Source organism: Oreochromis aureus, linkage group 17 (genome assembly GCF_013358895.1).
Source record: "Oreochromis aureus strain Israel breed Guangdong linkage group 17, ZZ_aureus, whole genome shotgun sequence".
Classification (NCBI taxonomy): domain Eukaryota; kingdom Metazoa; phylum Chordata; class Actinopteri; order Cichliformes; family Cichlidae; genus Oreochromis; species Oreochromis aureus.
Window position 1 is genome coordinate 13255949 of NC_052958.1, and position 136692 is coordinate 13392640.

Here is a 136692-nt window from a genome sequence, read left to right on the forward strand (position 1 = left end):
TGACAAATCTGCACCAACTGTGTGATAGTATCATGTCAACATGGACCAAAATCGTTAAGGAATGTTTCTGGCAACTTGTTGAATCTATGCCACAAAAATTAAGACAGGTCTGATAGCAAAAGGGGGCGCAACATGGTTCTAGCAAGGTGTGCCTAATATTGATTTCGGGGAGTATAGATGCTGTGAAACCATGGCCAAAATATTGTTCCTGTATTGATCTTGCATGTCAGTGTTCATCAAGATGCACAGTCTCTTGCCTGGCAGCTCCATCTTCAACATATTTTGTCCAACTTATCCTCTGTCCTTATTCTAATGTTAAAACATAAGTAATTTTGAGATGATCGTGTTCTGTAAAATACATAGAACCTCACACTCCGAGACCACATTTTTATCTGCCCCTTTGTCTTGTAATTTTCATTATTCATCTTCCTCCAGTATGATCTCTTTAATGGCACACCTGATAAGTCTGATGTCAGATTTAGTTTTGCAGCCAGCAGACAAAGAGCTGAAACGTAAAAATTAATAAGATTAATCAAATTAATTAAACTGTGCTTCTGCTAAATGTGGAAATTCAACTCAGCCAGGTTTAAAGCAGTCTACCTTGCTCTATTTTTCCAGTGAAATCTTTTTATGGTTATGCTCGACATTTTATGTCGAAGAAGCAGTAATCCTAAAATCATGTCTTGTTTAATTGGCCACCGTCACTTTTTATCTATGACCCAGAAAGAGATGCTTATATGCATTTTACTTGCTCATCTAATTATGGAGAAAAGGATAAAAGAGATGGTTTGCCTAAAAATAAGCCAGTCACTGCCAGCCAGGATGTAAATTATATGATTATGTAAACTGGATTGTGAAATCGTGTATATATATTCTGGTTAAATGTGAATAGACTGTCCTGCCAAAGAAGAAACTCACCTTTAACATTCAGATTTAGTGTTTAGTGTTTTTTTGACGGTTTAAAAAACAGGCCTCTTTCTAGGCTTATTATCATAATTAGGTATAAACAAGCTCCGATTTTAAAACTACATATTCTGTCAATGTCATATTTTTCAAAGGATTACATTGTCTTTTGCATGTTGAACAGGTGAGTCCATCATACCTATTATACAATGACTTATCCTGTTCCCTGATCTCTTATCCTCCTTTGCTTTTCCCATATTCTGTGATAAGGACACCAAGCAAGAATGTTTTGAAAGAGCTTCTAAAAAGTTTCACTATCAAACAGGAACCATCTGCATAAATTCTCTTTTTCACAGCAGTATACAAAATTAGTCTCTCATAATGAGGAAGAAATATAAGAAAGTAGGTACAAAAGCTTGTTATAGTTGACTTGTCTAGGTATAGAGATCTTTGCTTTTTCTCTTGTTTGCTACTTTTGCTCAGTGGGGTTCTCACTAATCATCAACAAAAAACCTCTCAGATTCATTAGATTAATTACCTTCATTGCATTCATATAACAAGTCCTTTCTTGAAATAATAAGTTAGCTGAGGAGTGCAGATTTGGTCTAAAAAGAGGTAATTTAGAACTCACTGCCTAAAATCATACTGTGAGTCACTGACAACTAAGGCAAATCAAAAACAGCAATCTGAAAACAGTAGTCTGCCACTTAAGCGACAGAGCAACTAAAGGACCAGTTTAATGGGAACAATGGTCACCTCTAAGGAAAAAAATATTAATCATTGCCACAGAAATTACATAGCAGGATAGGAGTAAAAATAAACAAATGTGGGAGACGATTCAAATGAGCAATAGGTAATGCTTAAGAGGATTTATTCAGAACTTGTAAAAAGTGACGAATCTTAAGATGCGATGAGCTAAACTCATTTCATGGCCAAGGACACATCTCATACGTACATTAAATGAACATTACACAAAGGCTTTCTAATGTTTCTTCCATTATGGCAATAATGCTAAATGGTATTCACTATGCTACATGTCTAAGGTTAATATAAAGCTTTCCCCATTATACAGTAATTCATGAGCCTTTAACACCTTTTAACAGACAATAACTGATGGGCAACATATCCGGTGAACAAGAATACTCACACCAGACTAAAATACATAGCTTCTTAGGGAAAAGTTGGCAAGATAAAGAAATTTGTTTGGGTATTGTAAAACTGACAATTTCAAAGTCAGTTGAAGTAGTGGAGTTCATTCCTGAACTTGATGTGAACAATAAATAAAACTGAAACCAGCAAAACTTCGCATTGGCTGACGATAAAATATATTTGTATATATGACAAATTTTAATGGATGAGTACAGTTGGTGGTCTCAATGGAAAAAGAGAAAATATCCAGTGAGCAGCAGTTCTCTGGGTGAAAATGCCTTTTTGATCCCTGAGGTTGAAAGAGAATGGCCAGACTGCTTCAAGCTCATAGAATGGTAACAGAAACTCAAATATCCACTTGCTATAGCCAATAGAGTGCAATTGTATGCTCAGGACATCAGATGACGTACAGCAGAGGTGTCCAACCCCAGTCCTCGAGAGCTACTGTCCTGCAGCTTTTAGATGCATCCCCACTCCTACACAGCTGAATCAAATGGTTGGATTACCTCTTCAGCATGCCATCAAGTTTGGCAAATGCCTGGTAACAAGCCATTCATTCGATTCAGGTGTGTCAGAACAAGGATGCGTTTAAGACCTGCATCTGCATGACAGTAGCTGTCGAGGACTCGAGTTAGACACCCCTGACCTACAGTATAGCAGCAGAAGACCATACCAGCTAAGAACAGGAAAGTGAATCCTTAATGTGCACAGACTCACTAAAATCTGACAACAGAAGATTGGAAAAATCTTGCCTGGTCTCAAGCTCTGCTGTGACATTCAAATGGTAGGATCAGAATAAACAGCATGAAAGCATAGATCCGTCCTGTCTTGTATCAATGATTCAGGCTGCTGGTGGCGTAATAGTGTGGGGAATATTTTCGTGACAAACTGGTCCCCTTATTATTGATTAAGCATCATTTAATTGCCACAATATACCTGAGTACTGTTGCTGACCCTGTCCATCCTATCATAATGACAGTGTATTCATCCTCTGATGGCTCTTTCCAGCAGGAAAATGTGTTCTCGAACATGACAGTGAGTTCAGCATACCCATATGGCCTCCACAGTCTGCAGAGCTTACCCAATAGAGGAGATTTACAGTCATGCACAGTAACTCCCGTAATCCAAAAGTCCAAAAAAGTCCAAAAATAAAAAGCTAAAACTTTTAACCTTCAGGGGCTATACATAATTTGATTTAAAGTAAGACTTGAGAACAACAGACAAAATGTGGTCTCATTATGTCTCCACAGTGTCTGGACAGAAACTGCCACTTTATATTCGACTAATGCAGCTGCATCATTTTCAAACCTAATGACACACAATGGCTACACTCATACAAGACTGCAGCTTGAAATAGCATAACCCCATCCATGTGAATGGGGCCTCATTTACAAAAGATCTAAAATAATACTGTCAAAAAAACAGAAAAAGAAAAAAAGAAAAAGGATTTGACTCTACTTCCTTGATCATGTTTGATGCACAATAGATTCACAATAACAAGACCATGCGTTGCATTTTTAATGCAGAGCTGTTTAATACTCAATGCTGACTAAGACATAAAGAGCTACATACAAATGAAATGAAATTAAATAAAAAAATAAAAAAATAAAATTCTCTTTCATAAAGTAGAGCGAGGTAGTACACACCATCAGAAGCAATAAGAAGAAGGTATCAAGGAAACCATCAGTGTCAAAATGGAAGGAACCATTCCTGAACAGAGATGGGAGACTTCATAACCACTTAACAACTTAGATTGATATCCTCTCATTAGGGCTGCCACAAACAATTATTTTGAGTTGACTAGTCACCGATTATTTTTGCAATTAGTCAACTAATCAGGTCATTCATCCACTGGACGTAAAATGTGCAGCTTATTGCACCAGCATGCATCTGCTCTTATTTAACTATCATTAGCTTACAACTTGAAGTGTTTAAGGTATGTGCTAACTGAAAATAAAGACAAGATGATAGTTTATTAAACTTTAAATGAAGTTTGCAGATTGCCTTTGTGGAGTTTATTAAACTCAGCCGTCTGCTCCTTGCTATCTAAAATATGGTAAATGGACTGATTCTTATATAGCGCTTTTCTACTCTCCCGGAGTACTCAAAGCGCTGTATACAACATGCCTCATTCACACCCACTCATACAAGCACTTCTAAACTCAAGTGCAAAGTAAACTACATTCACACTCCGATGGATGCATCGGAGGGCAACTTGGGGTTAGTATCTTGCCCAAGGATATTTGGCATGCAGACTGGGGAAGCCAAGGATCGAACCACCAACCTTCCGATCAGTAGCTGATCTGCTCTACCACCTGAGCCACAGCCACCCGAGCCACAGCCACCCCAATATAACAGGACACTGGTGTAAATTCTCTACCATCTCACACACATCAGTTGTCTGTTTGACATTTATTCAGCTGTGTAAAAAACTATAACTTTAATCTCAGCCAAACCGATTTACTCAGGAACAAATAAAACACTGAAAAAAGCCAAACAATAACATTTTTAAGTTATCTAAGTGACTTATATATCATGTTTAACCTGAGTACCGAAAGACCGCGGGGGTCTAAAAATGATGTGCCGGGAGTTTGGTGTTCTTGTCGGCTCTAGTGAGACTTGACTTGATAAATCAAGCAGATATTTGAAGTTTACATAACTACATTCTCACCTGAAAATATGTTAAAAGTTTATTTTCTGACCCAGAAAGAGTAATATTAAAACTAAGTAGCTGCCGCCATTGTTGGAAACTGGAAATGGCTGAGCCGCGCTATGAATTCTCAGATATGCTGGGCCACGAGGCATACACCCGACCCATCGTTCAAATCTGGGGAAAAGGAAGACGCATTTGTTGGCTGCATTTGGAAGAGTCTTTGAATTTGGACAGCTTTCGTCGTGTCGCTGTAACGTAATCGGCCTACAAATGCGGAGGATGCGGCCCCTGAATTTGGACACAGCTACGATACTGGAGACTGCTTCTTCTTCTTCTTTGGCGTTTAACAGCAGCTGGCATCCTTGTAGATGCATTGCTGCCATCTTCTGTTTCAGTCCGCTATTACACTCTTAAATCCTACTACTCATTCCTGAGTCTTTCAGGATATTACAAAGCTTCAAACGATGCATCGACTATTAAATTAGTCGTCGACGATTTTGATCGTCAACTAATTGTGGCAGCCCTACCTCTCATCCCCTTACACCTAAATCCCAGTAACTGATGACTGAATTCGTGACGTCACCAACAGATTATGTCTGACTTTCCCTACCAGGTAAATTATTTTCAAATTAGTACTCTGGATATAATATGACCAGGGGTGCCTCCAGAATGTTTTTCATAGGGGTGGCCATATGGGAGCCACTAAAAATGTTGGGGTGGAACAGCAAATTTTGGGGGGTGGCCAGTGCCCTCCCTGGTCCCCCCCTGGTGGCACCCCTGAGTATGGCCTAAATGTCTAAAATGGTAGATAACTCTGATTGAAAGTTTAGATTTTTCAAAACAGGATTGAGAAAAAAAAAATCTGTAAATATGACACTTCAGGTGCTCATGACTTTATACCCGGGATTTAAAACTGTCAGCATCAAAACAACAGATTGACAAAACACTTCAGCTCCCATTCCAAGCACTGTGCATACAGTGTGATGCCTCACACTCATTCTACTCTTTCTCACTCTGAAGTAATTGACTTAATGAACAATGCTTTAGGTGCTTTGGTGCTATGGGTTTTGTCATTCTGCAACAGTTTAGGGCTAAGGAAAGCAGATACTCTAATGGTTAAATCCATAAACAAATTTAGAGTCAATATTATGTCTGAACAAAATAAACTGCAGGCATTTATTCTTTCTCTACATGTCCTTCGCCTGATTTCTAAGAGCATGTCCACTGGTTTTGTGCTGACCACCATGATGGTGAATCAACCGATTCCATCTGTAAATACTGAGAGCATGCAGTGGCTCGGCAAGGAGAAAAATACAGACCAGAAGACACCTAATTGTCATATCCACAAATGCCAAACTTCAAATAAGTCACCAGCAATAACTGAAAAAATCGTTAATTAAAAAAAATTAACAAGCTCAAAAAAATAGAAAACAAGCAGAACGGAGCTGTATAAAACATTGCTGCTCCAAAATAATTTATGCTTAAATGACAAAGCACACTAGTATTCATTAAGAGTGGAAGAAAGAAGGAAGTGAGTTAATATTGTTATGGAGTGCAAGTCAGTGGGGGCTGAGGAGGCTGGGGTCAGTGAATGGGTCAACAAAGTGTTAGACTTTAACACAGCGGACAACTTGTTGTCCAAAATGTTAAATACTAACTAATAAGTGTAAACATGTCATGACAAGGAGGAGTTTATCAAAGCAATGCCAATATTGGAATATTTCAGCTGTTGCATTATTACACCTTAATTTTTTAACAACTGAGGGATCCTTGATTTGGTCCCGAGAGAAGAGTCAAATCCCTCTGGGGTTGTGAGGTTGTGTGTCAGGAAGGACACCTGGTGTAAAAATCTGCCATTTCAAATATGTGGAGTGACCCCCTGTGGCGACTTCTTGTGAATAAGGGAACAGCTGAAAATAGCTTGAAGACCATAATGCATGCGGGATGGCTTAAGAACACTGTGTTGAACTAAAATAGTGTGACATAGCTTTAACCTATTTCTAGGTTCAACCCTTCATTACATTTTTTAAATCTGCCTTGGCTTTCATCGCTGTTTCTGTCTCTATCTCTCCCAGAAACCTATTAAACTCATTCTAGCAAGCCAAATCCATGTGAAGATGGTGAAGTTGGGTGTAGTGCACTGACTGGAAAATCAGAAGGCACTTGGTGCAGCACTGAGGCCCTGCAAAGGACCTCAAAATGTTCACAGTAACCATAGGGTGCATAGGAGAAAATGTCTTTCCCATATGAGGCGAGATGTTACTTCATTTTATTTATTTATTTATTGCCCATTTATTTCACTGCCTCATCTTGTTTTTTCCACTACAACAGTTGACAGATCAAGCTTAAGAAATACAACAGGGAGGGTTTTATTGACAAATTTAACTGTAACTCAGTTGTCTGAGCTCTGTTACAATCGCGATAAAAGTTGGGGTGCCTTTCTGTATTCTCATTGGTGTTTGAGTTCATTTTTAGGTCAAGAGTGTAATACAGTCATGTTGTACAAATTGGTATGCAAGATACATCCATAACCCCAACTTTAACCTTTTTAAAACAAATTCCTAATTGCTTCCTTGATATTACTTAAAGACAGAGCTTTATAAGTGGACCCTAAGGGATAATAGTCAATGAGATGTGCTCTTAATAATGCATGACACAGAGGCAGGAAGCCCTTCAAAATTCTGCCAGGTTTTTGGCAACAGAGACAATGAAAATCTTTTCACATCCTTATGATGTTCAACACAGAGAGAGTCATGCAGACTATCTGAGTAAGATGTTTCTTTCTTTTGAGGAATAATAAATTATGTTTTTATCATTTGGATTTGCTCCAGCACAGATTACATTATTATGAAATATTATTATAGTGTTCACCATCATTCACCAAAATTCGAAGAATACATTTGGATTAAATGAAGTATAAACTCGATCTTTTACCGAAAGCACACTTAGGTTGCAAGGCAATTTACCAGATATAAACAAAACAGAATTATGTCTCAAACTCCGAAACATGACTCCGAGCATGCTTTATCAAAAGTGTAAATCAAAGTTTCTAAAATATTAATCTCACATGCACACACACACACACACACACACACACACACACACACACACACACACACACACACACACACACACACACACACACACACACACACATTTTGAGATGATTAAGACAAACAATGTGACTTATAGCCCAATGATTTTATGTGACTACACAGCCTTAGTCTGTAAGTGTAATCACTAACTATGTTAACTTGCAATTAAAAAGACAAAGGAAACACAAATTTAATGTTAGCGCCATTGTTATGAAACGACTTATTATTCACTTGAGAATCTATACAATGAGTACTCCTGTGCCATAAATAATAATTAGACAGTGGTATTGTTCTGGCCTTCTGAAATCAAAGTAATCGAAATACCAGACTGCAAGTCTTAATGTCTCCCGGAGCCTGTTCAAAACAAAGAATTGCTGGGTGTGTAGGAATATCAACATAATGAATTGTTTTGAGGAACGTTTTTGTCATTACAGGCACCAAAAAGATGGGTAGTGTACTGTGTTGTATGCAGTCTATACACATATATAGCATGTGTGTTTGCATTCAGAAAAAAAACGTGTGTGGCTGATCTCAGTAGCTGTGTTTGGACAAGGTAACAACCTAAATGGCAGACTTTCTCAGAAGTGGATCGATGCAAATGGCTCGCTGTTGCAATCACAGATGCCACAAGCAAGGACAGACAGGCAGCCAACATCTCTCTCTCCCTCTCTTTCTGTCTTTCTCTCTCTGTGTGGCACAAAATGATCTGCCACTCTGAGCAAGACTCTGCGCTGCAGGGCAGCTGCTGGCATCCATTTATCAGTGCTGGGCTTATCCAGAATATTGTCTCTCCTTCTGGCAGGAAGCAAATCAAACAAAAAAAGAGGACAAATGAGAGCAAGGAAGGAAAAAGGAAACAAAAGGGAACAAAGTGGAAAAACAGTGGAACTTCTCCTGCCAGCCTCTTCAGTCAGGTGAACAGACACATATTAAATGAATGCAAAAGAAGTCTGGAATGAAAAATTTAGAAAGTCATTACTTATGAGATCTCAGCTGCAGTGACATCCTTTCAACACTCTGCATGCAATCCTCACCCCCCCAAAACACGCACGCACACGCACTGAATTCATCTACACTTAACCCCCCTCCCTCCCGCCACACGAGTCCTCCAGCTCTGATTATCTGCTTGCCTTCAATTTTGCCACCACTTCTGACAACCCTCTTATTCTGCCATCTAAACGCCCCTTTCTTCAAATTGGTTCTCTCTCTGCAGAGCCATTCTCCTTGATCACCTCTATGGTCTCCTTTCCAGCTGTTACTGTTCTAATGCACAAAGCACATTTTACATGGCGCATACTTATCTGAATACCTTTACTGGCCGGTATCAGAAGATGTAATGCCACAATTTGTCCACTATAGACTTTGAAAAAATGTTTTATAAAATATTTGACTGCGATTGCAAATGTGATTTATTTTTTTCAGATTTGTCACATGTCTTCCCCCTTTCCCTTGTTATGCCGTAGTCTTGCCAAGCTTAGTTGATGCTGATGGCTTTGAAGACAGCAAGCTGTGCCCATTACCTTAAGCATGTCTGGCTGGGGTATGAGCTAGATTAGGGGAGGAATGAATAAAGCTTTCTCACTGTGAGCACTGGGCCACCTACCTATAAATCACCTGTTCACTCCCCATAGCCACCACAGCACCTACTGTGTTAAATGCCTCTGACCCAGCCAGAATTCCACTGTTCTTCCCTCTCTCCCATACCTTTCCATGAACGCATTTCCTCATTTTTTTCCCCTTCTGTCCCCAGTACATACCAACACTCCTCCACCCTCCTCGCTGCCCGTTTCTTTCCTTATCTTTATGCCACTCTGCTAGCTATATACTTTTCCATGACGTTCTCTTTTTGTCTCTCACAAGCAGCCTTTTCAGCTGTCTTTATCTCACAGTTATCTTTCTCTTGCGCTCTCCTGCAGCCGTGCACTTTAACTTGCTGTCTTCAGTGTTATTCCTTGTCTTTTTCCCCACTCCATCTCCTGCATTGTAGTCCTGATGCTTCCAGTGGAGCGTGTAAAGGAACAAAGAATGCAGTCTGGGTGGTAAAATCAGTATTTGTGAGCAAGAGCATATGAGATGGAAAAGGGAAAGTCTCAAGGTTAAGGGAAAAAAACTAAACTGTTTGCACCCCATGTTTATTTAGCACATCGTAAAATGGCAGAGCTTTTTCTTTCCTTCTTTAGCTTGCAATTCATTCACTGTTTATTCCACAAGACCTATTACAATTGAACAACATGTGATGAGCCCAAAATGCTTTAGTACTAAATACCTTGGTTCTAAATCGCTGTATTTGATGAGATTAGATTAAACTCTAATGATGCCTGTAGGGAAAATGGGGTCTTTACCACAGAAAAGAATAGATACAGTTTGGAAATAAATACACACTGAGCTAATAGAGTGCATTAAACACGTAGCTTACAACTGCAACCAGTTAAACCTGCTGTACTGACAACTATGCCGCCCCCTACCCTAATAAATCATTAAGCATATTAATGCTATGACTGAGTGATTTATTGAGTGAGTGAATGACTGAATGAGAGCAGCTTTTTTTAATGGCGAGATTTAAAATGCAAACATGCACAAAAAGGGAAAAATGCAGTTGTACACAGATGTACCCTAACAGCACTTGCACACTATTTTTCCCCCCTGCAAATGTCAAAACATCTCAAATTGAGACTGGAATGTGAACTAGTCCAACAGGCCAGAGTTCACTGATTCAAAACTCACAGGCAGCAGTGATGAGAATCTGCAGAGTAATTTGTAGTCTGAGTGAGAGCATTAGTCCCATTTTCAAATGGAATACTCACTGCAGTTCATTCGTGCGCTCAGAGAGAACCCAAGAGTTTTGTAATGAGGCAATAATGGAAAGGGAACCGGGTGGATCTTCTGCTCTTTTAACCTCCAGTGGCCCAACTTTCATTTGCCCACACAACCACACAGACAAAAATTTCACCAACACTAGGGTGCTGAACTTACTGTCTGTCGGAGAAAAGAAAGTGATAGAATGGAAGACGTAGAGGATAGAGCAAGAAGGTCCGAGATGGATAGATAGGGAGGTCTTGAGGGGATATAAATGGAATAGCAGATGGTGGGAGAAATAAAGACTCATCATCCTGCAAAGTTACAGCCCACAGAATGACAGGAGTGTATCTTGATGCTTGTATGCCCATGTACAATTTATTTATGTGTGCAAGTAGATGAAAAAGCACTGCCTTTCCTATCTGTGTGTCATCAATATCATGGTGGTGGACCCAGCTAATTGCAATATGTCAGAGATAACAAATACTTAGTTAATGCCACACATAAAGAGGTCTGACAACAGCATAACTAGAGTGAATGGACGGAGCTATCGCCCTGGGAGCTATACAGTTGTGTTATAATTATGTCACTGGTTAAGTGATGAAATGTTTTGTCATTCGTCCCCTTCTCTCCCCTCGCTGAATTAAGCACATTGTTCCCTCTTGGCTTTACCTGAGTTCTCCAGCTGCTGCAGATGAAGGTCACTGCCACTTGAGGTCAAGAAGTTCGTGGTTTGTATAAAACATCTATTTTTTCATCCCACAACAAGAAAATAGCATTTTATTGTGACATGAATAAAGTACCTAAATGTACTTTTAGTGGTACATTAGGTTGTTTTTTGAGAGACTATTCATTCATACAATTGGAAATGAAATGTGGGAGGCGATGCAAGCAAATGCAGATAACCCGCCAGACCCAAGAAGAAGAAAGGCCCCAGCAGGATTGAACGCAGAACCATCTTACTGTGAGATGACAGTGCTAATCTGCACCGTAACTCCACCAACACATACAAGACAGATTCAGAATCAAAACTGACAGAATGTAACTATGCTGCAATGTGTATTTACATTTTTTTTTTTTTTTACCTTTGAACACATGGACATAAATACCTTGAGGTCTAAAAATTGGGCTTGCTGGATACATTTTTGTAGATGGTTTCTGACTACATCCTAGTTTAAAGAAATCCAAATATATCTAGTATTTTGTAAGATTTGTTTTGGTAATGTCTACATGAGCTAACTCAAACTCAAAACTCATGAAACTCATGAAACTGAAACTCATAAAAGAACTGCATCAGACATTTATTGTTCCTTTAAAGTAAACAGAGTAAACAAAAATTCTTCTTACAGATAACAGTAAAGTAAGGTAGAAGTAAAGCATTTTTCCAATATCACAACAGGAGCAGCTTCTTTTCAGTATTTTCTGTGATGACCAGACAAAGTCAGAGATATAAAGCAGCATGACAAAATTTCTACTAGCTGACAAATTCTTATGATATAGAGATGTAGCTGGCAATGTCTAATTTGATTAATTGATCCAATGTATTGTCATGAAGTGAAAGGAAAACCCAAGGCCATGACTTCAAGTTGCTCTTGAAGTCGACTTGTTGCAGTGATGGCATTGTATCACAGTAGCACACTCAAACTCGGTGAGCTGTTCCAACAGGCCTATTCTTTCACAAAGGTTCTGAAAGGCAGACAGCATATCTAGGTGCTTGATTTTATACTCTGGCAATGTGACCGAAGACACTTGAATTCAAAGATTAAGAGGCGAGGCTCGATACCTTTGTCCATATATTGTAAATTGTGGAGTTATATGTACAGTTGTTACTGTCTGCATAATGTGCAATGAAAAAATATCAAAAAGTATCAAATATCAAATTGCAAATTTTGCAAATTGCCTGATAAATGACTGAAATGATTAGCCATTTAATAACATTGGTCCCAATTATTTTCTGCGAGAGACTGAATCAATAAGTTATTTCAGCTCCCGGCACATGATGTACAGCATACAGTGCAATGTAACACATGTGCTATTATGCCAGTTGTCTGTGACTGGAACACAAATGAAAGAGACAGGTGTTCTCAATACCTACAATACAAAATCTCTAATGACACAATCCAGACAATTCAATCAGACAGAGAAAGTTCATGATAAATGGGTTTAGTCACCAATCACAAATTCTTTCCACGTAGGTCTCCTGAATCCAGCAGAATGGGGCGAAGCTAAACTGTCCCCATCGCGTTGATGTGGACTTAACGAGCGGCTTTAAATTCGTCTGCCAATCATGCCGCCTTAAGACTCGGAATCCTAAGCCTGAAAGACTCTACCTGTGCATATCTGAGGGTAACTACATCAAAAGTTGATGGCGGATGGGCCTGCAGTGGCTCATTGGTATGAGCATAGGGGTCTGTTCAGCTGCATTAAGCCCCAGCGAGTTCATTAAGCAGCATGAGAAGGGAAGGACGAACACTGGGGCAGATAGCCTGCCTTGATCAATGTAGATGAATGTTCTGCACTGCTGCATGAGAGGCCACAGGGATAAAGTCTGAAGTGAATTAATGTATGTGCATTAAGGACGCGCATGTAAGTGTATGTGTGGATGAGAAGAGTCAAGAGTCTACGAGCGTGTATGCAATGAGAAGCAGTTGATAGAAAATATGAATCTCAAAAAGGTATCAGTGAGAAGCTTCATGAATAAAAAGAAAAAGCAAAGTATGAAATTTCAATCAGTAAAAATAACAGGCAAGAAGAGATGATATAAAAAGCCCATGCCTTCTTAAAATGAGTGGACCATTTTTCCACAGTTCGAGGCTCCGGTTCCTGTTTCTGTAAGATGGCTATCAATTTTCGTTTTCCACTGCTGCTGAGATGTCGGCCAGATACTTCTCTCAAATCTGATAAGCAGTTACACAAACAGCCAGAAAACATGATACAGTGAGCAAACTCTAGACACGACCTGATGCCTCTTCATCATCGAGATGACAATGACAGGCGCAGAGATGATATGTGGTGAAGAACTTTGCTCATTTTAGTCAAAAAAGAGAGATGCAGAGATGAGGGAAGACAGCCTGCCTGATGCATCCCAAAACACTATCGTCTCCCTAAATAAGAATGCCTTAGGAAATGAAGACGAGTGCTGGGAAAGAAAAATATCTAAAGGGGGTCAACTTTTTCACTGAGGAAGGTGAGATGCTTTCATACAACATAAAAGAGGGAGCATGCATTGTGCAAGTCAGTAAAAACTCACATAACATGGGAAGAACGTAAGTAGGTCTACCAGTCTTTAATAGACTTGATTTGCACTGGCAAATCTCCAAGACAGATGCTAGACTATAATCTGAATGCAGACAAGCTGGCTGGCACTTGTTGTTGTCCAAGCACAGAGTCCCCATCCTGATTGTTGCGTTGTTTCATTTCATTCTGTCAGCCTGCTCTATTGTCAGTCTGCTGTTATTTTTGTTTTATTTTAGGTTCCCTTTTTTCCTTACTTTGTTATTGTTTGCCTGTTAGCTTGTCTCCCCCTGAGGTAAAATGTGCTTAGGAGGAAGCGGCAGAGATTAATTTGAGTACCTGAGTTTATCAGTTGCCTGTTCAAGAGTAATACAACAGTTCCACAAGGACAAAGAAAATGTGACAGCATGTGAAAGAGAAAACATCTTCAGAGACAGTGATGGATCACAAGTGTGAATCATGACACACAAAGAATCAGCCCCACAATTTTTATTAAGTCAAAAGTATTCTTTCTCCAAAGACGAAGCTCAACGGGCCAAACTGATTTAAAAAATAAAAAACAGTGAGGCCTGAGAGTCGCTTATAAAACACACGGCAATGAACAAAAGGCAGTCATTGTCTGCAGAATACCATTTTAATGTTCTGACATGAGCCACAGCAAATATCGAGTGTTTCCCTCAAGCCTTCAGTGCCATATTAGATGCCTACCAATGAAATTCATTGAGCAGAGAATTAATCATCGCACGCAGTATTGTAACATCAATAAACAACAGGAGGTTAAAAGGGCAGAGCCGGGGTGAAGTCGCGGCTACAAGTCTTCTGGTCCACGGACAGCAGAACGAACGTTTGACAGCAGGGAGGATACCGTAAACAAAAACATCTGCTATTATTCAATTCCCAGTTGTGGCATATCTTGACCTGATGAAAGAGAAATGAATAAATCATGCTCCATTAAATGTCATTACGCCTGTTAGCAAAATCTAATTCTACTAAAGTTCAGCGCCGGTTTACAAATTGAATGTAATTGCCCAGAATGCAAATGGCCTGGGCCGCTGTTTGTGTGAATGTGAGAACAAGAAAGAAAGAAGTGTGAGAGACAACGAGACAGAAAAACAAAATGTGCTCGCTGAGGAAAATCACGAAGCGACAGAATAATGGGCAACGCTTACTCTTCAGAGTTTTCATTCAGAAGCCTGAACGGCTACAACACCAGGGAATTGTCGATTGTCAAGGTTTTAAAAACTGATGGTTTCATTTGAAGGAAAAAAAAAAGAGGAGAGATGGGGGAAATGTAATTACCCAGCAAGATCTGTGTGGGAGTTTTACTGTTTGATAATTATCCCTCAAAGGCACGTTAAACTTTTCCTTAGCTATCTGTTTAAAACTCCACAGAGACACAGAAGTGGGGAAGAGGTCACCCGGCTTCAGCAGGGAACAAGAAGAGAGAAAGATGTGAGATAAATGTGCAGGAGAGTAGAGATCAGATAAGTGCAGGGTTGTTGGGCAGCCGAGAAGCACAATAGGAAATAAAACAATATATCACAAAGCAGCACAGCTTTGAAGGCAAGTTATTGTCTTGCTAAGTCACACAAATGCATCTTCTTGTAATGGTTTCCATAAAAGTAAATGTTGGATTTTTGTGGAAACTACCTGTCTTTTTTCGGATGAAGCATCAAAGCATGGAGCATTGGAAATGGATGACTGGAACATTTGATAGACCACTTTTCATTCCCTCAACTCACTTTACCCTGCCATCTGTCTCTTTTATGGATGTAAAAGCACACGCTCGCTGTACACAGACACTGTATTCACTGCAGCTCGGGTTTTGCTTCAAACATGGATGTGCACGAGCATCCACTCGCATAAATTGCAAGCATAATCTATTTACCACATAACCGCACTGCCCATAAAATTCTCGAGTATGAGCAAAAAATATGAGAACCCGACAATGCTTAGAATAAAAATGAACAAAATGAAAACAAAAAAGTGGAAGGCAAATTGAGAGAGTCAGGCATGTTTACTCGCCTAACTTTTCATGAAAATGCCCTGCTCTGCAACTCAAACTGGAAACACCATTTGAAAATATTTTAGCAAAAAAAAAGTCTCAAATAGGTTTTATTTTTTTAAATCAGCCGACTATATGACAGAGAATTAAGTTCAAACATCCACAGTATCTTCATGGACTTAAAGGAATGTCATATTAACCTGAGGCAGCTGGTTTCATGTCACACCAAAGCTTTTCATCACAGTTGAAGCCGTTTCTGCTTTTCCCCCGATTCAGTAAGCTCCCAAAATAAGCTAAATAAGAATTGCCTTGATTTGTTACTGCAGGCATCTTAAGATCTTAGTCCTGGTAATACCCATTTATCTCATGGGTGTAGTTCAAGTCATGTGTAAACCCACGTTGCTTTACTTGCACGCACACCCATCAGCTTAAGTTCTTTATCTGTAGTATTAATACACTCTAATTATTGAAAGGTTGCCTGATGCCATACAAATGAGTGAACTCAGATGAAGGAGTCTCCCTAAATTGTTGCATATGAATGTATAAACACTAAAACAAGCAGTGTTTATACCCCCCAAAATAAATCAGCTGGGGTATAGATAAAACTGCATACAGTACACACATACAGTGTAACTATGAGCATTCATCTATAACTCTCCAGCACAAACTGAAACACAGTTTCAGTTCTAGGGGGGGTCACCCATAGGCTTGCAAATGTGCATTATTGTTAGTGACACTCGGTGTGTTTCTCCATTTGCTTGCAGGATGCTTTTCTATTACGCCAGAGAGCCAATTAGCGTCTCTCAGTTTGACACCCATCACATCCAGCACTCGCATGCTCATACATGTTAATTATAGTCTGGAATGGCAGCAGAGGTTTTTGCTGCCTTATTACAGTGGGAACATGGAAATAACAACCAGTGGAATGATGTGGCAAAAATCTCAAAGCACAACCCCCTGTCACTACTGCTCGGTTACTTCTTTCCTGTCCTCCTTCGATCCCTCCCTAGAAGCAGAGCTAGTGAATAATGCTCCCAAGGAGTTACCTTTAAATCAAAGCTGGTCTTTCTACAAAAGTGAGGGAGCCACGTTAGAGCAGCTAATACTGTGTCATTTAGAAACAGCTGCATATGAGATTTGGCAATTCAAAGCAACAGCAAGGACACATTTACCCAAAACTGCACTGGATTTACTCTCACTTTGCAACATTGTGGACATTTCAGTCGGAAATCAATATATATTTATAAATGAACGAATAAATAAATATGGAAATCGATGTATAAAAACAATCTGAAGAAACAAAGTCAAAGAAAAGAATTAGCAATTCCACAGACTGACAAAATTCAACTTAAACCTAAAATTCAGAAAATGAGGACAAAATTCAACAGACTGTATCTTGTAAAAAAATATATGCATTCTTACACATTTTCTTCTCCCACTCAACTCTTTCAAGTTACTGTCATGGAAACATGGTGGAACATTAGTTGTTCAAAAACTTGTTTTCTGGCCATTGTGTGAAAATGAACGCATTCTGGTTGTTACAATTCTTCTAATAGAGAGACAAAATACCTTTTGATTCACAGTGTTAAACATACATCTCTGTGCAAACTCGAATCATCTCCTGCCCAACACGAGTAATAATCCCCAAGGACTTCAGTAGAAACAGTGGACAGTTTGATTGAACAGAAGAACCAAGGAACACGTCCCAGATAGCAATACCCTACAACTAGATAATTCAGAAGAGATGATACTCTCTCTCTCTGGGGAAGATTCTTCCCTCTGAGAGTCTTCCACCTTTTTGAATAAAGAAACCATGATCTTGTAAACCACCCGTGGGCAAAATGGAGGTAATGATCTAACAAAGCCAGGACAACATCATCAGCAAGTAACATGGAAATGGCACCTTTTGTGTCATCCAACTGGACACTACCCAGGCCTTGGCTTGATTTATATTTTTTTGTCCATAAATATTACCAACACAGACGTGACCGGGGTAGAACCTTATTAGAGCCTGATGATACTGCACATGACTTGACTTAATGCCAGATGTGTCTGTTTCTTAGTGCATATAAACTATGCATGGCTCATAACAGTGATCAATTTTTTGGAAAAAAGTTTTGGAAGAGATGCTGAAGACCAAAAAAACCCCAATAGAATAAAAAAAAATCTCAAGCTCAAATGATGCTTCATGCAGAAATGAGAGAATAAAAGCTTTCTGACTACATTTCGATGTTTCTTCTTGTTTGACAAAACAAATGATCTCAGAGTTAAACTGGATGGAAAATATAGATAAATTGGATGGAAAATGAATTTTTTAAAATAATTAACTGATGGAACAACATTGTATCCATTATAGGAGAAAAAATGGAGTGAAAGAGAGACAGAGGAAGAGAGAAAGTCAGAAAGTCCTAGAGCACTGAAGGGAAGGTCGGGGAAATACAGGCAGATGTTAGAAGATGTCCCAGAAGTATTCTCTTTGCTACAATTCTCTCACAGCAAGCAGAGAAAGACAGCAAGCGTAACAATGACACACACAAGCACAAAATACTCCAACGAAGCCAGTGCCACAGCTATCAATGAAGTTCAGACATTTATGCTAATTTAGCTTGCAGATGTAAACACATTTATATGTATGGGAGCAAACATGGGCCGCACATATAAACACAGATGGAGAAAGCAACCTCATTTGCATTACTTTATCATCCTCTTGTCATTGCTCAACTTGCTGTATTTCTGTCTCAGTCAAGAAACTTGGTGAAGATTGCATAAATGTGTTTCTGTATCCCATCACCATGCTGCTTATAATACACAACGCGTCACCCACTGCCTCCAGACTGCCACAACAAGAAGACACACACACCTGCAATAGCTACGTCAGCCCACCCAAGGACATTCAGCATGTCAGCTCTGATTAAGCCTGCACTCAGCCTGTAGAATAGAGTTCTTGGTCGGGGGAGGAGGTGTGGAGGGAAAGAAACGACTTGTGGCCAGTAATAAATCGCTGCAGGCAGCCAGGCTCTTCAGAGCCATGGCCCAGCTGACCCCCAACAGATGCCGGCTGGTTTGGACTGCCAGTTGCGTCCCGGCCTGTGGGCCAGCACCATCATGAGCGATGGACGCCATCCAAAGTGGGGGTCTGCCGCCACAGGCGCAGGTGTCGACATCGTTAACATCCAATAAGAAAAGAGCCGAGCCCTGCGGGTGGGGCAAAGTGATATTGATGGAAGCTCGTCTGCAGTTCCCTGGTTCAGTGAGCAAATATGAGAATAAATATGGCCTTTTTATATAGCATGTGCTTTTCATTAATATTAACCAACAGCCTCAATGGTGCACAAGAGTGTCCATTAACAGTGGCCACTATGGGTTGACAACTACCGTCTGTTTATAGTTTTATTTGTGGTTGTCGTTGACCGCTTTCCTTTCTCTCCCTGTCCTCTTTCAAACGTAGCCAGTAAATGCAAAGCATGATCCAATATGTTCTTTTGGTGCCAAGACAGCAAAGTCAATTTTGTTTGTTGTTTATTAGAAACTCAGAGGATTATGTGACCATTTGCCAAGCTAGAGACATGGTTTGCTGAAAATTAATCCTATGAGGATTCAGATTGTTTTGGCCCAAACTTTTCTTCCTCGTTGTGTTGGCATTGTCAGGAAATTGAGTAGTTGTGTAAAAAAAAAAAAAAAAAAAAAGAGCTCTGAGGTATAAAACAGTAAAGGACAAACAAGGCTGGATATGAGCGAAATAATCTGGCCATATCAGTTATATTTTTATAATTAGCTCTTCTAGGCAAACCTGTTTAATATCAACCCAATTCTGATGATGAAATTTGTCTTTAAATAATTATCACAGCCTGTGTCCCAGGCTGATACCTATACTCCTGTTTCTTCATCAAGGCCTAAATTAGGATGTTAGTTGACAGCAGGCCAGTGATATTCAATTCAATTCAAATCAAAGTTATGTTTTTTATAGTACCATATCACAACAACAGTCACCTCAAGGCAGCATTTTGTCAAACAAGCAGAATTTTTCATAGGCTAAACTTACAAAAACCATTTGAATACTAGTCAAACAACAAAGATTTATCTTAGAAGGTTTGGCTCTTAGCTTGGAAATGGCAGCCTATCAGCAGGCAGAACACCACCTAGACCAACAGTCTGTCTTTGCTTCTATAAAAACCACAACTGTCTCTCAGGACTTTCACCCATGAGCTATTTAAGGCCATTGAGGGGATTCCCCGTGTTCTATGATATTTGAAGATATCATTGTTTCCGCCACAGGCTTCAGTTTGATGAGTCTTTGATTTAAAGTACAACATTTTAATCCCACACTGGCTCTTTGTCAGGTGCAGGGGTACAAAGATGCATTTAGCTCTTCCTCTATCACAGAGCTCCTGAGAATGAACGCAGCATTTTTAAATCCAATGTTTTTCATGTTAGAGTCAAGTCAGCAAGGAAAGCAAGTGTAAGCATTGACCTAGAAAGCCTATAAACCCCATAAGTGGGTGAATCGTATGTGGGTAAAACTGAGGTTGCATGTTGTACCCTTTCTTTAGTTGAGCAAAGAACCATATAAACTGACGCACATCATGCTTGAATAACTGCTAGGTTCAGGTACATAATACAGAATATATTTGGGATATGATTTCTTTTGCGGTATGTTTTTCCACTATGTTGCGACATATTCAAATGATGAGTAAAGCCACTAAAATGCCCTTACACTCAAATGTATGGCCCTCTCCTTTTTTTTTTTTTTTCCAACTGATGAATCATGGTTGCATGCTCTCACCCACATAAGGGCACTTGGAGATATAAGCAACTGTGTATAATGTCAGAATACTTGTTTTGTTTGGTTTTCTATGAAACAGCACTACCTGAGAACATCAGTTGCTAGACCTCATTCATTGAAACTCTGGCTCTCTACATCCTCTAGCAGATCGTTACATGGGGAAACCTTTTGAATACAAGCGCGCTGATCCACACAGGTGTGCACACGGGTGTTCACTGTTCATAGACATAAACTACACCTTTATTGGCTGCTATTTCCAAGCACAATGTGCGCTGTTGGCCCTGCTTGCTACACAACAACATTCAATATTTAGTATTTACTGCTGTTTACACTTAGCTAGATTAACGTGATGGTGTTGTGTTTAGTATGTTGCTCTGTTTTTTTTGCTTGTTTTCTCTTCTTTTTCTCTCAACAGGTGATCCAGGAGATTTTTTTTCTCTTTTTAAGTGCCCTTTCTCACTGTCCCTCGTCCCTTCTGTTTTTCTTTTCCTTCATCCTTCTTTCTCCCTTTCCTATCCCCTCAGTCATGTCTGTCCCATCTGTAACAACTGAAAATAAAATAAAATAAATAATAACAACAAAGGTTGATCAAATGGACCAATACGGCAAGGCCGTGATGATCCATTTGGCAAAGTAAATCCATTGGGTATCCTTGTTGGTCTTCAGACAACAATTCTGATGCTAAAGAACCAAGTGGGACAGGCAAAAAAAAAGAAAATGAGTATCAAACACGCATCTTCAGGAGCTTCACTACATTAGCTGAGCAAGAACGTTAACTAAATGTCTCTGGCTGCAACAGCAGCCAAGGCTCTACCAAGGACCACGCCCAGCGTGACTACAATAATGTCAACACACTCCAAATTTAACTTGAACAAGAACATTAACAGTTAGAAGAGTTTTTGCTTTTTCTGATGCAAAACTATGCTTAGTCCAAGAGAGACAGTCTCCCTCAAAAAGCTACATTATATTAAATGAATCTTTTCCTTTCCTCACCATCAACTTTCTGAGAGAAGACATCTGATATATGAGGCTGCAGTTTTAGAACTGTTAATTGTCTCTATTCTAATCCATTAAACTTCAAAAATAAATAATATCATTAGCCATTTCCACACTGAGTATTGTTGCTCTGTGGATGGATTCCAACTCCAAGGTCTTGAAGCGCAGCTGCCAATAATACTCTTGGTTCTGCTCTTGGTGCAGTGAACATGAACCCGCTCTCAACCTGCTTACAATAACCTCAATCTCCAGAGCAGGACTACTGTTAACAGCTACAGTCCAGGGATAATGTCATCTGAGCTTTAGAGGCAGCTAAATTATACTGAAAACTGTAAAAGCTGTGACCTGGCCCTCTCTGCAGGAGAGAAACACAAGACTAGCTAGTAGGTGGCTGTTAAATATATCAAAAATAAATTCAATATGTGGGAAAAATTAAGGCTGTGTGGAAAAATAAAAGAGCAAGACACTGACCAAACATTTGCTAACCTGTGCTGATGATAATGTTGCTTTTTATTAACGATTTTAATCAAAGTGCCAAAAATTACCAGCACAGGTAACAGGAAGTCTTGACCCACATTTTCGCTTATCAGTTATCCATTATTCTGCTTTCCACTTGCTACATCAGAAACCCATAAGCCCTGGCCATTCCCCTCAGAGCCTGTCATCAGCCAATAGCCAATGGGTTCCCACATGCATATGATAAATGTGGAAAGACAGGGAAATGAGTGATGGTTAATATGCACACACACGCATTAATTATTTTTGAGAAGCTAATCTATGCTGAGGCTTTAATAAAATGGATTATTAAAAAGCACTTGGCAAGCAAGTTGTCACTGACTTGATTTATTTGTCATTAATCAATACCAGGTGAAAGGTTCTGGCATGCAGCCACAGTGTATATTTCTGCATATTGAAACCTGTAGTACACTGTTGGCTTTTCCTTTGATATTCACAGTCCGTGCTGTGAATATGTTTGCATCTACCATATCTGCAGTAACATATGACCGTACCCTTCAAACGTCCTAATCAATTCAAGTTAAATAACAGCTGCAGCGTATAGAGATGTTTCTGGTGGGCCAGATAAATTACTGTTTGAAATTTCTAGAGCATCTGCATTTTTTTGTGCAAGTTTGGAGGTGGTGAGGCTGGCAGGCACATGCTGTGAAGGATGAGTAATGACGCCAAATTGAGAGGTGGAGGAAGTAAACACACTGGGCTGTTGTTTCTATTGGACTTTTCACCCTGGGGCTGTCATCATAGCAACCCCCTTCTACCAAAATATATTATGTTCTGCTGGCACCTCCTACAGCAAGCGCTAAGAAATTTCAACCCATAGGGGGGACAGAATCTGCTCTTTGCATTCCTTGAATCCTTCTTTCCTTTCTTTTTGCTCTTTGGCTCTCATTTGTTTCCTCCACCTGCATGACCAGATGTAGACTAAGTGGTTGCTGTCAACTGAAACAGATTCTTATGAACTGGATAGTGAACTACAGGGGGCCCTACCCCAGACAAAGTCCAGAAGAAATTCACACACTGCCCTGTCTTCAAAATGCAACCTTAATATGTTAACTGAGGTTCTCTGAAACTGCACTCTAAAAACCACCACTATATTTTCTGCCCCTCCTTAAACTGGTAGGTCAAGCTACAGCGCTGGCCCATGGCCCAGGTTTCAGGGATGAAGCTAAGCCTGACCATATCCTCTGCCTAGCTTCTTGTCAGCAGGACCCACAATCTCTGGCAGAGGGTGGAGAGCTTTCTACCTCCTCCTCTGTCCCAACCATCCTTTTTTCTTGGATTTAAAGGTTATCTGCAACCATCCTGTCTGGTGCCTCTGGCAAGAGTTGGAGAGAGTGGCTAGCCATCCACAGGTGTGAGGGCAGCAGATAAGAAAAAGCAGGCTAGGAGAGGACGCACCGGGTGAGAGGCGGGGCAGAGCATGGCAAAGAGATATAGAGGTCCGTTGTGGCCTGAGCCTGACCTTCCCTCATAATACTGTACGCAGATGAAGTGCTCCCGGGGTGAGGAAACAAAAAGGACTGTTCCGCATAGCTACACCACATAGCTGTAATCTTTTCTACTCAGCAAGGCCAATTTTTAAAGCGAGAGATGGTGTACAGAATAAAGTATGCATCGTGTGCTATGTCAAAGAAAGACAGATGCAAACCTAGTACCAACAGTGTCTTTTAAAGTTAGGAAGCCAGGATTGGGGATAATATCTACTGTTCCTACTTTACAAAAGTGAAAACATGGCAGGCACAGCAGCAAGTCCCAAGGTTCACTAGGTCACTTTCAGTGTCTGTAGCTACTCCATTAATAACTAATAGGTGGAACATTAGGGGGAAATGGTGAGTATGTCTTGAGGGCTTACATTAGCCTGGCATACAGCATCTCCTTATCTTGTGTGTGGGACACGAGAGGGGTGGGGGGGAGACGGGATGCGTTGTCCTCTTTTTGACATTCTTCCTCCATTAACCGCCCTGGGAGGATAATTCGAGTGTTACTAAAAGTGCACAGAAACAGCACAGACGTATGCAGACTGCTGGGCATGAATACATGTGGAGCCATTTGCAATGAAGGAGTGTAACTGAGTACTCGTTGATGTTCCTGCTATAAATGCTTGACTTGCTTAAAGTATGAAACCTTATAATTCATTATCCAAAAAATGATTATTGCTCAGTATTCAATCTATACATGAATTACTGAAATAAAAATATCTGTGTGTTGCATTTAAAGGCAGATGAGTAATAAAGTGAATAGATTTTGGCTTGCATACGTATCTAGACATTTCCTAAAACATTAATGTTCCAAGACTGCAGTAGTATCAGAGGTGAGACTGCTACGTGAGAGCAAATTAAAAAGGATTAAATCAACACTGCTGCTGTGCTCAGTGAGGAATTTATGCAACAACAACAAAAAAAAAATTGGAAAGCTACAAATGTTTTTTGGTAGAGAATGCACATAATTATAATAACTAATGATGATTCATGAGTTGTTTTTCAGAGATCAGTGATGCACACAAATTGTATAGTGACTGGGGAGGGAACCTGCCCTTATACTCAACCAGAGGGCACAGATTTTTGAAACGCACTCCTCGTAGTAAACCAGACACGTATGTACGCACACATGCACAGAGAAGGAGAGAGAACCACTCTTCTATATCTCTGGCTAATTTGAGAGTCTTGCTACACAAACATCATTAATCAAGCTGACTAAGATTTGTCACTGGCAAGCTACCCTACCTGTTTATTATAATTAAATCAATGTACGAGTCATTGCAGGCGTGGACCTGGACCATGGCAGAGGTGGCTATGCTCAACAGAAAAGATGGGCTAAAAAACAAAGAAAGGCAAAAGCTTGGAAATACAGAGAAATATTATACGGGAATAAAATTAAAGCCAGGTGCTGGATGTTCTTTGGTAGAAATTAACAGCCATGCAAGTTAAATATTGCAGATTAGAAACAAGAGGTGAGAGGTGTTTGCACTGTACTTTAATAATAACTTCTGCTACATCTCCACACAGAAAGGTTCTATTTAGTGCCGTTAAGCCGTTAAGATTATATAATAATGCCCCCCCCAACACCACCACCACAGTCGCACTGTGCAGCAAAAAAACATTTCTTAAAAACCTCACACAAAAGAAAGGAGACATGATTGAAAGGCAATGCCCAAAAGAAAGAAAGAAAAAAAAAAACTCTTCAGTACGTAAGCCAAAAAAAGCAGACCACACATATTGAGGCAAACACACCCCTGTGTGACTTCTTCATGCCAAGTGAAATTTATATTTGAGACTTTCTTTTTCTTACATTGTATCTTGGGGCCTCTTTGTGACTGTCATGCAATAAAATTGTACAGTACATTTGCTTTCCTTAAGAAATCACTGTGTATTCCGTAAAATATGAGTGCACGGAAGCTTCCCTTCATACATCGAAGAAAGGGGTAGAATGAGGAGATCGGAGGCTGCGTTAGTGGGCAGGCATGCAGAAAGGCAGATATTTGATTTGTGCCGGATACTCGGGGAGCACACAAGAAATAAAACAACTGAAGCCACTAAAACTTTTTCTTTACTGATATGGTGACATGGTAATGGTTCATAAAGGGAAAGTAAATTGGGAGGCTGCGGTTTATGACTGTATTGGTTTGGCTGGTGGAAAGCCAGGGGGACAAGAAGGAGAATCATTGTGCACTAGGACTCATATCTGGGCAGCACATATAGATACCAGAGCTGCCATAAAATCTTTCTGTCAGGATGCAAACTCCATCCGGTCATAAAAAACCTATTCTGTCAGGGATTTTGACGACTGGTCTGAAATTTTATTGCAAAAGACAAGGCTATAAGCACAGTCAACATTAGGGAGGACCAAATCTACATTTGAGTGTCATGGGTCTTGGCCCTTGAGGCACTGTTCCCCTGAATCTGTTCATGGTTTTGACATACAGTCGTGGAAAAGAAGGTTTTCACAGGAGTCTTTGCAGTCCTGTAAAATATGAAGCATATTTTCCAACATTCTACTTCTATAAGAATGAACACTTTCCCCACCAGAGCATTGTGTTAAAGAACTACATTTCAGACTCTACAGGTCTTATTTAGCATGCTAACATGTTAAAGTTTGTAAATACAATTAGAAAAACCTTGATCAAGTATGCCGTGTTTGGAAGAGTTGCCAGAAAAAAAGCCTCTTCTTTCTAAAGCAGCACGGCTTATGTTTGCAAAGCTGTATCTGAACAAACACAGGAATTCTAGAACGATGAACTTTGGACAGATGAGACCAGTGTGGAAGTCAAGAGTGAAAACTTTATTTTTCATGGGGCCACATTTAGAACGCTCTGCAGAAGGATCAGCTTACAATATGTCTGCATACCACCTTAATGGACTTGCACCTCACCCACCGCCTGGCATTCTTCTCCTAGCTTAGCATACCTTGCTTTCTTCCCCTTGGAGAGAATTCAGTGAACCCTAAGAGAATATTCTACTGAGTTTAGCAGATATTGGAGACAATATCTATAGAATCCAATATGATGGCTGCATTAATGTACATTTTAACCACCTTTAGCAAATCATCCTTCAGACACTTTGCCATTTTAACTGTGCAAATTTTAAGTATTCTTCTCTGACAAGAATAGATTACATGTGTTGAAACCAGGCATACAGCTATATTGGACTGCAGATAACGTGGCCGGGATGATTGCAATTTGAATAGAAGAAAGTAAGAGGTGAAGCACCGGCACGGTGAATAAAACATGAGGAGACGGATCGGGCCACGCAGTCCAAAACGAGACAGCTATGTCTTTGTACCAGCATCAACCTCTGATTCTGCGGTCAAAATGGCTGACACATACTCACAAAACATCTGACAGCAGCAGCAAGAAAGTATAAAGAAACTTGTGATGAGACGGGCACCCGTTTACTTTGCTGTCTAAAGGTCGCAAATGTGCTGCAAAGGTGATGTAGCTTCTGGTATACTTATTGTGTGTGTACAGTTGTTTGGAAGGTAGAAGCTAAGAAGTGCTCTTACAAGCAGACTGCAATTCCACTGTTGTCTTGTCAGGTTGTAAGTACAGTGCACTGCAAAGTTTACCAGTTTTTTTACTGATATTTCTACTGATATATGTTCACAGTGACGGCAGCAATTTCTCCTAATTAATGTGGTATTGATTTATTGACGTTAAACTGATAGACACAATACCTCTTAAGGGACTGATTAAACTGGCACTACCAAATTGATATGCAGGTGAAAGATTAACCAAATACTTGCCGAACACTGCAGAGATACAAGCATCCTACTCAAAACATGTTACGATTTCAGTTTGCAAGTTTACAATCTGTCCTGAAGTACTGGATCTCCTTCAGATAGTTAAAGGGGACTAGCAGGAGAAAATGTTTACTTCTTTCAATTGAATATTGCCAAGTGATGCTCCATGTGTAGATTGCAAGCTCCGGGCGTTGTACGTGGGCCTTTGGCAGGCTGCTCAGCTGCACCCAGTCCATGATTATAGGGCCAAACTGCCATTAAATACCACAGAACCTGACTTGGCGAGCGCTTATAAATCTAACTCTAGAAAGTAGAAAGCATGCCCAGGGCAATGAGAGTTACGGGCTTTACTCATTGCCAGTATTCACACACGTCACAGGTGCTGTATTGGTGTTAATCAGATGCTGCTCCGCAGGGCAGAATGAGTCATGTGCTTTGCGGGTGTTTGAAGAGTTGTTCTTAGGTCAAACTAGGTCACAGGGTAAATGGCTGTGTATTTTATCTTATGGGTATTAGGACCGAATCCCTTATGTGGCTATATGCTGATAGATTGCTGATGTCAGCTCATTAGTGGTGCTACCTTTGCAAAGTCATCAGTCCATGTAGGTATAGCAGTGCTCAGTGATTTAACAGGGAGCAGAACAGAAGACAATGATGTGAGAAAATAGGGATGAAGTGCTAAAATGTGCCCACAACTGTAGCGCACTATCTGCATTGTATTCTTCCGGTAGCAGGAAATTAAATCATAACTACAGTTTTTTCCCTCTAAATGGGATTGCCCTGTTGTTGGGTTTATTGAAGAGAAAATTATATTTAAAAAGTTAACTTAATAAGTGGAAGAAAACAAGATGACAATTGGAATGCTTCTGCTCTAAGGCTTCCATAAATGGTCTGATGAGAATAAAAATAACATATGTTCTTGCATTTTCTATCGCCAGATCTCAATCCAGTTTAACACCTTTAGAAGATTTTGGACTAAGATGTTAGACAACATTATAAATTACCACCATCAAATCACCAGGTTTCTTTGGGGAAAAACTTGTTAGACTTGCAGAATCTAAGAGACCTGAAGCTATTCTGGCAGCTTACTGGGGCTCTGTTCTTAAACCTTTAAATAAAAAAAACGAAGCTTGGGGCTAATTTCACTACTGTAGTAAAAAAGTGCAAAACCACAAAACCAAATAGCTTCAAATAAGCACGAGCTGACCTGGATCAATGTATGTCAATAAAAGGTAACGTGATTTTCTGAGCACAGAGAGAATTCACTCTCCTGTTGACCGGCATTAAATATTGGTTTAAAAAAAGAATGAAAAAAATCACACAGACCATATAATTTTTAAACTTAGGTAGATTTAATGGTGATTAATGTTGACATGCTCTTAATACATAAACGCTTTACTCTCTTAAAGTTACTCTTTTACTCTTATAAATCCATTTACTCTTATACTCTTTTCCGTGAGGAAATGTTTTAATGAGGTGGAACTGCAACCACTTTGAAGCTGTCGTCTGGATGATGTATCACATATGAGTGATAAAATGGCATATACTTCTCAGATATAATGTGTCTGGGGTTAGTTGAGCAGTTCATGAATAATGATACAATAATGTTAATAAACCTAAAAAAAAGCCAGTTCCTTTGCAAGCCAAATGATCTTTAGTATGGAAAGCAACCTGAGAAATGTCACCAATGCCACACAGCTGCAGTAGTTAGACTACTGTGTCACATAAAAGGGAAAATATGCCTCACTTAAATCAAATGCCATCACTTAGAGACACCTGCAGAATGCACTTTGGAAATTTGTGTAGACATAACATTTAGAGACACCTGCAGAATGCAATTTGGAAATGTGTGCAGACATATATCAAAAAATACTCAATTAATACATATAAATCAGAACTAAACTAAACTAAATTAGTTTAGTTCAAATAATTATCTATTTGGAAGCTTTGCTACCTCACAGCTTCCAAATAGATGCACCAATGGAATAAATTTGTAAATCATATGTGAGTTTCAGAAAAGTTGACTTTTGACCTCGAGGTCAAGATCAATGGGGTTTGAACTTGTCCAAGATATTTAGTAGCTGGACTTGTGTTATGAATCCTACATTGCCTCGTTCTCAGGTTATTGTGTTTACAAGATTTTCAGAAAACTTGACCTCTAACCTTAACCTTGAGGTTGAGGTCACTGAGACAAACATTTGTTGTTCTTTACAGACAATCAGCGATATGGTTTTACCCATCAGACTTTACAAACAAAAACTTACTACATGCACATTTTTTATTTAATGACTAAAGATAGCTTTTTTTCTAAATTAATGAATACAAACCCTCTATACAAAATATATGATTAAATCAAAGTAGAGGCAAAAAACTAAATTCTTCACCCACAAAAAGAAAGTTAAGAAGAAGAAATTGTAACTATTTATTCGGTATATAACTGCTGTTCAGTGCTTCTCCTGGATTCTCCTTCCTAAGTAGAGAGAGATGAAGTTCTGCTCTTTTGTTTTCCTTTGAACAAGGACTGCTGCAATATTTATCACTATAGCTGAAAAGTTGTATCAGAATTAAAGAAATCCAATAAAGTAGATAAACTTATCTGGAGCACTGTGAAGATGAAACTAAAAGCCAGACAAGCTCAAAAATGTTATCCGGCCCTAAAAGGTGAGAGTAAAATATCAGAGAAAGAGCCAAAGAGGAGGCTCACTGACCAGAAGCTGGTAATTAAATAAGAATGATTATAAAAAACACAGACATGGCAACCTAAAGAGAACAGAATATGTAGTCACTATTCAACAGGTGAGAATAAGGCAGAGACACATATCTGGCTGCAAAATAAATAAGGTGGTGTGTGGTTATATAGCTTTTTAATATTAACGTAAAAGCCCCATTCAGACTACTTTCACGTACGCATTTGTTATTTCACCCTGAAGAGAGACAGCGAGACAGAAAGAGAGAGAGAGTGTTAACCTTTTAGCCACGATAAGGTTAAGACAATGTTGGTGTTCAGAATGAGGTTTAAATAAGCAACAGTTCTGCTGTCACAGAGGTCAAGGAGGTTGGAGCTACTGAGAGAAAATTACAGCACACTTTTTTAAGACCAGTACAGAGAGGAATGAGAGAGAAAACCGAGGAAGCGCATAAGCAACATCTCTCACTGTGTAATGGAAGCCTTACTGCACGCTGTACTTGCTGCCTGGAGCACCATGGCAACAGGGAGAGCGAAAGATTGAGAGGGGCGGAGGTTCAAGGACTTCTCTTGTTCCAGCAACATTTTAATTACTTTGGGCAACGCTGTTTAAGGAAACAGAGTCATTCTGGACCTTCTGTAACAGCTGAGAGAACCCCCCTGCCCCAGAGGGTTTGGTGCTCGAGCCCCCCCATCTCATATTTGTGAAATTGATGAAACAATTGAAGATGCATAGAGATAAGGAAAGTAGTCAGATAATGAGAGGAGGAGACAGAGACAGCAAGAAGGGAAAGAGGTTGGAAGAAGAAAAAAAAAGCAGAAGCGCAAGAAAGATGAGCATGAGGAGGGAGATGAAGCAAAATGAACACAGATAGAGATCGACAGTCTGGGAGATACAAGCTGTTTGAAGAAGGTTGGTAAGAGATATGAGGAGAAAGGGGAAAAGGGATATGAGGGATTTGTAGGGATATAAAAGCTTCAGTATTCTCCTTTAAGATACACACTCATGAAAAGAGGCTAAAAAAAATCATTATTTTGAGGACACAAGGATGAAGAGTTTTGCTTTACTTTGTAGAGCAGCTACTAGAGCTACATGAGCATGTGCACTGTCAATCTTTGCATACATGCGCAGTGTATCCTGCTTGAATATTTTTGTATCGGTTTGGGTCTGTGTGTGAGAATATAGCAACGGAAGTGTATTTTTCTCCTGATGCCATGCCTAACACGATCAGCACTCATTAAGCGCTCTCCAAAGCCCATGCACCTCACAGACAGAAACCTTCTCCAAAAGACAGCCCCCGAACCCAGTAAACACACACGGCTTCCGGCCTGTAAGCCATTTCTTCAGTGTAAACAAACTGGCATCCACTTAAAGCACTGGCAAGGAATTTATACAAAATGTAATCCAAAAAAAAAAAAAAAATTGTCACACAGTTCTGCCTGCCTACTTAAAAAAGTAATAAAAATTTAATTTGTTGGAAGTTTGATTTTTCTCCTCGTCATATGAGCCTGAGAAAATTCAAGTATTCAGTATTCATGTTATTACTTTCAGTATGCAGAATAACCGCTGCATTTTAGAAGAATCCCACTATTCTATTTGTAGTTTTATAATTATTACTATATAAAACTACAAGATTATATTACCCTACCTTTTTTTATTAATCAAATTCTTCTAATCTTGTTTAATACTGTATTAACCATTGCTACAAAAAACAGTCGACTGATGGAAAATCATACATCCTAATCCTTCAGAAAATACTGGTGTACCTTGAAAACCCTGATTCCCTTCAGGATACTGCATCTGGATGATGCAACAAAAAATATGACACTTACTCATTGTAAACCTAATCTATGATCATAAAAGATTATATGGGAAAATTTAAGGTGCATAGACAAGCCAGATGATCTGTTGCAACAAGCTAATCCTTTACACCTATGGTTGTTAAAACCGATGCAGTCCTGTAATCTGAGTGTGAGAAGAGGCAACGGTTTATAGTTGTTGTATGAAACATATTTCTTACTTACCAAAACGGGGACGCATTTAGATCACCAGGGACACACTCAGGGATGAGAGCGGCCTGTAGCTTTTCTTTTGTTGCCTGTAATGAATTATTTCATACAAACATGTGATTGGGCTGCATTGCTGACGGATAGCAGCCATTGTTATGGTAAAGTCACTCTATGGTCTTCCCTGGCTCCTCTATTAATCTCAGTCAAGTCAATGGTGCCATTGTGCAAAATTCCCCATTAAACCATACCACCTAGACTACAATGGCTGTGACGGTGGTGCACCTTGCAGGCAGTCACGAAGAAGGAAAGATGACAAAATGTCTTTCTAATCTGTGCATTTCACAATGTGTTGCACGTATGAAAAGATGGCTAAAGATGGTAAAAATTCATTTGTAATTGTGGGGTAATAATTGTCTGCAAGTAGGCTGTAAGGTAACTAATGCCATTTCCCCAATGAGAGTCAAGCTGTCTGACCTGCTGTTAGTGCAGCATTTAACTTAAAACTGTAGGGAAATTGTTCACAGGTGAAGTAGCATAACTCATTTATGATTACTTTTTTTAAATTAAGCCCATTAGGCACTTGAAAACTCAAGATGGCTGTTGAAAAGAACAAGACAATATATAGGATTTTCAGATTAAATAACTAGACCTGCCTTTTTGAATGATCTGGCAGTAAAATCATACAAGTTGACCTGACTGTAGAAGTCTGAAATCACTCTGAAATTATTATGGGCTGTAACAGTATAAAAAATAATATTTGTTTCAGTATTATTTTTCAGTCATACCTCCCCATACATGACAGGATGTACAATTTAGAGAGCTTAGCCATTGCTAAAGTGTACATCAAATACATGAAATGCAGAATTTTGGCACTTTTGAAAAGTATCCACTTTTGAAAGATTGTTTCAGTAATCTGCTGAACTATGTGTTAAACAACATCAGCCTGTGACCCTGGATTAAGATATGGAATGGATCCAAAAAAAGGAGATGATGACAGTCTGACAAGGGGGAGAAGCGAGACAAAAGAAGTCTCGTTATCTGCAGTCTAAGGTTGTAGTCCAACGCTGCCTCACTGTGTGACAAAAATTCTTCTCTTAGCTCTCCTGGTTTCATTTTCCTAGACTCGCCTCATCTCCCATTCTTGTCCTCATTCTCTCCTTCCCCGTCTGTCAATTTGTGAAAGCCCCACATCATTACTGTCAAAAATCACACCGCAGTGCCACTAGAACAGCTACATGCACTATATCACATATACAGGAACACAGTCGTACTTACCGCCCACTCACGTGTTGAAAGAGAGTGACTTTTTCCTCTGACACTCAGAAGCAAGCTTCTCCCAAGGGAATCCTGAGTCAGACAGACAAGCAGCATGAACTCAGAAGAGCTGAAGTCTTTGATTTTCCTGTCAGACACTTTTAGCCCCACGGTCCCCATAAAACACTGTTTGTCTCCGTCTTCATCTGATTGTGTCATTGTCTCCACACTGTTTGGTGTGTCTATGTGCTCGTAGCCGTGTCTGTGCTGAATAGTACTGCTGATACAACCACGGTCACAATGTGAACATTATGTGCCATTACTATACCAAACTCCCATACAAACTTGCTGACCTTTGGCTTGCTTCACAGACATTTGTTTTAAAGGCCATAACACAATCAGCTTAAATCGGTAAAGAGGTAAGTGATCGTGAAGGAGGGACAAAAAAGAACAATCTAGATCATTTAACTGCAGGGTTCGATGAGAAGCTAAAAGCCAAAGCCTCTCAGAGCCAGAGAGGCAGGTGATTAAACCCTGTCTTCAAATCTCACACCTCCTTTTCAAGCCACAGGAAACCGCTGGAGAGCTCTGATTACCATCAATGACACTCCACCCCATCCATCTGATCCCCTTAAGAGTCTGTTAAACCCAAATGGGCTCCCTTTTTAAAAAATAGTGTCAAGTAAATAATAGATCTTTTATCTATAGGTTGGGAACTGGATAAACATAAAAGCGAGCTTATCAAATCCTAAAGGTGAACAGTTAAAAGGTGCTCTAATCAGATTTGGCACTGCTTCCTCTCATATACCTCTTGATAAGTGACGACGCCTCAAAGGAGGTCGTAGGTTTCGACTTGAAATGGAAGCACTAACTGCACGACGCCAGTGAGAGCAAAGCAGAATGTCTAGGGAAGCGGAGGTTACTGGCATTTTACATTTCAGCCCGGTCGATGTTGGCGCTTTGCGCTTCATTGGCTGTCAAAAATGAAGCGTGAAAATGAGGTGGAACCCAGTTCGTTGTTACGGCTATGGAAAAATTCAGACATGGCATAATTTATAAGTTCGGTGGGAGTTTTACTGTAACTTAGTGCAGCACATTGTTCAGCGACATCAAAGAATTAATTTAAAATATTGGTGTATTGACATTAATGTTCACTGCTTACTTGCAATATTGCTCCAACTGTAACTCTGAATGAGTACTACTGTACACCACGGTAATACTTTTTGCTAAGCTTTTTTGAGCAGAAAGCCTTTCTGAAGTTCTTTCAAAGTTTTTCTTTGGACACTGGCTGCTTTTTCGTTCATTTTCAGTTCAGTCAGTGTTAAGCCACTTAACACTGACCTACAGTATGAATCATGCAAACATGAAAAAGTGAACCTAACTCCAGGGATGAACAAGTGTTGTGTCTAACCATAACAGAAAACAGAAGAGAACTAACTTTAAAATATATCTTTAGAAACTTTACTATTAGCCTGTTTCAAAACCACATAGTTTCTTTAGTTGAAGAAAATATAAGAAATATAAGAAAAATGGCAAATATAACACAATTTGACAGGCATAAAATAGTATTTTTGCACCAACAGGGTGATTTACAGTGTTGATTTTAAAAAAAGGAGGAAACTGGACAAGTGAAGGACAAAAGACCTGGCAGGCCTAAAAACTACTTATGACAGAAAAGTTGAACAGTATCTGAAAGCCAATATCTGAAATGGGGAAAAAAAACAACAACCAAAGGCCTCTAAGAGAGGCATGTGGCCTTTCAGTTGATCTAGCCCCATCAGAAGTGATGACTGAGCTGGGCAGATTATGTTGTTGATGAATCCACTACACGTTGAACAATAGTTACTTTGACTGAAATTATTGAAATACAAAAAAGAGAGAACACTGGAACTGGATATAAATAAGACTGATACAATAAAACTCTATACTCACCTGTTCCAGCATAAGTAAAGATGTGGAATCCGATAAATGTAGCGCTTTGTACTCAGTGTTGGGGAGTAACGGAATACATGTACCGGCGTTACGTATTTAAAATACAAAATATGAATAACTGTATTCCGTTACGGTTACCGTTTAAAAAGGTGGTATTCAGAATACAGTTACTTTGTTGAAATAAAGGGATTACACGGCGGTCTTAGGCTGTGCCCTTTCTATTTTTGGCAATTCCACGCCGGTGGAAACCCAAACAAAACACGCATTAAGAGGCTCTAATGCACAGGTGTCGAACTCCAGGCCTCGAGGGCCGGTGTCCTGCAGGTTTTAGATGTGTCCTTGATCCAACACAGCTGATTTAAATGGCTAAATTACCTCCTCAACATGTCTTGAAGTTGAACTAATCATTTGATTCAGGTTTGTTGACCCAGGGTGATATCTAAAACCTCCAGGACACCGGCCCTCGAGGCCTGGAGTTCGAAACCCCTGCTCAAATGTGTCTCAATCTCGCGGCCCATGTCACCTCTACTTCCAGCCATATATTAAGTAATCCAAAGTATTCAGAATACGTAACTCTCATTGAGTAACGTAACGAAATACATTATAAAATACATTTTGGGGCATGTATTCTGTAATCTGTAGTGGAATACATTTTAAAAGTAACCTTCCCAACACTGTTTGTACTGATATCACGCTCAAATAAAGGTTTTCCTTTGCCTCTGTACTTTTCAACGATTTTGGTGAAGACAAAACTTCAACGTGTACAATTATGCAGAAATACACATACAAACATAATATTAGTTCTGATAAAGGAAAAATCACTTTTGTCAAGCACACACACACAAAAGCAGAGCCATTTTTGCACCAGTGCGGAGGATGACGACATTCACAAACACCTGCTGCAGTGATGTGTGGCCCCTCGGGCTCTGGCTGTAAGTGTCAGGAGCATCTACACAGGCTATAACTCTGCCTCACTGATAGCAAGCCTGGGATTGTCTCCACTACTGTTGACCTCCCCTCCTTCTGCTTTTTTCCCCACTGGCATCACCTCCCTCGACATCTTTTCCCACTGAAGTCGTAAACTGCTCCAGTAGCATCACCAAGAGCAGCTAGGCTGACACGTGAGGACTTACACACATGATCAAAAGTTCTCCACTTAAAACATCTGAGTGCATGAAGAATACTGCCAAAGAGGAACAAACAAACAGCAGAAAATATTGTTGATGATTTATTTGTATCACCCTAACAGTAAAGGAAGAGCTGAGATTTGTTGGGGCAAGTATTATTGGGGTTGGTTGCTGTACCAGCAAGCCTAGTTATTAGTGCTTTAAAATCAAAGCCTGTAGAGATAGGGTAGAGAGATGGGAATTGAAAGCAGGAAGGAGGGATGCAGACACGCTGACAAATGAAAGTGAGGGAGAAGCTCATTAAGCTACTGCGGTTGAGGGAATAGCCAATAAAAACCAAAAGGATGATCACGAGAGAGTAAAGCGAAAGAAAGGGAAAAATATATGAGAATGGAGGCTGAGAAAGAAAAAAAAGAGATAAGTGAGGGAGGATGAGAATAGGGGAAGAAGGGAATTGGGGGATCGTTTGAAATGTAGAAAGCCAGTTACAGCCCACTTATTGCAATCTTTTTTCCTTCCACATAAACCTGTCTTGATGTCAGAATACTACAGAGTGCAAAATAAGTAATTTCCCCTGCTCATGCTCATTTGAATGAAGCATCTAGATGTTGGCTTTTTTTTATTTTATTTTATCAGGCTTCATTCACAATAGCATCAGCAGTATTTTCCCTCCCATTTTTAAACACACTGTGCCAGTAGGACTCTCAGAGGGCAGCTGACATCTGTCACTTCAGTGTGAGACTAGCAGGTAATGCTTTGGACATTCCTTTTGCCTTGGTGCCAATGAACAATAAGCAAATGAATGCTGAGTTAAACACAACTCAGCATCTGTTCATCAGCAGCCACAGAGTTCAGCCAGAGTGAAGAAAAGAAGGATTCTGGGTTAATTCAACCTGGTATGTTCTCCATAAAAACTGGCTATTGTGGCTCAAAATGATGATTCACACAGTGCTGGGGCAGCCTGCTGGGAAGTCTAATCACCAGAATATACATCCACATACAATGATTTGTTTTTGTGTGGGAGGTTGTTGGTAGCTTGCTCCTTACAAGTCTTCATACTGGAGTGTTTGGTTGGCAACAAAACAGATCAAAGGGTTTGTGTGTGGAAGCATGCAGACTGCAACAAACAAACAAAAATAAACAAACAAACAAACTATAAAAGCCAAGTATTTCCTGTAATTGCTAGCTATCCTAATGAGTAGCGCTAGCTAGCGCTGAGAAATTGATGCAAGGGAGCTCCTAAAGTTTCATTAATACTGCATAGTAGTACATCTTGTAACAGCTTTAGCTTACCATATGGAAAGTGCTGAGCATGATCTACAGGAAGCCAGTGTTTATTTGCAGATTTATTAGCCGTAGTTCCACAGCTGGGTTTGATCTCATCCATGATTAATGAAAAACAGTAATACAGAATTCCATTTTAAGATGAAGATCCATTAAAGTACAGAGAGATTAGATAAATTTGAGAGACAAGCATCAGAATGGATGGATAATGATGTATTAATGCATTAAGTTCGAAGTTTTAGAAAGAAAAAAAGAATCTGAAGGTGAATCTGAGGAACACACTCAGCCTAACTTTGTTAAGGATACCTCTTCTACTACTCATTTATGCAAATATCTAATCAGCCAGTCACATGGCAGCAACTCTGTGCATTTGGGCATGTAGATATGGTCAAAACACAAAAGCATCAAAATAGAGAGGAAAGGGGATTTAAGTGACTTTGAATGTGACATGCTTGTTGGTTTCAGATGAGCTGGTCTGAGTACTTCAGAAACTCCTGATCTACTGTGATTTCCCCACATATCCATCTGTTTAAAATATCTTATAATTGACAGTAATGGTTTATTAATGTCAGAGGTCAGAAGAGAATGGCCAGACTCATTCCAGCCGATAGAACAGCAGCAGTAACTCAAATAACCACTCATTACAACCAAGGCATGCAGAAGAGCATCTCTGAACACCCAGCACATCAAACCTCGAAGCAGACAGGCTAAAGCAGTAGGACACCACACAGGGTCTAATTGCATATTAAGGCTACAATTCACATGGTCTCACTGAAACTGGACATAAGTGTAGTGGTTTACACATTCACTTGTGTAAACCTCAGGGTTTGATTCTAGCCAGAGACACAAAATTCATTCAGGTTTGCATCACCTTCCGCAGACTCACCAGAAGTGGACAATAGGAGATTGGAAAAATGTTGTCTGTACTGATGAGTCCCAATTTCTGCTGTGACACTCAATCGATAGAGTCAGAATTTGCTGTTAAGAACACTAAAGATCCATCCTGTTTTGTATCAATAGTTCAGACTGATGGAGGTTGTGTAAGCATAGTGGGATATTTCTCTTTGCACACTTTAAACCTAAACTTTACACCCTTCCTGAGAAATTATGTCCACTGTGTCAATTCCTTTATGGCCTCCACAACAGAGCACCCTTGGGATGTGGTGGAATGGGAGATTCACATCACGGAAATGCAGCTGACAATTCTGGAGCAACTATCATGTCAATGGACCAGAATGTTCATCTGTTCCATCAGCATCACCTTGCTGAATCCTTGCAGAAACAAGGCCGTCCTGAAGGCAAGAGACACTCCAGCCCAGCACAAGCAACATGAAACTTAAAAAAATGGACAACGAGTGCATAGATGGAAATATTTAAATAAAAGATTTACTTAGTTGGAGTTTGTGTATAGTTTTGCTTTTTGACCTCGTACTGGAAGCTGCAGGCCTTGGTCAAGGACAGAAGTGTGTCTTGAGACATTGCTTTCTTAATCATCCCACTGCATGTTGCCCTGAGAGACTCGTTACTTTCCGCTTTCTGAACAGTCTGACAGTAGCCCATTAACAATTAAGAAACACAGCTCACAGCCCTTCAAATGGCATAGAAAGACAAACTAAACCTGCGATATGCACAGTACTGCAGGTATTAATTTGGTATCAGATTTTCAAGTTAATGGATACCACTTTCACCACTAAACACTGAACTGAAGAGACTGAAATATATTTTGAGTTTTGATACTTTTTTACAATATGTCATTCATACTTATATTCATGGATAAATTAACATATTGGTGTTGTCTTACTGATTTGCCTTATATATATTGCACATTTGTTTACATAGCACACTGCAGTACCCTCCACATGTTTTACTCCAGAGAAGTGTTTGCTGCACTGTAGTTTTCATTGGCCAGTGAATCACCATGAAAAATATATGTATGCAATTATGAGAGATTAAATAATTAAATCTTTAACAACCTGAATCCCATAACATTTCAAATACTGCACATAGCAGTTTGAACTGTGTCCTTCCCTGTCCAATATGTTTATCTGTGATACTTGAGTGCGTTGAACACCTTTAGGGTTTTTTACTGTATAATTAAGCTTGCCAACAAATATTAAAGTGACAAATCCTTTACTTGATTTAGGGGCAGAATAAAAAATGCATTCAAATATAGCATACCCAAGGGTGAAATGTTGTATTCATTTTTTTATGGTAGGATAGAAAGTGCATTTTTCCATTCAAACAGTGTCTGTGAAGGTTCTCGGTCATCCAGGTCATCGTAGTCTAATGCCGGGCTCACACTGTGCGATTTTTTCAGTCCCTGCTCAAACTGTACGATTGACTCGCAGGGGTTAGAAGTTCATAGGTCACGATGCAGGGTCTCACACTATATGGCCCGATGCTCTGATGCGACCTGAGTGCTCAAACTGTGCGTTCATAAAATGAAGGTTATAACAGAAATTCTGCCGCCGCTCTCCTCTCTGTCTTTCACTCACACAGACACACGCACACCACCACCATCAACTTTATGAAAAACATTGATCAGGCAGCTGTGATTGAGCAGCAGTGTAGATCCAACTATTTTCACGGTTGTTGTGGTCGTGATAATTTTGTGAGGCCACATCGAAAAGGCTCGGGTGAGCTTTCCAAAGTTCTACAAGTTGTGCCTCCATCGCTTGTGTCCAGATCACACGCTGCACTGCCGTGCTGCGCCGTCTTTTTCGCTGACATTTGTGTTTGCGCGTGCGCAGTGTGAGAAGCTGCAGTGACACCCTCACGACGGTCGCGAGGATTTGAAAGAGGTTTGAAATCCTCCCGACCAAGCGATTGATGATCGGGAGCTGGTCGTGAGGTGTTAATTGCTTCTCGTTACCCCATGTATACTACACGATGCACGACACACGATGAAGGACAAACTCGGGCCGATTGCCAAAACGGTCGCACGACTCAAAAATCGGCTCAAAATGGGTCAAAAATCACACAGTGTGAGCCCGGCATAAGGAGCTTGGAAAGAAAAGCGTCTGGACTTGTTTAAGTTGCTTCAAGATGTTTCACCTCTCATCCGAGAAGCTTCTTCAGTTCTAAGGTCAAATGGTGGAGAGTCCCAGATTTAAGCCCTATGGGAGTGTCCCCAGACAGACATGGACCTCCTAATAATCCTCTTCTTAATCACACATCCTGGACCTTTTGACCTCAGGAAATCACATGATAGGGTGGGGCTAGGGTCCACAATGAATTCACCCAAAACTTTGGCTGATTATGACCTACACCCATTTTCACACCTTGGCTCGTGTGATTAGGTAGAGGATCATTAGGGGGTCCATGTCCCTCTTGTGGGGACACTCCCATAGGGCTTAAATCTGTGACTCTCCACCATTTGACCTTAGAACTGAAGAAGCTTCTCGGATGAGAAGTTAAACGTCTTCAAGCAACTTTATGAAGTCCGGATGCTTTTCTTACCAAACTCCTTAGACCATTCAAACAGTATCAAAAACACTTTAGGCCACTTCCCAGTGTAGCAAGGTGTGTGCACAGGTGTGAAAAAAAAAAAAAAACAGTTTACCTTTTTTCTTAAGCTCACTGACTTTTCTGGGGGTTGATAGCAGTTTCAAATTTGTAAAAAAAAAATCTGTTATTAAAGCCAGTTTCCTCCAGCTGAGGGTCCTTGCAAAGATTAAGAATGTTCTCTCTCATCTGCCAGCTTTAAGAAAATAATTCATGCCTTTATTTTATCCGGGCTTGATTATAGCAGTACGGTGGAATCAGCCAGGCTCTGTTTTCTCATCTGCAACTTCAGCACACGTAGACAATATTTCCTCTGTTTTGGCTTCTTTACACTGGCTTCCCGTACATTTTAGAATTGATTTTAATATTTTATTTTTAGTTTTTAAGTTTCTGGACTAACTATGCATATTCCTAATGCATCTTTTAAGTCAGCTGACCAGATGCTTCTGTTTGTTCCGAGAAGCAGACTAAAGCACAGAGAAGACTGGGTCTTTGCCTACTAAACTCGACATCTTTAAAACCCGCTTGAAGACAGATCTTTACTCCCTAGTGTTTAAAAGTGACTGAGTTTTGACATTGTTCTTTTCTTTGTGTTTCCTGTCTGTCTTCTATTTTTCTGTATTTTCCTGCTCTGCTTTATTCCATTTGGTTATATAGCACTTTGTTCAGCCCATGTTGTTTTTAAATTGTGCTTGGAAATAAAGTGACTTGACTTTTCAATATTCACACAACTGCTTTCAGAAGTTGTGTGATTGCGATTGGCTGATCGCCAGATATTTGCATGAATGAGTAGTTGAAGAGGTATCACTAACAAAAATCCCTTTCTTTGAACTTAATACTTAACGCACCGAAAATCTGAGAGTCCAGATTGATTTGACGCCATATTTGACCGACCACGAGGCCCAAATGACTACTGACTATCACTGGGCTGTAAGTTCTTAAAAGAAAACATTTCCTCCTGTATTTTTTTGCAATCTGTTATGTGTTAAAGCTTTGCGCTGCTTGTGAGTCCTCCAAGTACAAAGCACTCATTCAACCACACATATTCTAATATTTTCAGAATGCTGTGAATGCCTGCCAAAGACCTCAAATAGACAACACAGAGGCAGGATAAAACCTTTTAACCTATGTTTATATGTGATTTGTGCTTTGATTGAATCACCTATAATTTGCAATTCCAGCATCACAGCAGTTTCTCTCCAAAGCAATGAACTCCTACTTTATTGCCGTGAGAGACATTTTGTGGATCCCTGAGACATCTGTTATGTTAAAGAAACAATAAAACCCCAACAATATCCAAAGCTGCAGTTGCCATTGATCGGTTTAACACTGCTATTTGCTAACAGTCAGAGTTTGAATTGTTTACATCTCACAAAATGGAAAACAATAACATAAAACTAATTTTATTTTGTGCCATAAAACTGGTATATGATGAAATCATCAGACTTTGCAATGAACCGTGAAGCGCTCAAGGCAGTAGATTATTTAACCAAATGTTTCATCTGCTCTAAGCATGTTATGATATAGAAATTGTTACTGTCGTGGATCATAAACAAATAAATATGCCAAAACTGACAAATTATTATTATTATTATTAATTCTTGAGAATAAAAATCTCTTCTGCAACAGTGCCCTGGCCAAGAAGGACAGCAGTACGATAAGTTACATAAATTAATAGCACATACACATACAAATCCGTACACCAGTAAAGTGCAGTCAAAGAGTGAAAAATAAAACACAGAAACAATCAAGATATATAAACTTCAATATCAATAAAGAATGCATACCTTAGTAAAAGTACTTCTCTAACGCCAGAAGCAAAGGAATAATATTCAAGCAAAACATTTGCAGACTGAATTAACTGAATTCAAATTATTTAAAATTGCCTTAAATTCTTTAAGTGAGACCAGGTGATTACTTGATTCTGCAGGTGATTCCAGGAGGAAGGAGCTGCAAATTGAAATGCTCTTTCTCCAAATTCAGTGTGAAGCTTTGAAACAGATAGAAGGAATAATTCTTGAGACCTCAGACAATAACTTCCCACGCTTTTTTGATTAATGTAAGTCTGTAAATAAGATGGGAGCAAAGCAAGAATAGCTTTATACAACTGCTCTGAACAGTATAGTGGGCAATATGTGATGAAATATACAACTCTATTTTAGGGCTTTTTCGTTATGCTAAATACTGGAAGACATGAATTAATATAAAAGTCGTAACTGCCTTCAATTCGGTCATGGTTGGGATGTTGTATAAAAAGAGTTTTAAAACCCACAGTTCACAAAAAGTGTCAGCATTCCATTTTAGATTATTCAACCGAATCCACGGCTCTCTCTGTTTCTGCCTTACTCTACCAGTCTCACTATCTCCTCTTTCCATTATGAAAATTCCCTCTTTGATCTTGAACCCTGAAAGGTAGCATTATCTGGAAACAACAGAGAAAGCAGATGATCAGAGACGAAGACCTCAGGATGAGAATTTAACCCCCCAAATGGAAAGCTGTGCAAAATATAAATGAAAACACCATGAAATGAAATATGACTCATTTAACTCACAAAATCATTTGAAATCGCAGTAAAACACTGAGCTTATTTAGGACTGACTATGCAAGGAGCTGGTGGGGACAGCAGTAGTAGTATTGCCTGCTACCATTCAGGGAAAGCCTTTAGAAAGCATCTCCAGGACAACAGCAATGCTCAACAGCAACAGAGATGTGAGTTAGATTAAGAACCTTCTTCTTGAAATGCTGTGGAAAATAACACTGGATGGAGATTTCAGGTCACAACCAAGTGTCCTCAGTGTTAACCAGACCCAGGGTGCAGGCTGTGCAAAGATTCTATTCAAGACAGTCCAGCATACAATTTGGAGACACAACCACAGACAAGTGTAATGCACAGAAAGATAGGTGCCTTATTTGATTTAGAAGTAGCACAATTTCAGTGGGACAAACCTCTGAAAGTGGTTGAGAACAACAAAGCCAAGATCATTTGGGATTTCAAGTTCCAACCAGATGCAGTGATGGTTAACAGTGAGCAGAAAATGGCAGTAATCATACTCTAGATCCCAGATGAGAGTAACATCAGAAAGAAAGAACACAAGAAAATTGAGAAGTAACAGTCACAAGTAACAGTCCTGCCCTTACTGGTAGGGTATGTACATTTTCATCTTTTATTTTTCTGCACTTTTCTGATATTATATTTTCTGTTTGTTGTCATATTTCAATATTATGTTACTATTCCTAATTGGGAAGTACTCTTTGATATTTGAATCAAAGGCTACTATCCATTAATGCATTCAAAATCTAACTGAAATGACTCCAACTGAAATTGAACCGACACAGAGACAGAGCAAAGACAGAAACTAAAGGCTAAGGATTTTTCAAAGTAAAGGACAGCGAGATTGCCCTTGCAGTGGGTCCACCATATCAATTTGATTAAAGTGTGAAAGGACACTTAAGATCTCAATTGCCAGCACATTAGTAGTCTACTCAGCCCCCTGCCTTGAAATCCACTGGCTAATGTTTGAGGTAGTGGTGGAGTTTAAAAGATTATTTGATTTCACTTAGATATGTCTCTGCATGTGAAATCAAATAGCGATTAGATAATGTGTGTGCTAAATATGAAAGGGCCTGCTTCATTTGGAAGATTGATTAGCATTTCAAATGTTTTTTTTTTTCCCAAGCCAGAAGCACAACAGTCAGCTCTGCGATATATGTAAAAGAATTAAAATGTCAGGGCCTATTAGATGACAAAGATTACTATACTTCTTCTTTGGCATTGATGTAGATTAAACTTTAAACCATCCTAAAAACAGTTTAAATGACAAGCTAAGATCTAGACATATGAGATGAAAGTCTTTTTTCTCTCTCCTCTTAGCGGAAAAATGTAGCAGTAGGCAGAACGTAATAATAATTCAATGCAAAAAATAATAATTCAGGAAGGAGGAAGGGGCTGAGCAGATTTTCTATTAGACCTAGCTTAGAAGAGTCTCTTCTCTTCTAAGCTGAGCATAAAGTAGGTCTAGAGAGAAGAGAAGAGAAGAGAAGAGAAGAGAAGAGAAGAGAAGAGAAGGTGGGCATCAAAAAAATTTTTCTCCAATTTATTTCTCTTATGCTTTGTTGTTCCATGTGTCGAAAGTTATTGTGCAAATTTCCATTACGTCTGTTTTTTGAGACCACGATAATCCTTTTTTGGGGTTAATTGGATGACAGTGAGATGACAGCACAAAGATGTGGAGAAAAGACTAAAACATTGTTTATCAAGATAGCTATTGCAGAAATTCAAAGCTAAAATTTACCCAGACTTTATGAACCTTATTTGGACCATATAAAACATACAGTGAACTTGGAGCCATAAAAACCTAAGGACACCTATACTGCACTTGATTAATCGATCACCTGCAATTTTCAGCACCTCTATAAAATCAGATATTTTGGCAGTTTGCTGGCCTGGAGCATTCAGGTGTGCATTAACTCAGTGTCACAATTTTCCCTTGAGTGGATGTACCAGCAAATTATAATGAGGGTCAGACCCTACAATGCTCAGAGAACTTGCAAAAGCCCAAGAGATGCATTTCTACAGGGCATGTTAAGTGCTAAATTTCATGACAGTACAATTAAAAAAGAGTAAACAATAATGGATTATCTCTTCGCCTTGGACATACGAGAATGTGGAGATATATGGCCATAATCCATAGTGCCACATTTGGTAAAAACCAAATACAGCATATCAGTACAAATACCTCAAACCAACTAACAAGCATGGTGATGGAGGGGTCATGATTTGGGCTTGTTTTGCAGCCACAGGACCTGGGCATGTAGCAGACATAGTATTCAGAGATTATGATCGAAGTATTCTAGAGTCAAATATCTGTCTGACAACTGAAACTTGACCAACATTGGATCATGCAACAGCCAACAATCCAGAGAACAGCAACAAATCTACAACAGAATGGCTGAGAATGAAAAGAATCAATCGCCCAGCCAATGGCCAATGGCCCCGACCTCAACCAAATTGAAATACTGTGGCTTGACATTAAAAGAGCTGTACATAAATGAATGTCCACAAACCTCAGTGATCTGAGGCAACATTGTAAAGAAGAGGGAGTCCATAACAATGTGTGAAACTGATAAATAGAGTCATACAGAAGACGGTTACTTCAAGGTATTGCTGCTAAGGGTGGTTTTACAAGCTACTGACTCATGAGGCGTGTTCAGTTTTCCCTGGACTGCATAAAATCCAGCAAAAACTCTGTTTTTCACATGACAGTATTTCTATTTTTTGAGACAGGAGTGAGTCAGTTCACATTCTAAAACACAAATCAGGGCAAAACTTCTCTTCTCTCTGTCTCAGTGTGTTTTATTATGTATACAGACAAAATCATCAGCTCCACACTTTTGAGTTTCATACCACTGTGCCTCTACATTTTGTAAGTCATTCATCCATGAAGACTCATCCGGCAGTCAAAAACCTCATTAAACTCCTACCTCTTTGACGTGAATAAGGGACTGTCTAAAGTCAGAGAAGAGGCAATTGGATTTGATCTGTCACTTTACCATAAATGTGTTCATTCAAGGCCCGTGGATTGCTTCAGCTGTGGCGCTCATCACATTCAATTCTTTAGCCCTGGATCCAATTTTCAGAAAACTTATTGGGGAACCAAAATAGCAATGAAGCCCTTTTTTTGCTGATCTCCTGGTTAGAAGGTAAAACAGTCCCTTGATAGAGTAGTATATTCTGTATGTGCATGTATGCTTTAAATATGCACACAAACACACCTTGTGCAACTTTTGAGGTAGTGAAAAAAAATATGTATGCAACAGTTCCTGAAGCAGTTTCAGAGGATTTTTGCATATCTAATATTGGTTTCCTGCTATATCAAACGCAAACCTCATAGTCTCATAGTGAGACTAATTCAGTCCTAACATAGCAGCATATCCAGCCAACAAAGATGACTCAGATCACCAAGGGAACAGAGACGATTCCTTTTATGCTATTTCTTATTTTTTCTCTCATCTTTTCTCAGTCTGTCTCTTCACCTCTCTGACTGACTGCCTCTGACGGGCTTTTTCTTATCCTCACCTCCATTTTTCCCTCTTTTCTTTATCCCAGCCCCTTTTTCCAGCCCTCAGAAAAACTCCCATCTTCTCTCTGTCTCAAGTCATCAAGCTCAAATCCTTTCTCCTCATCAAGGGAAGCTGATTGAGATCCTAGGGATAGGATGCAAGCCAATGCTTAAGGGACAAGGAAAACACACAGATTCCTACATGCACCCATGCGTAAACAGAGAGCCGCACATACAGTATACACGCAGGCACTTGTGCTAATATGCTGAAGGTTTGCCTGGGGCAATGGTGAAATCAGTCTCTGCATACAGCTTAGTTTTTATTTGTTTGCGTGATAGGCTAAACTGTTTGTGTTTAGAAAGCTGAATCTGTCATCACCTTAACTATTCCTGCAGCAGCCACCACGGAGATGTAGGACTCTGAGCACGGGAGGGCAAAGGTGTTTAAAAGAAGCATATATTGACATATGCAGTAAAGCTGCATCACTGGTAGTCATTTACCAAGATAGAACACACAAACATAAACACAAAAAGAGATTAAAGGGATGAATACACAATTTGAAGGCACAAGACTATGAAGTAATTTGACTGAAATGTCCCCACAGGGTAAAAGAAGGCGTAAAGTGGGTTTGTAGTTTGTATGTTTATGTTTTTATCTGTTTGTGCACATTTGGGATCTGCATTACTGCATGTGAGTGTGTGAGTGCATGCGCTTGCTTTTGCTTGTGTGTGTCCGCACGTATGTGGGTGTGTGGCTGGCTAGTGGTTATGTAAGGCACTAATTGTCATGCAGTGCGCAAGGTGCAGACACTAACCACAGACATGAAGCTTTCTGCAAGCCCACAGCGATGAATTTTAAACTAATTCTAAATAATGTAAGCGCAGATCCAAGGGAGATCATCAAAACAATTTCTGCCTGCTTATATCTGCTAATTCTTAAGTATGGCTCTATGTTTATTTTATCTTGCGTAGAAAGCTGTGCACTTGTGAGTATAATGTTTGTAAGTGTTTGTATGATATGCTTTAATGTGTCTCTTTTATGTGTGAAAGCAGATTTTTGTGTTTGTACACCTAAATTGAACAGCCACAGCATTAAAACCAGAGTTCATGTCCTTATACCGCCCAACACTCTCACCCTTTTTGTCATCAATATAAGACTTTTGGGGGTGTGTTGTGATGTCTGCCACTATGAAGTTGGGTTTGTATCCCTTAGGGCATGTAGGTCACAGGGTGGGTCCTCTATGGATGAGGCTTGTCCCAGATGATTCTCGATCTATTTGAGAGTTTAGAGGGTGTGTCAATGCCTTGGACTCTACGTAGTGAACCCAAGCAATTCCTGAGCAGTTTGTTGGATTGTACAGCAATGCTACAGGAGACCGCTGTCATCAGCACTGCCACTGAGGGAGTGCTTGGTGTACGTGTGGGTGGAACGTGTCAAAATAACTTCTACATGAATGCTATGACCCAAGACTGGCCAGCAGAACATTGTAAACTGTAACACAATGAGCAATGTTAGGTTTGGTTTTGCTTCTTATTTTTGTTTGTCCGTGTTTATTTGCCAATTATAAGTCTGGAGTATTACATAAAAACTATGAAGCAGAATCTTGTGAAACCTGGAAGAGGTGGCCCAAGAGCAAAGACAGGAAATGTTCATGCAAATACAGATTACTCTTTTCTTTTGTTTTCAGTTGTGAGATAAGGGATTAACCTCTGAGGAGGACTGTGCTCTCCAAATGTCTCTTTAGTTTGATGAAGTAATTTGGCTAAAATCATAGGGTTCTGAACCTTTTTGGAGTTTGAGCTTACAAATGGCTCCTGTCATAATATCAAAGAATAATTTAAGAACAGAGATTTAAATATGGATGAAAAATATCAAAGAGCATAAGAAATGAGTCTCAACAAGAAATATAATCAATTTTATATGAGAAGTTTCTTGGGCAATTTTCAGCCTATGTTCGTTAGGACTTCTAAGACCCAACACAATTATGAGCAATACTGCCCCTCACTTACATTTTAACCATTACTTGATCATCTGTTATCCAATTTTAGAAAAATATGCTGGTCTTGTCATCCTCTAGGATAATCTGCTTTTTTAACTGGATGCCACTACAACACTAAAACCGCAAATGGGAAGCCAAAGAAAAAGAAAAAAAGGAACATTTATGAGAGCTGAATTGCTGTTTTGCAATACTACTATAGCTGATCAAAGAAATTCTACCCTCCCAAGAAGCTGAATATTATAGGAATTTGTACTACTCTATCTTTGGCATGTGTTCCTTTGAATCCAATCAGCTATTAACTACTAAGAATTTTTTAATATAATAATAATAATTATTATTATTATCAATAGGAGTATTAGTGGTGGAGTTTGGGTATTCTTGTGTATTTTTATAGCAAAATTTGTCTTTGTCATTGTGAAACATCCTGCCAAGCTTTGCCTAACAAGCAATGACATCATTTTCTTCAGAATCATGTGTTAATTTACAGGAAGTTACTTCTTCACTTGTTCTTCCATTGTTTATTTTAATGATTCCCATTATAATTAAATCGCATAATTTTTAATTTAGTTGGTTTAAATATTTGAAGCTTTTAGGGTGTTTTAGGGTTTTCTTTTGTTTTTTTATTTTAAAAAGAGGATGAATGTTAGGAGGTTAATTGGTTTATTAATGGGTTTCATTAATCAGTGGTGCTTTAAGGCCTACTATGTCTGACACAGATAACAGGAATCACAGAGGAGAAACGAGACTGCTAAAGTGTTCATTGGACTTTCCAGGGAAAACATGAAAAATCATGTTTTACTGTAATATGTAACACACAACAGATTTTACATTGCTCCTGAATATTTTCCACAGTGCACACTGCAGTGGTTCAATTTTTCATGTGCTTTTCTGCCCTCCAGACAACCATTAATGTCTTAAACTCTTGAGGCACTGGTGAAAAAAATGTACAAAACAACTCCTTGACAGTATGACATGGAAGAGCAATATCAGCTGTTCTGAAAAGGTTATGAGTCAAGAATTTTCTTTGTCTCTTGCTGTGTGTCTATAACTCACCAGGGCTTTGCTTTGGTGTTAAATGGGATGATAACATGCCAGAGGAGTGAAATCAGGGTCTTGCAGGAGAGCAGAGAAATTGGGTGATCGGTGCCCCATTCACACAATTGCTCGTGCCGTATGCCACTTGACACAAGAACAGCTCTCTGTATAAATTTAACTCATGTTAGGTGACAAGAGTTCCAGCGAGGAGCAACTGGACTCATTGGAAACCCAGCTGTGCTGGTCCAATTAATTTGCCTCAAGGTACAGTACATTACCACATCCCATTATATGAATAGCTATCTCATGGGGTTCACACAGTTCATGTTGTTAAACCTGAGAACAAATAGAATGAGTCAGCAGATATCAGCAAGTAATGGTGCTGAGAATTTAAGACTGGACAGGACAGAAAAAGTAGATGCAGTTTTTGTTTCTTCCCATGCAGCCAGCAGGAATCAGATAATTCCAAGTCATATTCACAAAGGCTATTTTTTTTTTCTTTTTGACACCAGTGTTCATGTTCAATTCTTTCAAAAGGTAAAGCATTCAGTCAAAGTCAAGCACAGCACAGTTGCTCACAATTGCTTCTTTTCTATAACCACACAATTACAATATTTATGAGAACTCCTGCTGATGGAAAGACTATTTCGCTGTGCCCTCTCCCCATCTCGTCTTTTCTTTGTGGCCCTTATTCTTTTCTGTGGGCTTATTTTAATGAAAAGTGTGACGCTGAATCACTCAGGCAGTCGGTGGTGTTGCAATCTCCACAACTTAGTCAAGTGAATGAGTATGAGCTGATGGTGCTAAAGACACTGACAGCTTCCAGATTAAAAACATTAGCAAAACACAGGAGAATAAAGGGCAATATCCCTCTTCCTTTGTGGCCCCACATTGTCCCTCAGAGCCTCAACCAACAAATCATATAAAATGATTGAAAATGAAATGTTCATTACAATAACATCAGACAGTGAGAGAAAAGCTTGAGAGAGAAATAAGCAAAATGACTGCATTTAAAAGAAGCGGACAGAAGGGAACACAAATGTTCCCATCAGGGTTGAGAATCTTCTAATACAGCTCTGCTGGGGGAAGATTATTGATAGTGAGTGAATGATTGTGGGTGGGTGGGCTGACATTTAAAATACTCCCACCACTAAGGCTTCTGCTGCACGGCTTCTCCTTCATTCCATTAAACCTCACTGCTATAATATGCATCGGAATAGCTACTAGGTGGTCGTTCCTGTGCCTCAGCAGCCAAGAGAAATCTAAATCATTTGAACTTGAGAGTTGTGTCCTGGTGAGAGATGACTTATTCATAGCACAGTGTATGTTCCAGGGGATGATTATCTACCCATGGGGCCCACCCTCCTACGAAGGGTATTCTAAAGAAATGTTAACCTGTGGTATAGCACTTTATGCGTTGCCTGACGTTTCTGTTCAATGAAACAAGAGAGAGAAATATTACAGGATTTTCAGAAGGCATAAAGTTATTTAAAGCTGGTTTTATCAAAGCAAGTTACTCATTCATAGTAGGGAATGACTCACAATCTGATATTGCTGTGATGTTAGTGTTTCTCCAACAACTAAATTATCTGTTGCTCCAGGATCATCATTGCAGCTGAATAATGATATTGCTGTAATGTTAGGGAAAAAGAAAACAGAAGAAGTATCCACAGTTTGGGCTTTCTACTGTAACATCTAGTAACATTTTGACTATTTGAAAGAGTATACTACAAGTGAAACCATAATCTTTTCCTAATGCCTCAGTCATGGAGGTCTAGAGACTGGTACCCAGTGATATACCAAAACTTTCCAGTGTGAATATTATACTTGAAAATTTATCCCACTTGCTGGAGCAACATTATTATTACTTTGTTGAAACAACGCCAGCACAGCAAAGTGGTTATAAGAAGAATTAAAAGGGTACACCAGCAATTAAGTATTTAGATATGGCTTACATTCCAGCACAGAAAATACCCTCACAAAAAATAGACACATTAGGTTAGTATAATAACATAGGGTAATGGTAATATGGTAATGTCATTACCATTTATATATTAAGTATCTGAAAAAAATATACTTTTTTTTTACTTGCTGAAGGAGATTAAAGGTACTAAAAGTATTCTGAAGACAGGAATGTTTGCAAAAATATACTGGAAGATCATCCAATAATTGTTGGTGCAGTTAACTCACAATCCCAAATGTAAACCTGTGAAGTTACAGAAAAGCTGATTAACATTATGAAGATACATAACACATGGTCCAAAATAGAACTGCAGGCCAGTTAAAATCAAGCAGTAGCAAGTTTTGTTAGGCCCCCTTTGCTTGTTAAATAACTAAATTTCCACTTTTTAAAACCTAAAGATTCCCTCACAAGAGAACTGCATGAATTCACAGGGTGAGTAATAATTTGTATGTCTTTTGATGAAAGACATACAAAGAAAGAAGTCATGAAAGAAGTTTTGAAGGTAAACCTAAAGTTTTCACAGTCTTAGGCCTGAATACATAGGCATTAGTGCAGGTTAGATCTAAATTTCAAATGGCAGATTGTGCCCCCCCCCCTCCTTTCTGGAGGTGATTACATACGCAATTGCAGCGAAGGAGACAACCACGCAGTATCATCCATTTGACAGTTACGAGGTGATACAGTTAATTGCCATTAATTGTGTTCACCTGGAAACACCAGGTGTAAAACAAATCCTGATTAGAATAAATTAGATCCTGTCATAATTGAAGCCAACAGGGCTCGGCTTCCTGAGACAGTACGAATATCACACATAGACTCGAGTTCAACTTAGGTCTTTCTAGTACAATAACACAGATCCCACTCCAGCAAATCTGCACAGACACACTCACGCTTCTCCTCTCATCATGACACACTGAAAGTATTATGCATTGTGTTTACTGTGTGTCTGAATCTACAGCATCCAAGCCGAAGCAAGGCAAGGCAAGGGAACTGTGGGCAACAGTGGTACCTACTCTTGGGACAGCAACCATTTCATGGCTGGTCACTCTGGCCTCTCCGAGCGCAGTGATGTGATCGATCCACACACACCCTCTCCTCTCTTCCTGCCTCTCCCCGCGTCCCTCCCCCTCTTCTAGGACATTTTACGCTGGCTTACGCAGTGATGCATTTGATTGCACAGCACCCCACGAGGGCCAACTCATCAAAAACTTGATCCACAGAGAGACAGGTGGGGGAATAAGTTTGGCGAAGCTATCTCAAGTGGAAACCTGTGGATAAGATAAACTCTGTTTAAAACTCAAGAAACTAGTAAGCAGAACATTTTCACAAATTGCAAAATATAGTATCATGCTATGAGGATGACAGTCAGTGTAAATGTACAGAAGATAACTGTGCAAGGCTTGAAGGCATAAAATGCCAGCTAATAAGTGACGGATAGAACTGTGAAGGCACAACTGTATATACCACCTAGTGTACCACATTTCTATTTATGTTTCTACTTCTAAGAAAGAGCAGCACTCTGTTTAATATTACAGTTACAGTCACTGTACATCCACAAGAGACCAGCTACCCAGTATACCCTCCGTGTCCTTCATTTAGTCTTGTCACTGCTTCAGACAGCCATTAAATGATTCAATGGGTTGTCTCTTTACGTGAACTTTTCCCAGCTCTACACTTTATTATTGATAAGACACTGAGCGTGAGATACTCAAATATGTGAGATTTGAAAACCTCTGTCAGAATGAACACTCTTCCCTCCCAAAGCCTGTACTGTCACCTGCCGTATCTGTCATGAAATTGAGAAACCGACTCTGTGTGCGTGCATGTGTGTGTGTCTTGTCCTCTAGTGTCTGCTCGGAAAACATGACACCTCATTATAGTTCGGACATCACCTTGGCTCAACCTTTGGCCTCAGGCATTGCCAGTAGTCTGCTTCACACTCATCAGTGAGCGTTACAGGTCAGTTCAAACTCACCTCATGTACTTGGGCAGCAGCAGTGAGTAGTTGGCAACTTAAGAATGTTGTCAGGGTATTCAGACCTTTCTAAATCTGCATATTCATGTTTATAACCGCGAGTATATATGAGGAATCGGCATGTTGTAAATCTGTCCATGTTCAGACCAGAAAACTAAGCAGGGTACTCTAAGCAGGATTTGGTTGGGCAAATAAGCTCTGTGAAATGAAATCTGTTTGCACAAATGCGAGACATCGTGCTTGATTGTGTACAGCTTCTGGTGATAGAGCCAAGGGAAATGGTAAAATTACTTGTGCAATCCTTTTTGTAAATGTTCCAGTTTATCCTTCTGTCTCCCCCAGTTTTGTTGAGCACACTCGCTCTCGACTCATTCCCTTCATCTTGAACTTTAAGTGTATCTCAAACCTTTTTTTGTATCAGAGGTATTTTGTGTTATCTTGGTACTGAATCGCACCATCCACATGCACACATATGTGTACACACATTGTGTTTTTCAACTTGAAACTTGTTCCTTGGTTGCAGGAGCAGCCAGGGAAAATAAAGACTTGATCCCTGAGGCATTACTCACACAGAGTTCCTGTGAAACTCCTGCCCCCCACCGTGCTGACCATCAGCCCCTGATTCCATTTCCCCACAGCGGCAGGCATGATATGTGTTAGTGCCTTTATTTCTCTGTTTTCTTCCATCAGTGTATATCGTTGGTTTGTTTTCCCAAACATATGAGTTGGCCCAATCACATGTGGAGAGGCACATGGAAGATAAAATCTTATGATCAAGACTTGAATACAGGAAAACTCTCTAAGTGGTGACCCTAGGTTAAAGCTATTACTGCATTGCTTTTCCATTATCAAAACTGAAAAGGTCTGGATGAAATGAAGCAAATAAGTTCTAGAATATCTCCTGACTGCAGAAGGTCAATATCAGCATGTCCATGAAGCTTTATTTTCCACATTTATGTAAGTTTTCACAGAGCTCATGCCATCGGTCACATTTAGCGCTACACCTACAAGAATTCTTCTGATTGAGCCTGGAAAACTGCTAGCAGCAATAGCAGCATAAGGTGAGTATCAGTGCATCTTCACTCTTTATTAGTTTAAACTGCCAAAAATGCAGGAAAAAACAAATGCAAAATCACGTGCATACTGAATGCATACCAAATCAGAAAACACAGTACAACAAATATTCTGCCTACTGGTTGAAATGCCTTCACCAGCCAGTAAAGCTGTGGAACCTTTCTGTCTAGACTTGACCTTTGAACACCTTAGCAGTTTGTATGATATTGTCCCAATTACCATATGAATTATTGAGTTTATGGCCAAAAATTTGTTTTCTGCAGTTGCACTGACCTTTAATGTTGACCCTAAAATTCAAATCAGTTAACCCTTTTGTCCAAGTGAACTTTTTGGGGAATTCATGGACATTCCCTCAAAGCATTTCCAAAATATACCTTGCTCTACTGAATGTTTATTTTACACTGGAACAGAATTTAGAAAATGAACATCATGCAGTTTTAAGCAAGATTTTGAAAGTAGAGATTGACACTCTTTACTGAGGTTATGCAGCAAGTGAGCAGAAAAAATACTGGTTTAAGGTACTTGTGTGTCAGCTTCAATTACCAGAAATCCTTCAAAGAAAAACAGAATCAGGGTTACGGGAAAAAATAGACAAAAAAGAAAACAAAAAAACTCAATATTTTCTATGAAAGTGAAATGTCACGAGCGCTTTTATCAGCAACACAAATGTGTCATTTAATAGGTCATATGTAAAAGCAGTCGGGCTTTTCGACAGTGATGAAGCCATTAAACTACACTATCACATTTCAGTTACAAAAATAGTCATTTTAACCCACAAAACAGAGGTGGTGTTCAGCTCCTGCTGCCTTAATTTGTGAGCTTGGGTGCCTTAATGAGTAAGTCCACGTTCAAACTGGTGTGTTAAGACACAAAAGTCACAATCATGACGGGCATTTCTTGTATTCTGTGGGATAAAAATGGCTGTTTTTGTTAATGGGATATGATGGCTTTGAAGAGAATGATCACTGTGTTGGCATGCAGTTTTGTCATTTGTTTCCACACATACAGTTATAATCAGAACTCTAAGTTAATGTTCACTGTTAGACCCACAGTGTCTCATCAGGAGAATTTGAGAGCAGCTTTAAAGTTCAGAGTGAGAGCAGGGGTTTGGCTGCACACTTCTGGGAGCGTGGTGAGAGGAAAGTCACAAACACTGCAAACCCTTCACTGAAAAAAAAAATGCTTTAGTTCACGCAACCATATCAGCCACAAGCACTGCTTGCTAACACCACCTAATACCAGCATTTCTCACCAGCTGCTGACACTTGTTCTTCCTCTCTTGCCCTCCTTCCTTTTGCTTCTCTGTACTATTACTGCCTCTTCTCTTCCATCACAGACAAAGAAAATAGATGGTTTGGGTCACAAAAATGGCTTTGTGTGCAGGAGAGAACAGCCTGCCTCACTTGCACAAATTCATGCATGCACATGTTTGTGACTGTGTGTATACAGTGGTTAAAGAAAAATCCTCTTTTGTAATTACAATATGCAATTGGATTACATTGTTACAGACCTGATGTTTTTGTGCAAGAATCTAGGAGGCATTTCAAATCCACGGGCCTGTGATTGAATTAACTTTTGTCGTAAGTTGGTGTGTTATGCACCGCAGCAGGATGGGACGTAGGTGACCATGTACTCTATGCATATTCCATCACACTAGTTGTTTCCTTGGTGGGCTTTGTTCAGCCTGTGTTTGCAGTGTGTGCTGTGCGTCCAAGCATGTAATTCTCCACTCAGGGTAGCTGCCAAAGGTTTTGCACGCTACCTCAACTCCTGCAGTGGCAGAGTGTCACAACACTGCACTTATGTTGATGTGCCATCTCTCAACACTGCTGTGGAAATTTACATAGACTTCAGAAAACAGAATGATGCTTTAGGAAAAATAGACCTTATTTTAAAAGAACAACCATAACGGGTTGGTCAGGTGACTTCTGGCTGGACTCACCGAGATGCAACCAGAAAGGGAAAACTCTTTCAAACTAAACCAGGTTAAAGAAAATTACCTTCATGACTAATACTAAACTAAAAACAACAATCCTTGCCAACTGAAGCACCAATGTGCCTACTATGAACAGGTGAACTTTGAATAAATAGCCACTTTAGCTGGTTGACATTTCACTTTGTCTTTCATTTTTTAAATGAATACCAGTCCTGTCTGCTTTTAAGACAATGGGGTATAATGAAACACAAATCATGTAATGATGGCATAAGAGGCACTCTTTCACCAAAAGCAACTTTAAAAGAATGTGTCTGACTTTAATGTGAACAGAAATTGTTCACATAATTGCACAAACAACTGTTGCCAAGTGAACTTTTAAACGGGCCTCCTTCAAAATGATGTGTCAAAAAATGAACAGTAGAAAAATGCAGTTATCATACAATACCACTAAAATGAAAGAGGCTTATATCATTATATGGATTTTTATTTTTTATTTATTTGGATCCCCCCCTAGTTATTTAGTGTCATGTTACCGACTGCAATGTTTTTCAAGGCTTTTTAAAAATAACTGCTGACTATAAAAACCCAACAAAAAACCCCTTCAACTAGTTAACATTAAAGTTATATTTAATGAAGTCAACTTAGACTATAGTTATGTATGGAATTAATTATACACATGACTCTAGCTTATATCAATCAGTCTATTATTAACAATTAGTTAATATTAGAGAATAACATTCATTAAGAAAGCCCATGAAACGCGTGCCATCACATCTTCCTTTAGCAGCTACTACTGATTTTTGGGTTTTGAATCAATAAACACATTTTGTGCTCTCAAGGTGATTGACAGGCTTGGTGCTGCAACTACTAGCGGTATACTGGAGCTACAAAATATGAACTGAGATTTCATTTTAAAGCTACAAATTATATAGATGGTAAAACATACTTTTTGGAGTTATTCTATTTTTAAAGATGCTGAAATAGCGAAAGAAGAAGAAGAACTGTACATAAAGAAAAGGCCAACCAACAAAAACAGATGTGTGTTTCATGTTCCCCTCATGCAAGCAATACAATTTTCTTGCAAAACTTTAGAATAATTTCCATATCTCTTCCCTCTAGTACATCATATTCATGAAAACATTTTTCAGGTAGATGTTATATGTGTTTTCACAAAAAAGGAAACTATATCATGAGATATCCTTGCTATATCAGAGCAACGTGATGGCGACGTGTGCTGTGTGTGTCCATTTTGTTATATGGCAGAGCCATTGCAGCTGTCCTTCAGTGATGCTGACGGAGGATATAAATTCATTACTCCCTGAAGCAGACAACCCATCATTCAAAAGACAGGGTTCTGCATTCGTATACACTGCACACATTTAAGTGTGCAAGTGTGCAAAACACCTCTGTGTGAGCGTACAACATGTGCTGCACACTGTGTGTGTTTACACTGCCCAGGCTGGTGTGTGGATGTCAGAAATGGTGAAGGTCAAGCGGATAGATAGGGTTAGCTGACTCTTATTCAACAGTAGCCATAACAGAAGCTGCCAGGAATATTGATTGACAGCATTTAGAGCAGACAGCCCCACTAGGCATGTCACTGACATAAAATCTAAGACTTCTACACCAGTTGAGGAACCCATGATCATCACTCTGCATGTATTGCACTTCAAATATGTCCTTTTCCAAGACCATCATCAAATACACAATATTTTTGATTATTGACCTGAAGCAAGTACAGTATTTGCTCGCATAGTGTATGTTTGTGTGTTTCCATCTACTCTAAAACATGCTGCAAACCTTCTATATCACATGTGCTGTGTGTAGTGGGAACTATGGTTATATTTATCAAATTTGATGAGAAAAGTACTAACTCAAACTGGCATTACCAGAAAAGTCTGAAAAATGAACGATTACAGTACATTGCCTGGGAACATAAATTTCCTCTATGTATGTATGTGAGATATTTAATTAAATAATGACGTTTGACACACTGGTGGGACAGATCAGGGGATAACCAAAATTATTATGGCGCAGTAGTTGTTAAATATTTCAGTCATGAGTAGTTAGAAAAAAATCAGTAGTGATCATCTCAAAAGCAGTACCTCTGGTTTGGCACTTTTGGCTTACGCAAGTATGCAAATTAATGTAAAACACAAACAAAAACACAATTTCAGAATCATTTAGAAAGAGATCCGGGGGGGGGTGTATTTGGTTTTTGGGGCTTTTTTTTGGCTGTTGACGTTTTCTACCCTTTACCCCGATGATTTATAACTCACAAAGGTATAGAGGATATCGCTTTAAATGCCCTGAAATTGGCTCTTCCTCATCCACCCAGTGAAGTTATTCAATAGCCACCCAATATGGCAAGGACAAATGACAGCTATTAGGGTGCAAAGCTTCCAGTTGCACTTTGGTCTGAGCTTCTCACCTACTGATTATACTGAGCATTCATCAGCAGGAAGATGAAACTCACTGAAAGATTCAGAACTCCAGCCACCGTCTCTAAAAAAAGATCATTATTTTCTTATTATGGCTACTCGAGCAATCTTATATTCTCTCAATCTAGAAATTTCACTCCAGGACCCATACTGTACTTGATGTGTTACAAGATTCAAGAAAACACATGCAAAAACCAAAAATCATAAATATTTTAGTTTTCATTGACACATCTTTGAAAATTTAGTTTAACCTCTTGATTTTTTTTTTTAATATTTAAAACATAAAATAAAAATTACTGCATACTCTGACTTTCATAAAAATCTTCAAAGCAGTGAAATTCCAGTTAAACACATGAACTTGCAGTACTGGACTTTGTCATTGATACAGTGAGGACAAAGAGCTACACATTAGCAATAAGTGCTGATCTCTCTCTGTACATTAGCTTGGAGGAGCTTTATCTTATTTCTTTATACAGAAAAGCTTCAACTGTGAGTTGAGGTGTGTTTCCTTAAATGAATTACTTATTTCAGACTATCCAAAATTTCTGTTGGGTTAAGATCGTTACCTCGATTGTGAATCGGACCATCAGAATTACAGCTTACTACAGAAGTACAGATGTGTAAAATCCGGTCTTTTCCTCATTAAATAAATACCAGTGCCATCCATCAATCTTTTTCCACTTAGGTAATTCAAATCACCAGTTATTCTAACTCCTGGAAGCAAGACTAGACAAGATTCAAAGCCAGTACCTTCTTCCTGTGAGGTGACAGGGCTAACTACCTTGTAATCTATCCATTTTCATTCATTTACACTAAACTTTTTTGAACTTAATATCAGATAATGTTTCTGGTTATCTTTTGGTAAAAATATGGACATGTCAGAGTTCCCCCACAATGTTTTTTGTAATTGCAAGTTAAAGAAGTGCTACCTGCCATTCAGGGCTTGAGGGGGTTCAAAGAGATTTGAAGAGGTCATATAATTCCAGAAAGCTCAGACTCAAAGGCGATGTGGTATTTCCCCAAAATGTCATTGTTTTTGATGCTACCTACAGTGAGAAATGGGGGAAAAAAAAGAGCTGCATGAACTGGGCAAAGGAAAGATAGAGTTTTAATTTCTTCCCAACTCTCAATGTGAGGCAACAAAGAGAGACATATAGATGAGGAAATTGAATTGAACATCTGAGTTCAGCAGAGAAGAAGAGAGTAGAAGGTGGTATAAATCTGAGAGGAATAAAGTAAAGGGGTATAAAGAGCAGATTAATAGAAGTGGGTGGAAATGTAAAACTCATCAAACCCAGCAGTGCACTGGTGAAAAAGAAAGGCAGACCTCAAATTGCAGTATGCCACATGGGTATTTTTGTAACAATCCATTATGATCAATGGTAGAAACATCTAGATGAATTTACCATTATGAATTTATTAGAGTTTGAAATCAAGAAAGAGGGGCATTCTGTCACATAGGGCTTACATTCAATATAGACTAACTCCCTTATATGCCATAACATGTTATATACTTTCTTGGTTTCCAAGACAACCTAATTAAGGAACTATTCTGCTACTGTGCCAGTCGACCGTGTTAGTCTGAGACCAGATATTTAATAAAGGGAGCTTCCAGTGAGATATTACCCGTTTCACAACATAATATTTACCCATTCTTTGAGTTTCAGTCCGATTTTCTGCAACATATAAAGCGTGTGAAAGCTTAATCACGCTTTCTGCTTTCAAATGCAGAGATCTTGCCGTCTTACATCAAATAAAAACAAGATCTTCACTCTGAATCTTAATTACATTTTCCAAAGTAAGTTTGAAGTATCTTTTATTTGGATTTCATACAATAGATAGTGGAAATCAAGATCTTTCTGTATAACCGATCTGAAATACCCATTTTGTTCTTCACAAGAGGGCAAATGCAAACCATGTCTATAAAATCCACTCTTGTGAGTTATGCATACTTATGTGTGTAACTCATACACAAGGACAAATCGTAAAACTGTGTTTAAATGGTGAAAAGGCGGCTAGTTTAATTGGCCATCACCAATGCCAGCCCGTGTCATGCCTTGTGAGCATGCATTGTTAGCTGCCGATTCTTGAAGGCAAAGCTCACAGAGTGAGTCCTCAGATTCAGGTGAGATTGTTAAATCGGTAAGATCCGTGTGCCTGACCAGAATTCAAGCTTTGCAAAGTGATAATGGGGATAGCCTAGCCATAAAGAGAAAGAACACAATTGCTAAAATGCTAAAAAAATTGGTCAGGGTACTTTCTGTAAAGCCATAAATGTGTAGTATCATCAGTGGGAATACTTTGCAATCACATTATTTAAAGTCATTAAAAAAAACGAGGAAGCAAGCCTCAACTGTCCGTGAAGCTGCTGGTCGATCAACTGTCTAATTACTTCTGAGTTTTTATTATGTTAAAAAAACGTCAGTTAAAACGAAAAGTCTGCACTTCAAACACGTTGATTGATTAAAATCCACTGTGCTGTGCTGAGGCAAAATTATATTTAAAAAAAAGGTCATTGTCCAAATACTTAAGGATCTATCTCGATGTAACTGTAGACACACACACACACATACTATATCTATCTAGTATGCAAAACATGTGAGGGAATGTTTACTTGTCCTCATTATGGTAAGTATGGTGAGTGTGTCAGTAACACGGTGTCTGCTGGGAAGCCATGTCAATGCAGAGGTCAAAGTAAAGTGATGACTGTGACAAATTAACTATGAAATAAAAACACACCAACATCGCAGAGTCAAACATGAGGTCACAGACTGAACTAATGGCCTGTTAGACACACAAGGTTTAGCTACGAGTTTTGACCACCCAGCGATGCTGCAAATTACATCCCAATAGCTTTTGGATAATCAGAAAGTGTCACAGCCAGGGACTCTTTGGAGCAGTAACTATGACACAGGAACTAAATAAAGAAACTCAATTCAACAAATTCTCCTGTGAGACAAAGTGAATACAGAATGAGGAATACAAATCTCTAATTACAGCATTCATAACATCCTGAGCCCATTTATCTTATTGTGTGTAGTCCAACTCCTGCACCACTAAAATATTATTAATGGATCTATATGAGTCATCCACTCTAAATCACTGATTTCTTAGATAAGGGATATCATAAGGATTTACAAAAGATATCTAGTTAAGCTCAATTCTGATGGCTTGTAAAACATTACTGCCCCAATTCAAATCACACCCAACAAGACTTCAGCAGTGAAAGCTCTATTACGACATACTGAATAGAGAGAGTAAAACTGTTCTCTCTTATTTCAGCATATGAGACTGCTATTCCAGATATCCACACGTATTTGGCATTTAAATGCCACAATGGACTTGTTAAAGTATATTAGTAATAAACATAAGAGAATGCAAGTCATGACAGGTGAACAAAGGTGAAGGGTATGTATTTATATATGTGTGACCGTGGATGTGTCTCTGACTTTCACATCTGTGGAGTCTGCGCCACATCTCATCAGTATTCCGAATGAGTGTGTCCTGTTTCCATCAGACGCCTCATCCCCACCCCTAGCTCTCATCTCAGCGATGCAAGGCACGCGTGTGTCCATGCACAGAAGCATGCACACGCATGGTGTATGTGCTTAAAAGTCAGCTTTGAGACAAATGGGAGAAGCTGCAATAAAACTCCACACAATGACGAAGCGGAAAAGTTTGGTGTAATTTGTACTGGAGGAGCCAGCAAACCAGATGTGCTCGGTGCTTTTATCACATTTATCACATGGTTTCATGCTGTTTGGGACTCCACACCCTAAAACTTTTGAGGGAGAAATGAACTATTTTCTAATGATTAGCTTAATTGTTCTAGCAATTCAATCTTCTACTAACTGCTTACTGTTATTTCTTTCTTCCTAATGACCAAAGACACACAAAAAGCATAGAAAAGTTTGTTGGCTATAATACAATAAACTGAAGGTAAATATATAATTTTAACACACAGTGAATTATTATATTAGATTACACTTTGTGAACTTGGAGGGCTACAGATACCTCATTAAATTTACTTTATTCGAATACTGTAACGTTACCTTTCAATGAAGTATGTGCAATGTGTCCACCTCTTGTATGCAGGTTTATGGCAGGGAGCATGAGGAGATATTTCCAGGGAGGTGGTTTTTGCAGAACCCTGATGTGTTTGTCCCCCGTGCGCATCTGTGTGAGTGTGAGGAAGACACAGACAGAAATGTCGTTCTCTGAAGAATTGTGAAAGTAACACAGAAGATTGAATTTTGCTCTTGAACTGTTCAATAAAGTCACCAAGAAGAAGTTTTCTAAGTTGTTTTCTGGCCAATTAGAACATGGCTTCATTGTTCAGCTCTCTTATTTACGGTGAACTGCAATCCTCCCAAACTCCACTGCAATTCAACTTTGACAAACAGCTTTCTGAGGGGGGGGAGAGAAACTCTTCTTCGACATGGCCACTGTCCAGTTTGTCAGGTTGATGGTCAACATTGATCACAGGCAATGTTGCATAATGTTACTTTGTAAGATGAAGATGTTTTGGCCTTTGATATTACCTAATTTAAGATTACAATCTTATTTATACACACTACAACTATAAAGGTATTGTGAAATACACACACACGACACACGAGGACCTCTGCTGATCACAAGCGAGCCATTTCCAAATATTGAGCTATGCAGGAGTAGACATCATCAACAACCCAGTTGCAGAGTTAGGTCTGTGGCACCTCAAGAATGTCCAAATGGGAGCTCCAACATCATGGAGCAGGCCTGTTATACAACCACTCTTAGCACTCCAATGTTGCCATGTTACCCCTACCTACAACCGTCACCCAAAAATAGTCCAAGTTTATTTTATACCAAAGTCACTTCTAGGTAGACAGTGGGTCAAACAGATGAATGTTATAGAGTATCTGTTCAATTCTGAAAACACTCTGCTTCTGAAATGTTCCCAGTGTAGTAAGATTTCACTAAAAGCAACTTACAGTCCTGAAGCTAAATTAAAAGCACACATTATAAATAGTCACTTATAATGTGTGCTTATATATATTATAAGCACTGACAATAGTCAGCCTAAAACACAAATCCAACAAGTTGAACACAACATATTTAGTTCACCTTCCTGCTGCTCTATGCCATTTTCAGCAATATGACAATTCTGCCTGTATGTCATTAGCCAATGTTGAGTTGTCATTTAAAAAATCTCAAACAATATCTGCATTAATTTTATAATTGATTAAATTAGTTGATGAAAAGCAGCAAACATTGATCAATTCCTGTCATGTTCAGGCATGTTCATGTACTGTCTGCCTCATAACTCTGAGCTTAAAATATGAGCGCCAGTTTTGCAGTCTGCAAATGTCAAACTGGGTTTTTAGATTAGCAAACAGTCTCAAGATAATCAGTAGGTAAGATTTTTCCATAAAACCTCTGGTGTGTTAATGCGAGAAAACATTTAACATAATAGTGTGTATTGAGTTCTTAGGCTAATTAGGAAAGACCAATGCTCAAAACATTCAGGTAGCTGTTTCACACTTTTAGCTGCTGCTAAATGGTGCTTTTGATTAAATTTGAAAACATGAGATTGTTAGCTGTTGGTAAAGTGAACTCCGCAATTTAGCTTAATGACAGTTTGACACTAAACTTTGCTGTTGTTGGGATTCTGTATCATTAGCAAAATGATGGGAAAATAGTCTTGAACATACCACAAACTGTGCTCCAAACTCCAAGTGTTATGTCTAGAGGTAATAGCTAAAAAGTGAGAGATTTTCTCCAAAGAAATGAGCTTATTTCCCCCAGTCAGAATCTCAGACTAAATATCAGAACAATGACTTAAAGTGGATCAGCTTCCAGTTTTAATTACAACATTCAGCATTTGATGCAAGCAGCTACTGGAGAATACAGTAGGTCACACTCAATACAGTGCTGTGTTTATGCTGTGTTTAAACACATAATTAAGCAGCTGATACCCCGTGCATTTACTTTGAGAGTTTTCTTTGAAAATCAATCAAGTTCTTTTTTTTCAGGAAGAATTATTTTCAGGTTTCAGTTACAATACAGACTGTGAACACTGATTATCTAGCTTTTTCATTTCCACTGCATCTTTTGAGTTTTAGTTCAATTAAACAGAAATACGTCCATTTCAAGGTTGAATTAGTAGATTAAATATTGAAATTAACTCAAAAGAGATGCTCAAAGCCCAAACTAATTTCAAAAGCCAATAAAGAATTCATACAGGCAATATTGATGTCTGAAAATGAATGTAATGGATGTTTCAAAATTCTTGACTGATAAAAATAAATGTAAGCGCAGTAAATGAGTCCAGTCCAGCATTTCGAATGAGAAAAGAAATATCTACCATAGTGTCTTTGAATATTAAATTTTTTTTTAACTTTTAGAAAAGCGCTGACAGAAATTCTCCCAAGGGTATAAAATATATATAAAATTAGTGGTCCAGGGTGCACGTTGTGATGGCATGATAGAATAGTGGAAAGGTCGATTACAGTTCATCAACATGCTCCAGACAGTGGCTGTCAGCCAGACTCAGCAGCTTGGCGATGTGTGGCATAACAACCGCAGACCCTCTGGGATCCCAATCCAGGATCAGGTTGGATGATGTGCTTGGCTGGGCATGGTTTCCACATATGCCAGGGTAAACTGGGAAACTGCTTTTCAATCCAAAACATTAGGACTCCAGATAATCAATATAGAATAGGACAAAGAAGCCAGATGGAGAGCATTTCATTATCTTCGCTCAGCTCTAAATTAAATGGGATCAAAGGGGATATTGTTGCTCGTAAAGAATAGCATGCAGTTAAATCTAATGCAGCCAAACACAAGTGTGGCAAATAAAGAAACTTTTTTTTTCCTTTTTACAGCTACCTGAATAAATGAATCAAATATTATAAAGTGGGTTTATCACTTCCTTTGATCCATCTATCATTGTCTCCTAATCTATTCTCTGTGTATCTTTGAATCAAATATCCTTCCTGAATTGTTTCTTTATGCTACAATGGCTCATAGTCTCATGAAAGAAAATCAAATCTGGGAAAGTCACTTAAGTAATGTACCAGCTATGACGCCATATTACTTGAACACAAATAGATTTCATCCCCATAAAGGAAATAACAAAAATATAAGCAAATTAAAAACCAGAAAACAGAGATACTGTAATGATAAGAATCAAGTCTTTGTGTATCTTATTTCTTTGTGCGCTGCCAAGTCTTCTCTCTTTGGGCTGTTTCGTTAACTTACTCATGCATTCTCACTTTTTCTTTCTTGACTTCTGTCTCCATCCGACTGGCTTTTCTTATCACATTGCTCCTCTCCATCTCTTCCTCCCTATCTTTACTTTGAAAATTTTTTATCATCCACTTCTCATGCCAACTCTTCCATTTTCTTTTACACCTGCTCACTCCCACAGTGCACAGACTTTTGAAGTGCTTAACGTTCCCAGTGAACAGTAAACATTTTACAACATTTTTGGGAACCATAAAGATGAGTTGTATTATCTGAGCTCTACATTTTTTTTTTAATAATGTCAGTGACTCACCGCAAAGAAGTACACCTCCTCCTTAGTGGAGATATTTACAAAGTCGCCTTGCTCTCTGCGGCATGCTGCGCTGAATGATGTGTGTGGGTTGGTATAGGGTTTACCGTGTGGGAACACTCGATAGCATTTAAGGGTGAAGTGTTCAGGGTTTGTCAAGTGCATGCGCCCGTGCGTGCAAAAATTTGTGCATCTATATTTTGCAATCTGTCTTGTAACATATTATTACTGTTTTCCTTCCCAGGTATAAGTAAACTATCATTAGTAGCCAATTTTAGAAACCATGTTTGAGTTTTTGTAGACTCATAAGTTAGTTGTGCGGCTGTACAGCCTTCGTTGAATGTAATTTATATATAATAATATAATCCACCCACTGTTATCATCTTCAATGCCCTGTACCAACATAGAGCAGAGCAGCTATCTGAACGCTACTCCAACAGAGGTCGATTATCTTGTTAATAATTTTACCTCCTCCTCACTACGCACGACTCTGGATACTGTAGCTCCTGTGAAAACTAAGGCCTCAAATCCGAAGTACCTGACTCCGTGGTATAATTCTCAAACACGTAGCCTAAAGCAGATAACTCATAAGCTGGAGAGGAAATGGCGTGTCACAAATTTAGAGGATCATCATTTAGCCTGGAGAAATAGTTTGCTACTTTATAAGAAAGCCCTCCATAAAGCCAGAACATCTTACTATTCGTCACTGATTGAAGAAAATAAGAACAACCCCAGGTTTCTCTTCAGCACTGTAGCCAGGCTGACAAAAGTCAGAGCTCTACTGAGCCAACAATCCCTTTAACGTTAACTAGTAATGACTTCATGAACTTCTTCACAAATAAAATTTTTATCATTAGAGAAAAAATTACCAATAATCATCCCACAGATGTAATATTATCTACAGCTACTTTTAATACCATCGATGTTAAGTTAAACTCTTTTCTCCAATTGATCTTTCTGAGTTAACTTCAATAATTAATTCCTCCAAACCATCAACGTGTCTTTTAGACCCCATTCCTACAAAACTGCTCAAAGAAGTCCTGCCATTAATTAATTCTTCGATCTTTAAATATGATCAACCTATCTCTAATAATCGGCTATGTACCACAGGCCTTCAAGGTGGCTGTAGTTAAACCTTTACTTAAAAAGCCATCTCTAGACCCAGCTGTCTTAGCTAATTATAGGCCAATCTCCAACCTTCCTTTCATATCAAAAATCCTTGAAAGAGTAGTTGTCAAACAGCTAACAGATCATCTGCAGAGGAATGGCTTATTTGAAGCGTTTCAGTCAGGTTTCAGAGCTCATCACAGCACAGAAACAGCTTTAGTGAAGGTTACAAATGATCTTCTTATGGCCTCTGACAGTGGACTCATCTCTGTGCTTGTCCTGCTAGACCTCAGTGCTGCGTTCGATACTGTTGACCATAATATCCTATTAGAGCGATTAGAACATGCTGTAGGTATTACAGGTACTGCACTGCAGTGGTTTGTATCATATCTATCTAATAGACTCCAATTTGTTCAAGTAAATGGAGAGTCCTCTTCACACACTAAGGTCAATTATGGTGTTCCACAGGGTTCAGTGCTAGGACCAATTCTATTTACATTATACATGCTTCCCTTAGGCAGCATCATTAGAAGACATAGCATAAATTTTCACTGCTATGCAGATGACACGCAGCTCTATCTATCCATGAAGCCAGGTAACACACACCAATTAGTTAAACTGCAGGAATGTCTTAAAGACACATAAAGACCTGGATGGCCGCTAACTTTCTGCTTCTTAATTCAGATAAAACTGAGGTTATTGTACTCGGCCCTGAAAATCTTAGAAATATGGTATCTAACCAGATTCTTACTCTGGATGGCATTACCTTGGCCTCCAGTAACACTGTGAGGAACCTTGAGTCATTTTTGACCAGGACATGTCCTTCAATGCACATATTAAACAAATATGTAAGACTGCTTTCTTCCATTTGCGCAACATCTCTAAAATTAGAAATATCCTGTCTCAGAGTGATGCTGAAAAACTAGTTCATGCATTTATTACTTCCAGGCTGGACTACTGTAATTCTTTATTATCAGGATGTCCTAAAACTCACTGAAAAGCCTTCAGCTGATCCAAAATGCTGCAGCAAGGGTACTGACAGGGACTAGAAAGAGAGAGCATATTTCTCCTGTTTTGGCTTCCTTCATTGGCTTCCTGTTAAATCCAGAATTGAATTCAAAATCCTGCTCCTCACATACAAGGGTCTTAAATAATCAGGCCCCATCTTATCTTAATGACCTTGTAGTACCATATCACCCCATTAGAGCACTTCGCTCTCGCTCTGCAGGCTTACTTGTTGTTCCTAGAGTATTTAAAAGTAGAATGGGAGGCAGAGCCTTCAGTTTTCAGGCCCCTCTTCTGTGGAACCAGCTTCCAGTTTGGATTCGGGAGACAGACACTATCTCTACTTTCAAGATTAGGCTTAAAACTTTCCTTTTGCTAAAGCATATAGTTAGGGCTGGACCAGGTGACCCTGAATCCCCCTTAGTTATGCTGCAATAGACGTGGCTGCCGGGATTCCCATGATGCATTGAGTTTTTCCTTCCAGTCACCTTTCTCACTCACTATGTGTTAATAGACCTCTCTGCATTGAATCATATCTGTTATTAATCTCTGTCTCTCTTCCACAGCATGTCTTTATCCTGTTTTCCTTCTCTCACCCCAACCGGTCGCAGCAGATGGCCGCCTCCCTGAGCCTGGTTCTGCCGGAGGTTTCTTCCTGTTAAAGGGAGTTTTTCCTTCCCACTGTCGCCAAAGTGCTTGCTCATAGGGGTCATATGATTGTTGGGTTTTTCTCTGTATTTATTATTGTGCTATCTACTGTACAATATAAAGCGCCTTGAGGCGACTTTTGTTGTGATTTGGCGCTATATAAATAAAATTGAATTGAATTGAATTGAATTGAATTAATTTTCTCACTAAAATCTTAGTATAGTTGGCTTTGCATCACTTAATAAAGTACTCATTTTGTTTTTTGTTTGTTTGTTTTTTAACACAAAAAGATCCAATCCCTTACAGTCATGCAAAATTGTTGCCCTGAGTGATCACTAATAAGTTTTAAAGGTCACAGATGTATGATGCCATTAGTTACTACTGTTGGAAAGCAATGACATTAGTAAAGACTAATTGTTAACAGATTTTTTTGTCTAAGTAATGTGCCAACTAATACAGATTTCAGTTCCAAATACATCTTACGCGTCACACCGTGAAATATAAATGTTACATTTCATGTGCATAACACTTTTCAGAAAGCCATGTCTCATACAAAGAAGCCTTACCCTAAACAGACAATGACATGTGCACCATACAGTGCATTATATCATCATAAAGTATTTCTCCCCAGACAAGTGACCCTCAGCGTCTGTTTGTAGTTTTTTTCATCAACACTAATGAAACATCTGTCTGTTGTTTCTCCAACAGAGACACCACCAGTTAATTGCAAATAGATTACTCTGCTAATTATGTCACTTTTCAATGTCCATGTTTGCTTTTGGAAAAACAAAACAAAAAAAGGAAAAGAGGCATAAAAAGGTGTGTTACAGTTAAGTGTCCATATATGTATATATATATATATATATATATATATATATATATATATATATATATATATATATATATAAAAAATCGTACATCTTCCAAAAGCTCTTACCTCCTCACACCACCATAACTTGTTGTAACTTTTAGCTCGAAACTGTGGAACACAGTAAATATTCCCAAATGCTGCATTTCCCTCCCTGCAGTGTTTTGCCAGGTCATTAATGCAGCCACCTTCAGAAGCTGCTTATTTTTGTATCTTTTCTCGACCAAGCAGAACGGAAACAGTCTGCCATGGTCAATGTAATATCTGATTCCTTCTCCCATTTGACCTTGATTTACTACTTCTTAAGGGACTACAAACATAAATAAAGTCTTGAAACTGGCCTTTTGTGAATATATCCCTTATAGGCATCGCTATAGATATAAATGAGGCCCACTTTAGATGCTTTTCAAATTAATATCTCAGCTGTGGGTATCTAAAGAAATCACTTTTGTTCAAATTCTAAGTTTTGCTGAGGTGTGAGAAGCTGTCTATGTTTGCTTTGATTTAAATTGTACTGTATGAAGCAATAACTTTCCATGGCCATTCTCTAAACCTCCCATCCAGTTGTGCTCGTTTAAAGTATGTGTCACATTCCCCATCTTAGCGTTCTCATTTCCCCTCCAATTTATTTCATTGTTTTTACATTCCTTTAAACCACATATTTAAAGTTACTTTAATGTAGTTTAGTTTACTTAAATATTTCTTCTGTGAACGAATATCACAGTATAAGGGTTGTAAATGAATATCCAGTTGATATCTAGTGTTACACTAATGGACTAAATATGAACGTCGTGCTTTTGGGAACTTTTTTACCAAAGCCTAATCTGGTCCTCCTTCTCATGAGTGTCATCACTGGTGTGCATTTTAGGTAAAACCTCTAGACTTAAATTGGTAAAAGTGCGACTTCATTAAGAAAAAAATGACAATTACATTTTGTGAACTGATTTTTCTTTACCTACAAAGAATTCTGCAACCACAGTGGTCTGCACTTTATTGAAATATCTTAATTGCTTCATTCAGGCTCATTTTAGTTGTTTATAGAGCCCAAATGATTAAAAAAAAAGTGTCACTGTCCAAATGCTTATTAATTTGACTGATCACAATTAAATGAATGTGGCTTTGAGGTCATTACTTTCTGTGTGTACATAGAGACCATGGTCATTTGTGTATTACTGTGTGCTTTCTGAGTGTCAGCTTGCATTCATGCCTCTGCTGTGTATTTTTAACTATTTACCTTGGTAAAGAAATAATGAGCTCTGAAAGCTGTCTGTGACCCCCGCATGTCTCAGTATTTCCCGATAAGTAATGCATACTCCCATGCGGCACTTTCTTTGATGAAATGTTGCATTTCTTCTTACTAGCTCAACCTCATGTCCAGTGTCCAGGGGCAACACTTCATTCAACTGAGATATTCACGGCACAGCCATTAAAAATCAGTTTCATTCACATTTCTCACTTTTTGTCTTTTGTCTGTAGGTGTCTGTGTGTTTGTTTACTTGTTTGGAAGGGCAATCCCCTAAGGCTGGTGGGGCAGAAATGCAGGCTGCATTCAAGGCCTTCACCTTTACCTCCTCTCTCAGTAAGATGAGGAAGAAGAGGGATCGAAGGGAGGCTAAAAAGGCAGCTCTGAAATAGTTGTTTCCCCCAGTATGAAAGAGGCAAAAGGTAGAATGCTACATAGAGAAAGGAAGCAAAGTGTAAAAAAAACAAAACAAGAAATGGTCAAGAGGTCAGGACAGAAACTGGGAAAATGGAGTAGCTGATGTAAAAAACAGTGGTTCACAGATTCAGACCTTTCACAACTGCAGAAAAAAATTAAAAGATGAAAAATTGAGCAGAACGACGCTAACGTTACTTCAAACAGATTTATAGGGTGTAAAAACTAAACTAGTACCTATGAAAGTGATGAAATTGAGATATATTAACTTGAAATTAATGCATATAAAAGGTGACTAAAGAAAAAGAGCTGTAAACTCGGAAAGGTGACAAAAATCCAATTGTGACTTTTCAGGATGCATTCATGCTCATATATTGATTACACCAAATTCTGACCCTACCCTCTCCAAAAATTGAGACTCATCAGACCAGGTGATGTTTTTCCAACCTATTCTCCAGTGTGGTGAGTCTGTGTGAATTGTAGCCTTTCCTGTTCTTAAATGACATGAAGTCTTCTTCTTTTTTAAGCTCGGTTTGAATTTCAAGAAGCCATCTTGACCATGTGTACAAGCCTAAAAGCTTGGGTTGTTGCTGTGTGATTGGCTGATTAGATCCTTGTGTTAACGAGCAGTTAAACAAGTGACCAGTAAGAGTACATTTCTATTAGACAATTGCTATTTACAGTGGCTTGCAAAAGTATTCGGCCCCCTTGAACTTTTCCACATTTTGTCACATTACAGCCACAAACATGAATCAATTTTATTGGAATTCCAGGTGAAAGACCAATACAAAGTGGTGTACACGTGAGAAGTGGAACGAAAATCATACTTGATTCCAAACATTTTTTACAAATAAATAACTGAAAAGTGGGGTGTGCGTAATTATTCAGCCCCCTGAGTCAATACTTTGTAGAACCACCTTTTGCTGCAATTACAGCTGCCAGTCTTTTAGGGTATGTCTCTACCAGCTTTGCACATCTACAGACTGAAATCCTTGCCCATTCTTCTTTGCAAAACAGCTCCAGCTCAGTCAGATTAGATGGACAGCGTTTGTGAACAGCAGTTTTCAGATCTTGCCACAGATTCTCGATTGGATTTAGATCTGGACTTTGACTGGGCCATTCTAACACATGGATATGTTTTGTTTTAAACCATTCCATTGTTGCCCTGGCTTTAGGTTTAGGGTCGTTGTCCTGCTGGAAGGTGAACCTCCGCCCCAGTCTCAAGTCTTTTGCAGACTCCAAGAGGTTTTCTTCCAAGATTGCCCTGTATTTGGCTCCATCCATCTTCCCATCAACTCTGACCAGCTTCCTGTCCCTGCTGAAGAGAAGCACCCCAGAGCATGATGCTGCCACCACCATATTTGACAGTGGGGATGGTGTGTTCAGAGTGATGTGCAGTGTTAGTTTTCCGCCACACATAGCGTTTTGCATTTTGGCCAAAAGTTCCATTTTGGTCTCATCTGACCAGAGCACCTTCTTCCACATGTTTGCTGTGTCCCCACATGGCTTGTGGCAAACTGCAAACGGGACTTCTTATGGTTTCCTGTTAACAATGGCTTTCTTCTTGCCACTCTTCCATAAAGGCCAACTTTGTGCAGTGCACGACTAATAGTTGTCCTATGGACAGATTCCCCCACCTGAGCTGTAGATCTCTGCAGCTCGTCCAGAGTCACCATGGGCCTCTTGGCTGCATTTCTGATCAGCGCTCTCCTTGTTCGGCCTGTGAGTTTAGGTGGACGGCCTTGTCTTGGTAGGTTTACAGTTCTGCCATACTCCTTCCATTTCTGAATGATCGCTTGAACAGTGCTCCGTGGGATGTTCAAGGCTTGGGAAATCTTTTTGTAGCCTAAGCCTGCTTTAAATTTCTCAATAACTTTATCCCTGACCTGTCTGGTGTGTTCTTTGGACTTCATGGTGTTGTTGCTCCCAATATTCGCTTAGACAACCTCTGAGGCCGTCACAGAGCAGCTGTATTTGTACTGACATTAGATTACACACAGGTGTACTCTATTTAGTCATTAGCACTCATCAGGCAATGTCTATGGGCAACTGACTGCACTTAAAACAAAGGGGGCTGAATAATTACGCACAGCCCACTTTTCAGTTATTTATTTGTAAAAAATGTTTGGAATCATGTATGATTTTCGTTCCACTTCTCACGTGTACACCACTTTGTATTGGTCTTTCACGTGGAATTCCAATACAATTGATTCATGTTTGTGGCTGTAATGTGACAAAATGTGGGAAAGTTCAAGGGGGCCGAATACTTTTGCAAGCCACTGTATATAGTTGATGCCCAAAGATGCAATTAGAATTGTAAGAGGTTCCAAAAAGTACTGAAAAAGTGTCTGAATGTCACTTACACATCCACAAAGACAAAAAGAACTTAAAGAATTAGCTCTAAGACTGAAGAGATGCCTATAAACTTCTCTGTATGACATAGCCAAGTTTGAGGCAGATACGTAAATCAGAGAAACTTACATAGTGGAAGCAGTCAGAGAGGCTCTGACTCACAAAGTACCTGTATATACAGAATGACAGTAAAACTCTGCGTCCAGCACACTGTAAGCCTGCAACAAGACATGTGGTAAGCTGCTTAATGTCACTGCAGAACAGAGGGAAGTACAGCAGAGGAAAGAAAGCAAGATAGAGGAATGGGAGAGTATAGATGGATGGATGGACCAAGAGAAAGAAACAGGGATTTGGGCTTATGATAGAATGTCATTGGATGGGTATGAGAGTTGGGCATGACAGGGAAAGAAAGGGATGGGTGTATGTTTGAGAGAGAGTGGGAGCGAAGTAGACAGACAGTGAAATGAAAAAGCCCTTCCAGACAGCTTGTGACAGGCCTAAGTAACCCACCCCCCTCCGAGTCAGTCGCCACATAATCCAGGTAACGTGGCACGAATAATGGATGAAACATCAAACAGTACCCCTTCCCTTCATCCTACCAACCTACCACCTTCAGCTAACCAACTATAGCGTTTGCACCCCTGTCAGCCAGCCAGCCAGCCAGCCAACCCATCCCAATCCCCTTTCATGTTACCGCCGTGCAGCATGCTCGAAAAGCTTATCACCGTTGACAAATCCTCTTTTTTCCCCAATATGCTGGGAAAAATAGAACAGAAGAACTCTTTATTGCATAGATTTTTGACACAAAAATAACACTGTTATGTCTAAAATTTATTTGTTTTAATGTGAGGTGGTGGTATATTTATTTCCTTCTCTGAAGGATGGTGGTAGCTAACATGCAGTGAAAAATGTTTGGCGTGCAGGAATGTGGCAGAAAGACAGAGTGTTAGTGCTCCCATGGTGAGAATCTGAAGTGATCTTTACATAAACATGGTGCCCATTAAGTATGGGGAAAGTAATTTGCAGAAGTGACAGATCATTCTGTGTTGTCTGATAATTGCATACGCTGCATCACTGGGGCTGTGAGGGAGACTAATACGGTATGGATGGGGTCGACAATGTAAGATCTAGGCGCTGTTAACGTCTTCCTTTTCTTATCTAGCTAAAAGTCTCAATGAGATTAAAAATCTCTTTCAAGAGAGACTTGGCCAAAAGGGCAGGTGTGTAATGTGTCCGTTGGTGTGAATTTTGTGTGGAAACTTGTTAAAAAACTTCTGTCCCTCCTGGCGTTGCACCTTTAGGATCACAGTTAGTGGAAGTGGCTAAGACATAACTGAAATTGGCAGAGAACCATCGCTGGAGGCTAAGAGGTGGTGGGGTTTTATCAGAGGCTGGGGGAGGTCACAATGAGGCCTGAAAGAGAAGAGAAGCGAGAGAGACAGGTTTGACATCCACCTCCCTGACGTTTGCTGACTTGTTTTTGATAGAGAATGATTTGAGCTCAAGCTTTCCTTTCCTCCTCCTTCCCACTGCCTGCTGCTACACATATCAACGCAATCACACAAACACAAATGGGAGCACACGCTGTTCTGAAGAGTGAGAATTTACCTCATCAGAGCAGCGTCCTCAGGGCCTGAGGGGGGTCTCCTCTGCCCTCCTTTGCCTCTCTCTTTTCCCCTCCTACTCTTTCTGTTTCCCTCTCTCTTTTGCTTCCCAGAGCCCCAGAGCCGAGACCTTAATGAAGACGAATGCGAGGAATCAATTTGCGGCATCTTCCCTCCATCTGGCTGGGGCTCGTCTCTGCGCCTCAATTAGCACGGCAGCTGGGGGAGAGCTCCTCCAAAACAGCCCTATTACACACACCAGCGTCTTGCGGAGCAGCTACAGGCTACAGGCACTGCTGACAGAGAAATGCATCAAAATGAAAAGAATGTGCTACTTAAAACTTAGCAGCGAAAATATGTTTTTCTTCTGAACCAAAGAGTGAAATAACAGCTTTGCCAAACTCCACTCTGCGCCATTTAATGTCCTCTAACAACCCAGCTGATCAACAACAAAGAGAATAAGTGACTCAAGTGAAGTATTTAAGTTACATTACCATTTATGGCTTGTTGAGGAGGCAAATTTGGAATCTTCACATAAGCCAGTTATAGATATAAGTTAGAGCCTTTAGAGATATAAAGACGTGCAACTGTGCAGCTGTCCTGTTCTAGTTAGACCACGAGGAAATATGGAAGCACAAATCAATAATTACACTAATGATGAGAACCAAAGCTGAAAATGCTCTTAGAGGCCTTTTTAGGATTCATAGGCTCACACTGTTTTTTTCTACAAGACAGGAGAATCCACCGGGGTCTCAGCTACAACACAGAAGATAAACCTACCTATATATAGCTAAAAGGAGCAGTGTATGAAGATTAGGTTCCTCGCTGAGCTGAGAATTCATCTCTGTTCTGTGCTTACTTGTCGATTCGACAGATACTGAATCCAGGACTGGCTGCCACCCAGACACGAATACAAATACCAGCATTTAGTATCGTTACAATCTGCTGTTTCTCTGGATTATATCAGTGTAAGTGGAGCATTACGCAACGACCAAGATTGACCAAATATTGACATGCCGTTATCCAACTGTTGGCGTCCATCATCCTGCATATTGTATTAGCATGAAGCTAACAAATAAGGGCAATGTAGTATACTGCCAATATCTAGTTTAATCTTGGGCATTTACAGTGTAAGCTTGTTATGATGACAAGCTTGGCAACGGATGGCTGGGGCAGATTTTAACACCAGACTAAAGAGCTCAGGCAGACAGAAGCTCCGTTCCTCAGAGGGACAGCTCATTCTAAATGGGCCTACAGAGGCTCAAACAGAGGATGCCTAGTGTGGCCTGGTACGGGAGGTGATCAGGGGACTTCTGGAGGGTATTTAGCTCGAAAGGCCTAATTAACTGAGCAAGAAAGCAAGTAAGCTCACTATTTGCTCATTTGTTTGGCAGTAGCTGGCCCCAGGGTAGATGAATTGCCTTTAAGGTAAAGGAAAATTGAGACGCAAAGGAAAATTGAACTCTGGCGTGAAGTAAAGTCTATACTTTGTCCAAACACTTTAAACCTAATTTTGTTTCTCCAAATCAAGTGTTGCTTTTAACTAGTGAATATTTAATTCTCCCAATCTCTCTCTGTCTCACAAACACACACACACACACACAATTGATGGAAGGTATACTATCATCAAACATTCTCACACACTGAACAGTCCCTTATCAAACTGTGTAGGTGTACACTCACCTAATTGAGCCCCCCACCTCATGTAGGTTTTGCGATTCACAACAAGCCTCCACCATTGCTCTCTCTCTCTTTCAGTATCTCTTTACTCCTACTCTCTCACCCTCCCACTCTTTACTTTTATTGATGCTCAGAACTAACATTCTGCAGATATGTTAAAGCATTAAAGTATAAGGTGATTTCAGTCTGACTTTGATGCTCCACAGCCCGTGGTTTGCAACAAAAATATGCACTGAGTTGGTGGCTAAGGCAGGTTAGCAGCTAGACATAGCTGCCTTCAGTTTATGCTTAGCAGCAGTCACAATCACACGCATTGCACAACACACACACACATATATATATATATAGATATATATATATATATATATATATATATATATAAAAGCCATACATGTGTACACAGTCTGGCTTTAAAATCCCTCCCTTCAGTACCTCTAACAGCATGCCCTGCAGTGATAGATACACACTCGGCTGGATGAGCCGTACTAATCTCCACAGGGATCAGAGATGGGGAAGACCCCCTCATGCCAACATAGAATAACCTCTGATGTCTATGTCTATGAGTGACTGAGTGTGCATGTGTGTATCTGAGTGTGTGTGTGTGTGTGTGTGTGTGTGTGTGTACCAGTGCTGATGAGTCAGAGTGAACACTGAGTCCTGCCTCTGGGGCAGTACTCCTCCTTGGCAGTGCCTTTGTCAGCATTACAGACATTTCAGCCAAATGTCAAGCATGCTACCTCTTCTACACATCTGTATTTACATTTGCATGTGTGTAAAACTGTTTTTGCACGAGTGTATCTCCTCCAGTTTAAATATGCATAAAGCCTCACGGGTCATCAGTAATTTTCTCTCACAGGTGTGCCTTGGACTAACTTTTTTTATCACGTTTTTTCCTGGCAAAAATCTAGGCTTCTTCTAGTTTCAGAAGGAGATATTTTTGCAAGATTGTTCATTACTTTTGTGACTGTGTAACAGTCGGGGAATGAAACTAACATACAAGAAACCTCGAGCCACATTCAGTGTTCAAAGCAACAAGTACAATGCTCAGTGTGCACACTGAACCACCAGGGTGCCCTTGATAATGATTAAAAAGACCCATGAGGAGGTTAAAAAAACATACTGCAGCACGATACTTTCACTGTATGTCCCACCATGCTTTATGGTGTTGCCACCTCCCCCAGCCACTCCACCACGGAGTATCTACACTCTCTCTGAAGTCAGTCCACACCAATTAGCCTTTGCTACAAGCTCTGCCTTCACACTGTCAGTGCAGATCACCTGCTAGTTCAACACTGCCTATTAAAGGCCGAGATGACTGAACATGGAGGTGGGTTGAGGAGGTTTTCTCTCAGGAGTGGTGCTTGTTCACTCACTGCATGTTTGACTCAACCAGTTAGGTACAACTGCACCAATTTTCAGAGTTTATAACAAATTTTTTGCCGTTTCTCCATTTTCTTTGTCAAATTTAAGGTGAGGAAAGAACAGGAAAGGAAATGAGGAAGTATCTGTACTTTTGACAGAGTGTGAGGGGAAAAGGATGATTAGTCTTTGTTGGTCTGTGTAAATAGAGGCATAGAAAGTAGCCATAAGAAAGCTGCATCTCTGCTGCCCCTCTCAGGTAATGACGATAAACTGCACACCCTCTTCTGGGAGCTTGAAATGTATTTTGCAGACACTCTCTCCAGTCTTCGTGCCTCTCATATTTCCCTTCCGGCAGTTTCTTTCTCCTGTTTCTCCATCATTTGGTGATGCCTCTTCTTTGGATACCCATTTTCATGTTGTCTCTTTCAAAGCTTCTAATCTCTATGTCCTTGTCCTGTGCTCCTTTCCCCTCCCCCTCTCTCTGCTGCAGCACTATGGAATGGATGTCCATGGGTTAAACATACCTGTTAAAGCAAGCTCAAATAACCTGTCAGCAGAAACAAGTTAATAAAGAAGTAGTAGACTAAGGAAAGATTAAAAAAAGTACAAACAACAATTTCCACTAAGGCAGTGATGCACTTCTACATTCCATTGTGTAGACTGGAATCTATGGATACGAAATTGAAATGTTCTCGTTCATTTTTCCCCAACAACTTCACATAATTGAACTGGAGTCACATTACTGGGCTAAGTCATGGAAGTCCACAAGAGACCAATAACAAGGACCGCTGGTAATGACAAAATTAATTAAATGCTGAAAGCCATTGGAGAATAGGCATGTTTTCAGTGTAGCCCAGCATCAAATTAAAGAACTGCAGTATCTCCAGAAATCCATGATTACAAATCCATTAAAACCATGCTAGCCCTCTTAGTGATTGGAGGTAAGGACCAACAAATGTAAACCATGCAGTACTGAAAATTTTGCTGCGTCTTGCAAACAAACCCAAATAACCCATGAAAGAAAAACAACTCACTGGACTTGAAGATATATAGATCTAACACCCATATATTTAGAGGTTTACACCCCAATAGTTCAGCTTTTTCAGGCCTACTTAAATATCTTACCAGAGCAACCTGAAAAATACCACCTGGGAATACCAAAATCTTCACATTATATTATCTTTGACCCGCTTTTTGTTAGTGCTGGTACCAAAACAGGGTCACCTTAAAAGCCTTGGTGTCTTACAAAACATCTGTTTCACAAAATGGATGACTGAAGAATAAATAAATAAATAAATAAATAAATGACTGAAACACCATCTGTGTAGTGCTTTGAAAACCTTTTATGACAGTTTAACAATGTCACACAACCCGTGCCTTTGGTACTTACAAGAGGACGGTCATGGCAATAAGATGCCTTAATGCCTTAATTATTCCAAAGGTTGGGAAATTACAGAAAGAAATTTAATAAGTGTATCTGAAGAAAGTAAACATATTTGGTCTTAAGTATTTAGATCTCCTGTGGATTTGAAATAATGTTAAAATGATGCTTTCAGGAGAGGGGCTTCAGCAGCGCTGTCCTTGGTACTGAAACTACACGCTGACTGAGTTTGGAGCTGTCAATTGTGCTGAAAACTAAAGCGTAGAATTACCAAGCTCAAATCTCATATTCACAACTTTCCTACATGACAAAATATGAATCTCAGTGTATTGCTTTTAATCTCTGGTTTTCTTGTGTATAGTCACAACAATCGGATGACAAAATTGACTTTTTAGTGCCACAGCATTTGTGGTAAAGCAAATGTCTGCTGGTGTGCTGCTGTGCTGTTCTTGGGTAGTCGGAGCTTTACAGCAATGCGGTGACAGCACCACAGCTAAGTACACAGTCTTGGGAAGATGTACTTAGAGCTTTAGTGGCGTATGCTAGACAGCAAAAGCTGACTATGGAGTACTGAGCACCACAGGGATGCCAACGGGAGACACGAGAGGGAGCAAGACAGAGGGAGACGAAAAGGAGGGGAGAGAGGGAGGAGGGAAGGAAGGGGTGACAGAGGAGCTTCCATTACTAAACAGAGAGAACATTAAGAAGATTTAATTTGCCTAATGACAAAGGCAGATTCCTAAATGGCTGCGCACTATATTGTAGTGAAGCATATTCCATTAGTGCAATACATCTCTGAATATTTAGGTCTGGCTCCCTCCTTCTCCTTCCTTCCCTTTAGCTTTTTTGCTTATACCCCTCTGTGCCAGTTTTTCCATTACATAATATTGCGGACAAAAAGTACATAGAGGCTGGTGCATGTGCACCCATGCTCTCTTTGTGTCTCTACTTCTCTATCACTTCAGTGCCCCTACCTCATCGCCATCCCAAACACATATACATGGCCAAGGCAAATAAAACAATAAAAATAAAACAAATGCTATTATTCATGCACAGATGCACACTAAAATGCAAAGAGACACATGATTACCGCGACTACAACAAAAGCAAATAGAAATTGTTGTTGTGTTTCACACACTCATTCAAATCAACGCAGCATGCGATTAAGATCAAAGCTAAGTTTACGTACCTAGCTCCAGGGTGTGGGTAAAGCGTAGGCATTCATAATTGATGGCAAACACACGCACAAAAGGGCCCAAACTTCATATTGCCAAAGTAACTTTACCATTACTGCTGCCAGAACTCGAACTGAGCTAAAAAGGCCAAACACAAAAGAAATCTACCTCATGTCATGCAGAAACCTCAGGCCAAACAAACAGCAAACAGCACATTAGTCCTCAAATGCGTCATGTTATTCATTGTGCAGAGGGAACATGTTCATCATTGCTATCATTTTATAGGAAAGCTGAATCGTTGTGTTTATTAAACCTCGGTTCTTGAAGCTTGTGTTTTTGTTAGGCTTCATTTATTTTAGGAAGTGCTCTAATTTGTTGCACGTAAGCAACTCGTTTTTCTGAATTAGTGGACTAATCATGGCTAATAATAATAAATCAGAGGATTTGGTTTTGCTAGACCAGAGAGTGGTGCGAGGGCTCTCATTCATTACCATTATATTCTTTCCTGCATAGCTAGCCTTTCTTTTAGGGGTGTCCCATATGACCTTGCTTACTGCAGCTGAGTTTAAGATTAAAGATTAGGCTGGAAGAATACAACTGGGGGGGATTTAGATTGTTAAAGAGAATCTGCAGTTTTAAGCAGGGAGGCCAAAGAGAAAGGAGAGGTCTTAAAAGATACATTAAAGCTGAGCCACAGCAGTATTGAGGGATGAGGGGGGGGGGGAAGGAAGAGGCAAGGGCATGGTGTGTGTTCACACTCGCCTCTTTGTATGCCTTCAGCTAGAAGTGGTGGGAGGGCTTTTGTTTTTATTCCAACATAATTGTTAATCCACTAATTGGCCCTAATTACCTGATGGTTCTAATTGGAACCCTTGATACTAGAAGACGTGCCCTCCTGATTATCAGCAGAGAGTCATAAAAAGACCCCTAGTTGGCTCAGGGGCATGCATGTCTACATATTTATATATAGTTTTAAACAACTATGTTTATACATTAAAGACAAAGAAAAGCAGAAATGAGATGATAACTGTAGAACATGCTCAGTTTACTTCTGTCCCTTTCTGCTTCCTTTTCTCTTTCTTCTGTCTTTTTTTCTCATTTTTCCTCCTTATAATGATGAGGGGTTGACATGGCAGAGGGCTTGCTCGGTTAACCAGCTTATGTAACCGTGCCCTGGCGGCTTGGAGGATGTGCTGACAGCATGCTTTCTCAGCGTCATTAGCAGAGTTACATAGCTGGCTCTGAAAAAGAGGGAGGAGCAAGGGAGACGGAGAGAAAAGCAGAGGGAGGGAAGGAAAATAGGAAAGAAAATCTGACTAGGGAAGTTGAGACTAGAGCAAAGGAATCGGCAGGGAGAGGTAGCTAAAGATAGAAGAGGGAGTGTGTTTGAAGCAATGAAGACTGCCATGAGCTATGGGACCTCCAGGAGGTCTATCCCAACTCTCCCAGCTGAGCATCTAACTCAAACACTATTCATACACCAAAATCTCGCTTACCTTTTAACCTATTTTTTCTACACTCACTGAATTCTTACTGCAGCAATGCAGCAGAACGGCCTCTCTTCCACCTATTGTTTTTTTGTCTCAAAGGAGACAGACATGAAAGCAGGAAAAAAAATTGCTTTTCTCCCATCGGGCACTCATACAGCATCCTATCGTGCCCGACATCAGAGGCAACAGAAAAGCAATTCACATGCAAATACCAATCTCCCTGTGTACTGAACACAGATTAGGAAAACAGCAACCTTGCATCACAGACCCCGAACAATGTTGGGGAAGACGTGTCAGATAACACTGATGTAACACGTCGAAAACATCAAACAGAAACGGAAACCGCGTGACAGAGGAAGCCGTCAATCAAAATGTCTGAACTGCAGCATCTTGTGAGGATCAAACAGAGTATCAAGATTCTATACCACATGAGCTAACTGTTCTTTCACATTCTGCAAGGAGAGCAATGAGTAGATTGCAGTTAGTGCAATCAACACATCCTTTTTTGATTCGGCTATAAAGCTGCCTTCCACATAAAATTAAATACTGCAACAGGAGTAGAATCAGCAGCCAAAATCTTTCTGAGCAGTTATGACCAGTTTAAATTAAGCTACAGCTGCAATTATTTCTTGGCTACGGACCTGGAGGGTGATAGGAGGCACAGAGGCACCATAATGAGGACGATGAAGTAATGATGGAGGAAAACGACATTGATATGAAATTGATAGGGTGAAGCAAAAACACACCTACAGAACTATATCTTTCCTGTTTTTCTGGGGGTTTTTTTTTAATCCAACGTACACAACCCAAAACTCCATAAAACACAGACACACACACACCCACACTCCTTTTCTCTCCCCTGTGTGGTTTAGCACAAGCAGCTTGGCAGCTGCTGTCTGTTTACGTGTTGGTATTCAAGTTGAGAATGATTGGTGGAAGGCCCAGCCCACAGAGAGCTGCTAGCACAGAGCCTGGATAAACATCCACTGGGCACAACACAAAGACAGAGAGCGGGAAGAGAGACGCTGGGATAGACTCTAAATCTCCAATACACTTACCACCAGCAACAGTAGCAGCAGAAGAGGCACAAAATCCCCTATTCTTAAAACTTTGATGCTGATGGGAGATGCTAGAACAATCTGATGCACTTTTTCTTCAAGTAGTGACAAAACAGATGAGTTTGAAGGAAAATTTGTTTGGGGGGGGGGGGCATATTTAAAGAAGTGCAAAGAGGATCTACAAGGAGGAGTATGCGGCAGGTCTGCTCAAGGAATGAGACGTGTGAGTGAATAAGAGTATATACTGTTTACATATGGGAGAGAAAAGAGGGAGACCAAGAGACTGACATATGCATTTGTTTATATGGTTGATGCAGTAAATATGGTTTTAGAATCACCAGTCAGTCAATACCTTCAGCTCTGACAGCTTGCAGTTCTCCTGCCTTTTTTTGATGTTCCTCTCATCCTATCACAGATGCACACAAACACACACTGCTGTTACTAATTTTGCTTCTCTCTTTCTCCCTCTCTCTCTCTCTGAACCCACTTCTTTTCACTACCGCTCCCATCGCTGCTCCTTCCCTTTTTCTCCAGAGGGGGATTTCTTTGGGACAAGTGCCATGTCATGGTTTTGTGGTTACATAACGTCTGGTTTGTCTGGTTGTGTGTGCGTGCGTGAGAACCTGGATGTCTGCGCACTGCAGTGACGTCACAGATAACAGGCTTAACTTTGACAAGCCCCCCCCAAATGCCTCGGGGCAGTGCAGTGACACCATTTCAACACAAAACCGCAGAAACATCCCACAGCAGTGCTTAACACAGACAGCAACTGCTGTGGGCTGATGGTGAATCTGACATCTCCACAGTAATGACTGCAACCTCAATACATTAAAAAAACACTAATAGAATTGTGGAAAATTATTCAGTAGCAGGCTACAAATGTATTGGCTTCATCCAGCTGATTTGGGTTATTGATGCATATACAAAGATCCGTATATATGAAGATCTATGAAGATAAAATTGCATCACATGGTTATTATTTTATAAATTCTTCCTTCATGTATAATGTGCCTCTACTGCTCTCGGAATTTATATTTTTTTACGGGTGTGATGAGTTTTATTAATTTACTGTATACAAAAAATGGCCAGCCACTGTGATGTCACTCTGTATTTTAACTCTGACAAAATGTAACATATTAATTTGTGAGGTTAATCTATTCCAATAAGAAACATCTTTTGTGTCTAAAGCATGTTTTAAACTGTCCTCTGACAAGGCTCGGGATTCAGGCAATGAAGAAAATGGAGTTTTCAAATGTGTGACAAATATAGTACCCAAACTACCTAACTAGCTGTTTTCTTGCCTAGAGATAACCACGTGACCAGCAAAAATAAAAGTAATCAAAAAGTTAAAAAAATATATAAATAAATAAAAGCCATCAGTGCTCCCCTCCCCCTTTCGAGTAGATGCACACATGGTATAAATGTGAAAATCCTACGTTATTGTCAGAAAAGTTACCTCTGACCTTGAGGCCAAGGTCACCGGGATTGGAACTCATCTTAGTCTTTTAGCAGATACAGCTATGGTATCAATTTTACAATCCTACATTGCCTCATTCTTGAGTTACTGTCACATACTTAGGTGTCCACGCTGTCCCACCGCCCGGCGGGATGACAACAGCCCCTGAGGGTTAAAAATGACTCCAGACAGTGCTACAGTCGTTTTTTTCCTGATTTAGTTTTTTTTTTCTTTGTTTGTCTTTGTCCAATTAAAATTTATATTTACTAAATAAATTATAAATGTTATATTTATTTTTCAGAACTTCTCAGAGACTCTATTGTGTCAACAGACTTATTTTGGACATTATATAAACACATCAACAAGTATGTTTTTATTTTTATATTTCAATTTTAATTATTTAAAGAATTTCAGTTGCATATAGAGGTAATCAGATTTTGCACAAAAAACAAAACAGTTTCATTCAACAAACTTTTAATCACCCAGTGACTGTGTGTAGTTTATCTTTGGATCCTGTCATGGGTTCAAATCCTAAAGTTAGGAATCACTGCCTCAGATTTACTGATGAAGTCTGAGGGAGTCTTTTTGTGATACCCACAACTGTTAGACTCACTCAAATTCAATTATTTGACCCACTTCTGTTTCATAAGAAGTGAAGGCCTATGATTTTACTGGAAGTCTCAAAGCAAGTTGAAAAGTGGACAATGCAGTGATAAAGCGTCGCCTCAGGGCCAGAACACTGCCAAATGAAGACTCCTCCTAAGCCAGTTGGTACTCACTGTGCTTTGGCTGCTGAAAGAACATCTCTAGAAGAAGGCGAGAGAGGGAGAATGAGAGATGTGAGAAATGCTACTGATTTTCTATTCTGTGTGAGGTACGCCGCCTATGTGCGTGCGTCTCCTGCAAATTTTTGTGTTTTTTCACAGCTTCTTTTAAGTAGCACACTGCAGGCAAACACAAATATCCCTGAGGCTGAAGTGGAGGAAGGGCTTGAAAATGGCACAGAGAGAATCGATTAGGACGCACACACACACTTAACGCCAGATATTCCCTGGTTGGTACGTGCGTGCACCCGCTTTTCTCTCACACACACACACACACACACACACACACACACACACACCTGAATATATGTTATACAAGATCTACCCAGTGCTCCCTTGCTCTTCAGTACTTACCCTCTTACATTTCTCATTCAGAGTCTCTCATTTTCTGCCATTTTCACTGGTCTGCTACCTCTCCCCTCTTTTTTCCTCCACATATCAACACCCCTTTCTTACTATTATTTTCCTCAACACACGAGAGACACTTCCGTTCTCTCACTCTTCCTCTTTTGACTTTGATGAATTATTCTCTCTCCCTGTAGAGTCCAATTATATCTGACAGAATAGATTCTATGCCACCGATGTTTACCAAGCTAACTAGACATTGCCAGGACAGCGCTGCTGGTTACAACGTGGCTGTCACTTACTTGGATGAACTGAACGTATGAAACATTAAAGTGGGGTCTTAGCTGCCAGTGGCAAAAGGAAACATGACAAAGTGAGCCAAACTGTCGACAAAATGTCACTATTAAGTGGAACAGTGAAATATCCTTCAGTGTTTCATCTTGAAGCCAGCCTGTAGGTAAATTCTTCAAGGCATTTCTGACATATTGACGAAGGTATAGAGGTTGATTTTTTAATTTTAACACGGACTTTTTTTCTTTATCAACTCAACTCAACTCCCAGGATGACAGAAAAATAAACTGATTAATAAGAAAACTCTGAGCACTGGCTGTGTGTGGCTGTGTTGTTTTTTTAAAGAACAAAAAAAACAAAAAGAAGATTTGATTTAGTCTGCTGCCAAGCTGCACTCGCCATGTTTGTATGGCTGCTTTTCAGTGCACTTTGTGTTTTGTAAATCACTTTGGATAAAAGTGGTTGTTAAATTATAGATTAAGCACAAACCAGAATTGCACTTGTGATGAAATGATTTCTTTTTAAGAGATCCTGGCAGACACACACATCGATGCCGGCTGGCTGACAACTGGGTGCAGGTGGTCAGAGCTCAGCAGTGTTTGATTAGGATTTCTACATAATGAGTGGATACTCATAAACTCATATACAGACAGAAATTCAAGCAGACAGAGAGACACACAAACACTTGTCTTTCTGTGCTTGTGGGGATTATTCTGACTATATTCACTTGTTACTCTCATTAAAACTGCATGGTAAAAATTCACCTTCACCTTTGGGGGTCTTGAAACTCCCCCCAAAGAAACTGCAGTGCATTTGTCCACAGGAAGTTAGACCCTAAAACTTGCACTATAAGCAAAAGTAAGCAAAAATGTACTGTATTTGGCATGAAGTCAAACTACTGGTATTCAAGAGATCGTTCAGGTTTACTTTGAGTTACTGACTAATCTTGATGAACTAAACCATTTGTAAAATAAAATAAAAACTGTAAATAGAGAAATTTTTAATGTTTTACAAACCGTTTTGAGCAGCTTCCAGCCAGTTCCTTATTTCTCAAGTGGTTTCCAGAACACACTTAGCACAGTTTTTACATTGGTCCTTCCATACGTCCTCCCATTAGTCCATACTACACTGTAAAAACGATAACTAGTAATTGTTGATTTGAGTAAAGTTTTCAAATTAAACTGACTTAGAAATAAAACTTTCCATTTACAACCTAAAATAGCTTGTCTGCCCAACAAATTTCTTCCATTGTTGTCCTAACTAAGATTTTCTAGCGAGCATAACAAAGATTATCAACTTTTGAGTAGATTTTTTGAGTCGAGTTGGGAACCGGTGGGAAACCCCGTAGGTGACTGGCACACGTCGTGGTCTGAATAAGTTTGAACTAGACCAAACGAGTCTGAGCAGACTGTGTGATAGTGGTTTGTCGATGTGTTCTGAACTGAAAACCTGCTAAGAAACTTTGAACAAACGTGGCCAAAATTGGATGAAAATTACAATTTTTCGACCATTACAGATTTTACCTGGTCTGAAGTTGGAGTGTATTATTTGACCATTTTTTGGACAGGTGCGGGAGCTGCCGGCCATTTGCCCTAGCAGGTAAGCTAACGACATCTGTTATTAGGATTTTCTACAAGCGCTAGGCTGCATCCTCCTGAGGACCCAGGAGGGTGGAACGAGTAAAACACTGAAAAAAGCCAAACAATAACATATTTAAGTCATCTAAGGGACTTATATATCATGTTTAAGCTAGCGAAGGACCGCGCGGGGGTTGAAAATGATATGCCAGGAGTTCGCTGTTCTCGCTGCTCTAGCGAGCCTTGAATCCCAGCTAGCTATCGAAGCTGGTGGTAACAGACGTCTCCAGCGTAGAAGCATTTTTGCAAAAATGTGTTGTCTTAATAAACTGAGCAGATATTTGAAATTTACACAGCTACATTCTCGCCTGAAAATACCTTAAAAGTTTACTTTGTGACCCAGAAAGAGTAATAAGAGTAATATTAAAACTAAGTGGCTGCCGCCATTGTTTGAAACTAGAATCGGCTGGGCCGCGCTATGAATTCTGGCATAGGGTGGGCCACGAAGGATACACCTGACCCATCCTTCAAAGCTGTGGAAAGTATTGTATTGTTTTGAGAGCCTTTTGTTGGTGGAGTTAAGTATTGATTTTATGTACAATTCCACGGGTAGACGCGATCTGTACGGGTCCGACTTTGCACGTGCGCAGTAAGGATCGTGGAGTCCGATCCGTAACTTTTTTCTCGTTTTTTTTCTACATTATATTGAAATGTTTCATTATTGCAAACATTTTCTCTCAGGCGGAGAGAGGTCGTGGAGTGTCAGCCTATGGTATCTGAGGTCCAGGAGAGATGACCTGCGCTGTTTTCCTCTGAGGAGGTAAGACTGTCCTAATTTATTTATAATTTAATTATTATTCAAATTGGGCATGATTTATACTTATATTGAAGCAGTACGGTATTTGCTGGGGTAATGCATTGGCCAACTTTATTATCTTGTGCTACCACTCCAGTCAAGGCCCTTGCCAGTGTTATATTGAAATCCTTACCCTGAACATTTCTGCCAGTACAAGAGTCCCCATGCTAAATCGAAATTGTGAAACAGAAAGGCAATCTCATAATTTTGACTTAGCATGTATTTTTTTTTTTTGTGCTAGAAATAGGACTTCTATAGTCTGAGATTGTTAGGAAAGAATACTAAGGCAGGTCACAGAATCTGATTGGTCACAGATTTTGGTGCAACTTAGAACATAATATGTATTTTCATATTGATACTGGGTTTTGTGGGAGGTGTTTCTATTCCAGTGCAAAAGACGTATTCATGAGAGATTTTTGAAGTAGGTAGGTTTTGCTGTTGATGACACAGTCAGGCATATAACATGGTGCAGACTGTCCAAGACAGCTACCCAGGAATTTTCTGTGCTGAGTAAATGACAATATTTTGGTGAATGTATTGTTTAGATATCTGAACATTTCATCGGATCACAAGCAAAGACCTCCTGGGGACCTTCAATGCATCCTCCTTGACAAAGTTGTGCCTGGCCTGCTGAAACTGTACTGGTCTAAGAAGGGAGCTCTTGGTGAGGAGATGGAAGACCTCCTGGATAAACTTGATGAACAGGTGAGTGAAGTGCTCCTTTATCTGACATTTGCAGAAGAGAGTATACTTTTCTCTTAACAGAAACTGAAAAAGATGTTGGCTTCAAATAAAACACATCAGTGGACATGTCCGTAAAATGAATGTCATGAGTCATTGCTTTGTTCTTATTTGGCAGTATTTTATTTAATTTGTAAAAAGAAAGTAAAATTGTTAACATGGTGGTGTTGTTGTTTTTTTGGGGGGGGGGGTTGTACGTTTTGCGTGTTGCTGGGTCTGACCTGTGCTTTACTCTCATTACTATGAGAGTTCTGATTTTACATTGTGTATAGTACACCATGTTACTTCACTAATTGAAATTTTGTTTTCCACTGAACACTCTTTAGACATCCAACACTGTGTCCAACGGGCACTGAGAGGCCTGCCCATTTTCCTCAAGACAAGATGCAACAGAGGTTTTCCTGAAGTGCTTAGTAAGTACAAAAAAACTAATGCAAGTAAAACTAATTGCTATGAGATGTTTTTAAAGGATGAGTTTATCCAAAATGGAAATGTACACTTTCTCAGTGCAGTCCAGATAATTTTATAGTGGGGATTGCAGTTGTCATAACTCTCACTCCTTTTTTCTGCTGAGCAGCTGCTGGGCATTGTTAGTGGTTGTTCCATAGCAGAAAATATTTTTGTACAAAACTCACAAGGTGGCATTAATTAAAAAAAAAATAGCTTTTTCTTCTTAAAACCTCCATGGGTCAAACGACCAGCATGGTATAGAGGTTAAAGTTAAAATCTTTAGAAATTTGTTTTGTCTTTAGTTTTTCTTAGCTTTCAATAATTCTTATTTTACTTTTCTTCAGGACACTGACATTTTGGAACCAGTGTTGAACGGTGCATCAGTTGCCATCCTCACCATCCTACAAGATGACGATGCTGATACGTCTGTGCGAGAACATCCAGTTGTGTTGGAAGGGGACATCGTGCTACATAACATTCCAGATCTCTCTACTGCCCTGGCACACCTCTTTGGCCTTCTGTATGCCCTCAACATTGATTACCCAAAGCAGATGAGTTTTACCTTTGAAGCAATTCAGGCCATCTTATTTTGGCCTGGTCGGACAATATGAAGGTGAAGTGGATAAATCATTATTCGAAATGTAAATTTTAGTCAGATGAATCTGTATTGTTGAGAATATATGGTGAAAATTTGTCTTGTAGTATTTTAAAAGATTTGTTATAGTGTTAGTTTCCTCTTCATTGATGGTAACATTTCTAATACCTTTTAACTTCCATAGTTCATCATAGTAAGCCTGTGTAAAATGTCAATGTCTGGGTGCATAGGCAATCGTTTGTGGCACTACCCTATTTAATGTGCAATAGTTATGTTCAGCTTTTACAAGACGGTCAGGGTGTGTGTGTGTGTGTGTGCATGAATTATTAAGTTGCTGGACACTTTTCTTTTTGGTTCTGGACTCTGGAATTTTAACGTCTCTGCTGGGGTGCTCAAAGCACCCAAAAGAAACTGGCAACACGTTTTTGTTTGTTTGTTATTTCTTTTCTTTCTTTCTTTTTGTTTTTTTAACAGAAATTCACCCTACTACCCATGACATTCTGAAATGTACTGAAAAGACTGTTGAACAAAATAAATAAGCTTTTAGATAACATTGAATTGTGCTTTGTTTTATTCTATATCTATTTATTAAGTGTTTTTTCAAGTATAATAACAACATACATTTTCCTTTGTTTATATAGGTAAATTTTCAACTCACTGGAGTAAGAATTGTATGATTACTCAACAAGAATATCTGTGTTTGGTGAAGGCAGAAATACATGGCATTGAAACCAGAATTTCTTCGTTAGACTTCCAGGATTATCCTAATTAGGTGAACAAGAAGATCCAAGTTGGCAGAACTTGTAAATCTTAGTTGAGTCAACAACAGTTGGCAAAAGTTGAGAAAACTCAAAAATCTCTTGCATCATGTTGCCTTGAAATTTTAAGTTTTCTCAACATTTTCTTTTTTACAGTGTATACACTGACATTAGAACAGTAGCTTTGACTCCCTTCGGCTGGGTTTCTTTCGCCTCCTGGTCTCAAACAATCTTTTGTGTAAACGGCAAATGTGTTAACCAGTACACCATCTAGCCACCGTTCTACTCATAAGTCTAGCAGGACACTGGGGATAGGGTGACAATAATTTATCTAAGGTGATTATAAGCAAAAAAGCAGGGTACAACCTCAGCAAAGTAGCTAATATCATAGCACTAACATGTATGCACAAATGGATGAAAATCCAAAGTAAACAGTTTTAGTAAGATGTTGGTTCCACCATATACCACCAGAACAGCTTTAGTGCACACTGGGATTGACTCTACAAGTATCTGGAACACCAATCCTCCAAAACATATTCTTTCATTTGCTGATGATTGATGATTCTGGAGTACAAAATATCCCATATGTGATGCTAGAGACCATAGCAAATAATTCACCATTCATTGTGCCCATGTAACCTATGAGTCCTGCAATAGGTCACTCTCATTACATTGGAAATGTTCCATCATAGGATAAGGTGGATTACTTATAACTCAGACAACTTGCTATTGATTTGGAGTGACCCATTCTAATGAGGGCACATGACCCAACCCATTCCAGCAGTGTTACAGATTTTATATGGACACACACACATATACTATATAGGTATGTATATAAATAAAAACAGAAAAACTCTTCATGAAAATGTACTCAGCTGTGGGATAAAAAAAGGCAATTCTGAAGAGCATTGATCTGCCTTTGTGAAATATCAACTACGCATTCAGCCACACTTGGCTGAGCCTGCCAATCGAACTCAGCAAGTCACGAGGAGCATGTGAGAGGGTGTCTGCACACATGTGTAGGAAGGCGGGTAGTGAAAAGACACTGTATCAGCTATCCAATAAAAATGGGATTATGGGAATAAGATAGGTGAGTAAAGTGATGTCTGCAGTCTTTGGTTCAACATTAGTGTGAAGCTAAGGCAATCTTTTGGCAGTGTACTCACGCAAACTCTGACAGGCTTTCCTCTGAGTTACCCATGCCCGGGGAAATGTGCTGAGTTAAGAGTGCTTCATTAAATCCTCTCACACATAAACACTCACTGCTCCTTTACTCGCTATAAACGTGCAGGTGCAGAAACACATATTAGTACAAGTGCATACACACCTGAAATACATACACACAGAGACGGGACCCTTGACACCCACACAGTAACCTAGCTGGCACACTTCTTCCACCTAACTGTTATTGCATTGGCTGTATGATGTAATGACCAGCAAGGTTTTGACTCCTGTTCTTGAGGGCTTAAAGACATCATGGGCTTTCATTCAACAGAAAGGGACATACCAAGGTCAGTAAGGATCGAGCCTCAGTGAAGAAACTAAACTGAGGCATAAAACAAAATGGGATCGAAAGGAGCAGAGAAGCAGTTTAGCGCCTGTTTGAGTAAATAAATGCCAATAAATCTTCAATAAATCTGAAGTGTTTTAAGAAGCACATCTTCTACATATTTAAAAAGAGTAGATAAAGAAAATTTTCACAAACACAATATACTTTTAAAAGTATTGGCCCCAGAACACTAAAATCTCAAGAAGCATGAATTAGAATTATTTCCTTTGAAAAAAAGCTGGCTATCCCAGCTGCCATACTGCAAGAAGCAGGTCACACCCCGGACAGGTCTCTAGCCTGTCGCAGGGCCAACACAAAGAGACAGACAGCAACTTGCACTTCCTTTCACACATATGTGCAATTAAGAATCACTATTAACTTAATCCCACTAACAATGTGTCTTTGGTCTGACATCAGGTGGTGAGGTCAAACCCAGGACAGGTGCCCGGTCGACTGACATATCAACTTAAATTCCAGTGGAAAATTAAATACCATGTGATCAATTATAAAACCATCTTGCTCATTACAGTTTGCTCACTGGATAGTGAACTAACCACTAATCTTTTTCTTTTTCTGAAGAAAGATTAGATGGAATTTTAACCATAGCCCATAATTATGGCACCCATAATTCAAAAGCTTTGTTGTACTGTTCACAATGGCTAGCACAGCCCATGAGTGCAGCCCTCATGTACCCCTTGACATTCGATTAGTAAAGGTACACCTATTATATACACATTTATAGCATGTATCTTTTACGGAACAAGAGCTGAGAGCGGCTGAGAGCATCGCCTCTCTTGACATCAAGCTCTGCTCTCCCGTGGCCACAGACACATCAGCAGCTTCCTTTATCGCTGGAATATGGAGATATCCAGCATCTTCATGCTACTGACATCACCCTTAAACCATTGGAAACCAACTTAAGCAATATTAAACCCTAAAAATCCTGCTGGCATTCACCATGACGAGTAATGTGAAAAAGCCTTGATAGTTATATAAACTGTCAAGATTTTTAGTTAAGTTGAGAGTTTACCAACATAAAAGCATATCCCAGGAGAGATTGGCTTTAACAGTATGTAACCAGGAAAACCTGGTTCAAACTGCAATTCTTCTCTCCCTAACCCATGTAAGAAACTATAGATGCTTCCAGGTTAAATAACTAATAAAAATATATAAATATAAATAAATAAAATTTTTTAATTAAGCACGATAAAATACTTTGAGAAACAATATTTGAGACTTCCTTTTGATACGTAAGAAAAAACAGGGCATTCTTTATCAGCTGTAGCTCCTTCAGGTCAGTCTTGTGTGAAATTTGGAGTGCAAGTCATGACTGCATTTGGTTCATTTCCACTTGTTTAACCTTTCAAACTGCTTTATTAAGCAGAGAAACTGAATGCAATGATAATATTACTGGCTCTTGAGGTTAAAAGAAAATTACCAGACATATAATCATAACCTTGAAATGTATGTTACAGTTATAAGAATAATTGATAATCACCAAGCCCACTGGGACAAAAAAAAAAAAAAAAAAAATTTCCTTTTGCTTTCACAGAGAATGAAAAAGACAATCTGTCAGTATCACAAATAATTGAAAAAGCTATGACATCTATTGGTAACAGCAGAGTATAATCAGACTGAAACACACTGCTAACACCACTGCTTCTCACCTACCATCCACAGGGAACATACTGATCTTTTTAACGCTGACATTGGGAACAAAGATAAAAATTTCCCCACACAATCACCAACTCAACACCACTTGATGTCCGCACTACAAAGCAGGATTTGTGTTTATCTAGGTTAATTCAGGGGTAACCTTGGGTCTTCGGTGTTATCAGCGCAGTTCACTTTTTACACCATGGAGATATACTCAGTTAAACATACAAGCTTATCAATATTCAAACTTATAAAATTGAATGTGCCTATAAAACTGCTATGAAATCACCAAAGACCAAGCAATTCACAGAAAAATAGCATCCCAAAATTCGGACGATTCCTTTGACCTTGAATTGCATACGGTTTTAAGTCTTGTAATAATAAATATTGATTCTTAGACACAACTTTGTTCTATTTTTTTTCTTTTTGATCCAAAGAACCTTTAAACTGTTTTACTGTTTGATAAGCATTTATATATGATCCTAAAAAAGGACAACTATTTATATTTGTTGACCTTACGTATATATGTTTTAAAGTAGGCTAAGCCTGCATTCAAATTGTATTTTTATATATGCTCCTTCTCAAAACATTAAACACAGGCTGCAGCTGGGAAATGTCTTCACATTTAGATAAGATAAAGATAAAGAACTTTATTGTCATTGTAGTTATACAACGAAATTTGTTTGGTAGCTCACAGAGGCCAGCAGCAATAAAACAAGAAGCAGCATAGTAACATAATAACCATAGTAAACGTAGTAAAAGTATTAAATATAAAGTAAAAAGAAGGCACTTAGCACAGTAAATAAAATAAAAAAATAAAAAAAAATATATATATATATAATAACATGTATAATCAACCAGATTCTCCCATGTCCTAATGACAGGACTGTAATAATAATACGTTTGCTAAGCTAGTATTTTTGCCAGCTTTAATTCCTGGCTGCCATCAGGCTAAACTTTATAAATCTAGCAATGCTCCAGTCTTACTGATCAGAGCACTTATCCAGTTGATAACCACCTTTGTGTTACTCCTTGGCTTGATTGCTGATGTTAGGATAAGTGTCCTTTATAGGGGTTTCTCTGTGTTAGGGTGAGAACTATCTGATTATGCTTCATCTCACAAGTCTTTCACTAGAAACGATTGGATGAAGGAAGTTAAAAGAAGAAACAACGAGAAGAACTGAGCAAAAGACTGGCTGCTGCTTTTGTTGACCTCACAAACCAACTTCTAATGACATATAAATGAAGTCATAGCAACATTTCCAGTTGTTTTAATTATCAAATAAAGAATCAATTATATATCCACAGAAATCTGTCTTTACAATAAATAGGAACTTTACCCCTTTCAAGATGGTTTATTTGCAAAATTTACACACCATAAAAAGATACTGAAAGTCAAATTAGATTATGAGAACAATAACCATCTCTACTAAGATAAGATTAAATATGATAGTGGTGATATTCTTCATAGCTGTGCTGGTTTCCAGAGCTCTGCACACTCAAAGACTGATGGCTGAGTAAATGAGTGATCAACCAACTTAAGCATATGAGGGAGAAAATCACTTCATATAGTAATAAACTATGATGGTTCAGGGATTCCATCATCTGAAGACATGAGAATTGTGTTATTTATGGTAAAAAGACCTTGAAGCATGCCATAAGCTTAACACTCTATGATGAATAGATAGCTACTAAGACTGTGTGCATTGACAACTGATGGCGGGGTGCCAGTGTAGTCTGCTGGCATCCTGCCAGAACACTCAAGGGTCAGTTAAGCCATATGAGCTAGGTTATCAAATAGCATAGAGCTTCAAAATTATTTTGAATTCTCATTAGACCACACACCAGTTAATCTTAGGATTCCAGCCCTGATCCCACAGATGTTGCAGAAATCTCTGCAATCTCCACTGCATTTGTCAGAAAAGAAAGAGAGACACTCAGGTTTAATCTTAAGTTAGTTAAGACAATGAGTTCGTCTGAACACAACCTCTCAATTTGCATATAAGTGCCCAACATTGTTGCATGCTATTTTAACCCCTCCACCACACCAGCATCCACCTGCAGGCTCAAAGGTGATATCTATATGATGAGGCATGGAGCAGACGGACAAGTCTTACTATATTCTTCTACTGTAAGAAGCAATTTCAATGAGAGCTGTTTGACTAAATTGTTTTTCTGTAACTTAAGGACATGGAGTGTTTGTCCAGAGAAGAAGTGCTCTAAATGACTAATCTCACTCACCTGATGTTTAAGGTATTCTTAATGCTTGAAAATGTAAGTGAGCGAATGAGCGAGATGAAATGATCATAGTTCTGGTTGCAGGCGCACAAGGAAAAGTCAAAAAGTACACACACCACACTTTTGTGTATATGTGTCACACTAGTTTTGTTTGTACACACCCACTGAGGCATCTTGACAATTACAGTGTATGGCACTGAAAGCCTGCAGCCACATCCCTGCTGGAGCAGCATCCTGCATCACTACACTCTCTACACAGAGAGCACAGTTAGAGGACACACACACAAGCACTGTACAAACACTGTCACAGGAAGTTGTGCTAAAAGTGTAGAGGACAGATGCATACTCAGCTGGGGAGAGCAGAGCAAAGCTAAAAGCATCGAAGGGCACACCTAACACCGCCGTCACAATGAGACCGAGGGAGACAGAAACAGGAAAGAAGCAAAACTGACAGCTAATGGTGAGTAAATCAGGTAGCAAAATCCAAACAAAGCACAAACATCAACCTCAACCTTGAAGATGTGTCAGTAAAGCTTCACTTTAAAACCAATCATGTCGGAAGAAATGACGGGAAAAAAAATAAGACTAGAGAGAGAAGGAAGTCTGACCACCTTCAACGCTTTTGTGGCTAAGGGAAGTAATCTAAAGTGATATCTAAATTAATTCCAGTTGATTAAAAAATTAAAAAGGGAAAAAAGAGTGAGGGGGGGAATACAGAAAGAGCTGATCTGAAACGACCTTGAGTAAAGACAGGGCAGGTGTTTGGCAGTGGGTGGATGTTGGTGTGTATGTATCCCTGAATATAAATCTGTCATTATATTTGCAGAAGCAGGCAGAGTGGGATTGCATCACATATGAAAAATTAAAACCATTCAAATTTTCTTTCTAACTTCTCAGTTTTTCAGTTATGAATGGTATTGGGGAAAGATGAGCAATATTTTCTTTGTGAAACAGTTGTGAACAGTTCCAAAAATTTTTAGGATGGCATATAAAATGTAAATAATAACAGAATGCAAATTTTTTGCAAATCTCAAACAGAAAACAGGTTGAATGTTTAAACTGAGAAAATGTACCGAGCATTTGCTCTCAACAACGAATCATAGAAGAGTTGGAACTGGGCCATATTTCCTATTGTGTAACATCATCTTTTATTTTAACAACAGCCCATAAATGTCTGGGAACTGAATATAGTCACTGGAATTTTGGGAGAGCAATATTGTCTGACACCAGCTGTTCAACGGTCCGGGGTCTTCTTTGTCTTATTTTTCATTTTGTTTTCATAAAAATGTTTCCAATTTTCATGAAAGGTCTGGACTGCAGGTTGCCACATCGGTATTTGGACTCTTCTAAGAATCTGAAAAAATTGTCATTTGGAAGGGAGCATATGTTGCTCTAAAACCTGTTTCAAGCATTGATGGTGCCTTTCCAGATGTGCAAGCTGTTCATTCTATACTGTAGGAACTAAGGCACGCACTGTAATAATCATAACATGTTGGATGGTCCCTGTCCTCTTTAGTCCAAAGGACTAAGGGACCAAACGTCCATGTTTTCCAAAAGAATTTAAAATTTTGACCACAGTCTGACAAAACACAGACTGTGGTCAGACGAATAGTCAAAGTTTATTTAAAATGGACTTTGGCCAACAGAATTTGACAATGTTTCCTGATCAAGTTCTGGATTTCTTTGCATTATAGAGCTTTAACCTGCATTTGTGGATGGTACAGTGAACTGTGTTCATAGATAATGATTTCTGGAAGTGTTTCTGACTCCATGCATCAATTCCAAATAGCAGAATTATGCCTGTTTTATGCAGTAATGCCTTAGGACCGAGGAATACTAACTTTCACCCTTGACACAGAAATGTCTCCAGATTCTGTGAATATTTTTATATTATGCACACTGTTGAGGAACAATTTGTAGATGCCGGGTTTTTGGTTTTTTGTTTGTTTTCTTGTAGGTTGGTGAACCTCTGCCATCTGTACATTTAAGAATCTCAACTCTCCAAAATGCTTGTTTTGTACCTAATGATGTTGATGACATCTTGGGAATTAATCTAAATACTTTCAAAATGCTCTTCCAGCAGTATCTTCTAAGTAACACTTACTTTTTTCAGCACCTACCCAACCTACCAGCCCAACTTTTTGGAGATATGTCGTTGCCATTAAATACAAGCTCGTATTTTTCTTATAATTGTACGCTTTCTGAAAACGACATTTAAACATTTCACATGTTGTCAATGTTGTATTGTAAATAGAATCTGGGTTTATGAGATTTTTAAATCATTGCATTCGGTTTTTATGAACATTTTACACAGAAACCCAGCTGTTGAATTGAAGTGGGCTTATTTGATGCTGGTACCACTTTGAAATTCTTTACCTTTGCTAACTTATTCAAGTACCAAAAACACAAAAAATGTGTTTTTTTTTGGTACTTGAAGCCCTGTACTGAATGTAAACTGAATACTCTTCCTTCTGAATAGCAGTCAACACAATTTTAATATGTGAGCAGCAGTCTAGTAACTTCAGATTTTGTCAGAAATAAATTTCTCTTCACACATTGCTTCTTCTCATCATTACTTTCTGTAGTGCATTCCTCCTTTTTCATTAAATTGCATGTTTGAAAAGAGGGGCAAGATATACCCTTTTCAAGAGCTGCACAGCAAACTGCAAACCTGTGAGAAGTGATAAAGTTCACCGAGTTTAGCCCACGCTCTACTCTCTAGTGTGCTTTCAGCAGGAAGGGACAACGCAGTTTGTTCTGTCAATGTTCACACAACTGGCTTTAGCACAGCCAGTGTGTATTGACTCTGTGGCCTTCATGTCCATTGTGCACACACTTTACTGACTCATCTCACCCACAGATGCATTCAAAGACATTGATTATTTCCGCTGCAGCCCATCCATTTTTCTCTTTCTCTCAGTTAGTTTCTCACCTTTACCCTTTCTATCAAAATGTTATATGTTTATACTCTTAGTCCAATTCTGTGAACAGGGACATTTTGCAAGTGAAAGCAGCCTCCATTCTCTAGCCTTATCTAGTCTTTCCTGTTCAGACTGCCGATCCCTGAGGTCTGATCCAAGGTGGGAGTGTAGATTCAGGAACTGAACAGACAAGTTTTCTGGCATTCTCGGAGGGTCAGTAACGGATTAGGGGTTATAGCTTGGGGTTGGAGCGGGTCGGGGAATTGTTGCTGTGTCACGTAAGTCCAGACATACTCTACTTATTTGCTAGCAGCCCAAAGCTCCCAGCGGAGCTCCCCTCACAGACAGTATCCTAAATTAACATTCTGGAGCTGCAGACAGTGGCAGCAAAAAAACAGATACCCTGGTCAAAGCCATTGAAAGTTACACACAAGCACACACTGAAGTCTGACTAACTAGAAATGTAGGTTCACTCACAAAGATGAAGTACGCTGCTCCCACAGGTGCAATAACTGAATAAATAATTATATGAATTTATAAGGAAAACTGGCACAGGCCTCCAAGTGTGTGATGATTTACTATTGCTACAAATGTACAGGTGTTGTCAGCACTCAGGGTGCCATTTTACAAATGCTATTTACAAAGCACTGTGTTTAAAAACACCTGCTATTCTTAAATTATTGATATGAAAAAATGTTTACCTGGAACACTGTAACTCCTAAAACTGATGAGGTGAGGTGTGATGGGAGATGTGTGAATAAGTATGGAACTGTAAGTTGCCCACATTCTTGTGTACTAGGTGCCCAGAGCCTAGTACACAATGCAAAAATAAAGACTAAGCCAAAAAACAAGAATTCAGTTTGCCTTTATGGGTATATGACACCAATAAAATGAGCGACATCACAGGAATTATATTTTCAAGTCATGCTATCGCTAAGTGAAAATTCAACATTAGAATTAAATAGAAAAGCGGCTTCAAAATATTTTGCCTGTCCTACTGACATGCTACACAGATTTGCAAAACCTTGAAGAAATATATATTTATTTGAAGGATATTCATTATATAACACTTTTCTATTACAAACGTACCACATGGCAATGCAAAACAATACCAGCTGTGGATAGAGAAGGGTCAGCAGGCTGACTGCAGGGGTGAGCAGTGAAACACACAAACTGACTGTTAGATTTCAACTTTTATCTTTGAAAAATATTCACTGCCCTTACAGAAGTTAAAAATGCTTCTCGCCAGGCAGGCATCGAAACAAAGTACAGACCATCTTGCAACAAGATCACACCAGCTGCTCTGCATGCTTGACCTTGACTACTTAGCAGTCATTACTAGATTATTACTGCTGTTTGTGGGCTCTCTGTGTTCCTCTTTTCTGTCTTCTCTCTCCCACAACTGGTTGTGCAGTTGGCTGCCACTCACTGGGCCTAGTTCTGCCAGATGACTCTTTCTATTAAAAGGGAGTCGCCAAGCACATAAAGGACAGTTGGTCATTGGGGTTCCACCTCAAATATTGAGAGATTTTTCCTTTACCATATAAACTGCCTGTGAAGACTGTTGTTGTTCACTGGGGCATAGCTTGAATACTCATGCACTCATAAATATTCATTTCTCAGACCGCACCGTCTCCGAGCCACGTCTTATACAGTTGTGATGATATTGTTGACAAAAATCTGTCAGGCAGGCTGATGGGGTTGGATTTTAGAAATGGACCGCAGCCCTGAACTTTCTCTATGTAACCCAACGGAGATTCATGTGAGAATAAGTCTTTAACCTGCAAGCTCTCTAGTGCAAAGGTTGAGAGGTACCCGATGTGAAAATAGATAGAATAGATAATCGTCCAATGAATTCACAGTGATCGAGTGGGTGTCATGCCTCTCTCCTGCACGCTCTACCCAGGCAGCTCCGTCATCCAAGCTAAACAGAGCATTTCTATTACTGGTGAAAATGTTTCTGAAGAGGTACTATCTCCTGCTGTGTGCTACATGCATGAAAGGGCAACTTTGGGATGAATTTCTCCTGAGTTTGTGTGGAAAAGGCTAAATAAACACCTGCACTGCCTTTGTGGTAGTTCCAACAACTGTAGATGTCTCCAGGATTATATTTTCCCGAGATGTCACATAAATAAAGACAGACAGGCAGAAAGACTCACAAGGTGAAAATGATACCAGGCACGCCATTGTTGCTAGTAATCACACAGATCAAAAACCTAGACACATGCTTATCAAAAACAAAACGCACACACAGACACATCTGCTATCCACATTCTATGTAGCATGGTAGAGAGAATCAATGTGTCAACACAACAAAGCCAGGGTGATGGCCTCCTCGCGGCATGACAAGGTGGAAGATATTGAGTGCCTGCCCCCTGATCCCAGTGTTGAAGGCGGGCCCTCTAGGGAGAGAGAGAAAAAGGAAGCAAGGAGATGGACAGACAAGAGATGGCAAAAAGTATAGAGAGGGGAAGTAATGATGGGAAAAGAATGAGACAGGCAAGACAAAGGTCTAAGAGGCATTGTGTAAGAGGCAGAGAAAGGGTGGGGGGAGAGATAGCCATAAGGTGAGACAAAAGTAGATAAACAGTACTTATGAGGGAGTGAGTCTACTGATCATGATGAAGCTCAAAGAAAGACCATGTGCATGGTGTATAGCTGTTCCTTCAGGTAATGGCCTGAAGTTATGATGATGACAAGACACAAGAGATATCACTAGAGTTTTATAAATTACTGTAGAGTTCCTATAAAGCAAAGTAAAAAGAAGAAGTGGTGTACAAATTCATTTAAGACTTTTGTACCCAACATAGCATAAATATAAAAGAAGTAATTACTGTAATACTGCGGTTAGCCATCAACAGTTATAATGGCTAGGTTCCTCCTTCGCTTCTCACAAATCTTTTCTTGGTTTGCCATAACACATTATTCTTGTTTTTGATGTTGTAGCATAGAGTTCAAGAACAATGCACCAAACACAGGACACACAAGTGTGGTGAGCAGAACAAAAAAGGCGAGCTTTAATCACTAAAACATGGAGTTGCTGGCAAAACCTTGAAAAGAAGCTCAACAAAAAAGGTTTGAAAAACCAAAAGTACAAACCAGGGCTGTTGAAGACAGCATTTAGAACATGGGCAACACAAGGAAGAACACAGGGAACGCAGATGAAGTGAAAGGGAGAAACAAACACACACACACACACACACACACACACACACACACACACACACACACACACACACACACACACACACACACACACACACACAAACACTGGGGCTCTTTCTGTGCCTTGGATCTCTGTGATACAAGAAGAGCATTGCTGCTGCAGTAGGAATATATAAGTGTGCTATATCTGGATATTTATATGAATTTGCATCTGAGGGCTATAGGAGCTCACTCCCCACAACAATACTGCATTGCAGAGGATTCCCATGGAATCCCTCTACTCTGTACTAAGCACACATAAAGTAAAGATGCAACTCTTTCCAATACGTTATGTCTGGTTTTCACATATTCTTCCTGCATGCACACACAGACGGGCATTCAGGTGTTCAGAGAGAGGGATCTGTCCATCTGAATGCATCATTGCACTTGTGAAAATGTGCTTTTAAATTAAGAATATGAATTAGTAATTACAGTCATATATATCATATAGCATATATTTCGATTTTCATTTATTATTGAGTGTGTATGCCTCCATTGGTGTCAAAATTCGTTTCATGTGGAGTATATGCTGGATCGTGTATGCCTACAATATTTGTATGTTTGCTCTGGAATAAAAAGTGTGTGTGCCTGTGTGTACACGTGCCCATGTGTGTTCACTGAACACGGCTGGCTTCAGATCCCTGATACCCCTGCTCTGGGAAAAGAGGGAGGCAAGGATAAAAAACGAGCGGGTCCAATCCTCTGAAGTGAGGACTGTGTTTGTCAGAGTGAATTTATTTATTAGAGAAATTAGCATTGAAATGATTCTGGTGACAGACTTGCCCCGGATATCTCTGATGGCAGACACCCAAAATGTTTATGTTTATGTTTACAGAACTTGCGAGGAGAGTAGAAAGGGACGGCAGTGTAACAAAGAGCGAGGGAGTTTTTAGAAAAAAAAAGACGACTAGGGGAGATAATAAGAGAGGTAAGATTAGGAAGCATAAAAAGCCAGGACAAGAAAATTGGAAGAAATGCCGAAAAGAGATAAAATATGTACGAAGACAGAGAAAAAGAACGAGACTCTAGAGGACAAGCTTCACTGTAGAAATAGTTGAATTGTGAGTCACACTTGATAAGGACTTTAGCTAAAAAAGAGTGCGCTCCTCCTACACAGAGGGAGTGAGAAAAGAAGAGCATACAAAAAAGAATAACAGAGAAAGATGCTTGTCTTTGTAGGGGAGAGATATTGCCTGTATAGAAAAGATGCTATAAGAGACAAATATGTAGGATGCGAGGGTTAAAAAACAAAGGCATTAAATGCATCAAAGAAGTCTGGAGAAGAAAAGCAAAGCGTGGTCAATGTAGCTGAAGACCTCAAGATGAAAACTTGTAAGAGGACGTGACAAAGAAAGACAGAAACAGGAAACCAAGGACTGGATTAAAAAAATGGTGTGGAAAAAACGAGGCAGGTGCATGTATATAAAGTATGTACATCTTCTTTTATGTGCAGAGTAATTTAATCCCACCTATCAGCTTTTTATTATTAACCTGCGTATCGCAGTATGCCTACCTGCTGAGCTTCACCGCTGGCTATGGCAGACAGCTGAGAGACAAATGCAAAAGAATAACAGTGTCAGAAGAAGAAACAGATGAAGAGTAGAAGAAAAGGGAGGGGGGGGGGGGACATTTGCAAATTTGCTTCTGGAGAGTGTTGCCATGGTAATAGATACACTAGTGGCTGTGTGTGAAAGTGTGCATATAAATTGATGTGAATTTCTGCTATTTATTATAAATAAATATCTCAATTGAATTTTCTCATTTATCGCACCTAAGCTTTTAATGTCAGGGTCTGTCATCATAATCCCCACCTCTCAACCACATTCATGAAGCTTATTATGTGTGCAGGCATCCCAGCCGGCATCAAGGCAATCTAATTGCTAAATCGAATCTGTGCTTTCATAGAAAATGAATCAAGTCAAAGTTTCTCTTAAGATTCATAAAGCTTAACAGAGTCTTTGGCTATGATTCATTAATAAGAAATGGAATAAAACTCTGCAGATAAAACTTGAATTTCTATGATGTCTGACTGTGACTAAACAGGGAAAGATTGCAAAACATTATTCATTATAGGAGCTCGACTGTAAGCAAATCCATAGGGGATCTATGAAAACCTTATTAAATCATGCAATACAGCTTCGAATTAACTACTTAGCCTCTTCGTTTGTGTTGATTATTCAAGAAATCAAAAGCTTCAACTAATGCTGTTTTGGGCCAGGCAATCAGGCAAGTAATTGTTTGCTGTACACTGGCCAATATCATCATCCAAATTTACACTAATAACATAATCAGTGCACACGCTAATGCAGAATTACCCCAAACGCAGACTTAAAAGTGAAGCGAAGCCAACAAATTTTAAATGCTCGCACAGCACCGCATTAAGTATGGCTTTTTTTTAAACTAATCATATCGTCTACATTTACCGTAGGTTGTTTTTAAAAGAGATAAAGCATGAGTAGCAAAGTAAACAATCTGGGCATATAATCTTCTGGCGCTGAGATGCTACGTAAATCCCTCACAGGCTCAGATATACAATTTATCCTTCTGTTTAAATCTGATTTTGCAATTAAGCAGCATAATAAAGAGACAAAAAACATCTTGAATTGTTTTTATTTAAAAATGCATGCATAAATAAAATAGTACAATGAATAAACAACTCAAGGGGGAAAGGCATCATTTTTTTATTTATTTTGTGGGTGCTGGAACAGAGGTAAGAAGTTGCATAAGCATTCTGCAAGTTTAACTCTGTGTTTTTTGGCCGTTCTTTCTGTTTATTTTCAGTTTCATTATGGTTGGCTAATTAACCGCTATCTTATGAGTGGAGGCTGGATGTGTAGTCACTCTCTCCCTTTCACTGCGGTGATTGCAGCAGTGCTTGGGTGTTGGGAAGAGGCGAGGATGTTTCTGGGTCACCAGCTGCCTATGTTTTCTGCAAACACAGCACTGCTAGACCTCACCAGCTGTTTTCTCTCACCATCTCTATCCCTTCGAACTTCTTCTCATTCTCTCTCTCTCTCTCTCTCTGTTTTTTTTTTCTTTTCTCGCTACATGTTTCTCCATGCTGGTTCCAGATGCCTGCCTGCGGCTAAAAGAAAATTAACTGTCTCCTCTCTTACTACGGCCCTACTACTGTGTGTAATTTTGTTTGCATAGTAGAGATAGGAGAGACTTAGGCAAGTCTGAAACATTAGGACACATCGATCATTAGTAAGTGAGTACGGGAGAGAGAGAAAAAGAGAGAGACACACAGAGGAGATAGAGGTAGTGGAAATGCTTCCTTTTGGTCGTGCCTATTGTGTCATCACTGGAGTGTGTTGATCAAACAGAAATTATGATTACTGTCAATTTTCTAATTCATTAAATTACAGCTCTACAGCATTACAAATGACATGGAGATTCAAAGAGAAAAAGAGGAAAAAAATTTAAAATATAGTAAGAAGAAAAAAGAGGACAGATAGAGGGGGAGAGAGCAAGAATGCAAATGAAGCTGGGAGAAGAATAATTGGACAAGTGTGATAACTCTAACCCTACAGTGGTTAAATATCCATAAATGGGATCTATTTGGTGGCACATGTGTGAAGCCACAGTGATAATAAGTGTGTTTTAATGTATGTCCCATAAAGGCTGATGTTTGATTATATACAATTATATACACAGTCTGTGTGTGTGTGCTCTCGTGACCATTTTCTTCTCCTTCATCGTACAAGCAGCCCATCTCCTCTTCTGAATAACAACACTGTGCGCAGACAGTTTAGTTTCGTGGGTGTTGAGCATTAAAGTTTAAATGCCTCAACTAATGAATGTGGTTTGCTAGTTATTGCAAGTCTGCACTGCGAATGTAATCTTGATCAATAAGTTCTGGGCTCTGAGCTAATCTCGTCATGGGCCGCACGTAGAGTCCTATTCAATCTTTGTGTTTTAGCGATAAAAGATCAAACACTGTCACGCACGAGAATTTATGCTTGGAGGTCACAGGCATCCCTCATACACAGATATCAAGTCAAGATGAGCACACATTGTTAGACCTCTTCCAAAGCACACCAGTAGATTAATGGCTTCTCTATTTCTCTCTCCCTCTTTCTCTCTCTCATTTTATATCATTTAGAACAATATGATCAATATATACACACGTATACACACACACACACACACACAGGATAAAGACATATAAAGTCAACTCACTCACTTGCAAACTTCTGCACTGTACACAGACACATGGAAAGAGGAGATAGTAATGCTTAAAGGCAACACTAAAGGCCGATTTGAATTTAAAAACAAGCGATCAATCACTCATTTCACTCGCACCCTCTGAGCCAAAGCTGGTAAAAAAATGTTAAGCACTCTGACAGCAGCCAATACGCCCTTGAACACACTTCACACTACCACAGTTCAGTATATCTACTGGGAACAGTTAAAGCGTGCTCCACCAGCCCCACCATACCATCACATGTATCAGCTCTTCAATAAAGAAATATAGAACTTTGCTTTTTAACAACTCAATATCTCAACCACATCAAAGCACTCTGCTCCTGTGTGACCCTGAATACATATTTTCTTATCAGACTCAGAATTTCTACAGGTATTTTTCTGCTGAGGTAGCAAATGTTTAACACTATGGCTATTCATCTATCCATTATTTATAGTTTCCTTCTAGCCAAATCTTAACCAAAGAGGGTATTCATTAAAAAGTGCATGTCTTTATATGATCTTATATAATATCCTACTTGCTTACAATTTTATGAGAAAGCGAGTTGTATGTTTAGACTTAAGTTACTTGATCACCTGACTCTCAGATAAACATTCCTAGGGTGGCTTAGCATTAAATCAACTATCTGCCTTTATGCATACTTTACATTTATGTGTTCTCATGTAAACATGTAAATGTGCATCTATCTCTTATGCGCTCAGTGATTCTCATTCATCACAACAGGTTTTAAGTCAGCAAATAGAAATAAACTGATTTACTTCTTTTTAGCTTACTAGATCTATTTTTTATCTTTGTGTATTGCAGTCACTAAATGCACTTGTTTGTTGATAGTCCTCTGCAAACATTTTTTTTTCATTCTAACTTGAAGTAGTTTGGGCTTCACAATGAAGATGTATTTGCAGGGTTTGTTTTCACATCTGCTGAAGAGGGAAACAGAATTGCAATTACAGGAAACTTGAGTGATAATTCATTTTTCCCCCTATTATCGCTGAATGATAGGTTACAATGTGAAAGAAAAAACATGTCATAGAGAAAATTGTATTCTGAGTAGATACAAACTCTCTGGCCACTTCATTGGATAAACCTTGCTAGCATGATAGACGACCTTTTGTTTTCAGAACTGCTTTAATTTTTCATGGCAAAGATTCGAGAAGGTGATGAAATCATTCCTGAGAGATTTTGGTCCATATTGACAATGATAGCATCACACAGTTGCTGACAATTTGCTGGTTGTACTTCCATGATATCAGTCTATGTTCCACCACATCCCAAAGTGCTCTTCATATCAGATCTGGTGAGTGTGGAGGCCAATGCAGGAAACTCACTGTCATCTACAATAACCAGTTTGAGATGATTTGAGCTTTGTTACATGGTGTGTTATCCTGCTGGAAGCAGCCATCAGAAGATGAATATACTGTAGTGATAAAGGGATGGACAGCAGCAATAGTCAGATAGGGCATGCCATTTAAATAATGCTCAGTTGGTACTACAGGGCCCAAGAGAGTCAAAATGTGCCAACACCTGCCTAAACTGTTCGTACAAGGGCGAATGGCTCCATGCTTTTATGAAGTTTATGCCAAATTCTGACTGTACCATGTAAATGTTTTCAATACTTTTACTGTCCAGTTTTGGTGGGCCAGTGTAAATTGTAGCCAGTCCAGTTTTTAACTGACAGGAGTTATACCTGATGCGGTTTTCTGCTGCTGCTACAGTCCATTTGCTTCAAGCTTCAATGTGTGCTGTGTGCTCAGAGATTTTCTTCTGCATGCCTTGGTTGTAATGAGCTGTTATTTCAGTTATTGCTCCTACCAGTTCAAAGCAGTCTGGCCATTTTCCTCTGATCTCTGACATCAACAAGCTATTTTCACCCAGAAAACTGGTGCTCACTTGATAGTTTCTCTTTTGGACCATTCTCTATAAACCCTAGAGATGGATGTGCAGAAAATAGCAGCAGATCTGTAGTTTCTGAAGCACTAAGACCTGCCAGCCTCACACCAACAACCATGCTTTATTCAGAATCTTTATAGATCATCTTTCTTCCAGATTCTGATTCCCAGTTTAAACTTCACCTGGTCATCTTGACCATGTCTACATCCCCAAACGTGCTGAGTTGCTGCCATGCGATTGGCTGATTAGATATTTGCATTACCCATCAAGTATACACCTCCATGCAAAAGTATTGAGCCGCCACTAATTTCTTTATATATTACTTCCAAGGAGCTACACTTTTTGGTGGCCATGGTAACAGACCCTCTAAAATATTTACTTTAATGTTGAAGAAGACGGCAAAATAGATTGCAAAATCAAGGAATGTGATAATGGCATGGGGGTAGGCAGAAATGACACGGGAACACAGAGGAAGAATATGAAGTAACATGAAAGGGGTGTGGCATAACAGGAAGGATGAGAAAAGATTGGAATTAGGAAAAGACATGGAGGATGAACTGTCAAAACCACATAAGCTCCGTTACCATGACATCCACACTTTTACCAGCTCACTTTACCGCTTAATCAAAGTCTAGCCTGAATGATTACATGGCCCTTTTTTTCATGAAAGTGTCACTATTTTAAAAAAGCTCCTAATACTGTGCTCTAGGAATCATTTCTAATTTATTCTCACCAGTCCTGATCTGCCAACCAAAGCTATTATAGGAAAGTCAGGATGATGTGCTGTCAGAAGCCAGAGAAATAGATGTCATCCACAGCAATAAGCCTGTAATAACTACCGTCAAATTATTTTCAGGGACTAAGTAACTTTTCCCTCATCTCCCCATTTGGCCCCTGGCGCCTCTTATGCAGCTTGTAAAATGCTTATTATTAAAATTGCATAACTATGCATATAGCATTTGAGTTGTTGAACTGAGGCAATATATGCCTTTTTGCTTATTAATGTATAAGAAGATTGCAAAGTTTCACTCATGCACAAAAGTTAATGACACATGTGGACATATTCTTTCATGGTCATATCTCCAACACATGTCTGCATATACTCTGTACGGTACAGGAGTGGCCATAGTCAGGTGTGGAACATATCGTCTGGCATTTTGAGTCGCTTCTTTCCTCAAGAGGATAATTTAGGTGTGTTCGAAATGGGAATGAGAGAATGAGTGGAAAAGGACAAGAGAGGGAATGAGTGCAAAGCAGAAAGAGCACTTGCTTGTGTTTAGGGTGGCTCACAGTAGTTAAAGTGACATTTTGTTGAGATGTGCACTTTCCAAAAAGCCCTGTGGGGGTGCACAGGGCATGCCCAGCCATGTCAGCCTACTCTATGCAGTCACACTGTATCCTGACACTAAGCACACCAGGCAGGCTAGGCCATGCGCCCAAACACATTATACTCTTTCCTATCTAACACTCAAACAAAAACACGCTAATTTTATCATACCTGACACAGATACAATACCCTCTAATCTAACATGAAAATGTCCTCACACAAACTCAATTTTATCTACCGCACTGTAAGATTACATAAATAAGGACCTTTTTTTGCCCTCAGGTAGTCCATCTGGGTACTCATATTTGAACTCTGTTTGTTCCATATACAAATTACATAATGAATGCTCTGTGCTATAAGCAGCCAGCGCCCTGTGTTCTGCATATGACCTACAATGCCTTAGACCTTGGTCAAGCAAATGATTTTAGGCAGGGACTAGGCTGGGTGATGGAGCACGGATGGCTGCAAAGTGATGCAATTGGACAGCACAGTGGTTTTGTGAAAAGACCGAGCAAGAATATTGTCTGATCTGAACTTTGACACTCTTGTTACAGAGTCATCTTGAGTGGATTTAGAGGAGCTGAAAGTCTACACGGTGCTTTCATTCCCAGTGCCACACACCAGGTAACAGGACTGAATGAAAAACAACGTTGCTTGGTGCAGAGAAACCACAAAACACACATACCTCGCAGACAGAGTTCTATCCTGGGGTGTCATGGGGGGACGGTAAGGGTTGATTCTTTCACACTCTGACAGAGCCACTAATGCTAAAATGTCAGCACGCTGTTGGAGGAGCAGGCAAAAAGAAGCTGCAGAGACAAAGACACAAAGAGAAAGAGATGGGAGGGTTAACATGACAACTAAAAGTCACAAACCTTCTAAAACCAGGTGGGGGTTAATTTTACACCTGCGCTTCAGTGCCCTGCCAACATTAGTATTAAAAAAAAAAAACTGTATGCAGAGCCATTGACCTTAAAATTCCAGAAATTAACCGTGAAAGAGAAAAACTCCTCCCAAATCTCCCTCCACATATCCCACAGTGAATGTAAGATTAACTCAACTTTACTTTGTGAACTGCTCCAACTATTTTCTGTCTTAAAGTATGCAAGATGTTTTACGCTACTGTATGTCAGTGGCCAAAGCTAATGTAACCAATTAACTATGGTGGCAAACTGTGACATTAGTGACTGTCAGCAGGTGCCAGTCAAATCGCATTAGGCTTTCTGCTGCTCAAGCTCAAGCGGTTTTATTGGTGGCACTGAACTAGAACATACATTGAAGGCATCAGGTGAACTGTACGGCACAACAAGAAGCAACAAGGCAGGTTCATCCATCACTACAAAAATCACAGAAGCCACAGGACCTGGTCCAGTGCCAGATGGATGTGCTGCGCCGTGCTGTCAACAAGAGCAGTTATTTCCAAGTGATGAGAAATAAAGCCCAACTTACTGGAAGATGGATATTATGCAAGGTGATCTCAATCTTAGTATGATAAATGGTGATACCATGAGAACAAGCTTTACATTAATGAAAAAGTAGGTTCTGTTTCAAATAGGCTTTGCACACTTATGCCGTGTAGTGAAGCAGCTCAAATAGACAGGGCTCCAGAGTGGAAGCATTTTATTTGCATACGCGACTGAAAACTGATATCGAAATGAGAAAAAATATTTGGGTGCACCAGTGCAACTAACTGAGTTTAATACAGGGATGGTCCCCAAACCAGATACGGACTTGGAAATGCATCTAAATTATTAAGAACCATGGCTTTTTTTAAGTTTTAAGACTTTTTTTTAATCTGTATTTGAGGAGACAGGGGAGTGAGATTAGTAGAGCGGAAAACTTGATTTTGGTGTAATTGTCATTGCACAAGGGGCTTCTCCTCTCTATCATCCTCTTCTGCGCTCTCTTTGTCAGTGTTTGCCTAAAGGAAGGGCTGAGCACACACAAACACACACACAGCCTCTCACACACAGGTACAAGAGGTCATGAAGAAGATAAGTAGAAAAAGAGTTTTACCAAGGTGATAAACACCTGATCATCACCTTCACAGATGAAAAGCCATTTTTAAGATTATTTTCCATATATCTGTTCAATGAGCATAAATTGCGGGAGAGTTTTCACATTGTTTGTTTGAAATCGCTTGCACAGTATAAACTTTGTTTATGAAGTAAAGGCAACTTCCTGCATTGGATGACCACACCAATGTGAGGAGCTGCAACATGCAACAAGCTACTGCAAATGTCAACATGATCAAAAGGCCAAAAATAATAATCAGGAAAAACAAAAAGACTGCTGTTCAGCCTTGCTGCTTTAACCGCACAACTATCCATAATCACAGTTATGTGTGTAGCCACTCCCAAGGGCCCATATTGAGCCAGGAATATCCCTATTAGGTCCCAAATATATATTTTAATTTAAAAAATAGGTTTATGTTTACAAAGTATAATAATGATGATATCACATTTGATTATGTTTCATTCGTCTTTGTGAATCCTTGCTGTTTTTTCACCTGTGTGCTATGCTCCTTTTACACAGGTGTGACCCAAATAATTAAGCCAATAAATACTATGTGATCGCATGCTGTGTCTGTAAGTTCAGCTTAATTCTAAAATGCTTGGGTCACAAATCAAAATCTGCCTTAAAATGGTTTTACAGTGCAGCCAAAGATTTATTCATGATCTGGTTGTCTGTTAGACTATTTGTTTGACGATACAAACCATATAAATTGCTGTCAACTACAACTCTGTGTGTTAAAATGTTAAGCTAAGAGCAAAGATAGGAAACATGGCCAAGACATTATAACCCGTTTGCATAAAGTACTGTGTAACAACGAAAAAAAATGGTGCTACAGGATATTCTCTGTTGGGCTGTTTCTTTTTTTGGCCAGTCTGGGATCAAAATTAAAATGGCAAACTGCAGATTCTTGGTCTGAAGCCAAGCTATGGTCAAACATTTCTTTTGCTCCATTCCATTACATCACAGCTGGCACAGCTGATATGCCGGCTTGAGCTTTGTGGTATGGAGAAATGATTTACAGTGTCAAAAAGATCCAAGAAATTGACATAAATGCTACCATTTTCACTGGCCTTGTTGGAGGGAGAAAGACTCCTTAAAGTCCAGCTACAAGGAAAAAGGGCACAAATGAAGGCTGTAATGTAATGCATTTTCAGCTAAGCCTAAGAAAATTCCTCAATACTAGTAATGACTGTTGCTAGCAAGTGGCAGGTTCAGCCTCTGAGTGCTTCGAGCCTCAGAAGGGCACAGTGATAGGTCAGAGTAAGCTAATTTAATGTAGATTATCAAAAATGCACAGTGCAATCTATAATTTCACACTGGGAAAGAAGCTGGTGAGCCATTAGGTTATTGATGGCTTTCATTATCACAAAGAGCACACTGTGAAACAGACAGGTGGTCAGTTAATTGAATTACAACCGTAAAATACGTTAGGTGTTGTGTCACAACGTTGCACCGGAACAGCTTCAATGCACCTTCCTCCAAAGGATATTTTTTCATTTTTAAAGATAGTGGTACAGAGCTCTTTGAAACACGTTGGTCTAAAGTCTTGCATACATGTCAGATCAGATTCACCTCATTTCCATACTGTTATACATTATCATCAGTGTTGATATATATCTATATATTAGAGCAGAAATACTTCAAAGGGTATGGTGACTCAGACTGACTTTGTATTCATGAAACCAAGCCTTTCTTCTAAAGATACAAGGGGCACACGAACAATACCAGATCCACTCATTACAAAAGTCAAAGGTTCAAGAATTATCTTACATTTATTGCCTTCTATATGTGTCAGAAAACTCCCCTTGCTGTGTGGTGATTGGACAGAAAAAAAAAAAAACTATCCTTCCATGTTATTTTATAGAAGCTGGAAAAAATTGCTTTTCGGATAAAGATCTACTGCTTGCTTTGATCTTGCCAATGAGTGTGCGATCTGTCTGCCATTTCAAACAGCTTTCTGCTCATAAGTCCATCAAAATCCAACAAAATGTCTTTCTTGCCCAAGAACATTAAGAACTCATTAGGCCGAGCATGATTCAGCTAAATACATCCCAGCCTTCTGTCCAAAGAAAAGGGGAGGGGGAGGAGAACTTGCATTCCTTAAATCCTGTCTGTAACAAGAGTAATAATACCAGTAGAAGCTGTTTTACCCCCCAGTGCTGCGAAATTTGCATATCTTTATGTTTGTGAGTTTGCTGTCTTTCTGAGAACCTGTTTTGCAAATGTTACTGCTGTACCTCAAAAAACATGTGCCTCAGATTTTTTACTATCATGTAAAAGCAAGCAAACAAACAAACAAAAGAAAGTGCATTTTTAAAGCCATTACCAACATGGACAAAAAAGAAAAAAACTAAAATTCTCTGTAATGGAATAGACAAAGCGTATGTTTTTAAGTGAGACCTTCTACTGTACTGAAAAGAAGAGGGAATTATTTCCTGCCAGATATAAAAACCCCAAATACACTTTTGGTTAAAGAAATACAATTTAACAACCTATAAAAGCAGTTTTTAAAAGGAGAAAATAGTCATAAAAATAATAAAAAATTGTTACTTATTTAAATTATCCTTTTTACGGCAGCATAAATAATGGTGTTATCTTGGGATCATCATGAAAAGTTTCACATTCATATTTTAGCTGTTGTGAAACTGCAAAAATGTGAGGGAAAAGTAAACATTCAGCTCTGCATTTCATGAGGCTGTAAACAACTTGACTAACCTGTAAGATGAAATCAAATGGAAAAGGACAAATCTTCACTATATGCTTTTAAAGTTTGCTGGACCTAACAGAACCGGCAAAGAAAAATATAACCTCACATTCAGTGTTAAATGCTGTGCAAGGACGTCGGTGGACTATGGCAAACATTTTAAATTTAATGGAAACTGTTTGATAGGTCAAGAAGCACTATCAACTGTAACTACATTGCTGACCAAGAATGTCCAATTTGTGCTGCTTCTTATTATTTTTCTTTATATGTGAGCCAGAGGTGTACACGCCACACACCGGCACGCTCACAGACTCATAGTGTGAGGCTCCAGAGACCCAGAATGCCCTTTCTCGCTCCTTCTTTTTTTAATCCTGGCAATTAGCGAGAAATAATTAATGATAAAAAATGAAAAAGTTGAGGGCAGAGAGCCTTGAAGATAGAGTTCTGCACCGTAAGCATTCAATTCCCCCTCTCAAGGTCCTCAAGGTCCACTGCTCTCTGGCTGTGATCCTTATACAGCTACTGGGAGAGACTGGAACAAAGGCCTCTTTGATATCTGCCCACCCTCTCTCACTCAATTTTATACTCTCTCTGCATCTAATACACTCTTTTCTTGTTTGCTTGATTGTGCTGGTATAAAACCCCAACCCTACGCACCCATGATTTCACTCTCCCTCTCAACAACAAGGTTGCAGTATGCCTGCTAAGTGTCCATTTGAAAATATTGCAAAGGTTACACCAGACATCTGCTGCTCCACCCAGATAAGACTTTGTTTGATCGCCTCCCTGTGAAATTAATAAGAACAGCCATTAACAATCTGGTAGAAATAGGAAGTTGGTACACGTGCAGCTGTGAAGAGATGGGTGAGGCAGCTGAACCTTGATAATGCAGCGCAGCAATGGAGCCATAAGTAGGGGGAGAACTGGGGAGGTCGTGACCTTGTGAAGTCACTTCAGAGCTACATTCAAGCGTAATGTGGACTTGTGATCAGAGTGAAACTGCACGCACATGCATATGCATGCGCAGTCTGAAGAGACTGAAGAGAGAGTGATTAGGAAAAAGAGGGAAGGAAGAAAAAAACATTCCTGAGCACTTCTGCCCCCTGGTGGCAGTTTGCAGTAGCATCTTGCTGTACTATGCAAAGAAGGCTGTAAGAGAGTTACAGTAGAAGGGGGACTTCTGCGAAAATAGTCTAGGGGTTTCTGCTTATTGCACCACCTCAGCCTCCCGAAGGGTGGCTTTGATCTTTGCATACATTTAAATTCCAAAGAGGCAAAAAATACTGAGGCATGATAGAGCTCATTCATTCATAAATGCAGCTACTGGGATTAGATCTGGAATTACAGAAAGAGCAGACATCATTTCATAATACTCTTCAAGCGAATTGTATTTCATTTACTGGATATTTTAAACACTCATTTCAGACTTTGAATACAGCCTTCACTGTGGTGGTTTTATTTGCCACTAGCACAGATAATTAAGTAAAATTCTGAACTACACAGACGCACCAGGTCTTATTAGCATCATGTTAGACAAATCTGTTTGTTTAATCCTGCACAAACGGCTGCGCACTTTAAGTTGTGAGCACATAAATTTGATTGATGATTCTTGAGCTCCAAAAAGCAGAGTTAACAAGGACCGGATTATAATTGCACAGAAAAGCTAGACAAGCCTGCAGACAGGCGTTTGATCTGATGAATGTGACTGAACCCTGCATCTGTAGTTTATCTCTTTGGCCAGCAGATGGCATCAGCAGTTAGTGCAGTGTGCTGTGGCGCAGTACAACCACCCCCGTTTTCTGTCCTTTAGGGCAGCGGCTGCAGTGAAGCAACTACAATTTGGCAATCTGGTTGTAGCAAATAGCTCGCTTCCTTATTTTGATCAGACACCCGGGGGGGTCTAGATTTGTAGAATACGCTACAATTTCTGGCCTCACTTCTCTCAAGTTTTCACCAAATTCTGCTCGATGTTTAAGCCCCTTTGAACTGTACATCCTCCCACACGCTGACATACACACACGAATACTTACCCCTTACAAAGTGTCTTTGACCCAGCAGCACGGCAGATGTTTGCATGTGAAACAGACAGAAAGAAAGAAAGCAGTAGATCATTAATACACATGCTAAGGAGCATGGAAAAACTTGTCTGGAGAATCAATAGAAACATCAGAAGGAGGAAGAGGATGATTAGATATTGACTGAGGTAATGGGGTGAGGTGAGAAAAAAAATTGCAGTTAGCCAACTGGTGTTTTCATCTTGCAGCTCTAATATGGCCTGTCTAAATGGGTGAGAAACTTTTATCTGTTAATATCCATTTAATGTACACAGAGTGTCACTGTGGGAATTAGGAGACTAGGAAATATTACGTGTGACAGAATTACAAGTACCGTATAAAATGGGTTTATAGAGGTTTAACATTATAACCATAAATCTGATGGTTTAACACCTAATTCACCACGTTGGTTAAACACAATACTGATCTGTTGGGGTTTCTTCAGAGCATTAAGGACAAGCTCTCATTTCCTTGATTAATAACAGGCTTTGGGATGTAAATGTTTATATTTAAGCTCAATCTGTGATTCTGGGTTCAGTTATGAAGTGAATTCACGAGTAACACCAGTGAATCGAAAACACTGTTGAGTCACGGGAACACAATTTCTGAGCCAAAACGGTTGTTTACAGTAACAATAACAATGTGTCGTTTATTCCACAAAGAAAATCATAAAAACAACTGAACCATTTTAAAGTTGTAAAGCTCATTACATTAACATCGAGTGCAAAATTGATGTGAACCTGCTATCAATAAATGGCCGTATTATATGCCAAACACAGTCAACTACGTTGATATCAACCCATATCAGTGTTCTGCTGATGTAATATTGTTTAGTCCTTTCATGAAAGGAAAATTGCCAGGACTGTGATATTTTTTTTTCTAGTTTTGCTTTTAACTTACCCAGGCTTTAATTCAGTTTTGTTTAGCAAATGGCCAAAAACTTAAAAATAAATAAATAAAAACAGTGTTAGTTAAACACTGAGTGTTTGTCTTAACTACATGCAAACCAATTGTGCTTACATGGGTAGTCACTCCCCAAAGGCTCATTCTGAGCTAGGAAAACACCTGCTTAACACATGTACCAACTGGTTATCCTGTTCACACACAGGAAACTCAAGGAATTTGAAAGAAAAAGTTCAAGAGGAAAAAGCTATGCATTTTATAATGATTATATGAAAACTGAGTGTATATATATATATATATATATATATATATATATATAAAATTAGCTTCACAGACCACAGCAAGCACTACAGGCTTCCAAACCCACTGTGTTGTTTCAATATGGACATCAGAATTGAGGTTTTCAATTGGAATGTACTACATTTGAGGCCAGCCTAGGGTAAAAAAACATACCTGCAAACCAAGCTTAAGCCTGTTGAAAGTCCACATACCATAGTTATAAAAAAATGCAATGGCACCAAGGCCATGGAAACAATTTCCTATGGTACCATGCTGCTCTCCCACGACACTGCATCTTTAAACGTACAACAAACCAATATGACCATACATACAGTATAATACTAGTCAGTTTCTTCATTTTTAGAAATTGATAAATTGAGGAATGTAAAGCTTTACAATATCAGAAAGGTAGTATGTATGGCTAGAGTAAATGGTATCTCTCCTTTATATTTCCCTAATTCCTTCTCTCACCCAAACCGGTCGCAGCAGATGGCCGCCCCTCCCTGAGCCTGGTTCTGCCGGAGGTTTCTTCCTGTTAAAAGGGAGCTTTTCCTTCCCACTGTTGCCAAAGTGCTTGCTCATAGGGGGTCATTTGATTGTTGGGTTTTGTCTGTATGTATTATTGTAGGGTCTACCTACAATATAAAGCGCGTTGAGGCGACTGTTGTTGTGATTTGGCGCTATATAAATAAAATTGAATTGAATTGAATAATGCTGACCCTTTATTGCCAAGTCTGTTAACATCCTCAACATACCTGAAATTTACACATCCTGACTAGGAAGTATGACACTGCCAGTCACCTAGAAATTATAAATAAATACAAAAAAGGCAAATATTCGTGGCAATCGCTTACATAATACTGAACTGACCTCTGTTCTGCGAAAACGTACAAAGCATTTCTAACTTGCAGTGAATGATTGTTCCATGACACAACATGTAGCTACTGCAAGCTTTTATTTTGGTAGGAGTGACGTTAGCTATAGCTAGTCCATTGATACCAACCAATGCGAGATGAAAAAAAAAAAACAAAACCGACAAGTACGCCATTTAAACAGCATTTAGTTAGTTTAAATGCTGGTGAAAGTTAACGTTTCATGACGACCTATTCGTGAATTAATTCGTAGCATTTTTACCATTTGATTTGCTCCTTGTTTGCAATCTTTCTCAGTAGCTCACTACGTAGACTTTATGATAATGGAACTGGAAAAACAACAGGTGTGGTTTATCACACAATTAAGGAATTAAATTAGAATCCAGTCAGGTTGTGGACAATGCTTATTTACATTTTCTGAAGCAAGATTATTTAATGGTTATGTATAAAACTTAAATATATTGTGAACGCTTAAAAATCAGAGTGGGTAGTTAAATTTATCGTCATTGTGCCTGTTTGGCAGGGGCCTGTATTTCAGTCGCATACAACAAATTTAATTTGAAACGTACACATCCGGGTCACGTTACAAACGTAAGATACAAGACTACATACTCCCAGCGCACTTTTAGTATAAAAAAATGAAATGTAAAGTTACTGCGAATTATTTAATGTACAATATTAAAACATTCTTTTATTATTTTATTATTTCTCTTTTTTCTCTGTACTTAAAAGGTTAGTATTTAGTTAGTTTAAATAAAGGACTGTGCCATCATCACTGTGATGACGACCTTAATTATTTAAATTGCACCCAAATAGAGTTAACAGCCTATGATTCTTATAAAAATCATAATTTTAACTGCAATACAATGCCCATTGTAAGGGTGACCCATGCAGGATGGATACTCAGGGGTAAAAATAAATAAATAAAATAAAAAGTCCCTCACCTGTTGATCCACTTATCTATCTACTAACATATTTCTCAGATGTAGTTTCCAGTGTTGAAAGGCATGCACCACGCCTGCATCACTCTTCGTCAAGTCATTTGGGCACATCTTGTGTTACTCACGCTGGTGCATCCTCAGTCAGGGACAAATTCATTAAAAATGACCACACAGTAGAGAACATCATGCATCAGTCCATTAGGGTTCTTTCAACAGTCTAGCTAATAACAGCTCTTTTAGAAACAATTAAGAGAAAATTTGTAGCACTGCTGAGGGGAAAGAGCTTCAGTTTATGTGAATCCCATCAAGTGTAGGATTGACACTGAGGAGGTCACCTTGAGAAAGGAAGGATTTATAGGAGGAAACCGGATCAAAGGAATACCACAACAAACTTTGAGAAACTGTTTGGCAAACTAGTCAAAGAAAGAAAGAGGTATGCTACATCTGAAGCCAGTTAAAGTTAGGAGTAACTTTAAAGTGTAGACTGGTGGAATAATCACAGTCTTCTTGGTGGAATGACTAACTCATAAAATTGGTTAAATGTTTCAGAAGCCTATTGCTGTCATGTCCATCACAAAATGGTCTGAGGGAAGTACAGAGGAGGCGCTTTTACAACAGCAAAAACAGGGTGGTGGACTGGATACGGATATGCTGTTCAAAGCATCAATTTATCTGTAAGTGGTAATGAGTATTAACTTCGTAGAAATCACTTGTATTAGTTGTTTTAACGATAGAAAAATAAAGAGGTGCCCTAGGGGAATAGTACCTACTTTTCATGAAAACACAAAAGTAAACGTATTTGAAAACGAACACGAGCTTTCATAAAAACCACAATACAGGAAGGGTTTGGGCTTGTTAAAGCTTTATTTATAAGCAATGAAATTCATTCATCCATCCTCTTTTGCTTATCTAATTCATTGGTGCAGGGGAGTTGGAGACTATCTCAGCTGCCGTAGGGGAAGTACATCCCGGACAGAGAGACAGACACCCATTCACACTCGGATTCACACCTACAGCCAATTTAGAATCGTCAATTAACCTAACCTCATTATCTATATGTCTTTGTACTGCAGGATGAAGCTGGAGTGCCCAGAGAAAACCCAGTAAACATGAGGAGAATGTGCAAACTCTACACAGAAAGAGTCTGGCCAGATGGTGGATATGGACTCAGGGCCTTCTTGCTGTCAAGCAACAGTGCTACAACTGTAACAATTTCATAATGGGTTAGTTACTTCTGTGATCTGTTTGGTTAGTGGTTATTAATAAAGATGACATTATTTGAGATGGGGTAGGGTTACTTGAAAGGCTATATGGCTAATTTGAAGGAAAAGTCAGGGAGAAATCTTGTGAAAAAAAGCTGAAGACATATGAGATCAGGCAGTGCTAAATAGTAAAGGTTTGATAATTAGGTCTTCTGTCTAATTTTGTGACAGGTTATGTAATCACATGACAAACACATCTCAAACATGACAGTTTTGCATTGGGCTTAAATGAGCTTAAATAACAGCAGCCAAATTGTTCTGTGGGAAATTATGTCATATTAGGGTTATGATGGTGACTTGCCGGGTTTGTGTACACCCCTTCAAGTGTGAATAAAGTTTAATTTGGGATCCCAGAAAGTAGATTTTATTCGTCTGTGGGTGCAGCGTTTCCAGTGGGAAAATGTATTTCATCACTCATCCAAGTGATTTCTTTATAAGGCCGGGGAAACCTGCAGTCAGCTGAGACTCAAGAAGTCACTTGGATGAGTGATGACACAGTGAAAACACTGCATCCATATGAACAAAATCAACATTTCTGGGATTTCTTTACTTGGATTATTTATCACGCATCAAGACATTTAATTTGACATGGTAAAATAAAAAGATTAGCTAGAGCATGACAGCAGTAACTAACACATCATTGTCTTCTTTTCTGGGGGGGTTTGCATTGAGTTTGGCAATAATGGCTGTAACTGCTTTGGGTTTTGGCAGTTACATTTAGCACTGTTTGTAGTCTTAGAGTGTATGTTTTAACAAATTTATTTTGTGCATTCAATTATTTCTTTATGTTTTTTTTCCTTTATCAAAGCTTTAACATGAATGCAGCATCACCACCCATGTGCCAGTGTGCATGGGAGCAGCCAGATCTCACGAGGTTGGAGAGTGCACGTGAGCACGTGCCTGTATGTGAGCGGTGGTGCACGGTGGGTCCGCATTGAAAAGGGGGGAGGGGTGCACGCGGCGCTGCATGTCACTTGATCTCGAACATCAGAGCAGATAGATATAGCTAAAGCGATTAAATGAGAGGAGCGCCTTGCGTCACTGGCAAGGTGGCTGCCCTGGATATGTGAATGGATTAAGAAGGGAACTTGAGTGCATGAATGGACAATGAATGAATATCACAAAATTTTATACCCTCTTTAATAAATCTAAATCTTCCAGTACGCATAGAGTACCCTCAAACTGATATGAAGATATTCAATGTTCTTTTTGCAGTCCCCCAGACTCCCTGACATTAAAAGTAAAATCCTGATTATAAAGTTTAAATTAAAAGCAGCAGCGCTCTGGGCTCAGAGTACAAGATGTCAAAGAAATGATCTACTGTATGGATCATTCATACAGAGCGAGTCGCCAAAATTTTGATGACTAACCAAAACCCAGATCCCCGCAGACCTCAAGGTTTACAACCTGACTTGAGATTAGTGAGTTTGTGTTGTACTGTTAAAGCATTTCTGGTTTTTGGGCTTTAAACATTTCTTTCTTATGGTGGGAGAAGTGATGGTTAATGGGACCAGCATTTGTTCATTCACATTTTATTGACTTTGTGTGTTTTTTATGCATTTTTTTTTAAATAGAGGTTGTTTGGAGTCCAATTCATGCACTGAATCAAGTCATTTTTGCTCCTCCAATATTCAAGTTGAGTTATTATGATTTTCCTAATTTTTTGTCACACCACATATGTGAGCACGTGCTCATCAGCTGCCCATTACAGTAAATATCTAAAGCCAATCACGTGGCAAAAGCTCAAAGCATTTAGGCATGTAGATGTGGTGAAGTTCAAACTGAGAATCAGAATGTGGAAGAAAGGTGATGTTGAACATGAAATCATTGTTAGTGCCATACGGGCTGGCCTGAATATTTCAGAAACTACTGATCCACTGATTTCCCCACACAGCTGCTGGGGGTGTAATGGTGTGGAGGATATTTTCTTCGGACCCCTTATTATAAATTAAGCATCATTTAAATGCCATAGCCTACCTGAGGATTGTTGCTAAATACAGTGTCTGCTGATGAAAGCTTCCAACTGATTAATACGCCATGTCACAAAGCTCAGATGATCTCATACTAGTTTCTTTGACAATGAATTCACTGCACTCAAATGGCCTCTTCAGTCACCAGATCCCAGTCTAATAGAGCACCTTTGGGATGTGGTGCAACAAGACCTTCTTGTCATGGATGTGCAGCCGCAGATCTGCAGCAACTGTTTGATGCTATCATGTCAGTATGGACAAAAATATTTCCAGTACATTGTTGAATATATGTTATTAAGAATGAAGGCAGGTTCATTCAGCAAGCTGTACTTAATAAAGTGGCCAGTGAATGTATGTTTTGCATATACTGTACATTTAGGTCTCCCTTTGCTGGTCTTGGGTCTCACCAAAACGTAAGGTTGGGGTTATGTCAGTGGGTCTTACAAGCAACCCCTACAAACTAAAGTTCAGCTCAATTTCAGAGGGTTTTTTTTCTTCTGTCTTTTGCTCTTTATGATCCCATAAAGAGCCAAGGGATGGGAGGGGGTGTTTTTAATATGGTCATTTCAGCTGACTTTGAGTACACATGCCCCACCTCCCTTCTATTTGTGAGGCTCATTGAATTAGAACAACACTGGTTTGGAGTTGACAATGGAGTTAAAATGATTTGTTTCATAAAGCGGATAAACTGATAAACTGTCCACAGCTACTCTAGTACAACCTAAGAATAAAAAGACAGAGCTGGAAATTAGCATAAAAAGCCCCCTTTAAGGCCACCCTCCCTTTAGGCCCTCTTTCTTCTGCCCCTTATGGGTGGGGCCGCTGTGCTCACAGCTAGAGCTATGTGTCAGAAATGGTCATTTATGGGATATTCCCTCTCAATGACATCATACAGAGCCAAGAGTAGAATAAACCATATAAAGCGAACGTTTAGAGGGATCTGACGCCAGAGCTTTAGATTAAATTTTGACCATTTTTGCTGTGATACGGGCATCCACCCATGTGATGTAAATGTGACAGAAAAACAAACATACAATCTTCATGTTCATAATAATTGTTATTTTCACTCACGCAATATTAGTGGCATCGCTCATTGAAATACCACTTGGAAAAAAACACACAGATAACAACAAATGTAGCATATGAATATATTTAAAACAGTAGAATACAAAAACAGAAATATGAAAAATATTTATTTCAATTATATATATATAGATAGATAGATAGATATATAAAATGTAAGTAAATATATAATCCTCAAATATATAAAACAAACACAATTTTTAATGTTATGTAGATATAAAGACCTCTTTTATTTACTTATTGTAGCTTCTCGGGTTCACTGCAGAAGATTATACAAAAAATAGAGGTTGTATCAAAGAGGAAAATAACCCCAGTGTATCACATTGTATCCTGGAAATGCGACAAAAGCTGCAAACAGTGCGTTGCTTCCAAAAGGTGGGCATTGACCAAATAATTTTTTTTTTAAATCTTAATTTCTTATCTTGGGACTCCACAAGAAAGCCAAGAGAAGGGTGTGTGTGTGTGTGTGTGTGTGTGTGTGTGTGTGTGTGTGTGTGTGTGTGTGTGTCCAGCGAGGGTCAGAATATGGATTATTTGAACGAAATAGACGTCGAAAACAGCCCCTTCCAACTACCCCTTACCCCAACCTCCTCCCTCCCCCAGCTTGGGGTCTGAATTAATGTGCTTCTATTTTTGGTTCTCCCGTGTTTCCAGGGGAAACCTAATGACGCAATGACGTCAATGCAGGTCACCAGCAAGAAGCAGACTGGAGGAATTGAGTGGCTTCCATTAGAGGTTTTGCAGCATTTTCCGGAGAGGAGGGAGGAGGACCAAAATGGATTAAGATTAAGAAATGCACAGAAATAAAAATAAATGTAGAGCGAAAATGAATGGGAGGCAATGCGACTGACGTCTGGCGAGAGAAATGACGGAGGGAGGGCGAGAGGGGGGTGGAGGGAGGAGGAGGAAGGATGGAGGGGGGGGGGGCTACTGCTGCATATCAATGGGTGCCGTTCAAATTCCCAGGGATTATTGGAGGGAAAAAAGAAGGGGGGGGCGGGAGGGCGAGAGAAAAATGATGCACGCTTCCTCGGATCGGTGATGACTGGGTGAGCCCATTCTATTTTTATTATATCCTCTTTGCTTATTGTTGAAGTGAGTAAAACAACAACCTGCCGTTCTGTTTTCGTGGTTATCGACTGTTTTGCTGTGTACAGAGCCATTGAGAAATTTACACCACCACCACCACCCCCTCCCTAGAGTTTGATGGTGAAGCGTGAGTGGCCGGTGCTTCCTCCGGAGGGGAGACGTGTTGATGTGTGATGATAGGAGCGAGGGGTGGGGGATTGGCTTGGGGGGTGGTGGAAAAGATATTAAACTAAAAGTGTCTTCGTGTTGACTTCCACCGAGTTGATTGCAATTCTTTATCATTAACCGCAACGGTGGACGTGCTCTGTCTACAGTCCAGCTATTCCGATGCAACAGCAATTCTGCACATATTCACCGCTGACAGAGAGCGTGCACCGGGAGGAAATACATTTTACTATCTATAATTACAATTCCGACGACTGGCCGTAATCTTTCAAACACTGGAAACACCATTAAAAGGATCAATGCGATACTTGCAAGCGGTCTAATTGCAATGCCAGTCACCCAACATCTTGCATCAGTTTTGGAGAGTGAAATGTAAACGATTCCGGCGAATTTCATTAAGATCGAGCTATCTATAGAAATTGAGCTGGCTGATCGTCGTTTGCCAAGAGGCTACTTTTCATAGCCGCGCGCGCGTGTGTGTGTAGGTGGGGGGGCAGTCGTGCGCGTGGAGCCTAGAATAAGTAACGTTACTTCTTTTTTTGGCTCGGAATAGCAAAGATTCCCTTTCCGCCGATGCACGCGCTCGCGCACGCATACAAATATTGCCCACCTTGCCGGCTTTCAAATGCGTTATGGCAACAAGTGCCAGTTCATGCACGATCAGTTCGTCCCGCAGATTACAAATGGACATGTTGGCTCTTGTTTGCCTGCCTTTTTAAAATTTCTTTTTCTTTTCTTTTTTCTTTCTTTCTTTTTTTTCTTTTTTTTTTTTTAGTTTTGATCCTTGGTGTGTGGCGGTTTTTTTTCAGCCTCGTTTTTAACCAACTCCACTTTCCAGTCTTTCCACAAATTGAGCTCCGGTGCAGGGCGTTCACCACGCGGGGAAGAGCTGGTTTCAGCACCATGGACAGATCACTTGTGCATTTCAGGACCATGGAGAGCGCTTTTCTTTCACCCATCGTTTTTAGGCGCTGTGGGGTTTTTGTTGTTGTTTCTGTGAACACTGGACTAGTCATTCTTTGCTGTAAAGGTCGGCTTGCCTCTGCAACTTTTGTTAAGAAGGAGATCCTAAAGTGGCTGAGGGCCTGCGCAACCGACACTACGAAAATGAGATAAATGGAGCCCAGTGAAGCCATCATCGTTGCATTCATTAAGTAAGTAAACGATCAGAACGCCCTATCTTCCATCGCTTTCAATCGTATATGAGATTAGTTGGGACAAAGTAAGATATATTTAGAGAACAGCAGAAACTGTGACACTTTTCCCCCCCTCACATATGACGCATGTGGTGAGGTAAGTGTGGCAGATGCCTACGTGTGCAAATGGTCCAGTGTGCTGGTCCCTATCCGCCCTGGGCTTGATGTAACACCCATAGGCAAAGGCCCTGTCGTCCAGATGTGGTCGTGTGCTGTTCATGGCTCCTCAGTACACACCACAAAAGCCCTTTTTAAAGCCCCCCCACCCCCTTTTTATGAACTTGTTCTTTACTGGAGCGTGAAATTTTATGGCCTATGGAGTTAGACTCATAGTTTAGCTTGTGTGGAAAACTGTCTCACTAGACTTTCTCTTTGTTTTTTCTAGATTTGAGGTGGATCTTTATTTCAGATAATTTTTTCATGCTGCACCTCCAAGAATATTTCCTGTACTGGTCATTGCATGCACATCTTCAAAATATTTCCCATAGTCTTTGATGAATATGTATTATTATGACTATTATTATTATTACTAATATTATTATTATCATTATTTATTATTATTATTATTACTATTATTATTGTTGCTAAGTTCATGAAACTGGCAATGCTGTCTGCATGATTTGAGCTGTGTGAATTGTTCATATTGTGTTTATATTATTTCTCATATAGTCTCACTGTGTTTATAGGTAATGAAATTGACTACAGCATGAAGCTTTTTTTTTTCAAGACTAGTGTTAAACAAAAATGGTGTGAAACAGCATTTCATTGTATTTTGTTGTTAGTAAATTTTGAAAACCAGAGGATCAAACCTCTATATAAAAAGTTTATGCGATTAGCCCCGTTGCACCATGTTATCTGTAGCCTTCAGCAGGAGCAGTTATGAGTTTCAGCAGGTGGTGGCTCCACAGGTAGTTATTTAGTTTCAAAAAGGGTGTGGCGTATTTAAATCAGCTACCTGTGTCCCTGAATTCCACTGTACAAAAAATGCAGCTAAAGTATTACTTTTTCCACTGTCCTCTTCACATAGTAAGGCATACTGATATAATATGGTGGCTGCTGTATTATATTTCATAGAGGTTTTTTATATCTCTGAGGTTTATTTGTCTAATTTAGCCTTTTAGAGCTTTTTGATAGTTTGTTAAGGTAGTTTGGTCTGAGAGGTTTGACACATTTGCAGCTGATGAAGCTGAATCAGAGATTTATTAGTGATGGTCATTTTTCTGTGAGTCACATGGGATAGAAAAGAGCTATTATTGTTTCTGCTTGTGACAGAAATATAATGTTAAAGAATAAACTTTTCTCAAAACTAGACTGTAGTCTTTATGATCAGGCTACATAACAATGTTCACTTCAGACATTCTGTTAGTGGGTGGCTATATAAGCGCTGACCTTCATTTTGAGAAACCAAATTCAAAAGAAAGCGAGGTTCGCTGAACTTTTTGCTCTAAATATAAGGAAAACGTGAATGTTTTCATTTCCTGGAAAGGCATGTGCGGGATTATCGAAAGCCAAAGATCTTGAATGTGGAGATAGTGGGATTAGTTTGAGGAAAAAGAGATCCCATTGTTCCCTGAAGGACGGGACTATGTGAGCTCACTAGTGTCCAGCTGAGATTAGTCAACAGTTATGTGGCGCTGAAGGCCAACAATGAAGACTTGACTTATCAGGTGACAGAACCAAGCAAATATGCCGACCCGTGTCCTTTTTTGGCCAGAGGGCTAAAGAATTAGTGGAGTACAACATGGTTGCACACCGGTTTCATCATCACTAAGCTGTGACAATGTTGCTCTTTGAAAATGCACCAAGAACATCAAAGACCACACCAGGTCCACAGTTACAGTTCCTGTCCCTTGTGACATATGTGTGAATGACAACCTAATTTTCAGCCACTGGGGTGCCATGTTGCCCTGCTTGCACTGAAGTGAAGGGTTGGTGTCAAAAGCTCATTTAATGTTTCGTTTCTTGCAGTGCCATCAGGAATTCTGAACTTAAAGTCTGCATAATATTGAACCTTTCTCCATCTGCCATCTCCATCTGAGGAAAAATTACAGCTACTTCTTTTTGATCTTTTGCTGATGGAATAAGGGCAGTGTTGGGAAGGTTACTTTTAAAATGTATTCCATTACAGAATACTGAATACATGCCCCAAAATGTATTCTGTAACGTATTCCGTTACGTTACTCAATGAGAGTAACGTATTCTGAATACTTTGGAATACTTAATATATTATCATGCTGTTTACAACTACGTGAATGTCCTATTGCTGTGATTTATTACTGTTACTGAAGGTACGTAGTACCAAACGTAGTAATGGGACCTCTGGCTAATACGTCCGGTTCCCTGTCGGGCTGGTAGCCGAAAACTAGCTTTACTTTGTTGTCTGGGTCAACTTTGCTTGCGGGAGACAGAGAGAGGCGTTGAAAGGCTGCTCCAAGGGAACTTATTTTTTCCGGAGGAAAACACGAACACAGTGTACAGTTGAGTCTTAATAGCTTACTTACAGCTGGGCTCGTCAGGCACTCTTCTTGGCTGCAGTGGTTATTATTATATTTACATGCTTCCAGCTCCCGTTTTTGCTCCGTGACAGCTCGGACTTTTCCTTTCTCTCCCTCCATCGCTCACAGACACATAACGAGTATGGCAGTCCATTCTCCCTGCAGCACGGACTACACTGCTCATCAGGCTACATGCTTTAGGGCCATGCCTGTAGCATTCTGCCTTTTAGCTTAGCACAACAACAACAAAAAAGTGCTCTCTCACCCAGGAAACACGCAGAGAGAGAGCGTCACCCTGTAACCATGGCAACCGTAACGCTGCCGCCTGGAACAACAGAACGTAGCTGTCAAACAAACCCAAACAGTCCTGACCCGCGACAATATGAAACAGGGAAGTACCGCCGTGTAATCCATTTATTTCAACAAAGTAACTGTATTCTGAATACCACCTTTTTAAACGGTAACTGTAACGGAATACAGTTACTCATATTTTGTATTCTGAATACGTAACGGCGGTACATGTATTCCGTTACTCCCCAACACTGAATAAGGGAGAGACTGTGTGTTATTAGAAGAAGATTCTTGTAATCAGCCCTTTTGTTTCATTCCTAAAGCCATATAAAGCTTCTGGTTGTACATAAATACATACAATACATACATAGTTTTAACCTATGTGTGTGCGCCTATCATCTATCTATCTATCTATCTATCTATCTATCTATCTATCTATCTATCTATCTATCTATCTATCTATCTATCTATCTATCTATCTCACCTCACTCTCTCTCTCTCTCTCTCTCTCTCTCTCTCTCTCTATACATATATATATATATATATATATACATATATATATTTATATATATATATATATATATATATATATATATATATATATATATATGCAAAGAGGAGGATATATATAGAACTTATATTTTTACCAGAAAGCCTCCTGGTTTATGTTAAGATTAAAAAAAGATAGCTACTTAATTTTCTTTAAATTAAACTCTAAACCTGGCAGTATAAAATCTCCATAGTGGAATTCATCAGAAATCCATAACCTTTGCATGCTTAGGATTCTGCATCTATCAAGATCTCCAGCTACCTATTTAAAAAGAAATCATACATTAAATGTCCAGTTATACACTGAATCTTACCCTCTTAAATGTAGTCATGTTAGTGTTGGTTGTACACCGTGTTGCTACCAAAGCAGAAGAGATTAGATTAAGAACTGACCAATCGGCAAATTCAGCTAGTAGTTTAACATTTGATCAAGCTGATACAGAAATGTAACGAGTATCTAGCTCTACTTCAGTCTAGAAGTAGAGCTAGACAATGAAAACTGTGAGGAAAGTGTTTTGTATCATTCCATTATTATTTACTTAAGCGGTTCTAGAATGGCTTATTTCAGCTCCATCTCCCTGTATGCTTTACTAATGTGGAAGACATCAACTCTACATTTTGTAATATTCTTTATCATTTTCCATCATTCAGGGCTTTTTACCTCAACCACCTTTAAAAACATGAACTTATGCTTTATAAATTCATGACATCCAAACCACTTCTTCGTCAGTCTGCGTTTTGACCAAGACTTGTTAAACAGACAGCGTGCGAGCAGTGGTCTTCCCGACCATGATGACTGAAACCGCTAACTGCTGTTTGCTTGACCAAACCGTGGAGTGTTAGTCGTTTCAGAAATGCAAGTCTAAAATCAACAATTCACAGTTTATTGTTAGTGGACACAAACCCACAGTTGTTCTGCTTTCTGCACAGTATTCCAAAACAATTAAAAGAACAATTACAAAGATTTTTTTGTTACTTAGCAGAAACTGCACTTTTCGAGGGAGATGTGTTGTGTAGTCTTCACTCATATTTGAGATTATCTTCATTAAAAAAATCACTGCATGAATTACATGTCCTTAAAGGGTTTTTTTTGTCTTTCTCTAGGTGCTGTGGACATTCTCATAGGGAACAAAGGCTCAAAACTATCCTTTTTGGGTCTTTTTGCGGTCTGGGCTTGCTGTTCCTAAGGCAATAGCCAGGAAGCCCTTACCCCAAAAAGTATCTGCACTGGATTCTGGCATCTGAAGCAGAAATCACCCTTTTTTTCTTTCTGATAAAGCGTTGCATATCTTCCCTGTGAGTTTTGGAATGAGGACACTATATATTTATTGTATTGAGTTGCTTTAAGAACCTAAGCAAGGTGTGGCTTTTGATTGGTTTGAAACAGAAGAACTTACCTTTTTAAATTGGAAGAATTTGAGAAGCCTAATGCAGGATGTGGCACAACACATGTCTGCAACCTGAGAAAAATCAGATCGGAAAGAATCTTATTACAGTAAGAAACAGCAAGAAAGAGACACCAGCTTTATTCATCAGTCTGGTAAAGCTCCACTTTCCAAAGTGAGCTTTAATATCAAATTTCTTTCTAGGAAAAATCTTATAGTGTGCTAGTTTAGACACACCAGGCAGTGTAATCCAGGTAGCAACTTGTCTTACTTTCTCAGATTTGACAAAAAAACCCCAAAATTCCCACTTAGATCTGTCATGTCTCATTAATGTGGAACACTTTTACTTATTCTTTGTCATACAATACAAATAATGCTTTATTTCATTTACATATGTCGGCACTTATAGGATGTTACTAGAAAAATCTTACAACAGATGCTTTCTTCATACATTCCTATGTAGACTGTGTTGTACACATTCAATGATTTTGTATCATCTCTGCTCAATCAGTTGTTTATGAAAGTGCATAGAGAAATACAGCATGATTGGGTAAGGCATTTATGACTGTCTGATCCTTTGTACACTCTCAGTGTATTCCAAGTGCATCTATGCCTTCTTCATATTTTGATGCTACCATATAGTGGTGTACTATCATAGAAGAAACTAATAGGATGGCATTTTCTAATTGGGAAATACATTTTAAAACGTAACCCCAGAAACTGCATTAACAGAATGTAAATAGTGACTAAATAAGCCAAGAGGAAATGGTCGTGTAGCTCCAAGGCTTTGACGTTCTAAGTGTTACATAAACATGATTATTTATCCTGCCAATGCCACAAGCCTTCACAATGTACTTTTTATACATCAAAACCCGAGGCACTTTCTGTGCACTTCACTGGCCATGTGACTTCATCGCTTGGGGAGCGTTTTTATGCCTGCATATAGCACACGAGGGTGCATGAGGCATTCTGTACGGTATCATGAGCAATTACAATTAGGAGCACATGTTAAGTGATGTTATGCTGATGAGCTTGTCCCTTATGGTTATGGCAGTGATCAACTTTTTGCACCCTTCTACTCCTTTCACACTTTTCTATTTCTCTCTCTTTCTCTTCCCTTCAAAACCTCTAGAAGCTTCCTTGTAGTAACGTTAATGTTCCCTGTTAAATGTTGTGCCTTGTTAAATAAAGCTGAAATAAAATTTTGATGGAGTATTGTGCTGTATTTTTTCAATCCAGTGTCCAAACTGTAAGCATTGCATGGTTTTGATTAGTTATTTCAGTAACATATTAATATGTGCAGGATATTAAACTACACTTGTTACTCTGTTGCTGATTGATGAATGAATGGGTTGTGATTTCTGACTCTTGTTTCACAAGGTGTATCAGTGACATTTAAGAATCCAGCTCCTAAAAATATCAAGAATTTAACAACGGCAGAACAACGCCAGCAAATTCCAGATGAAGTCATCCACTCTTCCTGCCTCGTGGGTTGTTACAGTATCAAAAAGACTAATAGGAGTGACGTGCTTTTGCACAAGGGCCTCTGCAACTACTAAATGACCAAACAAGTCTCTGACTGACCTTCTGATTGAAGCTAGAATTCCCAGTTAAATTTGTGTGTCACGCATAGCCTTGGGAAATAGAGCAGTGCCTCATCCATGATAGGGATGTAGGTTGGTGGATGCACTTTGGCTCCTTTCAGTTGTAATGGAGTAAATTGAATTGGTAACCACAGGCAAGAGATGGTAGATAGGGATTTTTTATTTATTTATTTATTTGGTTTTTGTCTGGTATTACACATTTTTCTTTATATCAGTAGGTTTGGATAATCATATACAGAAGAAAATGCCTGGAAAGTAGATATGTGGCATTATTCTTGTCTTTACAATAGTGAACCATAGAGTGCCTTGCCTTCAATAAAGACTAAAAGTCACATGTGAAGATTTAAATTTCAATACATTAGACACTGAAATTAGTTCCTAAACCTGCACAGTTGCAAAAAGATAACACAGACGTTAAAAAAAGCTGGTGACACATGAACTCTGGTTTAAAATGTATCCTATGTAACTGGGATTAGTTGGACCCGATAAATATAAAAAGTGAGATTTATCTAGGAATAGTAAATTGCTATGTTGTTACATAGTTGCTACAATTTTTTGTTTAAAATGTATATCCTCTTGCAGAGATAATTGATTTATTTTATATCATAACATAAGAATAGTGTTCAGAAAAGGTAAATCACAAAATCCCTATAGCAGGTTAAAGTGAAATACATTCAAACTAACCACAGTTAATACCTGGAAAACACCACACAGTTGTTTGAAATGTAGTTTATTGTAATTCACAAATAAGACCCTTTAAAAATTCAAGGCCTTAAATGCTGCGATGTTGTGTTTCATAGAAGATTTAAAGCTCGAAAGGAAATTCATAACAGAGGAAGAATTTTACACTGTGCCGAGAGTCAAAACAAACTGGGAAACTGCTCATCTCTGGGTGAGTATAGCCATCCAGAGGATGGATTGAAAACTGCAAGACATGGATCTCCATTACAAAGACTAACGGAAGACTTTTAAAAAGCACAGACTAATTCTTAACAGTAAAGTTTCTTCCTGAAATGTTTTCACAGGAGGCATAAAGGGTTGATAGCAACATTACTCAGTTAAATGTCCAAATGCATACTGGCAGTCTCCTCCCTATGAGGTATTCAACACAAGATTACGGTAAAAGGCTGTAAATGTGAACACTTTCATGCCTTGTTTAATGTACCAAAACATTCTTTAAAAGATCATGTCTGTGTTTTTAGTCTCAGTCTTGCCAAGTACTATCCAGTTATTGTGAGTTGACTCCACAGAAAAGAAATCGATGTATTTGTGCTGCTGGCAGGAGTGGAAACAGTATTGTTATTCCGACCTCTGGAAATGACGCAAAAGAAAGAATCATGTACATCTGTTAGTTGTCTTTAGCAGTTTAATCATTATGTTTCTGTAGTTTAGGATTTCTGAAATCAGAACACACAAATGTAGTTACATGAAATGTAATTAAAATGTGCATAACACAGGTAGAGTTAGGAAGAAATGTATGCATAGAGTACATAGGTGTGATCGATGTCACACAAGAAAATTACACACCAGAGAATCACAACTTTGTAACTTTGGTATAATATCTGAAACCGAGAGCTACATATTATCAAGGTACGAAAAAAAAGAGATATTTCTTTGGTTCTAAATGGGAGAACAAAATTAAATATATATATATATATATACACTTTTTTTATCAGGTCTTAAAAGTAGGTAAATACAACCTCAGATGAACAACATCACATCATGTATTATGATGTCATAATGTAGTCAACAAAAACTAATCTAAGAATGAAGAATGCAGAAATGTGTGAAAAACTAAGGGGATCCCATGATACAATAGGGAGTAGAAGCACCCTGAGCAACAATAACTTGAAGTAATGACTTCATCAGTAGCTCACATCATTGTGGAGCAATTTTGTCCCACTCTTCTATACTATGTTGCTTCCATTCATTGAGGTTTGCAGTCATTCATTTATTCTTTCATTCAATCTGGTTAAGATTTTGACTTTGACTGGGCCATTGAGACGTCTTAAATATTTTCTTTTTCACTTATTCTTTTGTATGATTTGCTGTTTGGGAATCAGTGTCCTTATGATGACCCATGCTGTGTTCGATTTTCTGCAAATGTGGTGTGGTGCGTTCTAGCCAAATATCTCCGATTTGGTCTCATCAGTCCAAAGGACATTGCTCCATAAGTCTTGTGGTTTGGTCGAAGGCAACTTTGCAAACTTAATCTGTGCTGCCATATTCTTTTTAAAGGAGAGGGTTTTCTTCTGGCAACGCTTCCAAACCTAATGTTACTGTCATGAACTTTAACATTAACATGATAACAGAGGCCTGTAGGGTCCACGATTTAGCTCTTGGGTTTTTTGCAGTTTTTCTAAGCATTGCACAAGCTGACCT

General features: G+C 39.3%; 2 long non-coding RNA genes across 3 annotated transcripts; one reads left to right on the forward strand and one right to left on the reverse strand.

Annotated features, from left to right (window-relative positions):
- Positions 1–23986: 23986 nt before the first annotated feature.
- On the reverse strand, positions 23987–120613 carry LOC120433782. 2 transcript variants are annotated; one of them, XR_005608751.1, is made up of 4 exons: positions 120543–120613; positions 118203–118216; positions 112138–112261; positions 23987–24091 (listed from the first exon to the last, which is right to left on the reverse strand). It is a non-coding gene; the product is annotated as an uncharacterized LOC120433782 (long non-coding RNA). The 2 variants fall into 2 exon arrangements; XR_005608750.1 differs by lacking the exon at positions 23987–24091 and adding an exon at positions 53451–53488.
- On the forward strand, positions 90525–91869 carry LOC116334422. The gene is made up of 3 exons (XR_005608749.1): positions 90525–90624; positions 90987–91073; positions 91455–91869. It is a non-coding gene; the product is annotated as an uncharacterized LOC116334422 (long non-coding RNA).
- Positions 120614–136692: the final 16079 nt, after the last annotated feature.